The 144179-nt window shown below is 31.5% G+C and overlaps 12 protein-coding genes, 1 non-coding gene and 1 pseudogene across 30 annotated transcripts in view; 6 read left to right on the top strand and 8 right to left on the bottom strand.

Moving 5' to 3' along the window:
* Positions 1–4159, top strand: part of LOC137829952 (protein NPGR2) — a 5137-nt gene extending 978 nt beyond the window's left edge. The window contains 4 exon segments of the mRNA XM_068636994.1: positions 1–65; positions 423–1630; positions 2875–3028; positions 3551–4159. The exon segment at positions 1–65 is cut by the window's left edge and continues 188 nt beyond it. Of these exon segments, the coding sequence (XP_068493095.1) occupies positions 1–65; positions 423–1630; positions 2875–3028; positions 3551–3870 (1747 nt within the window). The 3' untranslated portion in view covers positions 3871–4159.
* A 2045-nt stretch (positions 4160–6204) lies between these two features.
* LOC137829943 (exocyst complex component EXO84B-like) lies at positions 6205–10869 on the top strand (annotated as a pseudogene).
* Positions 10870–12579: 1710 nt separating this feature from the next.
* On the top strand, positions 12580–14596 carry LOC137829950 (uncharacterized). 2 transcript variants are annotated; one of them, XM_068636992.1, is made up of 4 exons: positions 12580–12806; positions 12983–13077; positions 13177–14134; positions 14223–14596. In XM_068636992.1, exons 1-4 carry the CDS (start codon positions 12744–12746, stop codon positions 14316–14318), a joined length of 1212 nt encoding a protein of 403 aa, XP_068493093.1. In that variant the 5' UTR covers positions 12580–12743; the 3' UTR covers positions 14319–14596. The 2 variants fall into 2 exon arrangements, with proteins under 2 accessions (XP_068493093.1, XP_068493094.1); XM_068636993.1 differs by having other exon boundaries at positions 12592–12800.
* Positions 14554–19476, bottom strand: LOC137829949 (cellulose synthase A catalytic subunit 4 [UDP-forming]-like). 2 transcript variants are annotated; one of them, XM_068636990.1, is made up of 10 exons: positions 19284–19476; positions 19089–19146; positions 18835–18928; positions 17812–18424; positions 17570–17707; positions 17240–17365; positions 16913–17125; positions 16407–16823; positions 15831–16181; positions 14554–15365 (listed from the first exon to the last, which is right to left on the bottom strand). In XM_068636990.1, exons 1-10 carry the CDS (start codon positions 19347–19349, stop codon positions 14787–14789), a joined length of 2655 nt encoding a protein of 884 aa, XP_068493091.1. In that variant the 5' UTR covers positions 19350–19476; the 3' UTR covers positions 14554–14786. The 2 variants fall into 2 exon arrangements, with proteins under 2 accessions (XP_068493091.1, XP_068493092.1); XM_068636991.1 differs by having other exon boundaries at positions 19089–19143.
* An 18432-nt stretch (positions 19477–37908) lies between these two features.
* LOC137829948 (protein PHOSPHATE STARVATION RESPONSE 1-like) lies at positions 37909–47312 on the bottom strand. 12 transcript variants are annotated; one of them, XR_011084117.1, is made up of 10 exons: positions 47004–47270; positions 45775–45843; positions 44911–45556; positions 44608–44812; positions 44431–44507; positions 44309–44348; positions 42857–42914; positions 42320–42389; positions 41340–41628; positions 37909–38559 (listed from the first exon to the last, which is right to left on the bottom strand). XR_011084117.1 is itself a non-coding variant. In XM_068636981.1 (10 exons), exons 4-10 carry the CDS (start codon positions 45547–45549, stop codon positions 38233–38235), a joined length of 1416 nt encoding a protein of 471 aa, XP_068493082.1. In that variant the 5' UTR covers positions 45550–45556; positions 45644–45709; positions 45803–45843; positions 47004–47161; the 3' UTR covers positions 37909–38232. The 12 variants fall into 12 exon arrangements, 10 of the variants coding, with proteins under 10 accessions (XP_068493082.1, XP_068493088.1, XP_068493081.1 ...); XR_011084116.1 differs by lacking the exon at positions 45775–45843 and adding an exon at positions 45644–45734 and having other exon boundaries at positions 47004–47158; XM_068636981.1 differs by lacking the exon at positions 41340–41628 and adding an exon at positions 45644–45709 and having other exon boundaries at positions 45803–45843; positions 47004–47161.
* Positions 47313–59894: 12582 nt separating this feature from the next.
* On the bottom strand, positions 59895–61802 carry LOC137829946 (large ribosomal subunit protein uL14x/uL14z/uL14y). Its single transcript, XM_068636978.1, has 3 exons — positions 60851–61802; positions 60372–60413; positions 59895–60170 (listed from the first exon to the last, which is right to left on the bottom strand). Exons 1-3 carry the CDS (start codon positions 61146–61148, stop codon positions 60088–60090), a joined length of 423 nt encoding a protein of 140 aa, XP_068493079.1. The 5' UTR covers positions 61149–61802; the 3' UTR covers positions 59895–60087.
* LOC137830810 (small nucleolar RNA snoR137) lies at positions 60632–60778 on the bottom strand. Its single transcript, XR_011084282.1, has one exon. It is a non-coding gene; the product is annotated as a small nucleolar RNA snoR137 (small nucleolar RNA).
* Positions 61803–61864: 62 nt separating the features above from the next.
* Positions 61865–63448, top strand: LOC137829945 (uncharacterized). The gene is made up of 3 exons (XM_068636977.1): positions 61865–62643; positions 62723–62972; positions 63070–63448. Exons 1-3 carry the CDS (start codon positions 61865–61867, stop codon positions 63250–63252), a joined length of 1212 nt encoding a protein of 403 aa, XP_068493078.1. The 3' UTR covers positions 63253–63448.
* Positions 63449–63898: 450 nt separating this feature from the next.
* On the bottom strand, positions 63899–72663 carry LOC137829944 (probable inactive histone-lysine N-methyltransferase SUVR2). 3 transcript variants are annotated; one of them, XR_011084115.1, is made up of 10 exons: positions 72390–72617; positions 71388–71622; positions 70728–71298; positions 68853–70063; positions 68455–68717; positions 67541–67607; positions 67378–67428; positions 67103–67227; positions 66802–66898; positions 63899–64296 (listed from the first exon to the last, which is right to left on the bottom strand). XR_011084115.1 is itself a non-coding variant. In XM_068636975.1 (9 exons), the coding sequence occupies exons 2-9, from the start codon at positions 71568–71570 to the stop codon at positions 64265–64267; spliced, it is 2475 nt and encodes an 824-aa protein (XP_068493076.1). In that variant the 5' UTR covers positions 71571–71622; positions 72390–72663; the 3' UTR covers positions 63899–64264. The 3 variants fall into 3 exon arrangements, 2 of the variants coding, with proteins under 2 accessions (XP_068493076.1, XP_068493077.1); XM_068636975.1 differs by lacking the exon at positions 67103–67227 and having other exon boundaries at positions 72390–72663; XM_068636976.1 differs by lacking the exon at positions 67103–67227 and having other exon boundaries at positions 71925–72617.
* Positions 72664–86544: 13881 nt separating this feature from the next.
* Positions 86545–88312, top strand: LOC137828159 (plasmodesmata-located protein 1). The gene is made up of 2 exons (XM_068634616.1): positions 86545–87447; positions 87868–88312. Exons 1-2 carry the CDS (start codon positions 86703–86705, stop codon positions 87996–87998), a joined length of 876 nt encoding a protein of 291 aa, XP_068490717.1. The 5' UTR covers positions 86545–86702; the 3' UTR covers positions 87999–88312.
* A 3741-nt stretch (positions 88313–92053) lies between these two features.
* LOC137829938 (mitochondrial import receptor subunit TOM9-2) lies at positions 92054–92677 on the bottom strand. The gene has a single exon (XM_068636971.1). It carries the CDS (start codon positions 92579–92581, stop codon positions 92285–92287), a length of 297 nt encoding a protein of 98 aa, XP_068493072.1. The 5' UTR covers positions 92582–92677; the 3' UTR covers positions 92054–92284.
* A 13482-nt stretch (positions 92678–106159) lies between these two features.
* On the top strand, positions 106160–110525 carry LOC137829936 (auxin-responsive protein IAA11-like). Its single transcript, XM_068636969.1, is given in 9 exon segments — positions 106160–106224; positions 106227–106284; positions 106286–106332; positions 106335–106382; positions 106385–106709; positions 107945–108270; positions 108986–109121; positions 109987–110048; positions 110123–110525. Coding segments are annotated over 9 exon segments (1107 nt in total). The 5' UTR covers positions 106160–106166; the 3' UTR covers positions 110170–110525.
* Positions 110526–111308: 783 nt separating this feature from the next.
* LOC137829937 (myosin-11-like) lies at positions 111309–126182 on the bottom strand. Its single transcript, XM_068636970.1, has 38 exons — positions 125887–126182; positions 124581–124709; positions 123535–123678; positions 123315–123460; positions 123075–123231; positions 122870–122928; positions 122336–122495; positions 122112–122261; positions 121878–122014; positions 121654–121800; positions 121423–121524; positions 121223–121280; positions 121041–121142; positions 120462–120499; positions 120140–120266; positions 119891–120061; positions 119609–119740; positions 119375–119484; positions 119195–119255; positions 118767–118944; positions 118403–118608; positions 118204–118323; positions 117153–117251; positions 116764–116985; positions 115791–115930; positions 115220–115331; positions 115088–115132; positions 114742–115008; positions 114488–114643; positions 114199–114405; positions 113904–114047; positions 113418–113488; positions 113220–113319; positions 113079–113135; positions 112928–112984; positions 112775–112855; positions 112561–112643; positions 111309–111908 (listed from the first exon to the last, which is right to left on the bottom strand). The coding sequence occupies exons 1-38, from the start codon at positions 125887–125889 to the stop codon at positions 111785–111787; spliced, it is 4602 nt and encodes a 1533-aa protein (XP_068493071.1). The 5' UTR covers positions 125890–126182; the 3' UTR covers positions 111309–111784.
* A 551-nt stretch (positions 126183–126733) lies between these two features.
* LOC137829935 (GRF1-interacting factor 1-like) lies at positions 126734–130038 on the bottom strand. Of its 3 annotated transcripts, none has more exons than XM_068636967.1 (4): positions 129535–130038; positions 128542–128618; positions 127559–127643; positions 126734–127398 (listed from the first exon to the last, which is right to left on the bottom strand). In XM_068636967.1, exons 1-4 carry the CDS (start codon positions 129613–129615, stop codon positions 127006–127008), a joined length of 636 nt encoding a protein of 211 aa, XP_068493068.1. In that variant the 5' UTR covers positions 129616–130038; the 3' UTR covers positions 126734–127005. The 3 variants fall into 3 exon arrangements, with proteins under 3 accessions (XP_068493068.1, XP_068493067.1, XP_068493069.1); XM_068636966.1 differs by lacking the exon at positions 129535–130038 and adding an exon at positions 129002–129190; XM_068636968.1 differs by lacking the exon at positions 129535–130038 and adding an exon at positions 128866–128889.
* Positions 130039–144179: the final 14141 nt, after the last annotated feature.

The raw sequence follows: 144179 nt of genomic DNA, 5'->3' as shown, positions 1-144179 counted from the left end.
TGGCTTATTATTGGAATCTGTCTTCCTCAAAGCAAAATCTTTGCAGATTCTTGAAAGGTTTAAAGGTATCCCCGCTGGTTTTGTGATTCATCCTTCATAGAGTTTTTTTTTTTTACTCCAAGGGACTTGTGGGCTTTTATTGCATATTAATCTACACAATAGTAAAACCTTTTCAATCAGCATAATGTCCCCCTGATATACTGTGTTACTTGGCCTGATAATTGTGTTATTCAAAATATTTTTTTTTACTTGAGAACTACATTAACTTGAGAGTCTAGTAACCACAATATTTACACTTTGGCAGAAATTGTCTGATGAAAGGATGAGTTTTTTTTTGAAGTTGGGTAGTTTTAGAATCAATGAAACTCTATGGGAAGTGAAAGCATATTCTATTCTAATGTATCTTTCAATCATTCTTGCAGAGGCTGCCCAATCTTGCAAAGTTATTTTGGATATAGTGGAGTCTTCATTGCCTGAAGGCTTGCCTGATAACTTCGGTGCTGAATGTAAATTACAGGAGACCCTGAACAAGGCAGTTGAGCTGCTTCCAGACTTATGGAAACTTGCTGATTGTCCACGTGAAGCTATTTTGTCTTACCGGCGAGCACTACTTCATCAATGGAATCTTGATGCAGAGACTATAGCAAAGATTCAGAAAGAATTTGTTGTTTTTCTTCTTTACAGTGGAGGAGAAGCCACACCGCCTAATCTCCGTTCCCAAATGGATGGCTCATTTGTACCTAGAAACAACATAGAAGAGGCTATACTTATCTTAATGATTTTGTTAAGAAAAGTTACTCTAAATAGAATTGAGTGGGATCCTTCAATTTTAGACCACCTCTCATTTGCTCTCTCAGTTTCTGGAGATTTGACAGCTTTAGCCAATCAATTGGAAGAATTGCTTCCACGGACAATTCATAGAAGTGAAAGGTACTATGCTCTAGCTCTTTGTTATTATGGAGCAGGTAAGGATCTGGTAGCACTGGATTTTCTCAGAAAGTTGTTGAGTAGTAGAGAGAACCAAGACCATGCTCCTGGTTTGTTATTGGCTTCTAAGATTTGTTGTGAGAACTGTTCTCTTGCTGAAGAAGGAGTAACCTTCGCCAAGCGAGTGCTTCAGAACTTGGACGGCAGATGTGATCAGCTAGAAGATCATGCCAATTTCTTTCTTGGTGTCTCACTTTCAGCACAGTCAAAATTGGCTATTTCTGATTCTGAGATGTTTAAGAGACAATCTGAGGCACTTCATGCCCTAGAAACTGCTGCCAGAACGAGAAACCCCCTTGTACTATATCATCTCAGTCTAGAATATGCAGAACAAAGGAAGTTGGATGCCGCACTTCAGTATGCAAAATGCTGTATAAAACTGGAAGCTGGTACTAATATTAAAGGATGGTTGTTGTTAGCCCGGATATTGTCTGCTCAGAAACAGTTTTTGGATGCCGAATCTATCATTGATTCTGCTTTGGATCAAACTGGAAAATGGGATCAGGGTGATTTGTTGCGAACAAAAGCTAAACTTCAAATTGCACAGGGCAAGTTAAGGAATGCCATTGAGACATATACTCAGCTTCTTGCTGTTCTTCAAATTCAGAGTAAAGGTTTTGGTTCTGGAAAGAAGCTATATAAGGTTTGTTGTTGTGAATTGTAATATAACTTATGCTGATAGAATATTTTTGAATCATTGGCCTCTATTCTTGTTATTTTTACTGTTAGAATTGGATGGGTGTGGTTTCCGTGAACTTTAGAATTTATAAGATTTTTCATGAAACCTATGATCATCATGGGTTTGTAGTTAAGAACAAGGAAACGGTCCTGCTAGTCTGTACCTGAGAAAGTGAGATATTAATAGGAACGGTAATAGTGAGGATTTGAACATCATATATTTGGTTTGAGAAGGTAGAATGCATAGAGTTCCTCAGAAGAAGAGTTTTGCTTGTATTATGAAAAAACTGAAGCTTTTTTCCTCTATGCCAGCCAGATATTACCTACCTCCTTGAATAAGGAATTCATTTAATTGAATAGCATCCCTTTCAAGAGGGTGTTAGGTTTATAAGGGCTTTACATTCTTGAAGGTGTCATATTTTCAAATCTACTATGTATCATTCTAGTGTATCTCTACCTCATCTTTTGGAACTCAAACAGTCCTCACATTGTGCCTGAAGAAGTAGTCAAATCTTCTTGGATTGGAAAGCAATAGGATTAATAAGATACTAAAACCCCATTCTCTACTGATTCAAGCTTCAAGCTTTTAAAGAGTATTATTAGTTACGGCGTTAGTTTGACCAACTCGATTTGGTATAAAAGCATTTTTAACTCATACTGGATATACCATATTGCTGAAATATAAATACCTTAGGCCTTAAATAAATAAAGCATGAGGATTTGTTGAACATGTTTATTACTGAATACATCTTATTTTTTTTCTTTCTTTATGGTCTTCTGCTGATCGTCAAACTATTTGGTGAAAGAATGTCCATAGATAGTTGCTTTCTAGGACTACTACTCATGTCCTGGGTGCAATTTATCAGGATGTTCTATTTTATAAAAAAAATGTATTGTTGATTATACCTGCTCGATTCTCAGGTTAAATGTCAAAGCATTTTTTATGAATGAATTGAAGTTAATGATGTTCATGTAAGGCAATAGGATTTAGGCATATGAAATTATCATTAATGTTAAGTTTAAAATGGCTACCTACTTGTATTTGGAAATTCAAAAATTAAATCTTGCTCCAAGGTAAACATCATTGCATCTGGATGCATTTTATTCGTATTATTTGTCTTTGACTTTTTCATTTTTTTTTTAATTTTACTTGTGCAATAAGACATAATTGCTTCTAGCTGCTTACCTTTTTTCCCTACCACACGACAGGACAATAGAGATCGTGCTAGGAACTTGGAAGTGGAAATATGGCATGATATTACGTATGTGTATATCAGTCTTTTACAGTGGCATGACGCAGAGGTGTGTCTTTCAAAATCCAAGGCCATCAAACCACTCTCAGCATCTAGATATCATGCAATAGGTAATATTATCTGACTTTATTTCTGAGTTTCATTCTCTTTCCATTTAAAGTTTCTCCTGAGATAGAAAAGAAGTACGCCACAGGTTTTAATAACTGCCAGATATTATTTGATACAGAGAATATTGTTTATTTAGAGTAATCATTGTTTGCATCTATGCAATATGTTGTTGCATTTAGGTGTCTAGAGATCAGAGATTGGATTAGACCCCAGAGGCATTATTCAAATAAAACATGAAACAATGAAATAGATCTAAGATACTCCAATAATGACAAGAAGCTAACTATGTCAATGTGAATAATTAAATATATTTCTCAAAGTACATTGTATAGCAGCTTCAGAAATCAAAACATATGTTGCATGACATGGTATACATATAGTGTGGTTCAGGAAGGAATTTTCATGGTTTCAGCAGATAAAGTTGAATCAGGCTGCACAATTATAGTAAAAGTGCTAAAATTGAGAATGAGCACTGAAAATCTCTCTCTCAGACTTGTGGGTTGTTTGTTTGTTAAATTTCACAGGCATAATGTACGAAGCAAAGGGCCATTACAAAGAGGCTCTAAAATCTTTTGGTGATGCTTTGGACATTGATCCTGGCCACGTCCTTAGCTTAGTCTCCAGTGCTGTAGTTCTTAAACGATGTAGTAGTCACTCAAATCCAACAGTTAAAAGCTTTCTGATGGACGCGCTACAGCAGGACAGATTCAATGCTTCTGCTTGGTATAATCTTGCCCTTCTTCACAAAGCTGAGGGCACAGCATCATCCTTAGCTGAAGCTGCAGAATGTTTTCAAGCTGCACATGTTCTTGAAGAATCTGAACCTGTTGAACCTTTCAGATGACTCATTCTATACAGGTTGGTCTTCTGGTGGAAGCAAGAGAGCCAGCATGTCTTTCTTTAGAGATTATCCTTCTGTCTCAGGATAGCTAAGAGAGATGCATTGATCATGGTGTGGAGAGCTAGTCCAAAAGAAATTATAGTAATATACTAAACAAAAAAAGATGACAAACTCTCCAAGCAGTTTTGTGATGCAATTGCAATGATTCATGTATTCATATATAATTTTCACTTGTGTTCTTTAGTTGTCAATTCAGAAAGTAATAAATGGAAAATGAAGCATATTCACCCGATTCAGTTTACTTAAGCTACCTACTATATTAATTCCTGTTTAGCCACGGAAGTAGGAGAAATATACACCATTTTTTTTTATTAAATAAGTAAATTTTAAATCTAACATCTTAATTGGATTTGGAATCTCCAACATCTTTCTCTTTCAAATGTTTGATGATTAAGTTTTATAATATAAGCACTATCTTAACACAGTAACCAGTATGAGAACGAATTTTGAACTGTTTGATTAATCAGCAATTTAACCGAAAGGTGTCCAAAGGAAGAGGTTTGATGCTAGATAATTTATTTTAAGGTCATTGAAGGTGCTTAGATTATGATGGTTGACACGATCTTGCGCACTAGGCGTGAATGAGGTGTTGGATTAACAGAATTATTTGATTATGAGTCATAATTATCTAATAAACTTTTATCAGATTTGGTCTATTGTCTCTTTCTGCAGTATCTTTTTTCTACACTTCAATTTCAAAAGAAAATGAATTTTGAGACAAATAATTCGAATGAGTGTGACATGAACCATAAGATAAGTAAATAATAAATGATTATCATGGAGAAATTATAAGGCTTTAGCTAATGACTTTAGATTATTATATTTTTATTATTATTACTTTATTGATGTTATTATAATATGTAACTGATATATTTGTTTGGATGAGAAAGGAAACAAAGAGAAAAAGGAACAAGAAAATAATATAAAAGATATTGTTTCCACCAAAGTCATAACATAGAAATGGGTGATGATGAAGCTCATCAATACTTTGGTCCATTTGGTTGCATAAGTTTTGATAGAAAATTACCAAAAACTAAGATTTGCAAGAAATAAAAATATTAAAAATTTGAAAAATTATCAAAAGTGATAAAAAACGGGAAATTTTCTAAAACATGGTGAATGAAAAATACAACTGGATTAATAAAATACCCAGACTATGGTGGACCATTTATGCATGTAGTTCAGGTGGTCCAATACAATAATTAAGGGTAGTTCGTTTGATGACTAAAATTTCAATATTGTGGATGAAAAAAATAAAATATATTTAAAAATTTAGTTATTTGAATTTAGTTTTAATAGTTTTTTTTTATGGAAAAATGATAGTTTGACAACTACAAAAGTTATATATAACTTTCTTGATGTGATAGATTTAGAAATAAATATATATAATAAAAGATAAATTTGTAATTAAATAATATACAAAAAAATGTTAAAATGGTAGTATTGGGAGTTGTAATATAGTTGTATAAAAAAAATTTTGGTATGTAGGACACTGACACAAGACGGATACGGACACAGAGATAAGTAAAATCTCTAAAATGTAGAACACGAGAATACGAATCTATATATTAGATATAAATTGAAATTAAATATTTATGTGCAAAAGTATGTTTCAGATTCTTTTAGGAGCATGAAAATATTTTTCATGACTGGTTCAAAAGAATTTGTTCATTATTTTACTATCATAATAAAAATTTATACAATAAATTTGAGTTTTTAAAAAATTATTATATTTATACCATTTAAAATTGTGTTAGAACCGTGTAGAATCTTCAAAAATCCAACAAATATTTTTTGAATTAAATACTTCACCGATAAATCCTACAAGTGTCGACACCGATACGTTAAAGTGTCGAGCCTAGTATATATATATATATATATATATATATATATATATATATATATATATATATATATATATTACCTTTTATGACAAAATTAACCTTTTTCTTAAATGAACATCGATAAATGTGTATATGAGTTTAATGAATCTTGTTCCGGTCATTTTATTTTCTCAGGTCTAAGAATCCTTTGTTTTACCGTTGGGTACCGTTTACTAAAAACTCATAATATTTCAATGATTATTTCGAATTGAATAAAAGCTTGTTGTGGAGTGTACGGTGGCCGGTCACAGACAGTAGAGTTTGTGTGAATAATACTTGGGAAGAGAGGCTCAGCTGGCTAAGGCAGCAAATATAAAAAAGAAAACGTTTGTTTGTTTGTTTGTTGAATTGAAGATAAGAATGAAACAAATAAGTTCGATTTTACGAACACATCGTAGTGCTTAACGACTATACGAAGGACAGAGTTTGAATCGGAATTACCGAAGCCTAAGCGACAAAAACACACTAAGCTATATAATTCAATTAACACCATCGCCAAATTCCTTTTTTTTTAATTGATTTTTGCATGGAAATGGAATCTTCTTCCACGCCTCCTCCTAAGTTCCGCTTCAGAGACCACTCACTCCCGGAATCTCAAAACTCGTCGGATTCCAACTCCGACGTCGGTTCCGCCTCCTCACCGTCCGTCACTCATACTCACGCTGACCTTCAAATTGAATCCATAACTGCAAGAGTATTTTCTTCAATTTCGTGTTCACCTTTTATTTATGGAAATTTTATTTTCATAATTATTCAACCAACAACATTGTTAAATAACTGGAACAAAATAATGGAACGCACGCGTAGGTTTCTTTCGGGTTTAGTTTGCCTTATTGGTCATTCGATTATTGATTTAGGGCATTAAGCATTTGTGTGATGAACTTCTGGAGCTAAAGGAAGCAGCTAATGAAGATTTACAGAGAAACATCTTTGCTAAGTATTCCACTTTCCTTAGGTAATTAAAATCTCCAACTTTTTCCTTCCAAATGTTTATCATGTATTAATTGAATTCCGTAATCACGTGTGAGAACTAAAGAGAGGGTGCATTTTTTTTTGTCAAATCAACATTTTTTATTGCATAAGGAATTTCATTTGAATGGAGTGTAAAGAGTGACAACAATGCAATCTTACTGAACAAATTTTCAAGCTTCTTTTTTGTTTGTGTACAATATTAAGAGATGTTAACAACAAGAAGGATAGTTTATGTTAAATAGTTATTCTATAGATTGTTGACTGGGAAATAATATTGAGGCGGTGATGGTGTTTTGCTCTCTCTGTGTAGAGTACTGGAGGAAGCTAGAGAAGTGGAAAATGAGTTTGTGCAAATGGAAAACCATTTTGTATCTCATAAGAAACGAGTAAAGGATCTTATAGATCGAATATATCCAAAGATATTGTCCATAGATATAACCTTCGAAGATCATATAAATGTTGTCCCATCTTTCCCCAGAGAATTGGAAGCTCTTGTCAGTGAGTGTTTAGAGAATTTAGATATTCGCATGTCAGAAAAAAAGATAGATGAAGCCCTGCACTTTCTAGAATCTGCAGAGGAACATTATCAAAGCCTTCTATTGCAAGATTGTTCCCATAGTGAGATGATTTTGTATGAATCTGTAATTTCTGAGAGGAAGTCCATGCTTATACAACAGTTGGCACAAATAGCTGAGAATAAAAGAACAGCAGGACCAGAACTTCAAAGCGCACTAGCTAAACTTTGCAGACTTGGTGATAGTCAACTTGCTATTGATCTATTGTTTAAGCATTACCATTTGCGTATTGTGACTGGAAGAGATCATTTACAGTGGGCAAAATTATCTTCAAGTAGTGAGATATATATAAGGGAACTTGCAAGGTTTGTGTTCTCAATCATTTCACAAGCAGCAAGGAGCTTTGTGATGTTGTGTGGAGAGACTTCTCCATATACCTCAGAACTCATGCTTTGGGCTTATCAAGAAACAAAGTCATTTATCGTTTGTTTTGATAAATACATTAAAGGCACCTCAGCAATAAGTGGAGGATTGTCATCTGCCATAAAAGCAGTCAAGTTTGCTGTCATTTATTGTTCTTTATTAGAAAATCAGAAATTAGTGTTGCAGCCATACTTAGTGAAGCATCTCTCTCCCTGCGTGGAAGAGATTTTAAACACGCATATAAAGCATTTTAGGAAAGTGATTGCAATCTTCTCAGCAAGCGATCCTTGGATTTTAGAGAAGTATCTTGTGTCTGGAGTCTTTGTTGGAGCTGGATCTTCAACTCTAGCTGCTGGGGAACAACATGACTATTGCTTGCTAACTACCAGTGGCCGAAAGGTTCTGACATTATTGCAGGTATGTTCTATATATTATTAGATTGCTATATGATGTAAAGTAAATTGCAAAAGATGACTAGGTAATATTGTTAATATTATTGTTTAATTTGTTATTATTTGTTTATAATCAGGCCATAGTAGAAGATATTTCTCCCTTGGTTTCCCTTCAAATGGGGAGTTTAGTCATTAGTGGAATCACTAATCTCTTCACGGAGTATATTGCTATACTTGAAAGAGCCCTTGCTTATGAAACAAGTTCAACTGAACAAGGTAGTCCAAGAATGAAGTTAGCTGAGTCACTACCACAACAGGTTTCTATTCTGGCCAATTTATCAACGTTAGTGCGGTTTCTCTCTATCATGGTAAAAAATATCTTTACCTGCACTGATCAGGCAGAACTACAAGTCTTGAAAAACCTATCAATTGTTCATCAGCTCCAAGGACTTAATGATTTCCTATTGTTTATTGAAGAGGGTTCCAATAAGTTGAGAAACGTGTTCTGCCAGCAATTAATTCTCAGAGTATTGGGTACTTACCATAGACATGAAATGTTTTCAGATAGTCATTGCAATGGCCAGTTGGAAGCTAACACCATCCACAATTCAATGCCCTCTGGTATATTTCAGGTATTATTTTGACAAATAACCACTTAAAGACTATTGATTGTTATGATATATGAACGCAATGATTTTTTCAAGACTTATCTTAGTATGCAGCACTTCTTAATTTTTGGAAGGTACTACAACTAGAAAAAAGGGTGTACATAGCTATGGATTAGTATTTCTTATCTATTTTTGCATGCCAATATGTTTATGCAAGATTTTTATTTTGATTAAATTTTTTGTCACTGTCTTGTATAGGTTTTATTTCTAGAATTGAGGAAAATAGAACAACTTGAGAAAGAGGGTGTGTTTGAAGTGAATTGGTTGATGGGATTACTGAGAGAATTAATGGAGTCTATGTTTATTTGGGTTTCCGAAAACAAAGAGATCCTTGCAACTAAAGAAGAGAATGTGAGCTCAAAACCCGATGAAGCCAAACAGGTTTTTATTTCCTTTCCTTCTATTTATTCTTTGTATGTCTATGCTGAAAGAGTAAAAGCATCACCGCCGCTAATTTGCTCTTTTTTACCAATGTGGCTGCTATTCCTATTTACTGCAAAGTCCTTCTAAAACCGATGATCTAGTTCCTATTTAAATTTTGATTATTTCCATGTCAGTGTCTGTCCCTGTCTTGTACCCAAAATTCACAAACATTTCTGGAAGACACTAGCTTCTTGGGTTGTTAACACCTTTGATGTAATATACAACAATATCCCTACATTCTTAATCACAAAATTCTAAAATCAATTGACTTCAGATGTTAGGCTTAATAGAAATGTTCATTTTTTTAAAGAAAGTTTGATGTAGTTTAAGTCTGGTGTCTAGGTAAGTGAGTTCAAATTTTAAATGGTGAAAAATCTTGAAACATTTTCTTTCTTAACCTCCAGTAGGCAAAATCAACTAACAAGGGTCTTTTTATAGCAGTCAGTAAATCTCATCTTGACACTATGATATTAACCCAAAAACAAACCCATTTTTGAGACTATATTGTTTGCTGGAATGAGATTAGTTGGAAAAAATAATGTATGAGGTTACAAAGCATGACAACAAGGAGACTATTATCACAATTTTAGTTATGTAAAGTGGTTCTTATCCATTTTCTTTTTTCATTGAGCAGTTTCTTTTGGACGTGCAATTCTTGGTGGAAATTGGAATGTATGGAGGATATTTCTCCAACGATCCTTTGCTCCTTCTTACTCTCATGAAATCAACCTTCAATTCAGCCGGAATAGACCCTTTCAAGTAATGCATTATTGGTTATAGTGCTTGAGAAATTCAGTGTTCTCTATTGATCAAAGCTCAGAACTCAAAACTATCTAACCACACATGCCACACATTTCTTTCACAAAATGCACATTCATAACCACACAGTCCCTTTAAGTTCTCTTGTATGATTACATTTGCATCAGTTCATCTGAATTCGCATCATTTGTTCCATTATTTTTCTCTCTTTTGTTCTTCATAAAGAACCTCCTTTCATGATCATATAGTTTGCAATTATTCCCATCTTTATAATATATTTACATATATATTCTCTATAATGGTTTGTCATGATATTAAAGGCAACCAAAGTTTTAAACATTGCCTAATATAGAGATATCTCCTGATGGTGGTCTGGTGTACTTTTTTAGAGATTTAGATGATGGTGATGATGATTGGGCAATAGATGCTGCTACTAAAACAATTCAAAAGCTGTTGGAGATTGAGAAAGCAAGTTTGCATCCAGAGGAGCCTGTAGTTGCCATCACAGAGGAGTCACATGAGCATGAGAACCAAATCAATCAATCCTCATATGGCAGTGATTTTTCCGAGGAAGATGATACAAATTCTTCAGAGAATAATGCAGATGCAGAGAAAGATGAGGTTGCCAAACACGAAACAGAAGGTACTGTTGATGCAAAAACAGCTTCACCAGTCATAGTATTTAGCCCTGAAGAGGGGATCATTACTGAAGGGAGTTTATGCTGATGCTGCAGACACTTCAAATTTAAGAACACTTTCTATCAGCCCTTTGCAATTAGAGAATGGATACTGATTTTGAAAGAGGCAACTGATACAAAAAAAATGACGAATCCAAGGAAACCAAATCAAGATCACACGAATGATCAACATTTATGTAATTTATAATTATAATTTTACTCAATTTTAATTTTATGCTTTGATTTAGGCTACCTAATTTTATTAACTTCAATAAAGAGGTAGATACTTTTTCACAACCTTACTTATAAGATGAGGGAAAACAAATCCTTTCTAATATTTTTATAGAAAAAAATGTTGTAAACTTTCACAAATTCATGAAATTATAATAAAAATTATCGCTTCCATCCAATGAATAACATGGTCACTTGACAACAACTCTTCAATTATTTTTAACCCATAAATCTCTTTATGATGCTTTCTTATTCTTATTATAAATTCTAAACAAGATTGTTTAAAATTCTTATTTTAAAATATAAACTCAAATATATATTTCTATCTTAAAATATAGTTCAAATAAAATTATCATAAAATATTAATAAAAATAAAATTACTCCTTTTAAATAAATTCAGATAAGTTATACACAAAATATAAATTTATATAAAATTAATCTCCTTTCGAAAAGAACTTCGATTATACAAGTCTACATAAAAAGTATATTTATAAAAATTTATTCTAAATAATTATTGAATTATTGATATTTTTCTATCAATAAATTAACTTTGATAACTTAATTATAAAAATATTTAAATAAAAATAACTAATAATATGCCGCGGTTATATATGAACATAGATACAATGATATTCAATTAACAAATAAGTCATTAAAATATCTGTATACGTTTTTCACATGTCATAACTGAAATTCACAATATTTTTTTTTATTCTTATTAACGAGTGACATATCACTTAAACAAATTTCAGTATTTGGTTGGAATTAAAATAGAAATAAAAAAATTTACCAAAATCCAAAACAAGAAAAAAAAGGCAAACTTAGCAAATTTAGAAGAAATCAAGTCAGTATTTTATTAAAATGAAAAACTATTTTATTTGGGTTTTATCCCAAGAACCTCAAATTTTCTAAACTATCAAAAGCAATTAATTGCTTGTGGATTGTAAACAATAAATTTTATCATTAAATTACCTGATAGGTGCCCAAACAAATTAAAAACTAATAAAAGGGAATACAGATTTTGATCACAAAATGCCAAAATCAATAAAACGCATTTGGAACATTATTAGTTGAGTCTTTTATTAGGATGCCAAAATAATTCTATACCGTGGAAATTTGTGTCTAATATATATAATGACAAGAACATTTTGAATGAATATTTGTTGATAAAGAATATATTTATTTTAGATGCTTGTGTTATTGATAAGGTGGATAAGAGTATTGTGTATCTAACCTACATTATGATTAATAAATTTTATTTGAATATTTTTTTAAATCTAAATAATTGTTTAGAATTTGATTTATATATTTATATTTAGATCTATAGAATTGAAATTATTTTGAAATTTATATTTTCTGATACAACTTATTTTTTTTTATAAAGATTAAATTTATTTAGAGTAATATTTAATTATGTAATTTTATTTGAATTAAGTTAACAGAACAAGTAATTTAGCACGCCAACACTGTCATACTGAAGGAGGGAATTTCAAATTAATTTGAATCTCTGATGCAATAATGGGAAGATTAGCATTTAACACGATTCATTATTGAATTGAAAGAAAGCAATGAACCAAAAATGGTGAATAATTAATTCCCCTTTTCAAAGAAGCAATAGAAGAAGGAAACTGCAATTTGCAGGGTACCATCTATGTAACGGTTAGTTTCCACTTTTTCAAATAAAATACAATTTTGGTGAAAGGGAAAAAGAAGCTTTGTTTCAGGTTTGTTGACCGTTTCTGAGGCTCTCAACACGCTCTTCCACTTTCCTTTTCTTTCTTCTTTCCCTTAACACACTCTATACATGTATTTCATGCCACCACTTCCACTCATTGCCATCCCTCTACCCTTCTTCCCCACGTTTTTCCTTTGAATGGGTTGCTTTTTTGGTTGTTTTGGTTCCTCCAAACACCCAAAGAACAAGCGCAAGGTTCTTGTAAGACACTTTTCAATCCCCTCTTCCCTTCTCAACAACAACCCCAAGATTCTCTTTTTCAGTTTTTTTTTTTATAAAAATCTGATATTTTCTTTCATTTCCTTAACCCCTTTTCTTGTTTTTCTCAGCAGTGAACAGAGCTAAGTTGATTTCTTTTTTATCCTTTTTTTTTTCAGAGAAATGGTTGTACCAATGGCAAGCAAGAGCAACCTAGTGTAACTTTGGTTCAGGATTGCCCCAAAAATGCCGTTAACCCTATACCGCAACTCCAGTAAGTAATCTAATGAACTTCTATTTCATTGGTTACATTTTATTTTTGAAGCTTTTTGGTAAAGAGAAATGTTGTTTGCTACCTCTTTGGTTGATGCAGGGAGAAAAGTGAGGAGCGATTAAGTGTAAGTAGCAGAAAGAAAGTGACATTTGATTCCAACTTGAAGACCTATGAACGTAGTTTGGTGAATGAAGTTGGAGAGAGCAAGAGTGAGGATGGTGGAAAGGAGGAAGCTTTGGTTCAATCAAAGTTATCTTCCTCTGAAGATAATAGTTGTGTGACTTCAACGGGGTCTTACCCACCCAACCATAGGTACCAGAATTGCCGGGACAGTGAGGATGAGGAGGAAGAGATTGATTATGGGGACAGTGATCTTGGTGATGAAGATGACGATGTCATCAGAGAAGAGTGCAAAGAATTGGGGAGGGACTTTGGAGAAGATGGCATGGTGGCAACTACTGCTGCTGATCATGTGTTTGTTGAAGAGGTTGACGTGAAGTCAATCGAGTCCAACCCCAGTGCTAGAGACAGAAGTGTTTATGTGCATCCTGTACTGAACCCAGTGGAGAATCTCACTCAGTGGAAAGTTGTCAAGGCTAATAAAACACCATTAAGACCTCAGAAAGAGAACGAGTTTGGGGGTGTCAAAGAATCACCTTTCAGCTTGAAATCAGAAAGTGACACACCAAAGAAGTTGAACCAGGAGATCCCTGTTGATGCCAGCCTGTCAAATTGGTTGGTCTCACCAGAAACTACACCTGTTAACAAGGCTAGCTCAGTGGCTTTATTTGCTGGTACCCCTGACAGGAGCACCCCACAAAGTCCATATTCTGTGTTCAGTCATGAAGATAGGCCAATTTTAGGTGCATTGACATTGGAAGAGATCAAACAATTTTCGGCTACTTCTTCTCCAAGGAAGTCACCCAGTAGGAGTCCAGATGAGATGCCTATTATTGGCACTGTTGGGACCTACTGGAATGTTGCAGGCTCTGCAGAAGGTTCTGGCTCAGTCTCTTCCTTCAAAGGAATTCCGAACTCAACAAGCAAGTACAGAGAGGTAAAGATGAGGTGAATTTTAAGAGATGTTATTACTCATTAGTTGAGGGTGAATTCTGATTTGGACATACACTGGTGTGGTTGTGCAGGATAAGAGAGTGAATTGGCACTCAACCCCTTTTGAGACAAGATTAGAGAAAGCTTTGAATAGAGGTGCTGCTTCTTATGTTCCTCGTGTATTTTAGACAAGCTTGATATAGTGTGTGGTGTGGGGAAGCGAGTGAATTGTGCAGGGAATGTATTTTATTTATTCTTTTATAAATATGTTATAGAGTGTCAAGTGTTTAATTTTGTATTATAATTCGTACTTGGCTGTAATGTTCATCATGTTATTCGCAGCTCTAGTGCAGCTTATAACGAGTAATAGCAATAATTTCTGTGTAGTCTCTTGGTGAGATCATATTTCGTGTTTCCATGACGTCAAATAAATCATACGATATCATATACATTCTTTTGTTCTGAACCGATGAAACTTGCACCATAAATCTCTATCCAAGCTGTAAAGGATACACAATCTGTTGCTCTATTGCACTCATAATAGCACAACTAGTGGTCTTTAAGGTTATAAAGACACTTGTTCACTTTCTTATAGAAGTTAATACTCCAACAGGAAGAAAGATGCCCATGATCGTCTCCATTTACACACCACCACCTTAGCATCTTATCCCACACTGTCTGAGTGCTGGACCTGTCTGCTTGGGCAAGAAAATATCAATTCGCACCCAAATCATTGAAAAGATTATGGCTACAAGTATTGACCAGAGGATTACAATGGTAGGGGTTCTGTTTTGCTTTCCCATTAGCCCTTTGAGGAAAGGATACAAGTGCACAATGACCCACAAGGAGAAGAAAAGCTTCCCAAAGAAAGGTCCCCATGAGTCATAGCCATTGTTAATGGCGTCAGAGATTCCAGCCACAATTCCCACCATATTTAAGATCACAAGACTTGTTGGTGGGATAAGAAGAGCAGTCCACTTGAAGAGATAGAATTGTGCAAATGAAGTATCATGTGCTGATTTTGCTCTCACAGAGAAATTAGTGTTTACTCCACCAACTTTAAGAAGTCCTTGAAATACAGCAAAAAGGTGTGCAGATACACCCCCAATGACCCAGAATTGCTCATTGCGCCACCAGTCCTGAATGCTAACCCCACTCCAACGAAGCTCTAGCACGCATGTTAAGATGATGGAGATAAACAAGGCCATTAACCAAATGCTAGCAAGGTTTGACAGCTGCACAAAAGAGAACTTTAGTGAGACGATATTGTGAATAACGTTGTTTTCCCTTCTTTCTAAAGAAATAGTACTAAGTAATCACAAGAAATCACCATTGGTTCTGATAAAATTTTCCATTTAATAAAAACCAAATTCAATCACGTGGTTGTTCTCTCTAGCCAAAATCATTTAAAATTCTTCCTCAACGGGATCAAGTTAAGTGATTGTAGTACTAGACTGCTAGTATATAATGTTAAGAAGTAGCAATAATCTTATTCTTTTGAACACTCTTTTATTGAATTAAAATTTTTGAAAATTAAAAAATTTAGTGAGCCTTATTCAATGAATTCCGTTCATGAATTTGTAATTTCCAATATTTGAGAGAGTGCCTCTGCTAGCTAGTGTGTGTTACTAGCATTCTTATGTTAATGAGGAAAGCAAAGGCATGCGGTATACAAGTTAATTGAATATAAATGCACCTACAGTAGGGAGGATGAACTTTCCAGTCAGAAGACAGACAGCTGGAATTGTACAGTAGATCAGCAGGGGGATGGAAGTGAATGGATAAACGATTGAATTAGTGTAAGCCAACCTCTGTAGCCATTTCAGCTTTCCACTATAGTCGTACCACAAAGGGCAATAGCCACTAAAGAAAATCTCAGTAGAACCCGAAGCCCATTTCAGAACTTGGTGCAATCGATCGGATAGATTTATAGGAGCAGATCCCTTAAAAGCTGCTTTCTTTGGCATGCAGTACACTGATTTCCATCCTCTACAATGCATGTTAAACCCAGTTAAGATGTCTTCTGTGACTGAGCCATATAGCCACCCAATCTGCAGAAAAAAAAATGTCAAGATGACTTCATTCCTTAGCAGTCATGAAATTCTTAGTAACTGCTTTCATAAGGGAAATAAATGTCTGATTAAAAAAATGCATTATTGTTTCTTGATGGGCGCTGGAGCCCTTCTAACTACAAATCTATAAAACAGTTTCCATTTCAAGGACTTCTGTGTACAGAATGCAAAAGGGAAATAGCTCATTTGTAATAACTGGGTTACCTCTTTTCCCCATTCAGTTTTCTCTTCATAGTCACAGCTTATAACATGAATTGCTTCCTTAATCAGCACTCGGGTGTTTGTGCCTTTGGGAAGTCCACCATCTTCCATCAAAACAGAAGCAATGAAAACCGGTGATTGTCCAAATCGTTTCTCTAAACTTTTCAGGGACATGAAGGATAATTCCTCTTCCTCTTCCTCTTCGTCATCAAAGTCTACAAGCTCTTGATCAGACTCGTCATCAGATGAAGACTCAGAGTCACTAGAACAACAGCTGCTAGATGAAGGCCAGCAACAACTCTTCATCTTTGGCCTTTTATCAGAAAGTGGATCAAAGCCATATAATGCTTGCCTGTTGAACACACATCCAGTACCAACATAAAGAGGACCTTGAATCCCATCAAGGCATTTCATGTTGATCTATGATACAAAGAAAGCAACATTAAAAGGAGTAAAGATCAGTTAATGAAATTGCAATTTGTGTAAAAGTTTAGAAAAATATCCCTTACATCAAAGAACACTGTATTATGATTAGCATATCTGTCATTGCAATCGATGCCATCAAACCTTTTTGGAAATTGGACATAACAGAACTTCTTTCCAAGTTGGGGGTCCATTAAAAAGCACATAGACTCCCTAAGAACCTTGCTGTTATTGATGTATTGGTCACAATCCAGATTTAATGCAAAAGGTGCATTGCTAAGCACAGCAGAAACTCGAACCTTTTGAGAAAATAGAACAGTGCAAAGATTATAGACAGTTTTGCTGATATCATCTTCTTATAAATCGATGGAATTAAAATACATATTTGAAGTTTTAGGCTTTAAGCTACTTACCAGAGTATTCATGGCACCAGCTTTTCTGTGGTGTTGATATCCAGGACGTTTTTCCCTGGAAACATACACAAGCCGTGGCAGTTCCTTGCCTTCCTTGTCCAGTGCACCAGTGCTTCCTAGACGTACCTGCAAAGTTAAGTCCATGGATTCAGTTTTTGAGTTCTTGTTTTGTTAGTATCCAAACTTCTGAAGAAAGAATTAATATTTTTCATACTGAAAATTAACATTTTTATTTAGCGGACGTAAATCAATAAAAATTAACATTTGTTATAGACACAAAATCTAAACGCACATAAAACAAGAAACAACTGAAGAATGCAATCGCCAAACCTGAATTATTCCTGGATGATCATCCATGTTGCTCCCAGGCCATGGGTTTCCATCTTGCATCACCCACCCTTCTTCTGGTTTTTTCAGAGCCTTTGCAACCAGTACATTAATTTTCACCTTGAATTCTTCGTACTCTCTCTGCAAAAGCGCAAAGGAAAGTGCCTCAAGTCTCACATGGGCAGTAGAACAACATAAAAAAAACATCAAAAGCAACTTTCATGGTTTAGTTATGTAATCCTCACCTTCATAGCCCTGCGATCCTTAACAAATGTGGGGTGCACCTTATCTTTCAAGTAATCAAGTTTCTCAGAGAAATAAAACTCAGGTGCCCTTGTCTCAATGTTATACATTTTACAAAAAGGAACCCATATTCTAGCAAACTCAGCAGTTTCTGACAAGGTATCAAAGAGAAGCATTGAAGCACTGTCATCTGAGACATAGCAGGTAACCTTCTCAACAGGGTAATCAACAGACAAGACTGATAAAACCGTATTTGCGGTTATAATAGGTGGTTCCTTAAAAGGGTCCGCAGTGGTTACAAAGATATCAACTGGGGCTAGAAGGTTTGGCACCTCTTCACGCTCAAACCTTAAGGACAAACGTTCAAGGTAAGTTTCACGAGTAACAGGAAACCACTTGGGAAGTTGGTCAACTATCCAAGATAATGCAAGCCAGATTTCACAGACTACAGAGATTATCCATAAGGCAAGAGCATCATGCACTGGAGTTGTGATGCGCAAGTGGAAGAAGAAAACTAAAATAACGAGACGCAAGAGTATGACTATGCGATATGGGTTGATTAGGCTTGAAGCTATTGGAACCTTGCGCCACAATGGTTGCCTTGCCTCAGCCAAACTGCAAGGTGCAACACCTCCAAATATTACTCATTATTGTTGTCACAACAACAGAATTTAATTAGAAAACATTTACAGCGGAAAGTTTTTTTATACTGTTATGTAATCATAGTTTGTTATGAGTATTTTAGAAGTTATATCCAGAATGATTTCTGTTTTATTGACAAAGTAAATTTTTTTATTCTTACATTCAATAAAGGTCAAAGATAGAGAAAAATAGTTTCATATATCCATTGTTAGCGTTAAATTTGTTTACATGAACATCCAAAATAAAAAATTCGATCACTTTTCTACATCAACAATTCATTAATCAATTGGATAACATTTTATACTAACAGTATATATAAATTTATGTCTACATAGATTATGAGTTCTTTAATTCATTAATGATGTAAGAGAAGACAAACTTACAGATTTTCATCTTCTTGATCATTGCTCATTAAATTTCTCTTATCTTTCCGTTTCTCTTCATTGCTGTAGAATGCTTTCTGCGCTTCAAAATCCTCTACAGAACATAACACCAACTCAGAAAAAAAGTGTGTAAATTAACAGAAAGATCAGAGATAGGAAAAGCATTGTGATGGAGCCTAATTAGCTACTAAGGAGTAGAGTTTGTTTCCAATTTCCAAAGTTAAATTAATAGAAAAAAAGGCGTTCATGATCACCACTTCCGGCCACAGAGAATGCTTGACCATCGTTGTGTTGATTGTAGTCTCCATTCTGCTGCAAAAAAAGACACAACAGAACCTCTGCACTCAAAATCCAATTATATGTATCATAATGTTGAGTACAAAACAATTATACTTGGAGAAGCAAGCAAAATAAGGTGGAGAAAATTGTTGAATGAGCAAAGTGAATACCTGGTCCGAGAAACGGAATCCATTTCGGGAGTGAGAGCCAGTGGCTGAGGCTGCGCTCATGACCATTGCAACTAGCAAGCGTGGATTGCGGAGAGAGCAGAAGGGTATTGCTAATATAAGAAATGGAAGGTTAAGAGTGATGATAAAGGAAGAAGGATAAGCGCTATTTGAATGTAACCATCACCCTCAGAGTTGGCAAGTCGTGAATTTGATTTTGAGTCGACAATTACTTCATTTTCTCAATCATCATAACTTCACTTGCTTACTGTTAGATGCTACTTCTGCATGCATGCATGCCCATGCAAATAGTACCTAATCTCTTCTATCTAAAGTACTTGAAGCTTCAGATGGCTCGAAACTTCAGTTTTGTCTTTACAAGATAACTTGAAGGTTCATAAAGGGAGAGAGGAATATGTATTTAAATTGACTTCTATTTGTCAATGAATACGTTTTTCATTTTTCTTCACAGTTGACATCACTAGGGTAAATTAACATATAAGGAACTTGAAGTTTCAGTTTTATCTAAAAAAAACTTGAAGATTGAGAAAATAATATGTATTTAAATTGGCTTTGTCTAAGTTAATAAGCTATCTGAGAGTATTAGACTAAGATATGCATAAATAAAATAAATTTAGAAAGACGTCTCTTTTGCATTGTCTGTGGTTCACAACATGCTAATTATTTTAAAACGAAACACAAACTGAAAATCTTACTCTTGATGATGAAATTTTGGGCACACGACCTCCAACTGTGTTGGGAAACACTGTTTCAAGGTTTTAGCTAAATAAAAAACTGTCTTTTTACATTACATCTATGTTGATTGCTGATCCCATAGTGGTAGATTTTCTGTAAATCAAAAGCTGATGTGTATATTTCTAAACTAGTTCCTAATTTTTGTGTCGAATTAGTAGTTGATGGAAACATTACTCTCCACGCAAGAGATCTAGTAATATAAAGGATAGGCATGTTTTTGTGAACAATTCTTTGCATTTGCACCTTTTCGTATCAGATTGTTACGTCAATTTTGATTAAGTTGGCACATCATAATTTTGACATCTTTTATTCATAATACTTTCTATGAACAAAGGGATCTATCTGTTTACGTCCTTTTCGTTTTCTTCTCATAATTTGCTAACTTTTCTCAGAAAATTCCTTTCGGTTTGTAATTTTTATTTCAACTTGTTACTGATAAAACATTAGATCTTATTTCATGTTTATTATTCTTGCCGCCAATAAACGAAAGATATACTTTTTAGTTATTTTATTTTATAAGCGTAAATTGCTTTATTTAGTAACAGCAGGACAAAAAAATTAAACTATTTATACATAAGTTTGAGACTAGCCAACTAATAAACCATTACGTTTGGAAAGGTATTTTCACCCTACATTTTAATTACTGTTCCTCTATATAATTAACTTCAAAATTTTATATATAATTTTTCCTATTTTTTCTTATAAAATTCATAGCATACCATATCTAAAATCCGGGAAAGAAAAAAATATACAAAAATAAAAGAATAATATTTCAAATATTATTATTCACTTACACATTTGTTACAAGTTAAATATATATAAATTAATTATATCAGACTAACCGATTTATAATAAAATTAATTATAACTAAAAATAGAGATGAAACTAATACTGACTAATTTATAGTAATAGTACTAATTTATAATAAAAATTATTTTAACTAACAATAGAGATAAGACTAATATATATTAACTAGAAATAAGACTAATACCAAGTGATTTATGATAAAATTTATTTTAACTAACAATAGAGATAAAACTAATATCTCTATGAAGTCGAGGAATGAATATCCACTCATGCCTAAATTTGGAATAAAAAAATGAAAAGTAAGTGGAGTTAATACTTTTGTGTAGACATTGACAAGTTGTTGTGTTGAATTAATAGAGGAAAGCTTAATCAATCTAGAAAGTAATTTATCACGAGTCAAGTGACAATTAATCTCAATATATTTGGTTCTCTCATGAAAGATAGGAATGTGAAGAATAAGTTTATTGTCACATAACATCAAGGTAGGTTTAGGAGAAATACCAAAGTTATGAAGCAAATATGTGAGTCATTGAATCTCACAAGTGACACCATTAAGAGCACGATAGTCAGTCTCAAAAGAACTTCGCAAAACTTGGCTTGCTTCTTAGATTTCTAGGGTATAAGAGAAGAACCAAGTTAGAAAGAGAACCCAATTATGAATTTACTAGTATCAATACAACTAACCCAAACAAAATTGCTAAAAGCTTTGAGTTGAAGTTCACTAATAGAAGGAAAGTCCATGAACAACTTTAATGTAACGAAGGATACAATAAAGAGTTGTGTAATGATTATAGTGAGATGAAAAATGGATTGACTCGAGTGTTGAACGACAAAAGTAATATCAAGTTTGGTATTTATAAGATATACCAACCTACCAATCAAATGTCTATATGAAGACACCTATAAGTTATAAAACAAAGGCTCGAAAGATTGATGCAATTTGGTGCAATAAAAAAAGAGTAGAAAAAGATTTAGAATTCAACATATTAGTATCATAGAGAAGATCTAAAGCATTTTTTTTTTTACAAATATTGATACCATAAGTTCCACATGCAACCTCAAAACCAAATAAATATCTTAGATCACCAAGATCTTTTATCTTAAAACTGGCATCCAATATGTTTTTAATGTAAGAAATGATAGATAAATCATTTTCAATGAGAACAATATCCTTAACATAAACCAATAAGGCAGTGAAGGAAGTCTCATTTTTCAAAGTAAAGAGAGTAGTCAACAAAGGATTGTTTGAAACCAAGAATTATAAGAAAGGTTGATAATTGAGCATACCATTGAAAGTTGACCTGCTTCAACCATAAAAAGAGCGTTGTAACTTATAGACTTGACCATATCTGATATATTGCACACCCAAAGGCAAAACCATATACACCTCTTTTGTGAGATCACCATGAAGAAAACACTTTTCAGAAAAGATGTGGGAATAAAGTTTATTAGCAACATGGATTAAAGCATAAGACCAAAAAAGGTTGGGAAGGTTAGATTAAAATAAGAGAGATAAAGTCATATTGAATAAATGTTTATGCTTCCTTTTTTTGTTGAGGGGTTTCAACGCATGTAGTTTGATGTATAATACTACTATATTGAAAAACAAATGACTCAGGTAAATTCCACACTATTATCTTATCAAATAATTTTGATTTTTGCATCAAATTATCTTTCAACAAAATTAACAATTCCTTCCAAAAGAGGGTGTATTTTAATTTTAGAATACATTGGGAAAACCCAAAAAATCTAATATGAGCAGTAACAATAGTAATACATTAGTTATGACCATGTATAGATGTACAATCAAGGATTCCAAATATCAACACATGTTAATATAAAAGGAGAAAGAGATTTATAATGAGAAAAATCAATTTCTTTTGTTAACTTTGACAAGCATCACAAACAATATCTCTGGAAAAATTGAAAGTGGAATAATGTTGTTTCATGACTAACATGCTTTCATTAGATAAATGTCCTAATTTGCATAGCCATATATTAATGAGCACTTTATTAAAAGAATTGACATAATTGAAGGGATTTAATATAACAAGAGATGTATTGGGAAGGTTAGAGGTTGACTTAGATTTGTACATACCTGCTTCAATATTAATTATACCAATCATCCTCTTAGTGGTGAGGTCCAGTGTATCAGACACTTATTAATGTGTGGAATTAGTTAATTTGAAAATAAAGATCAAATTAAATTTGAAATTTAGTAGATATAACACATTAGTCAAAACAAGAAACTTTGAAATGTGTATGATATTAAAATATTTAGCAATCAATTGTTCTCCACTATAAGGCTTAACAATGATGGGTGAAATGTCCCGTTGTGTATTTGTATCTCTCTGTGTAAAAGTTCGACCCTAGGTGAAAATTCTAAATTTTGATTTACCTTCCATCTAAATCTAGATACAGAAAAAAAAATAAACTTATAAAATGTATGATACGAGGAGAGATAAAAAAAAAAAAATGTATAATAAATATTTTTAGAAGAAAAAAAAAATACTTGTATAATTGTCTCGAAAATTTATGGATCGACTATCAAGAGAAAAATAATATCCTTTATTTTAAATTAATCAGTTAATTATATTATATTAACCAGTATTGTCTCCCTTTCATTTGAACGTGTTAGAGGCATTACTATGTTTCCTATTAATAAGTGAAGTATGAATTTCATGGCACTACCAAGGGTTCTTTGTAACATGAGAATTTCAAAAACATGATTTATTATGTCCATAGATTCCAGATTTCTAATATATTTAGTTTTGAACATGGCCTGATTGTTGTTTATATGTTGTGCATAATTGTAGTGTTCTTCTTTTAATGTCCTAATTTTTTTGTCATTAGATTTTTTTAATGAATAATAATTTGAAAGAAAGTCAAATTTCAAAAGTGCATAAAACGTTGATTAATGACCACATAACTGATTATTTATTATTTAATCCGTGATATTGTGCATTAAATTTTGTTCGAATATTTCCATTTTTTAATAGATTATTAAAAGATACTTTTTTTAAAAAGTTTGTCATTTACGTGAATTTTGATTTTTTTTCCTTTTTTTTTTCTTTTTAATGTATTTAGTTGGTTTTAAAACACTTAATTTATTGAAAAAGAAAATAAGAAAAAAATGCATATCTCTGATTTATCACATGTATTTCCATGAATTGCTTTTCCTTTTAATTTTAACATAGATTAATAATAATTATAATATTGAATAGTAGTAACAGTAATAAAAGCAAGAAAACTAAAAGTGAGCCTAATCAAAAATATTTAATAACATTAAAAAGTATAGAATTACATATTAAGTAAGAAAAATAATTTTATCTATTAATAATTTACGTATTATTTCAGTTGTTTGAGTTTAGCATTTATTATCATTTGTTAGTTTAAGAAACAATTTGCGGAGTTATGAGAAATTTTGGGATGACGTTATGATTGAAAATTAATTATCATTAAAAAAAATCATTAAATTAAAACTAATTTTAAATACTAAAAAATTTATTGGTTTCTAAATTTATTTATATTATTGATAAATAGTTTTTAAATTGGTATCTAATTTAGTTATTATGAAAATTAATTATTTTTGTCTTTAAAATTAGTTTTTATTTAATGATTTTATGGTAGTGTATAATAAAAATAGATTGTGTATAATAAAAGTATATTTTTAGGGTTTGGATTAGATAGGGAAAAGATAAAAGTGTTTGAAAAATTATAAATCATTTTATGTCATACTTCGTGTTTAAGTATTTTGGAACACATAAGAAGAATGGAAATATGGAAGTTTATTGTAAATAAATTTAAAGAAAAGTTAGTTTTATGAAAATATAAAATTTTGTGGGAGTTTGTGTAATTAAATAGTGTTAAGAATTTTTCTACTATATTACATGTTATTTTTTAGAATGTTTAAGTTAGTAGTTAGAAAGGTAAAATAATGCAAAACATTTTTTAGGATAGAACGGAAAGGAAACCCAGTCATTGTGTATAATCTGAGATGCTTTTCTTCAACATTATTACAATATGTAATATCTCAATTACATTCTGATTTTTTGCTCTCAAGCAAGTTGGTGATCTTTAATATTTATTGGGTATTAAGTTTAAATATCTCTCCAATGCTTTTCTTCTTCTTTTTTTCTCAATCTAAAAAATATATTTGTGATATACTTAACATGTTGAAATGTGTTCTCTAAATACAATCCCTTCTTAAAGAATTAATCATTGTAAGTCGTAACAACTTTTTGTTACATTGTACAATCTTCTTATAACTACAAGCATGTATTGATAAGAACTTTGACATGAATAAAATCAGTTTCTTCTCAAAACTTCTCTTTGCATATTTGTTTCTATCAAAGCGTATTATGCCCTAAACAAGAAGTGTGATATTATTGTTATTATTATTTGAAAACTAATGCATATGGACATGTATGAAATAGATTAATAATAAAGTATTAGAACCCATACACATTTTCGGAAATTTTAACGGCTCCATATTACATCACCTTACTAATATAAGGGTAACAATCTCGTGGATTTTTTTTATGCGTCTACTCCTGCATCTAATTCTAATGGTCACCGTCACTTTTTTTTGTTATTCAACAATTGTTATGCTTCATTTGTTTTTCTCCTACCCAAAAATGTCTCAATCTAATATTTCAGATTATATAATCTGAAAGTCTTTTTCTAAAAGCTTATTTTCATATGTATATTTTCATATGTATGATTAGTTTCTGGATTACATAATCTAGAAGTTTAAATTAGCTTTTAGATTATGTAATCTGGAAGTTTTTTTTTTTCAAATGTATGTCTGAATTACATAATCCAGAATTTACTCTCAAATCTAGACATTCATATTATATAATCCAGAATACCATTTTTTTAAAATATATTCTGAATTATATAATCCATAAGCTATTTTCAAATTCGAGATTAATTTTCGGATTATGTAATCCAAAATATGACAATGACACAAGAAGGATAAAAAAATATTTTCATGTTTTGTATGGAGTGACAGAAGAACATATGAAGATGTAGGTCTAGTTGTTAGCTCAAACTCAAAGCCCAACTAGGTAAAACCTAGGCCCATTATCAATAAACAAGTTTCTTTAACGGGAAAATTCTTTCTGCACCCCTTTTTTTCTCATGCACTCCCTTACTTTAAAAAATACTAAAATTACCCTTCTTAATTTTTTAATCATAGAATGTGAAATCCAGATACTTTCTCAATTCTAAAAAGTTAATATTTGTGATTTTTTTTTATATATTTTGAATTGTACAATTTATTTTATTTTATTTTTACACATACATTACTGTATTTTTATTCTATTTTATTTTCTATTCTAAAAGAGATTTTATTTTAATTATTTTACTTGCAGTTCTAAAAATTTAAATGAAGGTTTTGTTAATTGATAAGAAATATATATTTTATAATAAAATTAAAAAGAAAACATCTTTTACTAGCACTGATGCCTTATTTAAAAGCTCTGCATGCGGTTTCCATCTTTAAAAAAATCCTTTTGTATTGTTTGAAATATAATATATATATATATATATATATATATATATATATATATTCTCGTATTAGTTAAACCAGTTTATGAATTAACCAATATTTGATGCCTTTTTTAAACACTTATATAATTTCTGTAAAAAAACACTCATGTAATTTAGTGTTACTATTGTAATTAAAAGCATATGCTAAACTTTTCTTATCTTCATATTATTTATACAAATTTTTTATTATGTTTTTTTCAACTTAAAACAGGTTTAAAAATTTATAATAATTGTATAAATAAAAAAGTAAAGTTTAGAGGAAAAAAATAAGTGCAAAAAATGTTATAACCAAATTACTTTTAGGTTGAACAAATTGACTTACAAAGGTATGAGGTATAGAAGCAGTGAAGGCTTGGTAGTTACTAGTATGATAATTTAATAATTAAGGAATAACCTTTTGAATATTGTGAATCGACCTTACAATTGTTTTCTGATTAATAGAATTTGGACCTGATCAATGTAGAAGTGTGGTAGAGATAATGAGTTCTGAGCAATAATTAATTAGACCTAACCTTGATAATAGGCATTTAAGTAGAAGATTATTATTATTGCAGATAAAGTGTCATATTAAACATAAAAAAGATAATTAAGTAACACGTACGTCAGATAAACCTGGGTTAATCTTTTTCTTCCCACAAATTAATTTACTTTTTGAGATTGACCAGGTGAAGTGTTCCATCAATTAAAGTAAATTCATTTATTTCTTTATCTTTCGTACTCAAAATCATAGAAGTTTGATTGTTTTAATTTGTATACTAAAATATGTACGTCAAATAATATTTTAATACAACTTTCTAATTTTGATTTTAATTTTTATATCTGTATCTACCCATGAAAATTTCTTAATACATAAAGAATCATCTCTAGTAATTAACATGATTTATAAGTAGTTTCTAATAATGCACATTTTAATTCAGTGACTGTGTGGTGTGCACGCCAAATCATTTAAAAAGGCATAAATTTATGATTAGTGTTTGATATTTAAAAATGTTAATATACAGTTTTACTGTAAACGATATTTATAATGTATGTTCATTATCTTCACATATTAAGAAATAATGTCATTTTACATTTATATGCTTAAAATAAGACCTTCATATGTAGCATAACATGCAAAATATGTTATATAATATTGTGAGCTTGATTTAATACGAGGTTGTCCATATATATATAAACACTTCTCATTTGTATTTTTATCAAAAAGTGGATATCTTTAAAATGAGAGAGATTGAAAAGTTGAAACTCTTATGCTGAGATATGAATGAAAGATGAGATTTGAAAGTGATTTTACTTGAAATAGGACTTTATGATTTCAAATAAGAAAAAAAAATGAAAATAAGAAACTTAATGTGAAAGGAAAAACAAATATTAATCTTAATAATAATATCTTAAATAACATGAGAACAATTTGTTATTTAATTAATGCTTTTTTAATCAAGAAAAGCCTTATCTGTGTAGAGGAGAAGAAAATATTATTACCCTCCTTCCTCTATACTACATATATTATAATTAACTAGTTAATGATTTTGAGTCTTAAATTACAATTATTACCACATAATTAGCATAAGGACTACTTAATACAGGACAAGTTGCTAATAGCCACCTTGTTAATCAGCTCTCATGATTTTTTTCATTGACAAAACCTAATTTACTCTTTTCCTTTTGTTAATCGTTTAATGCTATAATTGAAAAATATATCTTTATTTAAAATTTCATATTATGCTTTTTTTAATCTATCTTTATTTATTATTTTAACGCATCACATATATATGATTTTCCTCTCTTTTTTCTTTAAAAAACATAGTTAAGAAAAAATATTGATTAATATTATTTTGGACAATGATACTTTGATATTGGTATATATTTTTTTCTTTGACACTGCTATTTTTATATACATTCACTTGATAATTGCTTTTCATAATAAAATATTCTATTATAATAATAAAAACAAATAAAAAAATATTATAATAAAATAATAATTTATGAGTTATAAATTGAAAAGGAGAGTAATCTATAGTTACCCAAACTTATATTTTCTTTTCCTTACATCTATCACTTATTTCCTCTTCTTGTATTTTTATTTTTTTTTCTACTTGTCTCTCTCTTCCTTCTACCCATGCAATCCAAAATCTATTCACCCACGCATTCATACAAAAAAATAAAATAAAGCATTTGTACTTAAGCTTACCATTAAATTTCCAAGTCCGTTTGTAGCAGAGGCTTTTGCATGAGGAGCTGCAATGGCATAATCACTGGCTCTCACTCCCGAAATAAAGTCCATTAGGGTCAACAAGAAAATGCACACTACATCTTCCTTCGATCCAATGCTGGTACGAGAATGACTAATGAGAAACTAAAAAACAACCATTTTGTGTCAAGAATTTAAAAATCGAAGTGTACCACCATAGATATAACAAATAACAACATCAATATTGGAGTTTTGAACCAAACCAAGAAAAGTAAAAGGAGGGTCTCAACATGTATACCTCATCAACCACCACAATCTTCTGGGAAATGGGATTCATTTCGGGAGTCAGATCCAGTGAATAAGCTACCAGCTAGTTCATATGTATGATACATATAGATGCCAAGAAACTCAAACATTGTGGTGTGAAATTAATCAAGATTCTAAAGAAGGTGAGAGGAAAATAGAAGAACATACGGTATTTATATGTGCAGAAGAATCGAGTTGGGTGGTGACTTGACAGTAAGATATCAACTGCAAGTGTTTGAATTAGGAGAGGAGTATCTGTCAAAGAGCGAGTTGAGAAGTCGTACGTGTGTGTGTGTGTGGTTTGAGTCTATGTTGTAAGAGAGGAATTGGTGAGTTGAGAATAAAATATCAAGAGTTTGAACACAAGATACATATATAGTTGTTTTCATTTTCTACATTGCTTGCCCTTAAAGTTGTCTTTCCTAAATTTTTATTGGATAGAAGAAGGAATAGTGTTCATGCAAATTCAGGTTGGAGCGTCACGTCCCCACCTTATCATGGTACAATACCAAACATTGGTGTATGCTCAGAACAGAACCAAATCTCTGAGGTTCTCGACATGATGAGACTTGAGCACCACAGTTTATGTCTTAATTACCAGACATTTCTCACTCATTGATTCTTGTATACCAGCACAACTGGTTGTGATTGATTGTGAACTGTCTGAGGATTTAATTTGCATATATGGAAATGAATCCATGTTTGATTTAGAGAGAAAAAAAACATTGTACGATATAACTAGATACCACGCATTTAACTTCTGAAATAAGTCTTTAACCACCCCTGCCCTCACACATATATATTTTATAAAAATATTATTAACAAAAATTGAGAATCAAAATTTTATAATTTGTAATGTATTTAAAAATATATTAAAAGGCATATAAGTAACATTTCTAAAAAAATATATATATATGGTCACAGAGTCACAAACGATGGTCAACCTTCATGAATTGGAGATGCACATTGCATGGAGGGAAAAATTGTCATACATGGTAGAAGGTGAAGCTTCCCAACAGAAGAATATGAGGATATGAAAAATAATATGCTAAAAATCAAAAAGTGAAAAGATGGTTACAGATGTTTATGAAGCCAGAAATCATGAGAAGTATCTTCGCTTATTCACTTCCCTTATATTTGAAAAGCTTTGTCAAACATGTTTTATGATGAAACTGATGAGCTATATGTGTTTGTCTTAAATCAAATAATTTTTTTAATTTTTTATAATAATAATAATACTAATAATTTATTTTATATAAATATACAATAAAATGGAAATATTAATTTAATAAGTTGATGTAATAATAATAATAATATTATTAAAAATATTTATGATAATATTAATAATTTTATTATTAATAATAATAATTTATGATAATAGTAATAGTAATAATTTTATTTTATATTAATATATATTAAAATGAAAATATTAATTTAATAATTTGTAATAATAATAATATTAATAATGATGATGATAATAATAATTATGATAATAACAATAAATATATTTATGATAATAAATATAATAATAATAATAATATTAAAAAAATTCTTATTAATAATAATTTATGATAATAGTGATATTAACAATTTTAATTTATATATATTAATATGTAATAAAATAAAAGTATTAATTTAATAATTTGATGTAATAATAATTATAATGTTAAAAATAATTATGATAATAATTATAATTATAATAATAATATTAATAATTTTATTATTATTATTAATAATTTATGATAATATAGTAATAATAATATTCTTATTTTATATTAATATATATGAAAATCAAAATATTATTTTAATAATTTGATGTAATAATAATAATAACAATAATTTTATTTTATATTAAATAAAACTATTAATTAAATAATTTAAGTATTATATTGCGTTGAGTAAGTTCTCATTGATATTTCATTACAAATATTTATCTACTCTCACCAATTTAATCTATTGGTTTATATAAAACAAGATATAAGAAAATGATAAAAAATGGTAAGAAGAAGAGATGTTTTTTATTCTCTTATTACATCACTCATGAGTGATAGGAAATATATAAGGGAGTTTCTCTCTCCAAATTACAATCTAATTAGATAATATACTAATCATGAGATTCTATAATTATTAAATTAATTGCATATAATTGGATACAATATCGTCAAATATTGCATACAATAATTGCATATAATTTGATAATTATTATTTCCTTAATACTCCCCTCAAGTTGGTAGGTGAAGATCAAGAACCCCCAACTTGTGTCGTAGCGTAAAAAATCGTTCCTTGCTCAATGCCTTCGTAAAAATATCTGCGAGCTGATACTGTGTTGGTACATATGAAGGACTGATTATCCCAGCTTGTAATTTTTCTCGCACAATGTGACAGTCTATCTCAATGTGTTTTGTGCATTCATGAAATACTGGGTTTGCTGCTATATGTAATGCCGCCTGATTGTCACAGAAAAGTTGAGCTAGCAAGTTACATGGCACCTTTAAATTCTGCAACAGATATCGCAACCAAACTATGATCTTGATACGTTTGTCTGTTTTTTTGACTTCCATGAGATAATAGAGGAACCAAGAAAAATGCAATATCCAGATACTGATCTCCGAGTTGTCTGACAACCTCCCCAGTCTGAGTCACAATAAGCTGTCAATGTCAGATTATTTTCGGATGGCAATAGCAATCCTTGTCCTGGTGATCCTTTGATGTACTTTAGGACTCGAATTGCGGCATCCCAATGAAGTTTCCGTGGATCCTGTATATATTGACTTAGGGTCCGAACCGAAGATGCTATGTCAGGCTGAGTAACCGTGAGGTATATCAGTCGTCCCACGAGTCACATGTATTTTACTGGATCCTTTAATAACTCTCCATCGTCTGGTGTGAGTTTTAGGTATTGTTCCATTGGAAATTTGTCTGGACGAGCACCTGCGAGTCCCGTATCCTGCAAAATATCAAGCGCATATTTTCTTTGGGACATGTAAATACCAGCTTTGGAACGGGAAAATTCAATCCCTAGAAAATATTTTAGGTCTCCAAGATCTTTAATGCGAAATTATTGTAATAAACAATCTTTAACACGCTGAATTTCTGTCAAATCATTTCCTGTCAAAAGAATATCATCCACATAAATCAAAAGGGCAGTAAATGATGAGTTATTCTGTCTTGTGAATAGAGAGTAATCTGTCTTAGACTGTTGAAATCCTACAGATTTAATCACATGAGAAAATGTTGAAAACCATGTTCGATATGCTTGTTTGAGACCATAAAGGGATTTGTTGAGTCGACATACAATGTTCTCCCCTGTCGATGATGTCTGGGTGGCAAGTCCATGTAAATAATTTCATGCAATGTGCCATGTAAGAAGGCATTTTGCACATCTAGCTGGTGAGTAAACCAATTTCTGGCTGCTGCAATGGTGAGGAGACACCTCAAAGTTGTTAATTTTGCTGTTGGTGAAAAAGTTTCAGAAAGTCGACACCTTCAATCTGAGTGTACCCCTTTGCGACAAGGCGCGCCTTATATCTGTCGACGCTACCATCTGAGTTGTACTTTATTTTATAGACCCATTTGCATCCGATGGGTTTCTGTCCAGCAGGTAACGGTGTCAAGGTCCACGTTTGATTTAGCTGCAAGGCGGAAAGCTCTTCGTCCATTGCTTTTTGCCAATTTGGATCAAGGATAGCTTGAGCATAAGTGTGAGGTTCTTTGGTGGCTGTGATGTTAGCAAGATATGCACTATGTGTAGAAAAAAATCGTGAATTAGAAAGAAAATGATGCATAGGATACCTGGTTCCATTCGGTCGGTCTTGGGCAGTGGTCGAATGATTGGCTTGGGATCCCGTTACGTAGTCTTGAAGCCAGGAAGGTTGAGTTGATGTGCGACTGGATCGTCGAACAGGAAGGTCGGTTAGAAAAGGTTTGGTAATGGGTGCTAAACTTCTTGGCATGGGAGAACAAGGTTGGTCTACTGGAGGTTCAGGTGTATTATGACGAGTAGGAGAAGAATGTTGGTTTGATGGAGGTTCAGGTGCATTGTGACGAGTAGGAGAAGAGAGTTGGTTTGATGAAGGTTCAGGTGTATTGTGATGAGTAGGAGAAAAAGGTTGGTTTGATGGAGGTTCAGGTGCATTGTGATGAGTAAGAGAAGAAGGTTGATCAAGTGAATGTTGGACAGGAGTGGGTAAGTCAATGTCAATAGTGGGCAGAATACCTTGTAATGGAGGTGAGGATTGGGTCTGTGACTGTTGGCAGAATGGGAAAACACTTTCATGGAAGATGACATCCCGACTTGTAAAAAAAGTGCCTGCATCTATATCAAATAATTTGTATGCTTTTTTACTGTGAGGATAACCAATGAAGATGCATTGTCGGGCACGCGGATCAAATTTTTGCTTAGGTGAAACAACAGTTGCGTAACAGAGGCAACCAAAAGTTTTTAGGTGAGAAAGTGAAGGTGGTTGATTATATAGTAGCTCAAAAGGTGATTTATTTTTTAGTAAAGGTGATGCCAAGCGATTAATGATATATGTGGCGGTTAAAACACATTCTCCCCAAAATTCTAATGGTAAATTGGACTGAAATAGGAGGGCTCGTGCTGTGTTTAAAACATGTCTATGTTTGCGTTCTACTACTCCATTTTGTTGAGGAGTGTAAACGCAAGTGCGTTGACATTCAATACATTTTTTGAGAAAAAAATCATACATTGAAATGAATTCCAGTCCGTTGTCAACGCGGATGGTTTTAATAGAAGCCTGAAATTGATTTTGTGCAAATGTAATGAATGACTCTAAGAGATGTTGGGTTTCAGATTTGTGTGATTCATAAGAAATAGCCAAGTGCATCTAGTATAATCATTGACTATAGTGAGAAAAAAACGTTTTCCAAAATGAGTTAGGGTTTTATGATGACCCCAAATGTCACAATGCAATAGATTAAATGGAGAATGAGATTTTATTGTGCTTAAAGGAAATGGTAGCCTTGTCTGTTTAGCTTTGGGACAAATACTACAATGATTATGAATGAGAATGAGATTTTTACTGATAGGGATAGGTAGTAGGGAAGATACAAGTTGTAGACACGCTGGAGAAGGATGTCCAAGGCGCTTGTGCCATAAATCAGGATCGGTCGATATTTGAGATGCGTGGGCTTGGTTTGGAAGAGGGGACATGTAGTATAAGCCTGCGTGTTGTTTACCCGAGCCAATCATCCTCCCCGTAGCCAAGTCCTGTAAAACGCAACCATGTGGAGTAAAAACGACACAACAATTTAGTGAACTGGTTATCTTACTAATGGACATGAGATTTAAATTAAAAGAAGGAACACAAAGAACATATTTGAGAGTGATTTTGTCATTGAATGCAGTTGAGCCTGTAGGCAGATTAACATTTGAAATAAATGATGATGAAGTGTGTGTGAAAAATTGTGAATCAGATGCAATGTGATGGGTTGCTCCGCTATCCAAAATCCATGGTTTCGTAAAAGCAGAATTAGAAGAGGAGTTATGGGCAAGCAGACCTGCAGAGCTAACAAACGTGTCACTTTTACCGTTATTGTTGAGCGAGTAAATAGTCCTTGCCAATTGCTGAATTTGCTCGGCACTGAAGCGTTGTACGAGGTTTCTATCGGACTCGTTACTGGTGCCTTCTTTGCCATATATGATTTTTATTTAGGGGATAAAAATGGAGAGGCGGTCAGGACACCAAGATCGGTGCTTTAATACCATATAAGAAAATGATAAAAAATGGTGAGAAGAAGAGAGGTTTCTTATTCTCTTATGTGTATATTACATCACTCAATGTATAATAAATATATAGGGAGTTCCTCTCTCCCAAATTACAATCTAATTAGGTAGGATACTAATCATGAGATTCTATAATTATTAAATTAATTGCATATAATTGGGTACAATATCGTCAAATATTGCATACAATAATTGCATATAATTTGATAATTATTATTTCCTTAATACAAGACGACAAGATTTATTTTTTCAATAAAAAATAAAATAATTAAATTAAAAGAGAACATTTCATGTTCCAACTCTTATACAAAAGTAACGATAAAATAGGAGAGTACTTAAAATTATGGTAATAAATAGTAAATTATTCAGTTAGACCATTTGGAAAGATTGAATATTTTTAACAGTTCATTAATATGTATAGTATGTATGTCTTAATCTTCATTTCTTATATTTCATGAAATTTTGATTTATTGTATTTTGTGTTAATCTTTATATGTGTATTTGATTTTGGCTTATTTCATGTCACCACTTTAATTTCCTATAACTTGAGACTAATATGAAATGTTATCGAAATTTTGTGAGATAAGGTCATACATTTGATTAAAAAATGAAATTTACATGATGACAAAACTTAATTTTATATATATATTAAAGTTGGATCAATTCTATATACATAAGTATCGAGTATGAGAAATGAGTAAAAAAATTTACAAGAAATTGTTAACTTTAGAAATGATCGTCTTAATAGAGTTTTGAAACCATTTTAAAAGTTTGTCGTTAGTGTCTTTGTAAGAATAGAAAAAAGAAGATGACTCAAGTAGTATAGTGAACACTTAGTTTATACTAGTTCACCCAAATTGAGCTATAGTCAATTCTCTTTTACATGTTGCAAAGAATTACAAGTATGGTTCTTTGTTACTTTTAACTCAAGAGTATACAAGAAGCTTTTCCAAATTATTTGTTCATCTCTCCTTAAGATTAAACACTGAATACACAACGTTTCTAGACTAATTATACACAAAGTCTCTCCAAGTAATAAAACAGTAAAGTCATATCCTGTTAGGAAAAATTCCAACATCCATGATTTTGATTAATAGTGTGTTTGGATTGAGGACATGATTTGAGAACAAAGTATGAAGAAAGTGAGGTTGTTTGGATTTGAGTATATTAGAATGGATTTGTGAAGAAAATTTATTGAAATTTGTGAGTGATGTGATAGTTGTGAAAAAAAAAATATTTAAAAGGTATAAAATATAAATTTACAAATTTATCCAAATCTTTCAAACTATTTGAATAATAATAATAAAACAAAATTAATTTATTTATTTCTATCTTTTTTATAATTAATATTATTATTATTATATAAATTTATTTTCTATGTAAAAAATTATATTTATTTTTATTATTTTTAATTATTTTTATTAATGATATTATTAAATATTTGATTCAAATAAAATTATTATTATTTAATACAATTATTTAATTATTTTAATTAAGTAAAGGATAATTACGTAATTTGTTATATAAAATTAGGGTTCTCTTGCGTTTCTACGCAATTCTGAGCTAAAGAGTGAAGAAAGTTTTTTACAAAATTTTAACTTTCCACGCTTCCTATTCCTCTGAAATTGGTAGATACAAACAAGAGTAATTCTCGTCATTCCGTCCGGGTGAACAATGATCACCCAGAAGCAAACGAAGCCTAAGTGCTGAAAACAATTATATACAAAAACATTGTTATGCTTCATTTGTAAAATAGTAGCTTCAGGTCAACAAACAAATCATGTAAGGAGAACTATTTTTTCTATCCGACAATGCAACTTTATGTTGTCTTCTTTTTCGCTTGATATAGCATGGATATGCTCCAACGCCACAAACATAAAATTAAGCTAACCTCATGCTACACGAATTCTATGTTATAGAGAATATTCATTACTTTCATCTTCCAATAAGATTCAAGCACAAGTCACATCAATGATATCTTGGATGAAGAGGTAAAGTTGTTTTTCTTCAAAAAAATTCTTATACTAGTGTTGTCAATTTTGGAAAGATTATTTGTTTCGTACGACTTTGTGTTTTATACAAAATCAAGCAAATACACATTATCCAAAGAGAGATAAGTTGATAAGTTCATTATGCCACTAAATTGTTACGTAAATAAGAAAAATAATAATTTATGTTGCATGAAGTGCATTTAATGCATCATTCACAACCAATTTCATCAAACGAACGAACAACATTCAAGTAAGCTGACGTTGCTCAATGATTAGAAACAAATTTGCAACGATTATATTGTTCAACGCCTTTTTGAAGATTTCACTAAGAAAAAGAATACAACAAATTACTCTGCATTGTGCTAAAATGTTGCTTAAACTTGTATGCTCTTAAAAACTTCGTTTAGAACAAAACTAGAAGTGGGAGCATAATATTGTATACGTCAAAAGATGTTATCAATCCCTAGTAAACAACCTTATGATCTCTGGATCACTAATCAAACAATTTATCTATCTTAGCTAGGAGTGACTAGCAAAGAATACTTCGTTATTAGTCATGAGTGCACAAAGAATACTTGATTTAACTTAATGTTGTTGCATCTAAAGAATACTTAATTTTAACTATGGATGGTAATTACATATAAAAAATACTCAATTTTATTAAGAGTAATTGTGTCCAAAAAATACTCAATATTAACCAAGAGTAGATGCGTCCAAATAATACTCAATTTTAATTAGGAGTACTTATATTTCAAACAATACTCAAATAGTTAGTGACAAGTAACTAGAAGTCACATAAATTCTTGTGTTCTATTTCTCTACATTAGTTCTATATACTAAATTGAGAGAAACATTAATGCACAAACTACATACACTTGAAAACTTAAAACAAGAGATGGTGGGAGGTATTCTTAATGTAAAAATCTATAATATTAAATTTGAAATACTTCTTCAACTTCTGGACAATCGATTAGAAGTTTTATCTTACCTAAGCAATAATACTAATAGAGTAGACTGAAAAGGATCAACACCTGTTTTATGATTAATTTAAGTGGAATTTTTAAAATACTAAAAAAATATTATATTTTTCAGAAGACTAATTCTTACAATTTTTTCGTACGGACTAAAAAACAATTTTATCAAATTAAACGACTAAAATAATTTAAGTTTATTACTTTTAATCTCTCTCTATTAAATTTTAGTATCTATGAACTAAAAAGGTGTTTGTATTACATTTTTTCACATTAGAGATGCAGGAAAGAGGAAAAAACGAGCGACCAATTGAATCTCCCACATGAAAGCTCGTTAACTTTGACTCATTATTTGTTTTTATTCTTCTGGGGGGAGGGGGCGCATGAAGGGTTCCGCATTCTAGGGATATAGAGTATGCGCAAGCTGTAGTATGGCTTACAGTGATACTGATATTTACAAACTATCTACCAAGAAGGATTTCTAACGGCAAAACTTGACCTAAGCCTTTCAAGCAATTGAAGATCTTCTGCTAAATGTGCATTGCACTCATTCATCACAATAAGACAGAAGATACTCATAACTTACGAGCTCGACCCATCATGTTTTGATCCTGTGATTCGGCACATTCATGTCTTACTCTGTTCTTTGACGTTTTGGGGCTTGTGCACTATCACCACTAGCAATAGCATGTTGAGTTTTGGGAGAATCAGGATTCCCAACCTTTTCCAGTGAGCCTTCCTCAACTGGGGTACTGCCGTTAGCTTGATCAGGTCCTTGTGATGCTTCCAAAACACTTTTGACCGGGAAATCTCTCGTGGCATTTGAAGATACTCCAGATTGAGTCTCAATGGTAGATGATGATGCCTTCAACGTTTCCGTTCCAGATTTACATTGCTTCTCAAACATCATCTGGAGGTACCTTCCTTGTTCTTCTATTCGCAACTGTAGATTTCTTTGAATCTGACAGAAAAAAGAAGGGGAGGAGAAGATCGAAATTAGAACAACGAAAGAGATATGAGAACGACATAACACAACATTCATGAGAAATTGCTGTAAATCTTGGAACTACAATTTGTATCTTCAACAAGTCAAAGATATAAGACTGAGCATGACCAGTAAATGAATTATAATTTATTCTAAGATAAATTAATAAAATATGAATTAAAATACAGGGAACAAGATGAATAATAAACAATATTAAATTATTTCTCTAGAGAATACTTACACCCCTTCAATGTCTTTCACCTAGCTTACAAACACCCAAACTTCACTTCTAGTCGACTTCAATTACATGTAAAAAATTATTCACAGATCCCATGTGCTATAAAACATGAACTTCTATAATCATGGCAATTGCAAGCATGGTTGAAAATACCAAATCAAACCGGCTAGTTGGATTGGAAAACCAGTGATTGTTCTGATATTGGTCCTCCAATCAAGCCACAAAACTGAATTCCCAACAGGCCAAGCCAGTAAAAAATTGATAAGCAGTTTGGAATTTTATTTTAAAAATAATTACCGGTACCAAAAACATTGTGTAGCAAATGCATATGCAAGTAAGACGGCGTGCCCCTTTCTTAGCTTTTGTGTATGGAGTTGATGTTATATACTTATGATGAAGATACTCCGTTCAATAACTCTTTTATGTATTAAATTTCAATAATCCAAACAGAATATTTTAATTATATGTATCTCAACAATCTTTTAGAGAGAGAATTTAGGGAATGAAAATAGCTTTCTTAAGGGTAAGAAGTAGTGTACGGTTTCTGCATATGATCCATCTCGTCTATAACAGGATCCGCATAAGATACAGTCTCCTAACAGACTCAGTGAAGACTATTACCAAGGCTACAATTAATTAAGTGCAACTTTCTACAAACTAACAGTCAAGAACACTAAATGCATTTTATCATGTCCTACATGACTATACTAGAAAAGTAAACGCGATTTAGGATCAATGTGATCTATAGAATTTATTTTTTAAGTAAACCTGAGTTTGAAGTAACAAAATTTTTGCTAAGATACCACATATTGGAAATTGATTTTCACAGAAAGTTTGCAAACTCAATCAAAGTTAACGTAAACCCACAAAATTTAAATATTAATGATGAGAGACACAACAGAAAATTACTCACTGCTACTGTACTAAGAAGATATCTAGAAGACCTGTAGTTGAAAATTATGTGCTACTGTTCTAATTTTAAGTGCTATGAGAGAGACACATTAATATAACATATCTGATGGACTAGTACACTTAGGAGGTACTATTTAATACAGTAAACCATTAGCAAATGCTGAAGATATTATGGACAGGGTGCCCAATAGGCTAAAAAATCTAATAGTAGCATGAGAGATACAGCTCATAGGGTAATTTCAGCATCGCATAGCACAGGTAGCCCAACGGCTTTCGTCGGCAAACAATTCCTGCACCTTGAGAAGGTAAGGGCAAAGGTGTACCTGAAGAGAAATTATCTCTAGGCTCATGAAGAAGCTACCCCCGGTAACTTGAACTTGCGTTTATCTTCTTTACTAACATTTGTAATTGGCCTAAGAATTACTTTAAAAAAATTACACCAACTCTTGAACAATTCAATAGTTTTTTACTGAATAATTTTATCTCAAAATCTACCACTGGATTGAAAGTTATCATATATAGATTTTATTTACAAAATCTTATATTAAGCTAAAATTATCTAAAACTTCATTGATATAATCAAAATTGACATAATATAAATGTTATATATATGACCTCAAGTACGTTAAGATGATATTGTTAGGGTCAATCACCGTATATAAGTTATTGTCCGTTTTGAAGTTTTGAAATTTGGAGTTCCGTTATGATTTTTTCCTTAAAAGCATCGTGAAGGGTTAAATGAGGAATATGTATTTAAATTGTCTTCAACCTCAACTCCTAAGTAATATGAGACAATTGAGCATACTGGAACAAACCACCAAGTCAAGGGATAAAGGGAACAAGAGTTTGTCTTTAGAAACACTTTTTTATAATGTTTCAACCTCAAATTAGTAGATATAACATCGTTAGGGTCAATCACTGCATCTGAGATATTCTATGCTCTAGAGCTCAGAGCTTTGTCACAGTTTTGTCCATAAATGGCCTTGTCTCCTAAACAATGTGAGACTATTGAGTTTGTTGGAACAATTCCCCTAGTGGAGGGTTAAGGGGAATGATGGTTCTTTTTTTAAACCACTTTTCCATTACTCCTAGAGAATAAGAGTTTGTTTTTTGAACCTCTTTTTCATTCTCATAGATGACATCAATATTCCAACTTCAAATCCGTTAAGATTGCATTGTTAGGGTCAATCACTACATTAGAGGTATTATCCGCTTTGGAACTCGAAACTGCATTACGGTTTGTCTTTAAAGGCCACCTTAGAAGGTTGAGAAAAATATATTTAAATTACTTTTGGCCTCAACTCCTAAGTGATATGAGATTAATGAGCGTTAGGTGGATCAAGTCAATCGAATTGTAGGACTCAAGTTATTAGGCTCTCAATTAAAGAGCTGTATGTTGACTATCAATAACTTTAGGTCTAGTGATAAATGTTCGATCCAATAATTGATATCAAAACTAAGGATGAGTTTCATTCCCAATAGGACAATTAGATATCGTAGGTGACATCAATTGCCTTGTGACATTAATCAAGTGAGAGTTGTCTTCTAAGTCTAAGTTATAGACTTTAAATAGATGTAGGAGTTTAGGTGCTAATATTATGCAAACCTGATTAACCCACCAGCAAACTTGGTTTTTGAGTCCTCGAGCGAAATCGGTAGAGTCGACCAAAACTCACGAGTTCTTAGACAAGTTCGTGAGTTTCACCGGGTGAAGGATTTTTTGTTCACAGCGAACTGCATAGGGACATTTTGAGTCCTTTTTTTATTAAAACAAATATTCAAGGCTTCTCTTGTATTCTATTCTCGCAATCAAACTTTTTTTGGAGTCTCCCGATTTTCATCCTTTCTCGTCTGCTCTATGCGTTTTTCCTCTTGGTGACTGAGTTCAGCAAGACCTGTGGAAGGCAGCGAGACAATAACAACCAGCGGCACCCATTCTACTTCCTAGTTCCATTCAAGTCTCTACTTTTTGTGAGTTAGTGTTTTAGTTTCTATACTGTGATGTTGTCATTTAGTGAATATTTGCTCTCAGCAACCTGACTTCCAGACTCGCATTTTTATATTTTGTGATTTTATTTTCATATATTATATTAGTGATATCTAATTTGTCTTTAATTACATCAGTGATATGCTTATATTATTTTAATTTTATATTATATTATGTTTGTTTATGCATGATTTGGGTGTAATTTGACTGTAATGTACTACAAAACTATGATACTTTATTAATTTGTTATTTTTTTAATAATGGAATTGAGATGTTGAATTATGTATTAGTATTGTTATATTATTAATACCTTTTTAATATTAAGTAAACTTTAATGAGCTTATAGGAGTCATGTTTACATGATCTTCACGAATTGTTTTAACAGCTTTAATCTCTCACTCGGCGTGTGTGAGCATATGAAAGTTTTGACCACGGTTCATGATTAGTTAATTGTGCCTAGGATCAATGACCGATATAGTTTCAAAAATAGTGATTCCTATAGAAATAAATCTTTCAAGCTGAATTTGAACCACCCTTGTAATACAATTAAATTCATTTATATATGTTAGAAATAAATTCTAGAGGAATGAAGTTCACACCTCAAGCTGTTCATGGAGCCGCTTCTGAACCTCCATTTGTAGTCGTAGAGCTTCAGTAATCTCGATACCACTGTCAGTAATAGAAAAGTAAAGTCAGCATAATAGTTACTGTTTCTGAAATATTACCAAAAATTTTACATGGAACCATATATTGGCCTTATTGTGGCCTTAATCCTGGTCACTGAAAATTCTAAGCCACTTGTTGCTCCAAATACTAATACTTTTTGGACCTTGTCGTAGCTTCTATTCGAAGATACAGTAACAAAGCCTCTTCTATTCTAATCCTTATACTCAGCTCAGGTTAAGTGGTAAGATACTGAACAATAATTGCCATCTGAAGAAACGAACTTAACAGCGCATTCCATATACCATACATGACGTGCAACATAATCCATTTAAATTCTTCTGAGGATGTAACATTTGCACCAGCAAAGTCATGTTAAAGAATGAACTTCTGTCTATCAATTTGATGTATCAACGTTTATGGTAAGACTGTATAACATAAATTATTTAAAAAGCAGTAAATAGCATACTTACGTTTTTAAATCTAGAGATGACATCTCCTCAATGGAACTTCCTTTTTTCTCCGTAACTCCTGCCATAATCAAAAAGGGAACTTTTGATCAGCTTACAGCACAGAGGATTGTGGCTCTAGTTTCAAGGAATTGACTCATGACACACCAGTTCTATACAACAATCACTGTGGTCTAGGTCAATTTCTCAGACACGTTAGTAGGCGATTTTTGAGTTTCTTGAACAAGCGTAGGTTTCTGGAAACAGAAGGTGGTTCATGGGGAGAGACACAGAGAGAGAATTGGGAAATATCCAAGAGGCTTAGATTAGTTAAAAATTGTTCCGTCCTCTTATTTTCATGCACTCAAAATAATTTTAGACTTATACAAGTTTTTAGTCCTTATAATATATGCACCGTTTCATTTTAGTCCTCTTTTTCTTTTGCTGTTTGTGTCCCTGATAATTCTTTTTTTCAATTTTAGTCTCTTAACTTATGGTTCCAGTATATGTGCAATCATAAACTTTTGATATAGGTTCCTTCCAAATGAGAAGGCTTTCGTTTTAGTTCTTGCCATTAGAAATTAAACTGCTTATTCAATTTGTTAGCCGCATCATCATGACTAATGACCAGAACTTCACGGACTAAAATGAAACCTTTATTTTAATACGGATGCAAACAGAAAAAAATAGTTTTGAGGATAAAAAAAAAAACATACTTCCTCCTCTTGAATATTAGCAAAACACTAATTTATGCCAATTAAGAAAGTTAGTTAGAATTATTTAAATGCACCAATTCTAAATAAAAAAATAAACTTTCCAAAACTATTTTTCATTGGAACTTGATATCAAGAATAAACAAGTCACTGGAAATAAAATCTCAATTAAAGGAAGGGTTTTTTAGGAAAAACCTCATTAAAATAGGGTGAAAATAATTAAAATTTGCTTATATATGAGACAACATCCGTGAGGTTTTTTTGCCTATATTCAAGAATAAAGGGAGTATAATATAAAGACCAAGAAGTTATTTAAATCTTAATTTTATTTGTATATTCAAATAAATTCAGATCTGAAGTTTCTGCATTCTAAAAAAAATACCAATGTTAAGCACTTCACAACTAATACAGGGATAGTATAGGAAAAGAATCCAAGTGCATATCTAACTCAAAATCATAAATTCATTAACATCAGTTTAAGATATTAAGTGCTTTACACGATTCAATAGTTTGGCATTCAAGGTGATTTGCATTAATCTAACCATTGGCACAGGATATTATGCATTAATAGGTATTTAATAACCTAGTTTCCAATCAAGACTGATCTACTTGATGAGCTTTTAATCCTACAATAAATGTTGCAGTGAAAGATTGGTTTTATTTTATAGTGGCATCAAAGAAATACTTACTCGAACAAAACAGATAATTATAATTAATGCATGCTGATAAATATTGCATATTATACGAGACATAATTTATGTACCTTCAGATGACTCCGGCCTATATCTAGCTGTCCTGTATTTCTTCATCTCAAACCAAATCTGTTTCAGTAAAAGCACAGATGCTACCAAACAAACAAAGGAGTTAAAAGCAGAGTGCACATACCTGCAAATGGCTTTTCACATGATATATAGTTAATCCTTCAACTTTCATGAGCTTCAGCACACCCTTTGGAGTAGCTCCTGCAGATAAAAGACAGAAAAACGGGAAAAAAAAATGAGAACGAAGGTTAGCAAAGTAAGGCTAAGGACTTACCAAACAGAGAAAAATAGATTATAGTACTTTCACTTCCCCCAAGTTGGTTGACAGCCTCTACAAATGCCTCGTGAAGTTCTGGTGTCCAACGCATTCGTGACTTGGCTGGAGTTGAATTTGCTGAGCAAGAGAGGCCAATGCAATTGTCTACAAAGGAAGCAGGAAGTTGTTGTTGACCTTGGCATTGATGTCCTGGAAACTGTGAAAGTGGTTTTGCAACCTGAAATGGCACCTAAAGCCACAAAATGAGATCCGAACACATTCCTTGAATAAATTACCTATCAGTTTCCTCTGAAAGCTAATATTGATCTGAGTTATGAAATAGTTCACCTTCGGCTCAATGTCTTGAATATTGTCAGTAAGAAGGTCATCCCAATTAGAAGTCAAAGTGTCATCATCACTGATTAGCCGCTCAGCCCACTCCTGCCAATCATTTTGCTTACCATACTCCTCGGATGCCATTATAGGGCAAGCACTACTTTCTACCCTATTATCATCAATTGAGTCATGTGCAGGAAAATCTAGAAAATTCGGCAGGGAACCTGTATGCCAGGAAGCACTGTTTCCTTTGGAAAAGTGGCTTGGTGTTGCTGAATTTGGTGGTCCAGTATTTGAAGAGTATGATAAAGGGAATTGGGAAATGTTGGTTGATGATTGTGAAATAAAATGAGCATTAGTAGAGTGTTTTTCATCGGGTGAAAGAGATGAGTGATGAAGATCAGTTGAATATCCAGGGGAAGACGAAAAAATATGCCCAACTACTCCATTGGAATTCAAATAACTTGAATGAGTAAAAGGTCTTGTCACAAGGTCTTGTTCTACTATATCCAACTGTGATTCAGGCAGCCTGAGATACATGTCTTCTGAGGGTATTGGAAGGACTGACAAAGATGAAGAAAGTGCTCCAGACATCCCCATGTTATTGAGTTGCTTTGATCTTTCAATGGAAAAAGTAGGATGTGCTTCCATTATTTTCCTTCATTGTTGATTAAAAGGATAAAAATATCAGTTTTCAGTCAATATATAAAATTTTAAACCCTGCATTTTCCCCCATAATGCTCACCAGCAAAATACCACTCAACTTGATTTTTGATACCCAAAACAGACTATTTGTCATCAATCTTCAGATCTGTGAAAGGAAAAAGTACTCTAATCTGTAATACAAAAAGTTACTCAATAAAGAAAGCAACTCACTAGTAAGAACTTCTGAAGATTATAAAACCTCATCATCAAAGACAGACTAGATAAAAAGCATGCCCAATCCTGAAAACAAGTAAAAAATAGAAACGTACTAAATGAAATCATAATTGCAGATGATCACAAACCTCAAAGTTCTAAAGCAAGATATCAAGTTAATTCCTATAATAGTTCATAGTTCACTGTGATTTAGGTTCAGAATGAACGACCACTTCCTCTCTATCTCTCCATCCCCAATTCAAAACCATTCTTGTTTGATTGATAAGTAAGTTAGTCAGGTATTTATTTCATTTACAGTAGCAAGAGAAACTGATAATCAAGTTATCTCCTGCCTCACCTTATAGTTTGCCCTGTCCAATTAGAGAAATGAAATTATGAAGAGATTTCAGGCGCCTAGATACCAGAAGATAAACCAATGACCCACAGGCTCCTCTCAATATGGAAACCAGCTCTTGTGGTCATTATGCAACCATAGCATTGCTACCTTTCTCTCAATTTACACAATACATACTAAAAAAAGACATGCAGTCCAACTACAGACAACAGCCTCAAATACAGACTTAAATTCTCATCCCCAATCTTTCATTTTTCAACATAAAATTTTCTGTGACACAAGTCTATCATAGGCTAAAGTACAGACCAAGCATAGTTTCCTTATATTCATAACCATCTTTCCTTCTATTTGTAAAGATAAGGATTCTTTTTTTTACAATAGCTTGGATTTACAAACCAAACATGAGAAGAAGAGTGGTTACATGTCTCTCTAAATGAAATATAACTGGAGTATGAGTGCTTTAACCACTAAACGTTTTCAGTTTCTTTCTCTATTATTTCTATGAAGTTTAGAGTTCAGAGAGGAATGATACCAATCCAATACATCAAAGAGAAAAGCATAAACCGATTATCAAACACTTTCACGCAGCAAACAACACTTAAAAAAAGGACGAAAGCAAATCAGACTCACACGAATAGGCATGCAAATTGATTAAATTAACAACAAACTTGAAAAGTTAAAAATAATTAAAAGAAAGAGCGAGAAAGAGAGAAACAGAGGCGGTAGGAAAACCAGCGTAGGATCGGAATTGGGAGGGAAGTGGAGTTAGACAATGCGATGCAAAGTGGAGTGAAGTAACGCAACAAAAAACGTGAAAATGAAGCAAAACATAATGAGATCAGATACCCCGAAATTCCCCTGCACGAAGAAAAACGGTGTATCGAATTCTTACCCCAGCGAATTGGAATCAAAACCAGAGAAGACGAATGGAACAGATTCTGGTCAGAGGGAGAGAAATAGAGAGAGGCGGCTGTTTTTGAATCCCGTCACCGGCAGGTGAACGGTGATCAACTAAACGAGTGCGCTATGTCTTCTCACTGTGCTATTGCTATTGCTATTGCTGTGTACAAATAAAAGCCTTATACACGCGCCACACTCACTCGCGTGTCGACAATCTCGATAGCGTGGACTCTCTGCGCTTCCTGAACCTGCATGCAATTTCGAATATTTTTTATATGAATTGGATCTTGCGTTGTTTTCTACTTTAACCGTTTTGCTGTGGCATGTTTTTTCTTAAAAGGTAAAAAAAATCACATTATAACAAATAAAAATAAATCTTTTTACCCTTACGCGGCGTCTCAAGAATTCGAATTTGTTTTTGTTTTCTTTTTAAACAAGAATATTCGCATATTGTTATATATTTTTCAATTCAAAAATAATTTTAAATATATCATAAATTTAAACGTTTTGCTCATTGGATTAAACTGAATTTGTTATACATGACAGTAATGGGATATAAATACTTTATTTAAATTATAATACAAAGTTGCAGTTATTATTTTGATTGGAACTGAATTAAGAATATGCAATGGTAAAAAGAAAGGAGGTGACTTTTTTAAATGGCATATTTTGTGTTGATAGAAGAAATTCTATGTAATATCCGGTGGTTTGTAATGGGTGTGCACTAAGAGAAAAGATGTATTGGTGTGACAATTCAATGTAAAGTTTAGAAGCTCCAATAAAACAAAATCCCTAAACTAGTGCCATTTTCTAACCTCATAAAACAAAACCTTAAGTAGCAAATTCGGATTAATTTTGCTTTCAATTTGGAATGTTAATCATTGTTGATTAGAGTGATGGGAAAGCGACTTTGCATTTATTAAATTATTAAGTTTGTATTATGCAATAAAATACTACTTAAACATCATTGTTTTCTATGTCCTCTTTGTTTAAACTACTTCTAGGTTCCATTCCAACCTCTCTGTCCGATGACTTTTTTCTAATAATTGTTAAAAATTAAGAAGGAATTGAAGAGGGCAAGAACGATTGACAAATGGGCTTGTGGAAACAACTGGAATTTTTCATTCAATATTACTTAATTTTCATTTATAAATTTTTTTATTTATTTGAGGATATAATAAAAGAGTTTGTTCAACCACATTCTAGTGTGACTTATTTTACTTGAAATTGTTGTTTTGGTATGTGGTTCTAGATAATTGTGTATCAAAATAGCTTAATATATTTTGAGCCTACTATTTAAGTATCGGTAAAAAAAAAAATATCTGTATCAAACTGGTACACTTTTTCACTTGTTTCACTGAAAATTCATTTACTTAAATTTGAATTTTGATTTTTTTATTTAAATTTTAAAAATTATAAAAAATCTGAATTTTCAATCTAAATTACATTCAGTTCAAAAAGAAATAAAAAAAACATATCTTAATTCTCTTCTCTTTTCCTTCTTTGTTGTTGATCCTTAAATTTCAATGTGATAAACTTTAATTTTATGACAGAGAGGTAAATTCAATTGTGAACCATAAATATCAATTTTTTAATGCTTTTTTTTATGTCCTTCTCCTAATGTAGTTTCTTGATTTTTGATGGATGATGGATTGGTGAAAGAGTGTCGAAGCTAGGTAGAATTAGAGAAGAGTTCTGAATTCGTAAAATGAAAGCGGGAGAATGCTTAGTGAAAAGTCGAGTCTATTTACTAGGGAAAAGTTCAGGTTCAGACTATCTAGAAGACTATCCTAGAAAAAGCTCAAGACAAGTGTTTATGACTTAATTTAGACAACATAAAGAACATAAATTTTCTCTCATTCAAGCTAAAAATTACATAATCTAGCACATTTATTTATAGGTAACAAATTCGACCAATTCATGAAACAAATGGAATTTTGAATTCAAACTAGGCACCTAAGCTAATCACACTTGCCATGTGATTAGACATGTGAAACATGTTTGGCGCACAAGGTGAATCTAGGCCCGATCTAGAGTTTCTCTTGGGCCAAGAGAAGCTCAATTGAAATCCTGGATAGGTCTAGAAACCCTAATCTACAATATACTCAAATTAAGCCCAAAACCTACTATATCTAGCCCATTTTCTAAGCCCAAATTATTTAGCAATTACAAGTTCAAATAAATCTTATTCTACTCTATTATGTACATTTGTCATCTTTATTGGACCCACAAAGGAGAGACAAAAATCCAACTAGGATAATTTCTGCTAGTAAGTTCTTGAACAAAATTTTAGGTTTTCAACCTCCTTGTTATGTGAATGTTATGACTGAATGGTATCCATCATCTTCTTCATACTTTGTTTCTTGTTCTCGTTTCTTTAATGTTAATATGTGTTTGATATTAATATTTGATTTCCAATAGTAAAAAAAGTCGTGCAATATTGTGACATATTGTCAACAACAAAAAGAGGGACTAAATATGTAAGACCAGCATCACTAATTTTACTCATGTAATTCCTATTCATGAGAATGTTGGATGGTTTGAGGTACAATTCACAATAGGTTTTGGCTTGTTTTGTTGAATAAAAAAGAGTGAAGTTGCAATCTCAACAGATATTTAGAATCATTTCTTCCATTAAATTAGCCTATTGTTGTCTTTCCGGTACAATATGTCTTTTAAGTTGTCATTATCTAGGTATTCATACATAGGAAATTAAAATTGCATAGTAAATGTTAACATTTGATCACAATCAATTGATGTCCATAACTATTATATTTCATGCATTTATTTTGATTTTATGTTAAATTTATATCGATTTCATATGTCTGATGTAATGTGTTATCTTATTACTTTTAAAATATGGTGTACTTTGTATTTGTCATAAGGTATCCTTATGTGTTGTATTCATGTTTTCTAGTTTTTTATTTTTTCTATGCACAATCTTACCAAATATACATTCATCATCGAAGGATAAAAAATAAGAATATGGTTTGATTAAGGTTGGAATTCTCTTGTGCATATTGATAAGGATGTGTAGAGACATAATGATCTTCTCGAGGTGGTAAAACAGGGTCCTTTAGAAATCTCCTAGCATCATAGACATTTTATTGAGGAGTGGTAGGACTTCATTTTTCAAGATTTTAGGATCTAAGTTATACCTGAAATACATTTTTGGTTTTAGTGTCCAATTTTGCATTAAAAATGTAAATGATGTATAGTTGAAAAACTAGAAGTTTCATCTTCATCCCTCATCATATGAGAATATCATTTTACATAGTTGTGCGTTGCTCAAGCTACAATTTTCTTTATTGCATTTTAATGATTACTAATAAGTCATATAGGAGAAATGATGACAAAATTTGTTGAGTCATGTTTGCATGAATGAGGTTGAATCATGTTTTGACCTTAACGACAAATAATATTACATCAAATGAAACAAGAGTGAAACACTTAAAGAAAAAACTATTATCTTAGAATAACTTTGTTTTTGAATTATGACTATATTTGTATGGGTTGTTGTGCACATATTGTAAACTTAATTGTGAGTGGTAGGCTAAAAGAGATTGACAACTTTGTGTTTAAAAATTCGTGTTATAGTGAAATATATTATATCTCCTTCTAGATGTATGAAATTCAAAGAGTGTATTGAAAAATAAAACATTGAATATAAGAATTATATTTCCTTGAATGTTAGAAACAAGATGGAATTCAACCTATTTAATGTTAGATGTTGTTTTCAACATAAGATGTCATTTTATGAATTTGATTTTCACAATACAAAAATATATTAATGAACTAGGAAAGGAGATTAGGAATATATTGAGTCTCTTATATTTTTTTTATTTTTTTTAGTATATTTTCTTATAATTTTGTTTTATACAAAGCTACTTTGTACATACATGATAGCTCTTATCTCACACTCCATACATGTAATTATCCATCAACATTGAAAGCCAATAATCACACACCTATTGACCAAATTTAAGCAAGATCCAACGGGTAATGAATATTTGGTTGCTATTTAGGAGAATAAAATTCTGGATTTGGGTTTGCATTTTTAAACTTAAAACATCAAGCCAAAGTACAAAGACCAGATCTTTACTAAAATTATTGAAACAATTTTCAGGTGGAAATGAAAGTTAGATATAAATAATGAACCACTAAAAGCCATACCATAATATATCAAACATAAAACTTGTAAATATAATTTTTGTGGGGACCTTAGTTTTTTGTCATTGGATCCTAACCAGTTTTCAAATCACGGCTTCAAGTTGCCTAAGAAATAAGTTCATAAAAAAATAACCTAAATATTTAGCAAGATTCTTTTGTCGCACAAGTGGCCTCAATAATGTGAAAAGGATAAAAAGGCCAATAGGACCATGTCTATAAACTTTGGAGCATAGGTCAAATTATTAAAATGGCTAATATATGAACGTAATAAATACAATGGAAAAATGAAAAAAATATATATATCTTTTTTTCGTTGTATGTTATATATTACGTTAATATATTATTTCAAAAGTATATATATATATATATATATATATATATATATATATATTTGAAGTAAATAGCAATAGTACGAGATAAACTAACAAGACTATGGATCAATATTTTTTTAAAATAAATATCAGTTAAAATACAAGAAATAGGTTTTGATGCAAATCAGCTATTTAGTGTTTAACGAAAAGTATTAGATCACAAAAAAAATGTGGTATCAACAAAAATATTCAATAAGATTGTATTTATCTAGAAATTTTAATAAAAATAGATATAGATATAGTGTTTTGACAAAACAATTCATTTATTAAGAGATGAAATTGTGATAAAACTATTTCATTTATGTTTGGAAAATAGTTCTTTAAAAAAAAATCTCTTGAAATTACATTCAAAATCATTTATCAAAATAAACTTTATATATTTTATCAATTTTACTCTTTAAAATAATAATAGAAAACTTTGATTTTTTATGACTACTATTCTTGCATTATTTTTTTACTATTTTTTTGAATTATTGGTTTGTATCACTTTTGTTTTTTTGTGTTAATTATTCAATTTTTTATTTTTTATTTTAATGAAACATTTTTATTAAAAAAATTATTACTTTTAAATTTTAACGAAGAATAATTTGTACACAAACATTACTTGAAATTTAATTTACATAAAAATTAAAATGAATTAAAAATAAAAAATAATAAAATATCTAATTACCTAATATTAAAATTTGATTTAATAATAAATTAGACCTTTATCACCATTTTACAACTTTTAACTAGTTGACCATTAGTTTTACCGAAAGACTTTAGTTTAATTATTTTTCAATTAATTTTCAACTTCAAGGTACCTTTTTTTTATCTAATTTTACCATAAACAGCCATTATAGTATGAAATATATGTCTCGTCCCACGTATATTACATATTTTTATATTATCTTTTTGTTATATTATGTTGTTACTTAATTATATAAATACCTGTTTTATACTTTTAAAATGATGATAATATATAATGAGTTATGGCTTATATTTGAATTACTTAGTATTATGATCTTAATTTTATTTTTAAATAATGTTGACGTTATATTGGAATATACAAGAATGGAAGAATTTGTAGTTTTTCATTATAACAATAGTTGGAGATTCGTATTTTATAACTTTTAGCTTTCTCATTGTTTTGTGTTGATCTAAAAATGTTTTCGTTGTTTGACATGGTTATATTTAATACGAGAAATGTGAAAATAAGAAATAATTAGGATAAATAATATTAACAATTTATATAATAATGAGTGAAATAAAAGCAACAATTTGGTAATCAAACCACATCTTAAGAAAATCAATTTTTTCCACATATAAATCATAATCTTGAGTTATGTTTACATGCGGGAACTAAGAGTGTCAAAATCGAATAAAATTTAACATTTTTAAAAAAATTCTCTACCAATAAATTCGATTTAGGTTTTGGATTTCAAATTAAGAATCAAACTAAACCCTTATTATGCTGAAATATAATATTATATATTTAGAGTTAATTAGCCACTACTAAAACATATACATAGTGTCTATTGAAATTTGTTTTAGGATTTTATTATGTTATACTTATAATATATTTAGAATTATCAAAATATGATAATAAATTTGTATTTAATATAGTTTCTAACAGTAAAACTATGTGATTTATATATATATATAAAATAGTGATTAAATTATATATCATTTTAGAGACTAAAAATATTTAGTTTTTAAATTGGTGTTTAATTAGCCATCAAGTTTTTCTACCAAATTTAGAATCTAAATAATTGGTAGCAAAATCCTTTGCTAATTAGACATTAATTTAAAAACCATTTAACAATAATAAAACTAATTTAAAAACTAAAATTTGTTTAGTTTCTGACAGAGTCTATGATTTAGTTACTATAGCAACTAATTATTTTTTGTCTTTAAAAATTGATTTCTATTTCATGATTTTCTTGTAGTGAGATATGAGAATTGTTAAAAAGATTAATTACACAATATTTATTTATTTGATAATTTTACAACTTTTTATGAAAATATTTAACAATTTTATGATAAAAAAAATCATAAAATTAATTCAAATTGAATTTTTAGTTTGATTTAAATTTTATATTAAATTGAAACCAAACCTAATAAAAATATCTTTTAGTTTAGTATTGTTTGAATTAGTTTCTAATTACAATTCGAAGCAATTGACCTGCACACCTTAATAGGCTACACCTAATTATCATTTTACATTTAATTATTTTATGTATTAATGTTTCAGAAATTTTCTTTTGTGATAAATCCTTCAGAATTATTGATCATAGTCATTGCATATACTATAACCGTATAAACATAAAGTACTTACTGTGATGCTCCCTTTTAATGGCGTAACCACAAAGTTTTACTAATGACACTCAACCTCTTTAGTCCTTTTTTAAATAATTAGTCCACACAATTACAAAAAAATGCCAAAACGTTATGCTGGTTGGTACCTAATATATTCCTTTTTTTTTCTTTAATTTTCATCATTTTTTTCTTTTTCTTTCGTGTGTTATTACTCTAAATTTATTCGTACATTAAACATACTAACATTTCATTAATTTTAATTAAGAAAATGATTGAACAAAACACATTTCATCGTTTATATTATCTGAAAATAGGAAACAAAAAGTCAACTTTCTATATGTTACAAATTATAATGTGTTTAAAATATTCTCAATTAGTTTTCACCTAACTGTTGAAATTATTTATTCTATCTAAAGTCATCTGAAAAATAAGTTTCTCTGATGCTTTAGATATATACCATTATTTGAAAATTAAAAAAAATCAAATAATTTTTTAAAAAATTCAATTGTTTCATTTTCTGATTCTTTGAATTTAATTGTTTGTTATCATTCTAATTTTTAGATTATTAATTTGGTCATTTAAATCACGTAATTGTTTTTTTATTTGAATTAATGTAAGTGATGAATTAGAATTTTAAAAATTAAATTTAAAAACCAATATAACAATAGTATAAAGTATATAACAAATTAAAACGGTGGTTCGTTGAATCAATCTAATAAGAATTTATGGCCGTCATCAGTGGCACAGATTGTGGTCTCCTAACACTCCTCAATCCACCACACACAAGAACAAACAAATCATTGCAAAAAGCATCAATTTTAGAAATTGTTTAAGCATACTAGCCAGAAAAGCATGTCAATTTATATAATCTATTGAGAATAGTTACATAACTTCACAATGCCAGAGACTGAATGAAGATGAAGAAGCTCCATGATGATACAATAGCTATTACAAGTTTCAACCATGGCTAAAGAAAAATAATGCTTGGATTTGGATCACAAGTATCTGAAGAGTCAATTTACAAATATGCAATTTGAGGAGTATTTTATCTATATATATAGAATAACAACAAACTTTTACAGATCAATTTATTCATTACTCAGAGAAGAGAAAGTTAAAAATCATGATCAACAAAAACGAGGTGGCATATGTTCATTTGAAAGGCCATCATCAAAGTTGAGAGAATAGCTGCGAAAATCATAGCTATACTGTGGACTGGTCCTTTTCCAAACCAAAGCTTGCTTCAACCGATTCTTCAACTTGTAAAATACTTGCCTGAAAATGCATGATGGAGGGAAACACCCAAGTGGTGCTCTTCTTTGGACACTACCAAGTGTAACTGAAGAGGTCACTCTTGTTTTCCAATGAAACTTCATGAACTGATCCCTTTGAAAGCTATACACTCTTGAGACCTTCATTCTCACCAAGCTCTTGTTAGATGTGTGGTGTGTGAAGGGAGAAGTTCTTGTATTTGCAAATTGAAATGGAATGGAAGAGTGGAAGAGTGGAAGGGTGGTAGAGTGGGAGGAGGAAGCATGACAGATGAGGCTTTTAAGTGTTCATAAGGCAATCAGGAAGTGCCACTTTGTGATGTGTGGTGGATGGAAAACATTATCATGAACAGTCATCAAACTTTACTTTTTCTACTTTTCCACAGTCATAGTGGTCCCAGCATGGTGAATGGATTAAAGGGTGTCCCTATTAGTGATGTAACATCAATGGGGTGTGTTCAAGGCTCCAAATCACCTTTTAAAGAACAATCTTGTGATGAGTTGTTCAGATGCATCATTGTGATTATCTTGTGTTTTACTCTAAGATTTTGGCAAAGTTTCCTAGGATGGTTCTACGATGGTGTACTAGAATCAGGTCGGTTCTCACTCCTCAGACACCAAAAAGCTACACGCAATTCCTACGTAACCAGATCAGAATTTGGCAACCCTTTTTCTTCTTTCTTCAAAAAGCATGCATCACCACACGTCCACACCGCAAATAAAATAGTCCCGAATGAATTCCAACTCACATTTGAGGGACAGATCATATCATGCTGACATGCTTACACGCATCAAAAGGTATAACAAGGAAAACTTGACTGTAATTTACGTGTGTCTTGCCAAAATAAAGCATAGAAAAGATATTCCTACGTTCATATCCTCATCCATTTTTTATTCAGAAATTAAATCCTACTTTAGCTTTTAGAATTCAAACCTTTATCAAAAGTGAAAGTTTGAAAGCAGAGAATAATAACATTCATGTGGATAATTCGTCAAAGTTCCACATACAGTTTGTATTCAGACCATGTTAATGTTAGCCACAAGCATACATGTGATAAGGTTACTCCAAAGTTCTTTCTGGTTGTCAAATTTCCTTCCTATATTCATAAACTATAACATATCACCATTTACTCCAAAGTTCTTTCATTTGTTGTGGCAGAGATCGTTCAAGTTACTATATCAGTGATGTAGACTTTCAGAATCAAAAGTAGTTATGGCAGATATAACTTAGTGATAGGTACAAAATGGAAGGAGTTTGTTAGAATCTTAGTTAAGCAATGCAATCAGATTGAGATTGATGAACAGTGCTACAAAATACTAACTAAAGGGTTTGTTTTACCTTGCCTCTTGTTGAAGTAAAACTCACCAACATGCTGATGTGAAATGGAATTGAAGGAAAAATCTATCACATTATATGCTCAAACAAATCTTAACAATAGGTACTTCAAATGAATAAGAGATAATACTTAAAACTTAACATGCATTCAATCAAATCCATCTTCTTGCCAGCTAATATGGTAAGGGTGTAAAATGGCCTAATTGATGCTAAAGAAAAATGAATGCTTGAAGTATGTGTGATGAAGCTACCGAAGCAGAACCAATGAAAGTTTTCACATGTCACAGTTTCACAAAAGTTAACACAATTCTAGGAAATTCTTTAACAAATATGGAAATAGTTACCTTACAAATTAAAATTAAGTCTAATTCAACTCTACCGAATCTGTACACTTCACTCCTATACTTTGTTATAGTTATAGGTATACACATTTGTGTTAAGTAGATTCCTATATTTTTATGAAAAAAAATGAGATAAACAGGGTCTATTGTTCTGTATGAGAAAAGGAAAAATAGTATTTTTTTTTTGTTCTCGTATTTTATATTGGAGTTTAGAGATTTGGATGAGATAGTAGTTTAATGGAGGCCACAAATTCCGTGAGGTTGTGAAGTGACTTACCAAATACTCTATTAAAGGAGCCAACAAATGAAAGGATATAGTTTTTCTTTCTTGGTTTTGAGGCGATTTCTTCATGCACCTCCATAATTTTTTCATGCACCCATACTTTTAAAAATACTAAAAATATCCACTTTGAATTTTTTAAAAATACTAAAAATATTCACTTTCAATTTTAGAATCTAATGTATTTCAGATTCTACAATTTAAAATGCAAATTGGATTGTAGAATTTAAACTACAAATTTTTGTATTTCAATGTTGTATAATTTAAAATATAAATTTTATATTTCAGATATTAAATTTAAAATATAAAATTTATATTTCAGATTTTATAATTTGAAATAATCCAAAAAAAAAAAGTAGATTTTACAATCTAAAATTAAAATTAATTTTTAATAAAGAATATTAAAGAATATTTTAAATATTTTTTAAAGTATAGAGTACAATGAAAAAAACGGAAGAAATCACATTTTTTATTTCAAGAAGGGAAAAAGGCCCAAAAGTAGCAGCAAACTAAACTTGGCACAGATGGAAAAGAAAATGATAGATTCAACTATTTTTTAAAATAAAAGAAAGAAGAAAGAGAAATATAAAAAACTGTCAAATTATATATTTATACAGTCTATAAGATACCAATACTTAATTCATATTTATTAAAAAAATAGTTAATAATATTAAATTCGTTTGTAATTATTATTTTTTTTTAAATGGTAGTAAAATAATTAATGTATGAAAAGAGAATAGTAAAAAAAATATTAAACTATACTCTTCCAAACTTCTGGTTGTGTGAAATTGGAGTCGGATAATTCAATAATTCAATCTAACCTAAATAAATTGGATTGAGTTCTTTTTTTCATAAATCAAATCCAACTTAATTCAGTCTTTCCAGTTTGAATATGAGATTTAACTCGACTTGTGATTTAGATTATTAAATGATATTAATGTCAATAAAATAATAATAATATATTATTCAATTTTTCCTTTTATTTTATTAAATAAATATTAATATTTTAATGTTAAATAATATAGTTTATTTTTAAACAAATATTATTAAAAAAATACAACTTTTACTAAAAGAAAATTCCAAAACCAATCTATTTAATCAAATCCGATTAAATATATTTTTTATTATATCAACATAAAGATTTAATACAACACTATATACTATATATATATATATAAATAGTCAAACATAAATTTATGTCATAATATAAATGTTTTACCATGCATCAAAATATAATTCAAAAATTTTAAATGTTTATTTATTATAACTTTTAACTAATATAATAATTCATATATTTAAAAGTATTTATTTATAATACATTTTAGTTATATAAAATAGATATTTATCATGCACGTTTCATAGACTAAAATACCAATGAACAATAAAGTTCAATAGGATTGTTTTCAAAATAAAGAGTTTTGGTTCTTGTATGTTTTAAGCAAATCCTGCCAATTTCTTCATTTATGTTTTAAATGTTATTCAAAATTATTCTTTTTGTTATTTTTTACATTAATTGTGTATATTTTATAGTTTAAAGTAATTTATTTAAGATATGCAAGGTTAAAAACTATTTGAAAGATACTGATGAATTTAAATGTCATAATAGAATGCATAAGAGTAAGGGAAAATAAGAAAAGAGGATGAAAGAGAAAATTATAACTAAGAGTCATTGATTATACACATTCATTTGCTGCTTCTGCCATCTTTCGAATAGTCCATTGATTACCCAAATCCTCCCCTTGGAACGCAATAATTCATATTTCATCAAGTTTACATGAAATAATTAAATCCCTTCTTGCTTTCTTTTAAAATAATATTTTGAATGATAAAAGGGATTTTAAAAAATTTCTCATTTTGTTTAAATTTAAAATAAATGAAATTATTAATGCCATCTTTCAATATTAATATTGATGAATGAATATTAGAGAATGCCACTTTAAAAAAAAACAGACCAAAATAAGTTTGAGATTTCTAAACACTACTCAAGTCTCACCCGATAAACCAGACAACATCACATTTTTAAATGATGAACATTAGTTTAATTCTATTAATTACACCTTATTACGAAATAGAAAACATGTTAGTTATTACGATTAAAATTAAATTAAGGAACCAAGAGATAAAATAAAATATTTCAAAAATATTAATTAAAATAGAGGACATAATACAAAAATATATAAATATAGATAGGTATTTGACCTACCTAATTCCCACAAAATCACTACCCTTACAAATCTAAATAGCATTAAAGTAAATGAGGACTTATTCTTCAGATAGGTTTAAGCTATCTATTGCTGAATGTGAAAACTCTTAGACATTTAAAAAGATTTATACATACTAAAAAGAAATATGTATAGTATAAGGACGAGTTCCAGTTTAGGATATTTTAATGAATTTTATATCAAACCACATACAGACCTAAACTAATAAACAAAATTTTTACTACAAACAACTTTCACATCGCCAATCATAATCCATCTATGCAACCTATTTAATCCTATATCATAAATTATAAGAATATTTGTCTAATCACACATATTATCCTATCTCAATTAGCCTCAACTACCACTTCCACCCTTCTTCTATACTAAACAACTACATTATTCAATTAAGAACTAACAATTCATACCCAAACATGAACTGTACGTGAAATTAGAAATTGACACAACAAATTTCTCAATGTGTGTCTGGCATCGTACCAAATTTTGAATTAATTTCAATAATTTTTCTTTCTGTAACAAAAACTAAATCAAAACAATGACAAATTGAAGCACAAACAACAGGTCACGCAAGCAACAGATAAAACACATTAAAAGTGGGTCAATAAACAATAACAAAATTCTCAACTACCAATTAATCTCGTCTATTCAAAAGGTTTCTTGCTGATAAGTTACGAAAGGATAAAAAAACACTGTATCACTTGGAATCCAATTTGAAGCTAAAACAAAATCTGAGGCAAATTTAAGTTCTACAATGAGGAAAAAAAGTTGACTTAATAGGAATTCCAACTTAAACGATAGCATTTGCGGCACTAGCAATCCTTGGCCAAAGATCAGCACATTCCTTTCCTATTGGACCAGTGATAGCGGAACCTAAAATTTCAAAAGTGAAAACAAAATTACTAAAAGTACAAGCAACAACTAAGGTCTAAAGAAAAAAATGAAGGCAAATATCACATGTGGCTTTATCTCCTTTTGAACCAAATCATATAAGTGGAAGCATGCTCATAACAGCCTAAACATGCAGTGCATTTTGTTATCATACAAACATAACAGAAAAAGAAGAAAATATACCTTTCATTTCCCCCTTAGGATTGACAATAACACCAGCATTATCTGCAGAAACATAAAATGAAGAATAAATAAGCACAGATTACCCAGTTAAAGCAAAAAGTGTAAGAAAAAAAAACATGAGAAATAACTTTCCCATAAACCCTAAACCAATAAGTCATTGCAATGGGAACTCCACAACAAGAGGTACATCCAAATATTCACTGTATCTAGGAACTAACTACCCATCATAAAAAAAAGTACAAATTTAGGGTTAAATGAAGGGATTTACCAGCAGACAGGTAACACTATGCAAAGAAAAAGAACACGTCATGTTGTTTAAAACTGGCAATTTCACAACTATATGCTTCGCAGTGAGAAAGCCCAATCGAATAAAGGGGCACTCAACGTAATATAAATGCAGAAGCAACACATAACAAAACAGAATTATAAAAAACAGAGGAAATAAAGATCAATAGGGAGAGTGGTAGAAATAAATGTACCTTCAAAGTACATGAAAACGCCGTCCTTTCGGCGCCAAGGCTTGCGCTGGCGAACGATGACAGCTGGCAGCACCTTCTTCCTGAGATCGGGCTTCCCCTTCTTCACGGTGGCCATGACCATATCGCCAACACATGCCGAAGGAAGACGATTCAAACGACCCTTGATCCCTTTCACGGAGATGATGTACAGGTTCTTCGCTCCCGTGTTGTCAGCGCAGTTCACCGTCGCCGCCACTGGGAGACCCAGTGACATGCGGAACTTGTTCCCCGCTGATCCTCCGCGCCCTCTCTTCGACATCTCTCTCTCAATGGCTTCTCAAACCTATGTATCCCTCTATATATATGTGTGACACGAATAGGGTTTTAGGTTTTGAATGGGCTGGGCTTTGTCATGTTGGGCTCAAAAAAACACTCCGAACACGGTTTTCTTTTCGCAGTTGTTTTTTACTCTATTTTTCTCCTTTATATTGTGGTTTTCTTAAATATTTAAAAAAAAATATCTTAGAATCTAAATTTCAAAATTTATTTTAATAATGATATATTTTTTAAAATTATTAGAACAATATTTAAAACAATTTTAACAGCTGTTGCTGTATGCAAAAGTACAAAACAATATTTTGGAGACTAAAACAGTTAAAATAAACTTATAGAAGAAAAAAAAGGCAAATCTGTAAAATATAGGAACTATAAAGATTTTTTAAATAAAAAAAACAAGATTATCAAATGCGACAATCCCATTATTTTTTTTTAAATATCATTTTAGAAAGAAACATATTTTAGCAAAAAAAAAAATACTAAAAGGTGTGTTCTCATTTTAGTGAAAATATGAACTACAAAAATCATTCCCTTTAAAAAAGTTGAGGGTGGTAAAACTAAATTTTAAAATGTCAAAATTTTAACATTTATAAAAATCAACTTCGAGAACACATTGAAGAGCTGGAATTTATTCTGAGAAAAAAATGAAAAAAAAAATATTAAAAACATCTGCATTCGTAAGGACCTTGTTCGAAAACGATGTCGTCGTGCACTAGTTGTTGTTCTGCTTCTTCCCTTCTCCTGGTGAATCTTCCGCGCGGACCTTCCCGCCACGATATCCGTGGAAGCCTAAGGATGTCATTTAACAACGACAACACCAATTCAAAGTTCACATCTTCATCGTTGCTCAATTCGGTAACAAAATTGCTTTGGGGCCAGTCTCTTCCGCCGGGGATCCTCGTGGCCACCGTGCGCACCGCCTGGAACTCCACGTGGGGGCTCATGATGTCCCAGCTCGCTCCCTCCGACTCCTCCGGCGGGTATTCGAGGCCCGCTTCCAAATTCCGATTCCTGGGCCCTGTTTCTCCGGGCAGCCTCCACCTGTACGTGGGCCTGGCGTGCCCGTGGGCCCACCGGACTCTCATAGTGCGGGCGCTGAAGGGGTTGGAAGAGGCCGTGGCCGTGTCGGTTGCGTCGCCGGGGATGGACGGGTCGTGGGAGTTCAAACGGGTGGGTGGGGCTGATTCGGGTTCGATTGGGCCGAGTTTGGATAAGGCGAACGGGTGCAAAACATTGAAGGAAGTTTATGGGCTTCGGAGAGGTGGGTATGATGGGAGATCGACAGTGCCGATGTTGTGGGATAAGGGTTCGAAGGACGTTGTCTGCAACGAGAGCTACGATATTATTCAGTTGTTAAATTCCGGGTTGAATAGCGTGGCAGGGAACCCAGAAATGGATCTCTCGCCCCCTCAATTGAAGGAACAGATTGAGGAATGGTATCGAATCATATATCCCAATGTGAATAACGGGGTTTATAGGTGAGTGGGGATTTCAGAATTGAGAGTTGAGATCACAATTTTTACTGGTGTGTTGAATCTAGAATTTTTGGATTTGCAGGTGTGGATTTGCGCAGAGCCAAGAAGCGTATGATAGATCGGTGAATGAGTTGTTTTGTACACTGGACGAGTTGGAGGGTCACTTGGCTAATTCCCGTTACTTGTGTGGAGATCAATTGACCCTTGTGGATATATGTCTGTTTACTACTCTCATTCGGTTTGATCTTGCGTATAATGTTTTGTTTAAATGCACCAAGAAGAAGCTCTGTGAGTATACCAATCTACATGCCTACATGCGTGACATTTATCAGGTACATGCATGCAATAACGTGTTCATTTTAAGGATTTTCGATTGTCTTTCGGTTGGGTAATGTTGATTGTAATCTCGTGCTGAATAACCATTGACAGATTCCGAAGGTGGCAGCTACTTGCAATTTTACAGAAATTATGGATGGTTACTACAAAGTCCTTTTTCCTCTGAACCCAGGGAGCATTAGACCGGTCATGCCTTCTACTTCCGAGCACCAAATCCTTTGCAGGCCTCACGGAAGGGAATCACTGTCATCAGCAACACCGGTATTTGTAAAATAGACATCAGTGAAACCCCAATCACCACCACCCAGAGCAAAACCAAAATCACCCATCATTTCTATTAGTTAAACAACAGAAATGTTTCTTTCGATTAATGCAACAGTATAGCACTTCTACTAGAATGTTATATTGCACTTGCTATGCAGCTCCAAATTAGTTTCTAATGCTATATAAATCCATTCAGCTTACAGTGTCATCCATGATTCTCTAAGTCCCCGGTCAAAACCTCTGCTATCTTCTACTGCGGGAGAATACAACAAGAATATCCCATATACATCGCATATCAATTACGTCGTCAAAAAGATTAACCAGTAGTATTAAAACAACTAATAAATTTAATTAAAACGCCCAAACAGTTTACCTTATCAAAGATCGTCAACTGTTAGCAACACTACCATTACAAAAACTATATACAGAAATTACACTGCATATAATTATTTAAATTGAAATTAAAATCCCGGTTAATTAATTTAGATAAAAAAACCAACCCGTCTTTCAAGTACACTAACAATATTTTGCTCACCGATACAACGTAATAGGCGTGCAGTACATTTGTATGACCTTCTATACTAAAAAGAGATAAAAATGATAGTGTAAAGATATCAGATAAATAAAGTGTTTTTAACAAAATAGTAAGAATAATAACTTCAAACAAAAGGCATATAATTCTAATAAATATTTCATAACACGGAATTCCAACACATACTACGTTAATATTAACAAGCCCTCTATGCGCTACAGTATAAACTACATATTCACCTTCACTACTGCCTAACCTTTTTGTTTTCGCTAACAGCGATTTTTGTCTTTTCGAAGTTTGAACACCTCGTAATAAGTTTATCAAAATAAGTCCCAAAATGAACGACAACCCTTTACTTTCGTAGGCCATGAATGCCCATAATAGTTTTCAAAGATCTGTACAAAAGGTCTCCATCCACTAACCAAAAAAAGGCACCACAACTCGTCGAAGGGCGGTGAGACATCAAAATTGGCTCTACGGAGAAAGGACTTGTCATTCGGAAATTGACGCAGATATGTTAGATCCTACATACAAAAAAGAAAGGAATTCATTACCGACATTACAAGTTACAATAGCAACTAAAGCTCATACCAAATACCTCAAATATTTGAATAAACAAAATGCGTAGCCACAAAAAAGCCCCCCATTCTCGCTACATAGTTTTCTACCATTAACATGCATCCAAAATAATTCATCGTTATGGCCCCTCAGAAACGAGTTTTGCATAATGCTCGAATCAAACTGTTGTTTAAAATGTTGTTTTGAAATCAGCAGCAATATAACCCAGCATAAAGTTGCTACAAAAGAAATTTTTCTTTAATTGTAAAAAGGTATGAACTTTGGTAATTTTAGTAAATCAGCGAATGAATTTTGTGTAGAATCCCATGATACCCAAAAATGCAAGTAGACTGGTGAGGGATGTGGGCCTGGGCCAAAGCATAATGGCATGTATTTTGTCTGGGTTTGGGGTGGTCGTGCCTTCTTGAATAAGATGGACCAAATAAGAAACCTGGTGGTTGAAAAAACACATTTAGATACCTTAAGTCTCTAGCAATTGGAGAATGAGTTAGGTGCTGGATGTGTTCGGCATAGACTAGTTGCAGATGAGAATGTAAAAAAAAAAAAACTAGGACAAAGTGGCGTACATGTGGTCTTAAAGGGTCATTCATGACTGCTTGAAAGGTGGAGGGTGCATAATGTAAATAAGAAGGGCATAACTAGAAACTCATAATGCCTATCAAATATTCTAAAGGTTGTTTTGTGGCAATCCCTGGGGTCTACTCTTATCTAGTGGTACCCTGATCGGAGATCTAGCTTAAACACTTCGGCAACCGTTAATTCATCCAATAATTCATTAATTGTGAGAATAGGAAATTGATCCTTTATTGTGATTGTGTTTAGTGCCCTGAAGTCCACACAAAAATGCCAAGTGCCATTTTTTTATTAAGATGACAGGAGATGAGAAAGGACTATTGTTGGGGCGGATGATGCTTTCTTCTGCCATTTCCCAAATAAGGGAGGTCATAGTTTGTGTTATGAGCATGTGGGTAGCAGTAGGGTTCGATGTTGACTAGGATAGCTTAGGGAAGAAGGGGAATATGATTATGAGGTCGGTGAGGTGGTAATCCATGAGGAAGGGCAAAAACTGTGGTATGTTTTTAGTTGTGTGTAAATATCCAATTGGTGGGTAGGGTTTTGAGGATGGGTAGGAGAGAGGTTTTGTTGAAACGTAAGAAGATGCATAGAAACTACGACATTGGTGTGTAAAGGTGGGAAATATAGGTGGGGGAAGCATGGTTGTGGAGGGTAATTGGGGAAATATTTGAAAGAAAGTTGAGGGGTAGAATGGAGAAATCATGTTTTTGTATAGAAACCAAAACATTAGGACAAAGGAAAGAACATTGGTTTCGATCTCCATTTCCAACTGTGACTAAGAAAGGTGTGATAGGAATGGTGCAAAGTTGGAGGTGAAGGGCTAGACAAGGTTGCAATATGTTATGTAAATTGTTTGTGTCTAATAAGATAGGAACTAGAAGATGAGCAATGTGGCCTTCAAATTTAAAAGTATGGGCGGAAGGAGTGCCTGGTAGAGCTTGGAAAGAGAGGTGAATGTGAGTAAGGTCATTTGTCTCTAAGTTAGGGAAAGTGTTTGGGGAAGTTTCTGTAGGGTATTATGATGAGGTGTCTTCACTCAACAAAAGGAGAAAATGAATGGTTGTGCAATTGTGACCTGGAGAAAATTGTCATCATAGTTGTAGCACAATCCAGCATCTCCACGCTCTTGGAGTTGGGTTGAGGTAAGTTTTTTTATTGGATTAGGAAGGGATGCAATTAGTTGCGATGGGGTGGAAAGAGGAGGATGTGGTGGGGGTAATAGGTGTTGGGACAGTTGGGGTAGCCAATGACTATGCCGTTTGACGAAGTTTAAATAACTCAGCCAGATGGTTGACATATGTAGAAGGGCCAAAACAAAGTTTAAAGGCTCGACCAAATGAGACTCGGTCACTGAGTTGGTGATTTTGATACATCCACTTTAACCAATAGAGGGAATCACCTCATATAGAAAGCAACCAAATTTAAACCAAAGTCCCTGAGAATATTATAAAATTGGAAAAAATGATCAGCCTGGAATAGCCAATCTAAGGGGTTAGTACCATAAAAAAATGTTGATTTTTGGTTTGTGTATAGGGTGACTGAGGGAAGGTGAGTAAAAAGGAGGGATGGTTGTGGTGGTAGTTGTAGTAACAGTAATATGGTTCCATATTAAATGACCAAGATCAGATACAGATGTACTGAAAGAAGAATAGCAACTATCCAACAAAACCCCAGACCAAAACAGAAAGGAGCTCCATATTTTATAATTATCATTATAGGCTGGCTTATGGCGCTGAAACATGAAATAGACTGTACAAAAAAAATACTGCAACAAATTAGGGAGCATAAATAAAAGATAAAAGACACATTTTTGGTGTTGGAAAGTGTAAAGAAATTTGCAGATGAGTGACACAATAGCTGCAGAATACACTTACTGTTTGACCTCTTCATATGCCTGCAGAATTTACTGCCACAACTGCACTGGAACAGCTTGAGAGGATGATCATGATCATCAAAGTCAATGCCATAATCCTGCAGAAACACATTAGCTTTTACAGAGAAAAATTGATTCCAAGATTAATTAAATGATTTTGCATATAGTGAACTCTAGAAAATGAGAAAACACAGATCAGTATAACCATTCTCAATGGTCTGCCTGCCAACTACCCAATTAATTCAATAGCCATAAACAAGTACCAAATAATTTCTGCAATGAATAAATCAAATTATCCAAACCTTGATGGCTGATGCTAATTCGCTTGAACTGAGACACTAACAAGCCCAACAAAGTTAAAGATATTTACATAACCATTTACCAAACATTATATTGCATGGCATTGGTTAAGCCAGTACCTACAAAACTACCAAAAAATGTCTACCATGAATATATAAAAAATTATCTATCTCGACTTTGATAGTCATTGTTATCATGCTTCCTAGTCAAAAAAGGGCAATTAATATGCATCACAAAGAATTGAAGATATTTATATTACATTAACAAACTTACTCACCCATGTTAGCTCCTCATGTGCTGATATTTTTCTAGAAGTGAAAAAAGCAAACTGCCATTTTAACACAAAAACATCGGTAAGAAAGATATTCAGTAGTCCACCATACCACAAAAAAAGCTACTAAAAACTACAGATGGAACTGAGAGATTTAATAACTTCTCACATGATAGTAATAATGGCCAGGATCCTCAACTTCAACTGGGATCTCAACCAAGTTTGCATCAAAACATCTGAAAAAATGAAATATGATTACTATAATTTTTCTAAATTTTCTAAATTTTCAATTTCCAAATAATGTGTCAAATGTGTGCTTAGACACTCTTTAATGAAAGTTGAAACTACAAAGAACATAATGACAAGTATCAAACTATCTTCATATTCAGTACTTGGATTAAATTATTTGACCACTCTAACCTAATTATGTTTGAGCTTTTCTATTTGCACATTTTATCTACACAGAAATATTTCTTATTCATAACAATTATTTGAAAAAATGTTTTCCCCATGGATAATTAGAAGGGCATGCGTTACAAACAATGTGACCTACATGTATTAAAGTGAAATTCACGTTACTTATCTTGTTCATATAAACCATAAATAGTTAAATTTGATGACATATACCCCAAAGTGAACTACATGCATCAAAATGAAACTCTAGTTATTTGTCTTGTTATATAAACCGTAAATAATAACCATATTTGATAACATTTTCCTGATAATGGTTTTATTTGCTTCTGAGAATGCAAAGTTGAAAGCCAACCACCAACAACAATTGTCTTATTATGATTAGGTTGCATATTCCTTTAATGAAGAATCAGATTTCAAAAATGAATGTAAATATATTTGCCTATACAAATAATAAATCGAACAACTATATAAATGAATATTTGTCTTTAGTTTTTCTCAGCATTAATTATTTATTATTAATAAACAGCACGATCAAGTAATGTCAATAGAAATATAGTAATAAGAAATTTTACTGAGAAAAAACTGACATTTTCATAGACATGTTATAAAGAGGAAAGTTTATCTGCTTAACACATGGTGACCAAAGTTAGAGCAGTAGGGTTTCAATACCTGTGATTGATGAACCTAGCAATATTGCCAAAGGAAGCTGCATCCAAGCATAGAGCTTCTTTGTTATTCACATGTCCTGAATCCCAATTTGCATCCAGTAGTACTGGGTATGTATGTTTCCCTTCTCCAGTGCATTTCATGTTCCTCTCGTACAACTCTTTAATGGATAAAATTTCTCCAACAAACTCACATACAAATGCACCTTTAGGCAGGTCCTCTAAGGTACGAAGACCCCATCCTTTACCTTCTGAAGTGAAAAACACCTATGCTCCATAGATTTATTAGACAAAACAGTTTCACAACACCCAAAAAAGATATAAATTAAGAAAATAAATTGTCCATCGACATGCAAGAAAAAACCATTTGTTTACAAGTGAAAGGATTACTTAAACACTCACCTGCAATTTGCAAGTCATTCCTCGCTGGATAACCCGATTTCCACAATGTTTCCCACAGCCACATTTGCTCCAGCATTCTTTAATAAACTTCCTTTTTAAGTGTCCTTTACAAGGTTCTAAACCACCATCATTCTTAATTCTATCAAGTGGACAATTTTTGCAATAAAAGAAATGTTTTTGAGGATTGCGACTAATGGCAATGCAACTGTTCAAGAATTGTTCCTTCAGTAGGCCTCGAGAACCATATGCAAATTCACCACCAGTTTTATTTGCACAAGCACAGGGTATGGACAAGACACAATTTCCCGCACAAGTTGAACAACAGTCCTCACTGCCAACACGTGATAGAGAAATGTTAACATAAGCATCTTGGAACACAAGGTTTTGGGGTATGTAGTTAAAAGATGGTGGGAAATCATTAGTATATTCATTCACCCAAGGAATTTCAACATTTTCTTCTCCTTTTGTAAGGTCACTAATATCATAAAAAGACCTTATATCATCAGCTGTTAGCTGATCCTGTGGAACAATCACTAAACTATGTGAATTGGGAGAGATAGGACATTCCAGCTCCTTCCTGACATTACATTGTGAAAAATCATTTGTTGTTTGGTCCATCTTGGAATCCAAGACAGCATCATTCACACCATTCAGGTCAGCAAGAAGAAGGAAACTTTGGGGAGAAGCCACTGCAGCAGAAGGACTAACATTGATGGGTCCATTTGAAACATCAGAAAGCATATCCAAATCTTTGTTTCTAACCACATCCAGTGTGCCAGGTTCCTGTGATTCCTTCGACACATCAACATTAGATCTTAGTATAGAACTTTCTTCTGGATCATTATTAGAGTTGTTTCCGAATTCCAACATGCAATCGCATAGATCCCTCAACAGTTTCATAACAGAGAAATTTGGGTCAGCGATTTTATATGAAAACAGGCATTTCTCCTCCATCATTTCTATAATTTCATCTCGTCTAGGCATGTGAAATTTTGATCCCCAAAGTGCTGAGCTGCAGCTCAAAGATAGTTTTACCTCTCCAAGAGTTGATGAGGCTATCTCTACATTACAAGTGGCTTCTTCATTTGAGGTAGGACTAGCATCTTCATCTCTGACTCCATCTCTGCATTCTGATGATGTAACAGTAACATGGCTAACATGCTTTCCAGCTACACCATTCTTCAATGACGAGTCCCTTACGCTTGATGGTTCTGAGAGGAAGAAAAACAATTAAACAACCTCTTACATAATGAATGTTAATTGGCAACATAATAATTAAGAAATGACAACATAATTATTAAAAAAATATTTGAGGCAGAAATAACCCTGGTTATGTATGTGTACAGAAAAATAGGATCTAGAAGCACATCAAACAGAAAATACTTGATATTGTTTATGCCAGTTAGAGCATATAGAGTGGCCAATGGCTGACTTCTATCAGTTGAACTGAAAACAAATGTAATGCAAATTGCAATTATGCAAACACCAAAACAAATTTGCAAATTGTCTTCTATATTCTTGTGATGGATGGTATGGTAGCATTAAAGATTTTTCCAGTACTTAAGTAAGAAAACAATTTTCCTCTAATACACAATACTAATACTGCACCATGCTTGGTTGTAGTTTGCAAACCCCAAACCTTGAGATTTGGTGAGTGCAGACACAGTTTCAACCACAACTAACATGTTTGGCAAACCATGGTTAGATTGTGTTTGAAAATGTTTTTGGGCTATGGAAATGAGGAAAAAAAATTGTGTCAGACGAGTAAAGCCACGTTTTGCAAACTATAATCCAAACATAGCAGTTCCAAAAATGTGCCATGCCACTATACACAAAAGAATAAAACATCAATGAGGGGAATAATCCATCCAATACCAGGAGGAATCACTGCAATGGGCATTTCATAATCAGGCACTTCATCAATAGGCTCATCCTTGGGTATGATAAGTGCCTGAGTACGAGGCATCATGTTGTTTGGCAACAGAAACTTCCCCGATTCAACTGTTGGTTCTTTAGATGGTGTGGATGGGGACGATCTTCCAGATGTAAGTTTTCTTCCTCTTTGCAAAACTTGGGTTGATGCAGGCTGCTTTCCCTTGTCAACAATGTCATCTGGTAGTCGAAGTGACGGTGCTTCAATCCTTGGGTTCCCATCAGATGACTCTGGTTTGTTTTGAGGTTTCTTCCCAAAAGAACCCTGGTGTAATGCATTATCTTCTAATTTAGGCCTTTTTGAAGGAGGGCTGGTGGCACTGTTAGTCAGAGGATGCAAAGGCTGACTCTCTTGGTCTCTTAATCGCAGCCTTTTTAAAGGTTGTGCTCTTTCATTATGCATTTGAGCCTCTTCACTCTCTGTCTCATCTTCCTGGTTGTTTGAAAAGGAAGGCAAAGAATGACAAGTGCTGTGTACATCGTCAGACTGGATTTTCTTTTTCAGTTTGGGCACCTGGATCCAACACTGGAAGTAAGCATGCAGAAGAAACAGAACATGCATGCACATGTGTAAAGAGACAACACATAAAATGGGAAACACACCGTATTATCGTCCTCCTCAAATATAGCATCTGCTAGAACTCTATAGTTCTCTGCCTCGATAAGTTCCCAGTTTTTATCAAACACTTTCAGGAGTTTCTTTAACGCTGATTTCACTTTCGATTCATCAATTCCAAGACTTCCCATTGCACGATAGGCCGCTACCACTCTTTTATTGGGTGCCATTTATAATCAGCTAGCAATTACTTTTCCCACAGATTCCCAATTTCAAAGATTTCTGAACAGGGAAATACAAACATAATTTATGAGAAATTAAGCTATTTGATCAAAACATTCTTTTGGCAGTGACTTCGAAAGAAGAGGCTCGGAGAACACTGAAATATTAGCTATTCAGCTTTTCAATAATTAAAAGAATTAGGTACATTAGTAAAAATCCAGACAACAATTACGAAAGGAAACTAAATGATAAGAAAACTGTCAATCCTGATATAGAAATACAACTTTCCATACCAATAAGAAAGACTACAGTATGCATTAGAATATGAACATTTCTAGGTTCCTGTGCTTACAATAAAATACCTAAGGAATCAATGAGTCAAGTGAACTTTTCAACTTCCCCATCTCCGTAATCTTTCAACTCTATTCTTGAAATTCAAAGAGAGAGAGAGAGAATGAACATAATGCGTGCTCCTCAGGCAAAATGAGGGGAGGAAAAAGGACAGCGAACACAAGTTTAAGTGCAATAAGATGAGTGAAGGAACACAGAAACCCACTGAAAACCTGAGTTAAATTTTGAAAAAACACCATGTACATTACACATGCGGTCACAATAAAACCCTAACTAAAACCTCCAAAAGAACATGCAACAGAGTATTCGCACACAGCAGACGTTGATAATCTTACAAGCCGAAACTTAAGAGCTCACTCCAACAATCAAAACATGAAAGCGACACAAAACCGTTTCGAAACACAAACAACATTCTTTTCACCGAAAAAACAAAAGGGAGAAAAATGGTGAAGAGGAAATTTCAAGAATAACTCAACTGAGAGAGAAAAGATAATCGAAACCTCCTCCAGTGACGAATTTGAGTGAGAGAATGGGTCTGAAGTAAAAAGTGAGGGAATCAGAAAAGGTTGATTAAAGATTAGAGAAAAGAAAATTGAAAAAGGAAGGTGAAAGGTTATATATGCATTCACAAATGCTGATCATAATATTTTGATTTTGGTGAGGAAGAAGGAAGAGAACAAATAGGGCTCCTCAGTTAACTCTACTAAGTTTCACCATTCTTTTCTCTTTTATTATTTCTCAGTATTTCTCAGTATTTTGGTCACAGGAATCTTTTCAAATATTGGGTAAAATATCTAAGGTTAATTTTTTCAAAAAAAATAAATCTCTTGTTTACAAAATTCAGTTGCATCGTTTAATTTTTTTAAAATTATTAAAGTAAGTTCTTCATTTAATTTTTTTAATTTGTATCAACTTCATTCTTTTTAACATCAGATGATTTTATAGTTTTAATGTATGTAATTTAAGAAAGTAAAGTTTGCATTAATAAACAAAATTTAAAACTATATTTTAAATGGGTGCGATGTACGGTTGATTAATATTATATATTTTTATATGTGTATTAGTTAATATATAATATAGTCATGTAAATATAAAAAGGTTTTAAACAATTTAATAGCGGTGATTTTTTAACTTTTCTTTGATTTTTTTTAAATTCGCACACTGAAGAGTCTTTTTCAATAAAGTTTGTAATCACCTATTATTCGTGTTCTGAATGATGAAAGTTAGTTTAACCGGTTTAAATGTATGACCAATGAAAAAATACAAAAATGTGATATTGTAAACATATTTATATATTTCTTGAGTAATAAAATAAGTTTTATATTATTCATCCAATATTTCAGCTTTTAGTATTCCTTTTTAAGTACATAATAACACATTATGCGATACTTAATATATTAAAAATATTTTACAAATAAAAAATATAATTCATTATTTTACCGGTTCTCACATTATTTAGAAGTCGAGATCAATGATAATTTATATACACACTTTTTTATGTGTATTTTAAGGAAAAAAGACAACATCTCGAATGCGATGATTGACCATTCTTATGAACGAACTTGAGTTTGGAACATTGGGGTGTCTTTTATGGGGATGGAAAAGTGGTTTAAAAAATGAATGTTAGCCCTCGACTGAGGAGGGCTCAATTGTCTTACATCGCTTAGGAATCGAGGTCAAGGACAATGTAAATACATCTTTCTCTCTTGACCCTCAGAAACACCTTTTAAGGACAAAATTGTGATGGAACTTTGAGCTTCAAAGCGGACAATAACTCAAATGTGATGATTGACCCTACTGATGTTATCTCAACAAACTTGAGGTTAGAACATTACTCGGGGGCTTGTTTCAGTAAGCTCAATTGTCTCACATCACTTAGGAAACGAGGTCAAAGACAATTTAAATACATATTTCTCCCTTAACCCTGTGATGCGTTTTCTAATGACAAAATCATGATGAAACTCTAAGCTCCAGAGCGAACAATACCTCGGATGCGATGATGAACTCTAGTAATGTTATCTCAACAGACTTAGGGTCAAAACATTAACATGGCCGCTGGTGAGAATGGAAAAGTGGTTTCAAAGACAAACTCTTGTTCGCTTAGCCATCGATTGGGGGGTTTGTTGTGGTACGTTCAATAGTCACACATCGCTTAGGAGTTGATGTCAAAAACAATTTAAATACACTTTTCTCCCTTAACCCTCTAAGACGCCTTTTAATGACTAAAACCGTGAGGGAGTTCCTAGCTTCAAAGCAACAATACCTCAGATATGGTAACCCTAATGATGTCATCTCAATAAACTTAAGGTCAGAACAATTATAAACTTTTAATTATGTTAATTATCTAGTTTGGAGTTTCTTTATATATAATCATTATATTAACGCTAACTATATATTAGTGTGACTTGTAATTTATTTTTTATTACATATTTATTTATTTTTTGAATTTAAAGTAGCTTTAATATTAATTTAAGTGTTTGGATAGTTTTGCAAACATACCCATAGACAAAAGAAAGAGAGAACATCTCGAACAATAAAAGAGGAAACAAAAATTATAAAATAAAAAGGTGTTAATTTATCAAAATCATCTTACTTCATATAAAAGTAATTGGCACTGAAGGCAAATTAAACTATAAACCATATGATATCAATAAGAAATATAGTAAATAATATCAGTCACTCAAAGTAGGATGAGAATACGGGACAGGTTATGTGGGCTGGTTCGCAGCTCACTACAAAAAAACATGGGACAGACTCACTAATCTAGCCTGATGACTTGTTTAGGCTTGTCCCACATAACCCGCAACCCATGCGGGCCAACAGCGAGACGGGGCGGGTTGGTCCACTGGCCTGCATAAATAAAAAATAAAATTTTATTCTAAAAAAAATCTTATTTCTCATCCATTATTGCAATGTGATCTTAATTTTATTTTATTTTAAAAAAATTGAATTTAATGTACTAAAAAAAGAAATGTTTTATTTTAATAATCTAAGGGAGTTAATATTAAGAGTGACCGTGGATTTAGTTTTAAGTAAAATATTATATTTAAAATGTGTTAATAAAAAAATAATATAAAGAAGAAAAATCAATAAGATAGTTAAAAAAATAGTTATCTTCATTAAATTATTTTGTGGCAAAACTTTAATAAGATACTCTTATACATTTACATACATATATAGAAAAAATATATGCAAAAAAAACTCTAATTATTTTTAGTCAAACCTTTTAACAATCCTCATAATTGAATTCATATTTTTATCTTAATTGAATGAATTGAAACAGGGATGCAATTTTAATTTTTCAGTAGTAGGAATAAGTTTTTTTATAATTAATAAAATTTTAATTTTTTTAAAAAAAATGTGGGTTGGCCCGCAGACATGCGGCTTACGTCTTATGCGGAGCGAACCTGTGAAATGAGCATGCACTTCTTATGCGGACGCAGGCCAACCCGATCCTCTTTTTGCGGGTCAAACGCGGGGCGAGTCTATGCGTTGCAGGCCAGCCCACGTTGTCACCCCTAACTCAAAGCACGAGAGAATCATGTAAGTGACATTACTTGTCGAACTAAAAAAAAGTTAATTGAACCGAATAAACAAAGTACTGAAAAGATAGACACGTTAAGGCAAGAAAACACCCGTATAAGGAGAAAGTTGGAATAAAACATGTAAACCTCACATGGGACCAACATTGAACACCTAAGGGAGGAGGAACTAAAAGCTTCATGTTATTCGCAACTAACACCACCCCTAAACACAAAGGAGAATGATAATCAAACGATTAAAGCATAATATTAATGATACCCCTTTATGGATGAGATTATGAAAATTATCTTCCATCCAAGTTGAAAAAGACTGCAATAAACCATTATGAATAAATTATTGACTATGAGGAGCATATAGATGTGTGCATCCCCAAGTTAGTCTTTACATTACAATAGTGTATTCCCATGTCTCTCAAATGATGTTATTGAGTTGGTTGACATGGTTATCTATGTATTTATATATTGATTATACATTAATTTTGACACATTGGTAGAAAAATTTAACATGTAGTTTGCCATAAACAAACCTCATCACTTAACTTTTATTGCATTGGTGAAATATCCAACAAGACAAAGAGAATCCTAGTATTCATGGAACTATCAACTCCTAATTTCATTTGGATAAATAAAATTTGTTTTCAAAGAAAAAGAAAATAAACAATAATAATGTTTTTTTAAAATAATAAGAATTAAATAAATAATTGAAAAATATAAATCTTTAAAAGTGTATTTTTTATTATAATTTTTTAAAATATCAAAATTTCTATTTTATTTTTGTTAGACTTTTTTTGTTTTCTCCAAAAAAAATTCACGCTCAATAGTATTGATTAATAGTTTACATTATTTTTCTTAATGTATAATTTTTATGACTATTAAGCATAGTTACTCACATTATCTTATAAAAAAAAATATATCAACACAAAAAAATAGCTTTGACCTTTAGAATTAAGTAATCATTCATTTTCCATTATGAATTGAAATACGTAGGAAAAAGGCCAATCCTTATTGGGTCGAAATAAAAAATTCTATAAATATTTTCTTTGTTTTTTTTCATAAGCATTTATGTTTCATTTTTTTTGGGGGAAACTAAACAATATTGAAAACCATATTCGTTTTGCATATTTAATTAAAGGTATCGTCATAAGACAAATGTTGTAAGCTGCTAACACATTCCTTACATGTAATAGACTTTTGCACCCTAAATTCGATTTTGCAAAACTTTTCTTTCGATTTTTCCATAGTTTTTCATAATAACCTATGGCAGCGACTCCACTATTTTTCATAACTTTTATTCACCACCCTTAGTTGATGTTAGAACAAAAGGGATCTAAATCATTTGTTTGGTTTTAATTTTGTGCTTTAAAAACAAAGTGTAGAATATATCTTTATAAGCATCAAGTTTCGTCAAACGCAAGCGTCTTGTTTAACCTAAAAAATGCAAGTGTGCTTCGTTTGACAAGCTTTTACTTAAACAAATACAAGTGTGTATATTTTTTTTGATAAGTTTTTTATTAGATAAATGATAAGTATACAACTCATGAAAGACACACACCTTCAGCATTTCATGGTATAGTCAAACTTATAAACACTTATTCTCTTTGTGTATGGATTGTTCATTTCTTCATTTTTCCAAGAAGAGCACACTATGTTATGCCAACATCAAGATCTCTTGGAAAGTATGCTTAATGTTGATCCATACAAACATTTTTTCTAAAAAGGCAGAATGTCAGTGTTACGGAGTTAGTCAACTTTATTTTAACTTATGTGTTATGCTAAAGAAAAAAGAAGCTTATTGTATAGGCCTAATAATCCATGTCATGTATCAGAAGAGTTGTGTAAAGGAGTAAGATGCATTTAATGTTAAGTCCAAAGCATTTAATGCGTCTCTAAGTTCCAGACGTGGTCAAACGAATGCCAACGAAAAAGAAAGGTCCGTAAACCTCCTTACAACTCAAAAGAAATTTATAGTGACTATTTTCTCCTCAATTCTTTATGAAGATCTTTGTGAAAAAAAAAATGTTGATGAAACATTTTCAATAAGAATGAGAACAAGCTCTTGTAATTTCATGCAATTCTTAGGCTTGTATTTGCAAGGAAGAACATTGCTTCTTTTCATAGCTATATAAAAGAGTATGTTCAATATTGTATTTATCTTAAGACATCAACTCTCTTCAGTGAGCAAAACTCACGGTCATTTAGATCACAACCTTATGTAATCAAATTGCTTTAGCCAAGAGTGATTATTGCCAAAAAAATACTCATATTTATCTAGGAGTGGTTGCGTTTCAAAACAATACTCAAGTTTAGCCAATATTGAATGTGGTCCAAAGAATACTCGGTCTTAGACAAGAGTGGTTGTGTTTATACTCAATCTTAGCCATAAATGACTACATTCCAAATATTAATCGATCTTAGCCATGAGCGATTATGTTCCAAAGAATACTCAGTCTTAAGTAAGAGTGACCGTATTTCAAATAATGCATATGTTTAGTAAATAATTGTTGGGTCCACATAATACTTGTTTTGTAACTTGCAGTGTGAGTCTGCATTAGTGAAACCTTAATCATGTTTATTATGATCTGGACGTAGTTTGAGTTATCAAACAAACTAATATAAAAATAATGTGTGTAAATCTCTTTAATCTCTTATCTTTTTATATTGTATGTTATTAATTTGCATCTAACCCAAAGTGGAGACTTTTGCGAAAAAAAGTTTTGAACAACGTTTTTGGCAACACATCTATCAAACTTGAAGTTGCAATATGATGTTCTTCATCAAATAATGTCTCTCTTACAAAAAAAAAAATAACAATGAGTTTGTCAAGTATAAACTTCAAATGTTTGCATTTATAAGGTGAAGTTTTGCAAATTTCTTGATTTTTTTAATACATAACTTAACTCTCACTTCTTTTTGTAGTTGACTTGATTTTCACACATGATAAAAAACTCAAACATAAACCCCTTTTTTGTATAATCTTTGCCATAAATTGACAACGAATTATGATGAGTTAAGACATTAAGGTATGAAGTTACCATATATATATCATAATTCAAAATCAACTACCAAATAGTTTCTCTTAAGTTTAAATTGTTTGTGTTTGTGTTCTAAAGAATAACAAAAGGAAATGTAAAATGCATCGACACGTTTAGAAACTTAGAGAAAATCATCAAAGTAATAAAGATACAAATAAAAGGATAAACGAGAACAATAATTTTCAAATTAATAGGATATGTTCTTTAAAAAATATGAGAAATATAATAAAGGATTTTAGAAAAAAAGATAAGATTGTTGAGAGAGATGGAGAGACTTACAAGAAGTTAAAGAAAAAAAAGCAGGTTAAATATATTTTTCGTTCTTATACTATAACGCGAAATTTGTTTTTGTCCCTAACAAACAAATTTTAGCATGAACTATATTATATGATTATAATATCTACGTATACGATGAGTCAACATGAAATATTTTAATATCCTAGTTTATACTGAAAATTCGATTGCCATGTAAAAAGATTAGGAATAACGTATTCCAATAGTTTCTTTACTATAAGTATACATGAGATCTAAAGTTTGGACTAACAACAAAAACCAATTTCGCGTGAAGGAACGAAAATATATTTAACAAAAAAAAAAGTTAAACCAAACTCCAAAAATTTACATTAATTATATCAAAGAATTTTTTTTTGCTTACATCATGCTTGTAAAATATTTCAAAAATTAAATTCATAGATAAAAGTTTAAAAATTTAATTATTCTTCTACGTAAATTAAATATTTAGAATAAAAGATAAGATTGTTGAGAGATGGAGAGACTTAGGAGAAGAGAAGTTATGTATGTAAGAAATTATGTATATTAATTTCTATAAAGTGACTCACATGACTTAGAGTTTGGGCTTTGGGCCCAAATATGATTTAATAATAATAATAGAATTAAAGGCCCATTGGTTAATGTGAGAAATATATATATATATGATGATATACCTAATGAAAACCTACATCTGATGGAGATTGGGTACTAAATGCTATAGGGTTTTGTCTCTGCAAATAATAGTTGTCTCACTGTTAACCATCACGAAAGTGTGTGACAAGTATGGAATTGCTAAGAGATAGATTGAGATAAAGGAGATAAAGTAACTGCTCAATTAGGATCACTCATAGATTAAGGTAAGTGCCTATTCCTTCTTCATTGTATGTTTTGTGTGAGAATCATGATATGATAAGATCAATTTGTGAACATAATTGTATGTTTTCAATTTACGTATATTCATGTTTTGACTTACATGTGGTATCAGAGCCTTGTTGCTCATTTTTTGTGATTCTCCATTAATGTTTTTCCAAGATTTGAAAAACCCTAATTTTAAAAAAAAATTATTCCCAATTTAAGAACCCTAATTTAAAATTAGGGTTTATAAATTAAGGTTTTCATTCATCTATAATAGTTCCCTAATTGTCCTAAACCATCAAAATTAAAGAACCCTAATTTTAATTAATCCCAATTAAAGAACCCTAATTTTAAAATTAGGGTTTATGGATCCACGTCATTAACAGTGTAAACGCTTGTGGATTCAAAAGGTTTTACGATGTGAAAGAAGTGAACCCTTTACGCTAATGCATAAACCTTGCCTTCAATTGCATGATGCGTTTCCTGCACCTTAGATTAAAGCTTAAATTCATTCCTGCACCTATTGAATTTAATTAATAATTTATGTTAATTCATGTGCACCTTAAGTCATTGGCTGCATTTTATTGTGAATAATGTGGAGTAGCATTTTGGTCCCAATTTTTTTTAATTCAACTTTACGTCAAATTTATTTATTTTTATTATATTTGTAATGTAATTTTAAAGAAATTTTGTTATGTTATAATGTAATTTTATTTAAATTAAATTAAAGTTTAATTAAAGTTTTAATGAAATTTTATTATGTCATAATGTAAAGCAATTTACATTTAAATTAAAGTTTAATTAATTAATGAAAAGTGAGTAACGGAAAATTAATTTTTTTGTTTATGTATTATTTTTTTAAAATGTAATTTAATTTGCATTAAATTAAAGTTTTAATGATTATGTTCATTAAATTAAAGTTTAATTAATTGATTGAAAGTGAGGAATGGAAAATTATATTTCCGTTTTATGTATTTAATTTTAAATTGAAATTTTGGAATTATATGATAGATTTGTAATCACCAAAGTGATCAAATCTTTAAGTTTTATTTAATTTCAAATTATGGATGAAATTTTATTTCATATAATGGTATTATTTATGGAATTATTTGTATGATAGATTTGTAATCACCAAAGTGATCAAATCTTTAAGTTTTATTTAATTCCAAATTATGGATGAAATTTTATTTCAATTAATGATATTATTTATGGAATTATTTGTATGATAGATTAGTAATCACCAAAATGATCAAATCTTTATGTTTTATTTAATTCCAAATTATGGATGATGAAATTTTATTTCAATTAATGATAATATTTATGGAATTATTTGTATGATAGATTTGTAATCACCAAAGTGATCAAATCTTTAAGTTTTATTTAATTCCAGATTACTGATAAATTTTATTCCAATTACCTATAGAATGGATGCTAAATTATTTATATATATGAGTAAATGGAAATTCATTATTATAGGGCATTATGGATCACCCAAAGGTTGATTAGTTGTCCTTATAATTAATGAATATGATTGTTGGTGGTGAGTATGTGTTATTAGTTTTGCTTGTATATCCAAAGATAACAAGTGTTTCTAGTTAATGCATACATCTTGCCAAATAAAGTTAATACCATTAGCATCATTATGTTTTGTGTATTAATGAATCTCCCAAAGGAGAATAATAGTATACATAGAATGTTTTCTGAATCTGTATAGTATGTTTAGTTCATGACTCAAAGTATTAACGTTAAGCATGTGTGATCAAGTATTGTTCCTGTATCTTTATGCGAATGAGCATAGCAAGTAATATTAAGTCTGCTCTTTCCAAAACTGATGGTGCAAAAGAATTTATGAAATTTGTGGAAGAGCGCTCCCAAACTACTGATAAGTCTCTTGTTGGGACATTAATGAGTATATTAACCACTATGGAATTTGATGGTTCTCGTACTATGCACGAACATGTCATTGAAATGACTAATATTGCGGCAAGACTTAAGTCTATTGGATCTGGTACTCTTTATGATGGATTATATAGATTGAATCTCAATAAACTATATGCTGAAACTCTTATGACCTCGCATCATAACGTAGTTTATTGAATGAATGTTCTGCTTTCTTGTGGCACAAACGTTTGGGGCATATTTCCAAAGAAAGGATGGAAAGATTAGTAAAGAATGAAATACTTTCAAGTTTGGATTTTACTGATCTGAATGTTTGTGTGGATTGTATTAAAGGCAAACAAACAAAACACACAAAGAAAAGAGTCACAAGAAGTACTCAGCTTCTCGAAATTATACACACAGATATATGTGGACCTTTTGATGCAAGTTCTTTCAATAAAGAAAGGTATTTTATCACCTTTATTGATGATTTTTCACGTTATGGTTATGTCTATTTACTGCATGAAAAATCGCAAGCGGTGAATGCCTTGGAAGTTTATATAAATGAAGTGGAAAGGCAATTAGACATAAATGAGAAAATTGTCAGGTCAGATAGAAGTGGTGAATATTATGGAAAGTATGATGAAAGTGGACAACACCCTGGTCCATTTGCTAAGTTCCTTGAGAGACGTGGTATTTGTGTTCAATACACAATGTCAGGTACACCACAACAAAATGGTGTTTCAGAAAGGCGTAATCGAACCTTAATGGATATGGTTAGGAGCATGTTAAGTAAGTCAACTGTACCTGTTTCATTGTGGATGTATGCTTTAAAAACTGTCATGTATCTGTTGAACAGGGTTCCTAGTAAGGCAGTTCAAAAGACACCTTTTGAATTGTGGACAGGAAGGAAACCCAATTTGAGACATCTGCATGTTTGGGGATTTCAGGCAGAAATCAGAATATACAATCCGCAAGAGAAGAAATTGGATGCAAGAACAATCAGTGGATATTTCATTGGTTATCCAGCAAAGTCAAAAGGGTATATGTTTTACTGTCCTACCCATAGCACAAAAATTGTTGAATCTGGAAATGCAAGGTTCATTGAAAATGGTGAAACCAGTGGGAGTAATACTTCACAAAATGTGGAGATTAAGGAAGTTAGAGTACAAGTTCCTTTAACTAGTACCTTTACTTCAAGTATTGTTGTTTCTAATGTAGTTGAACCACTCAACAATGAATAAGAACAACAAATTAATGATCATGAAGAAAACAATGAACCTGTAGTAGAACAACCACAAGAAATAGTATTAAGAAGATCTCAAAGAGAAAGAAAGTCTGCTGTTTCGAATGATTATGTGGTTTATATACAAGAGTCAGAAAATGACTTAAGTATTGATAATGATCCAGTTTCATTTTCAGACGCCGTCAATGATGATAATTCTGATAAGTGGTTAGATGCCATGAAAGATGAGCTTAAATCAATGGCACAGAATGATGTATGGGACCTTATAGAATTGCCAGAAGGATGCAAGAGAGTCGGGTGTAAATGGGTCTTTAAGACTAAACGTGACTCTCATGGCAATATCGAACGTTACAAGGCCCGACTTGTTGCCAAAGGTTTTACTCAAAAGGATGACATTGATTATAAGGAAACATTTTCACTTGTTTCTAAGAAAGATTCCTTTAGAATTATCATGGCATTAGTAACTCATTATGATCTTGAGTTGCATTAGATGGATGTCAAAACTGCTTTTCTGAATGGGGATTTAGAAGAGGATGTTTATATGGACCAACCAGTGGGGTTCATTGAAGAAGGAAAGGAACACATGGTGTGTAAACTTAAGAAATCAATATACGGGCTTAAACAGGCTTCTAGGCAATGGTATCTTAAGTTCAATGATACTATTGTGTCCTTTGGGTTTAAGGAAAACATCGTTGATCGGTGTATATACCTGAAGATCGGTGGGAGCAAGTTTATATTCCTGATTCTATATGTTGATGATATCTTGCTTGCAACTAATGATCTTGGTCTATTAAGTGAGACTAAGAAGTTTCTCTCTAATAACTTCGATATGAAAGATATGGGTGAGGCATACTATGTGATAGGAATTGAAATATTCCGTGACAGATCACAAGGACTGTTAGGTTTGTCTTAGAAAGCATATATTAATAAAGTTTTAGAGAGATTCAGAATGGATAAATGTTCGACATCTCCTGTTCCAATACAGAAAGGAGACAAATTTAGTCTCATGCAATGTCCAAAAATGACTTGGAACGGAAACAGATGGAGAATATACCTTATGCATCTATTGTTGGGAGTTTAATGTATGCTCAAACTTGTACACGACCAGATATTAGTTTTGCAGTTGGTATGCTTGGTAGATACCAGAGTAATCCAGGATTGGATCATTGGAAAGCTGCAAAGAAAGTTTTAAGATACTTGCAAGGAGCGAAGGATCACATGCTTACTTATACAAGATCTGATCACCTTGAGGTGATTGGATATACATATTCAGATTTTGCTGGCTGTGTGGATACACGAAAGTCTACATTTGGTTATGTGTATCTTTTAGCCGGAGGAGCGATTTCATGGAAAAGTGCGAAGCAGTCAGTCATCGCTGCGTCCACTATGGAGGCTGAATTTGTGGCATGCTTTGAGGCCACAGTTCAGGCTAATTGGTTGCGGAATTTTATTTCAGGACTTGGAATTGTTGACAGTATTGCCAAGCCGCTGAAAATTTATTGTGATAATTCTGCAACAGTCTTCTTTTCTAAAAACGACGAGTATTCCAAAGGTGCTAAACATATGGAATTGAAATACTTTGCCGTTAAAGAAGAAGTTCAGAAACATAAAGTGTCAATAGAACATATTAGCACTGATCTTATGATTGCTGACCCTTTAACAAAAGGGTTACCGCCCAAAACATTTACTGGTCATGTTGTAAATATGGGCATTATGTCTACTAGTGAATTATGAATGTTGTTAATGCTTATTTGACACTCTAAGCTCATTGATAAATAAAGTTTCTGAAATTTATGTTGTTTTTCTACTTTATGTATATGCATGCAAATTATGTTATTATGGTGTGGAAAACAAATTATGTTGTTATTGATGACAATGACATTATGTTTGAACCTATTATGAATTTCTCACTATAAAGTCATATTAAGGAGAAAGAATGATATAGTAGTACATGGAAGGAAATGTGTTGATTCAAATGACATGTAACCGCCATGACTCTTATTATTTCTGTATTCTTGATTATGAATAATGATAGAACCAATTTATGTAAGGCCTTTTAAATGCGCATTTATGTAATTATTAAATCATGAAAGTATTATAACTCATATGAGTCAAGTGGGAGAAAATGTAAGAAATTATGTATATTAATTTCTATAAAGTGACTCACATGACTTAGAGTTTGGGCTTTGGGCCCAAATATGATTTAATAATAATAATAGAATTAAAGGCCCATTGGTTAATGTGAGAAATATATATATGATGATATACCTAAAGAAAACCTACATCTGATGGAGATTGGGTACTAAAGGCTATAGGGTTCTGTCTCTGCAAATAATAGTTGTCTCACTGTTAACCATCACGAAAGTGTGTGACAAGTACGGAATTGCTAAGAGATAGATTGAAATAAAGGAGATAAAGTAACTGCTCAATTAGGATCACTCATGGATCAAGGTAAGTGCTTATTCCTTCTTCATTGTATGTTTTGTGTGAGAATCATGATATGATAAGATCTATTTGTGAACATAATTGTATGTGTTCAATTTACGTATATTCATATTTTGACTTACAATGTAAAGAAAAAAAAAACAAGTTAAACCAAACTCCAAAGTTTACATTAATTATATTAAAGATTTTTTTTTTTTTGCTTACATCATGCTTTTAAAATATTTATAAAATTAATTTTCTAGATAAAATTTAAAATTTTTAATTATTCTTCTACGTAAATTAAAATACTTCTAAAATAAAAATTTTACTATACACAAATATTCTTTTAATGCAGTTTCGTATTTACCCTCAACATTATTAATTATAATATGATTTAAAACTTTAATGTATCAAAATTTGAATTTTACAGTATAGTAAAAATATATTTCTGATTTATTGCCCAATTACGTAACTAATTCATTTAAGATTTTTATCCAAAAAGTTTTTGAATTTTGTTATCTAATTAATTGAGATTTATTTACATGATAGAAAATAAAATCGATCTAAACAAGTAGATTCATTCAACAAATAATTGATAGCATGCTACAAACCCTCTATTTTTTTTATCAGAATTTGTACAAACTTAGATGACTATATTTTTTTTACCGTGACTATAATTTATTATATGTACTAAACTTTCACAAAAATCAAAGATATTTTAATGAATACAGCTACGGTTACTTGTTTTAATTACTTTAGTTTGGGTTACATAATGCTTTTTAAATATGGTAAATTCCCATATATATTTTTGAGTGGAAAAATAGTTTTGATAACATATATAGTAGGACATGATTACATTTAAAAAAAAAAAATTATACTTCGTATTAAGATATAATTTATCTTGTACTTACACGATTTGGCTTTCTCATTTTTCTTTTACATACATTGAAACGTCTGCAACGTTATTTGCTAATAGTTTTATATTTTCTTTTCCTTTATCATTCAATGATAAATTAATATAATAAAACCATTAACTTTATTAATAATTATCTTAAATTAAATTATTCTAAAGTTAGAATGAATTCTGATATGTCAAATTGTTTCAGGTTGTAAACAGTTGTTTTTCACTGTTTTCAAAAGTAATATTATATTATATTATATATATATATATATATATATATTAATATAATATGTCATAAGTTAAGAATCGGTGGCAAGCTTGAACACGGTCTTCCTGTGACTCAAGTTATTAGTATCATAAGTTCAGGTTCAGTCAATGCATTCAACAGTTTTTTCTTCACACGCTCCAGTCAAAATTTTCATGCAATCACATTAAAATAGCTTGAAACAGAATAAACCACTTCCAGTTACTGTTTAATTAACCTTTGATTCATCACTTCAAGATGAACAACAATGCCTAACATTAATGGTAACATGTAAAAGTGTGAAACACAAAAACAACCTTGGACGATGTGACTTGTGAGATATAGATCCACACACCAAAAAATAAAAGAAAGAACTTCACTTTGTTTAATCTCTCAAATGGGTATGATCGGAAAAAGTTCCTCTCTACCCTTTCTTTTTTTCTTTACTGTTTTCTGGTTCCTTCATCTTCCCATGTCAGATGCAGAGGAAACAAACTTGGTTTTCAAGGGCTGTGCAGAGCAGAAACTACAGGACCCAACTGGGATATACTCACGGAACCTGAAATCCCTCTTGGATTTTTTGGTGTCACAATCTGAAAAAAAGGCCTTCTTCACCACAACCTCTGGAGAAGGCCAGAATGTGATCATGGGTCTGTATCAATGCCGAGGGGACCTCTCAAACACTGCTTGCTGCGACTGCGTGAGCAAGATTCCTGAGATGCTTGAAAACTTGTGTGGCAAGGTGGTAGCTTCGCGTGTTCAGCTTTCTGGATGCTACCTGAGGTATGAAATTGTTGGATTCACGCAGGTGCCTGAGACTCAATTGCTTTACAAGGTTTGTGGTTCCAAGAAAGATAGTTCTGATGATGGGTTTGACGAGAGAAGGGACTCTGCATTTGGTATGGTGGAAAGTGGTGTGAAAAATGCTGGAAACTTGTTTTACACAGGGAGCTATCAGTCTCTCTATGTGTTGGGCCAGTGTGAGGGTGATTTGGCCAAAGATGATTGTGGGGATTGTCTGAAGAGTGCTGAGGATCAAGCCAAAGCTGAGTGTGGTGACCCTATTTCTGCACAAATTTATCTACACAAATGCTTCATTAGCTACAGCTTTTATCCTAAGGAAGGAAGGTCATCTTCTGCAGGTAGAGTAGCACAGAAAATATCTTCTTTTCCTTATTTGGTGCAATTTCCTACTTAGTATTACTCACAGTGAGATTATTAAAAGATGCATGCCAGTTTTCAGTCTTGCTTTCTTGGCTAAATCACAATGAGCTTATAGGGATTTTAGCAAAGTAGTATACATGTTTTTCTTTATCTGGTGAAAAAGGTGTGTGATATATAATGTCATCTTTGTTGAGAATTGATACAAGTTCTTAGTTTGAAAAAATGAGCCTAATTTCATAAGTGAATTTAGAAGTGGGGTTGATGAAGGAGTTCAATGGATCTTAGTAGTAGGAGAGGTGTGTTTTGCTTGAGATTTGCACCCTATGGTTGTTGTTGTGTGCATGTCTCAAGACACAAGACTCTAATAATAATAAACCTTATGTGTTTGATTGGATCAGGATCACTGGGGCAACAAGAGACACAGAAGACTGTAGCTCTTGCAGTGGGAGGGTTTGCAGCTTTGGGTTTCTTAATTGCTTGTTTGTTATTTCTCAAGTCATTGCTGAAGAAAAAAGGTGAAAAGTATTGACAAATTGGTCTTTTATATATCATGCATACCTAGGTGGTTCATATAGAGTTATCTACATTCAAGTATATAACATCTTAGATGAATATACTTGAAGACTCATTAAAGTTAGGATTCGAATGTGATAAATTAAGCCATAGTTATCACACTGTATTTTTGGTTTTCCATAATTGATGTGCTTCTGAGATGGCTGAATCTTAGAAAGTGAAATGTGGGACACATGTTCCTAGGTGCTGTTTTATTTAGGTAAAAAAACTATAGTACCTTGTTGGAGTTAAAGATTTTAAAATTGAATTTGATAGAATGTTTATCTCTAATTCTTTATCACATTCTATAGTCATACTTTAAAAAATAATAATTAACTGTGTAAAGTAAATGACCTATTGAAGTGATTGTAGTAGGTTGGAATTATTTTTTGATGATATTATAGAAAAATATTATTATAACAACCGTAAATTTTGAAAGATACAAGTTTATAACTACAATTTAATTAATACAATTTTTAAATTATTTCTAAAAAATATTTTTCTTTTTAATTGTAATTTAATACTGTCAATATATCGGTACTTGATAATATACCAGTGCACAATTTTTCTTTTACTTTTTTTACGTGTATATTGGCAAATGTAGTAAGAATACTTTAGGTAGAAGCTTATAGTGAAGCTTTTATTGTTGCATAATTGCATTTTTGTTCTTACTTATCTTAAAAGTTGTAATCAATCTTGCATTTGGGGGCCATTTTTCACCTTTTGCTTTTCCTTTTGTCCCCAAAAATGTAACACCCCACACATTTGTTTATGTATGATGTCAATAATAATTTGAAGGTATTTCTTTTTTTACCCCCATAATCTTATCGTACACTTCATTAAAATGTTTTATGTTTTAGATTTTTGAATTGTGAAATTAACAAATAGTACACTTTTCGAATACAAAATAAAAAATGTAATTTAAATTGTTGAATTTGAGGGAAATTTACTGCATCCTGGATTTTTATAATATTTCTCTACAAAAATTGGAGGGAAATTCCTTTCTGCCCCACTGAAATTGGATATGCACCCTCATAATTAGGTGAAATGATCAAATTGTCCCGTTAATTTCTCCTTCAATGCACCCATCACTGCTGTCATCACCATTGCGGTCACTGCTAGTATCAGAGTAGCTCACACAATACTTAGAAGAAGAAAACCGTTTTATTTTTTTTTTAAATTTCTGTGACATGTAATCTTTCTGAAACACATGAAGTGTGTTCTAAAAACTTATTCAAGAACTTTAGTTGAAAATATATAGTTGAAAAACTTATTCATGAAATGTGTTAAAAAATATAATCTGAAAATTATATACGTTTTGAAAAGTTTATTCTAAAAATATTTTTCGGAAAGTTTTTTTACAATGTATTTCATGAATTTTAGGAATTTATTTTGGAAAAATTTCTAGAACAAATGATCTGAAAGTCACTTTATAAAAAAGGTAAAATAGTTTTCGAAATTTAAGGGGGTGCAGGTCCAAATTGAGGGAGTGCATAAAGCAATTCCCAAATCAGAGACTAGGAATTGATGAAGATGGGTACTAATAAAAAAAAATATGGATGATAATAAACTACTCGTATTAAAGAATTTATTTATTTTTAAAACAAGAAAAACAATTTTCAGAAAAAGTAGACAAATAGATCCTTGATGGGTAATAGAAATTACATTAGGTGAGAGAAGGGACTATGAGTTTAGTACCTTTGTTGAAGTATTACATTACATGCATCTCCCCGCCCAAATGAAATACAAAGAGGCAAAATATGATAAACAAATTAATATAAAAATTACACTGTCTAATTATAATATTTGGCAGTGGAACATATTGAAAACACATTCTTTCGATTGAGTTAAATAGTTGGAAAATGATGTTTCTTACAACCACTTTCCAAATTTGCTTTTATAAATAGTGTAGTCATTAAAAAATAGTGTGAAAAGTACTACACATTCTAACTAGAAAAGATCTTATGAAAAAACTTATGCCAATTAAATAAAAAAAAGAACAAAAGAACAACTTCGAAATATCAATTACAAATTTCTAACTTATATCAATCTATAAATAGTTTCATTAGTTTCGATAAAAAAAAATATCAATATTAATAAAAGAAAACTTTAATGGAGAAATAAAACCATTAACAATAACAACCAATAAATAACCACACTTTATATAAACAAAATCTCATCGACATGAATAAAAAAACGTGCTTCAAACCAATAACATTTCAACTAAAGATAAGTTTATAACATCTCAATTAAAGCTAAATCACAATGTCCCAATCCAGATTGAACTGGAAAGAAAATATTAAAGAAAGAAACATAAATACAAAAGAAGGAAGTATATGAAAATTTTCTAACTTTTAAATGAAGTTTAAATTTTTCTAACTTTTAAGTAATCAATTTTCTTTTTTAAAATTTAAACTATTTCATTTTAAAAAAGAAAATCTCTTTCCAAACAACGTATCCCTTTCCTCTGTGACTTAAGATTTCCAATTAGAATGTTATACGTTGCCTATCTTAATTCTTCACTTCGCTAGAATCGTCTCATGGGATTCATCTACTGTTGTTACGCAAAGAGCTGTCTTCATATGTAGTTTTAAAATCACTTATATTTCCAAAAGAACTACAATAGTTTTTTTACCACTATTTCATAATAGTTTAGAGAGTGGGAGTGAGAGAAATTGTGACAGTGTAAGAAAAAGTTGCAAACAAACAGACACGGGGCACTGGCGATGATAAACTAATAAATTCTGCTTAACGTTATTCCATTACATGAGAGATCAAGTTGGTCTTAGAAAACAGCAGAGCCATATTCTGTCAAAGCTCCAACCATGGGTTATTTTCCACACTGCAGGAGGAAGCATAAGGCTTCCTCTCTCCACCAATTTTCTCATATTTCAAAACATATGAATCAACAGGAATAAACGCAGGTGAACAAGAATAAAAATTCATCAACCAATGCACCATCAGCGTCTGCTAGTTGGCACTTAGAAGTGCTAGTCACAACCAAATGGGCCATCAGAATGCATCAATCAAACCGCGTACTACGGATATACTGGACAAGAGCCTCCCGGTGACAAAAAGGCAATCGGTTTGGGTAGCAACGAGACTCCAGAGAGGAATGATGTGACAGAACAGTATATGGCAGAGCTTCATTGAATCAGAGGAAGCAGATTGAATTTGACAGGACATCATGAAAGATTTATAGATGAAAAAAGAAATGAAAATTAAACGAAAACGAAACTAGAATTAGGATCATGTCACAAAGACATAAAATACTAAGAGCCTGTTTGGATACAAAACTATAAATGCTTTTGAAAAAACTTCCCTACTGGAAAAAGCTCTATATTTCCAATGGAGAAGCTTTCAAATGCACTTCTAGCTTGTGCTCAACCATACCCTAAAAACAGAACCACCCAATCCAAATAAGAAAAGGTAGAACCACCTTATCTGAGAGGTAGCCAAGGTTACTAGAGCTAGATCCGATACTAGGGTGCTTCTACTTGCTAGGTTTAGAGGAACTCACCAAGATGCTAAGAAGCCACCAAAGATGATAGCATGTGCAGGCACAGCGTTGGTCAAATTAAACAATAAGCATTCAGTAATTATAGTGTTGTCCCTCCGTTTCCAACTGATTATAACTTCACGTTATTGATTTGACTCAACCCACCCCCTTGGTTTATGTTTTGTTGTGTAAAGTGAAAGAATTTAACAGCGCCCACAATCAACAGAATAATTCAAGCTCCTCATGTCTCCGAGCACCTTCCCTTTCCATATTAATCCCCAAATGAGAAGCATTTGCAGCCAAAACTACTCTTGAAAGTTTCAAAAAAGTACGAGAACAAGCACAATCATATCATAAACTACAGAAGCGTGTTTCAAAAACAATACCCCCAAAAAAAAGTGAAAAATAAGACTAGTCTAAGCCTAAACCTGTGAAATGCGATCTAAATTCTACCCAAATATAATTATATTCAGCACAGGAAGCCCTTCTCAAGTTCATCACAGAAAAAAATAACGCAGCATCAGCTCAATGCATACTGAAACAGAACCATTCTACTAAAAACAGCAGGTAAATTACACTCTGCGACCCGCGTTTTAACAACTAATAACAGTATCAACCGTAAGAATACACAAAACTTCTCACATGAAGTGTTTTCTTTTATCAAATCTAGAAAGGTAAAATTATTGGAAGCGGAAACCCTAGAAGCATAAGCACTTGCAGCGAGTGGTTTCAAAAGGAAGAAGCGGATCTGAGAAAACCTCGTTTTATTTGGGGGCAGGGGTGCCAAGGAGGCTGGCCTGCTGGAGCTCGAGGTCGTTGAGCTGCTGTTCGCGGTCCATCTCCACAATGAGGGGAACGACGAGGACGAGGAAGGTGGTGCCAGCGATCCACGCCGCCTTGCCGGTGCTCCGGAGGAGCTTCTTCGCCACGAAAGCAGCGTCACCGGCGGCCTCCTTACCACGGACGACGATGGAGGAGCGCGAGATCTTGGCGAGGACGGAGCTGGAATTGCTGGGCCTGTCAGGAAGCGATACTCCACCTCTTCTGCCTTGGGACGCCATGGAAAAAGGAAACGAAGGAATTAGGGTTCGCAAATTTGTTCTCACACCCTATTTCTGAAACACTCGTTTGCCGCTACTATTCCTTTCTTATACCCTTCTTATACCCTATTGCCTATATAAGAAGTTGTGTGTTATTCTTCTTCTAAAACTAAAATATCTATATACTATTTTTTTTTTCTTTAATATCATACCCTATATTTTTCTTGTGTAATAAAAAAATATAGTCAATCAAAATCTTTTTAGTGACAACATATTTTCAATTTTAATAGAGAAAAAATTGTATCAATAAATTTACAAAATAAGAAAACGTATTTAGAATAAAAAAGTAAGTGAAGCCTTTTTTTCTTTACATACAATTTGTAAGACAATTCATATACTTTTTAGACGAGTTTTAATAATTTAAAAGATAATTAAAATATAATATAAAGTATTAACAAATTTATGGTAACCCAATTCAACGTTTTATAATTCTTATAAATTAACTAAACAAATCTTATAGAGACAGAAAATATTATATTTTTACATGTATTTATTTATATACTAAATTCATAAATACAACTTATAGTCTTTGCAACCACTATTAAAACTAAATTTGTAACAATCGGTCACTTAAAATAAAAAATACAATATATATAAAGGAATTATAATTCTTTAAACACCTGAGTTTATAAAAACTAAATAAATAAAATACAATTACATGTATCATACAAAGTAATTAATAAAGTGATCAAACACATTTGTTTCATATAATCCTTTGATTATCAAATTGTTCCGTGGTTTAACTCATTTAATATCTTCACTTTAAATTCTTGGTATGTTTTTTCTACAAATTTACAAACTTTCATTAGATTTTCATCATTAATAATTAATATTGGGTATAACTTTAGTATTTTGATATCTTTTGTTGAAATTAGTGACTCTATAAAGAGGTTGAATAAAACCTAATTTTTATTTTTGCAAAAAATTAGACTAAATCATTTGGGGAACAAGTAGAACAACCAATACAAGAAACCTTATATTGTTTATCCAAACTCATGGACTACGTTTATTATCCCTTAAGCATACAACTTAAGAGGCTTCAATAGACAATCAAATGATTACAAATAAGTACACTGACCTCTTGGTTACAAACAAGTACACAAACCACTTTTTGGTTATACCGTCTTAACCTTTCTATGAGATTCAGTCCTCTCCAACGAAAAGAAAACACACTCTCAGATATAACACAATTACAATCTATTAGGTATACTTCACAATGTAAAAAATTACAAATGTTATCTCTCACCCACGAATAACATTATAAGATCACTTATAAGATTGAAAGAGTTGTATAAGATAATTGTTGTGTCCTTCATCTTCATCTTGAATCTTTTGTAAAGGCTTGGAAGATGACCATTGTAACTTTGATTTAGATAAGATTTGATATTTACGTGAACTTCAATGAGAATGTTCATCTATGTTGGCTTAGATGTTGGATATGAAAAGTTTTTATTTGAATATTTAAAGTGTTTTTGCCTTATTTAAACTATTCAAATAAGATTTGCATATTGATTTATTTGTTATCTTAATTGAATGATTATATATGAGTTTGTTTGTCATAAAACGTTTCCAAACATATATATTATAGAGAAAATAATGTTTGAAATACTTGTGTTTTATCTAGATAACATATGATCATTTCAACTTGATTATAAATTAAATTCAAGTTCATAACACATATAGTTTATAACACTCTCTATCTTGAGACTTGCTAATATCACTAAATAGTTTTGTGAATCCTTCAACTGTCACAAATCACATGTTAAAATGTTCAGATAATTCATTCACATTCAAATAGATAATACATTTATAATGTTTGTTACCGTAAAAAAATCATAGATGATCTACTTGTGTTAGAATGACTAGTAAGCTTTGAGGATTGGACCGTTTTGGGTTTTAACAATTTCCCCTTTTTTTATGATGACAAAAACTTTAAGCACATAAACAAATTATGAGATAATAGTATAGAAGTTGTCAGATGTTTAAAAAAATTGTTATGTTTTTGTACTGGTCAGACGTGCTTGGGGCCCGACCCGAGCACTTAAGCACACTATCTTGACTCGCAAAGTTTATAAAGGCAGAATGCTTAGCTTGGCCCAAAAACAGTAATAAGTCCAATGACGCATCAAGTAGTCGATCCAAACAGTTGACAAGGTATTTTGATAAGGTAACTAAAATAAGGCTTCTTCTTCCTGCACCCTTACGTTTTTCTTCCTGCACCCCCACAATTTTCTAAATCCCGAAACTGGCCTTGACCTTTTATTTGAAAAAGGGTATCGTGGTTATCGAAAATCGAGATTTGGGGGTGTGCTATAGATTCATCAAACCGGAACTGAATCATTTTTTTTTTCCGAATGAGGGGGTATTCTGAAAGCAAATTTTGCATAAATTATTGATTTCCGGATTGTTGAATCTGGAAGCCTAATTTTGTTACGAATTGGTGGATCCGGAATTTTTTTTTTAACTATGGATTTCTAAATCTAGAATGCATATTTCTGTTACGGATTGGTGAATCCAGAATGCTTTTTTTAAATGATGAATTTTTGAATGTGAAATGCATATTTTGAATTACGGATTGGTGGATCCGAAATTTTACCGAAAGTGTCAATCTTAAATTTTTTCTGGATTTCATAATCCAGAATGCAAAAAAAATAAATATAGTTCAAGTGCATTTTAGGGTTTTTGAAAAATAATAGGGACAGTTTGGTCTTTGCATAACATTGTGGGGGGTGCAGGAAGAAAAATGTAGGGGTGCGGGAAGAAATTTCCCTAAAATAAAAAACTGAATGAACTAGACACAAATATTTACTTTGAGATTTTATGGAAATAAACAGTTAGAGATAATGTTCTATCTGCACCCCTAAAATAAATGGGGTATATTAACAAAATGTCTTTATGTTTATTAACTCCTGAAAGGAGATATACAAATGATATAAAAAGGGCCTCAAGACCTTGAACAAAGGGAAGTTCAATTTTGTGATACTACATTCATACACATACACATACACTTATTTAGATACTCATAGTTATATGTTTTCACTAACTTGATCGTTGTAGTCTTGTCAACAGGTGGAACTCCTCTCACTATGAATTATTAGCATCACAAGGCAGCAACAACAAAAAAGGAAAGTCAGTATGAAGTCCACCACCAAAGTCCAATCCAGGTTAGCCGTCGAGAACAATTTTAAATATTTATATTATATATTATATTACATTTATGTGGTAAACATTTAATTAATATTTATGTTTTTACTATATTATTTTTAATCTTTATTTTCTATATAATTAATATTTTATTAGGTTTTGTGCTTATAAATAATTAAAAGTAATATTAAAAGAAATAACAAAATAGTTAACAATAATAAATAAATAAATAGAAATTTTCATTTAATACGTCAAGACTATTTGACACAATCCATCCATATTAAACTTGATTCGACAAACAACCGTGGATCTTGGATGTTTTCAAGTTCATTGAGTTACCATACTTTGAAGGTAAATTCTTGTACATAGAGTTTGATTTGGTTTTATGTTTATCTCTTACTCTTGTAAATTCCTTTTCTTGAATTGTCTTTAAACACAAAATTTTTGTATTTGAGAGCATAAGAGAAAAGATAATGTCCACCTTCAATTTCCAAAAGCTCTAGGGTTTGTCCTCAACATGTAACAATGAGATTCACTCCTTCAACTAAAGGTTCAAATTTTTCCTGATATATCATCTTAACATTGCTTCTTTTTATTATAATGGGAGAAACTAAAGTAAATTTCAATGATGGTTGAACTTCCCTATGAGTATTGAAGAGTGTTAAGAGACTCGATGAAATTCCAAAAAAAAATGCAAAAGCTTGTTCTATTATACGTCCACGTGTAGTCTTCTCTCATTCTGGTAAATAATTGTTATTAGTGGGAAAATTTTCATTTTATGAGAAGATAACATAGAAACAAAAACTATTATCTCACTACATCATTATTGACTTTAGGTCACATCAACTGTTTAAAAAGTGTTCTCTAAAATAGAAACAAACAACGTTTTTTAATTGTTGGCTATATAATAAAGTTTATTTATCTTTAACTCAGAGTATATGAGGGAAAAGAATGTCTATTTATTTCAAGAAATAGGTTATAAAATATGGACAATTATAGACAACACTTATTAAAATGCGGGTACTTCACACAACGCTTTTTAAAATGTGGATACTTCAAGCAACGTTTTTTAAAATATGGTTACTTCAGGCAATGCTTTTTAAAACGTGGGTGCTTTAAACAACATTTTAGGTCACGTATTTTAAATTATGAATTTAGATAGCATTTATTACTTGTTAACTTTAATATATCATATACGTAGACACGAAGACGTAGTCACACTGAACTATATCCCACTTATATAATCATTGACTAACACATAGAAAAGACAACAATTTTACAAAACACATTTTTTAAGTGTTGCCTTTAGAATATATCGACTAAACAATAAACTTTGGACTAAAAGTGGCCACATGTATATAAATGTGGTATAAAAGTGAAAAATGCAACAGTTTTGTAAATGTTGCTTATGAATCACTATAATAATAATAACAATAACAATAATAATAACAACAATGATAATATTATTACTATCAATAACAACAACCATATTAATAATAATCATAATAAAAATAATAATAATCATAATAACAGTAATAATCTTATTCTGACAATAACAAAATTTGTTTGTTGTAGCAGTTGTAGGTTTTATGTTTACTCATGGGACATGAGTTTAACATAAAAGTGTTGCATATTCTACTATTCTAAGACAACAATTTTAAAAGCAGGCGTGACCATAGAAAAAAACTGGAGCATATAACCTAAGCTCATGGCTGAAAAATTATTGCCTAAAGTTAAGGTAACATATTTTTTACTTTAGACAACATTTTTTAGTTGTTGTCTAAAGTAAAAAATGGTGTAGTGTAATTTTGCTCCTAAGATATGTGTTCTACAATTCAACCAATATTCTAATAAATGATTTGAACTATCATTTTGTTGCTTTTAGAAAATGATGAATTATTTGGAAGCATAAATGAGTTAAACAACAATACACCCTCAAAGAGAGAGGAAGTTGCAAGAAGGAAGACGAAAGTCAAGTTAAGGTTTTGTGTGCTCAGGTGAAGAGAGGAGAATACTTGGAAAGGGAGGAATGTGAGTCATTCAACAAAGGAAAAGCTCTTTTAAAAGCAAAAGAAGTGATATCAAACAAGTTTCATTGAGTTGGGCTTTTATGGTTACAATTTGATATTAAGATGTAATTCTATGTTTAGTCCATGCAACTCTTTGTAAGTTTTGAGATGTTGCAGTTTGATGGATGTCTTGTGTGGGTTAAATGGATGAAGAAAATTGAATGGAGAATATGAAGATGGTAGGTGAATATAGAGTCTTAGAAGAGGTGAGACCAACTCCTAAGTAATTTCTAAGCTAGACACAAAACTAGTGTTAATAAAGAGTGAGCAAAGAAGACCAATTGTACACAAACTTGTGCAACATTTTATTTCTTTAGTCAATAACTTATTTACAATAGAGTTAGCACTTGTATTTATAGTGTTAAGGGCAACAAGGTGTAAATTTTAACCCTAAAAACTCTTCACTCCCATGATGACAATTAATTTCCTTTCATTGGAGCAAATTCTCTCAAATTAGAGGTGACATGTGTCGTCCTCTAATTGGAGATAATCATCTTCATTCCCATGAAGACAAGTGGTGTTTTAGCATTAGAGAGAATCATCTCCATTTAGAGGATGACATATGGACTTTCATGTCTTCCTTGTCACTCTATATTTTCTATTTGCACTCTAGTAATTTATTTGTGTATTCTAGATGATCTAGAGTTGCATTGGGTCCAAGGATACTCAATTGTAACTCTAGCTAAACTCTTTTTTTTTCTTCTATTTACACTCTATTATAATTAGTGCAATACACTAATCATGAAAATAAGCTTAACACATAATCTAAGTTCAAGTCCAAAATAATTACTTTATATTTTTTTACAAGTTGAACTTTTATGTTTACCAGTATCCCTTATAAAAATCAAGATTTGGTGCATCAGATATGCCAATATATAGTGTTATGAATCTTAAATTTTTTTACTTTTGTAATTTTTGTGTGTGAAATGATAGTATCTTATTCTATTTAATTACTTCATACTCGAAGCATTAGTTGTTTCTCTTCCTAATATAAGGTCATATATTCATCTACTTCTTAAAAAAAATTATATACCACAAGTCTATAACAATCGGATAGGACTGGTCGAATCCGTAGTCACTTTTATCATAATTTCTAAACACGTGTGGAGAAATTGAAGAAAATATTAATGTGTTTGACAATTTCTTTTTATTAGGAGAATAAATGATTTATTAAATTATATAATCAGTAAAAATAAGTGATGTCAATCCCACTCTTTTATAATGATTTTCTTTCTCAATTTAATCTAATACAAGTATGATAAGAAAGATGAGAATAGAGAAAGTCTTAAAAATAAGAATTTTTTTTTAATGCAACGAATCTCATAATACCTTTATTTTGAAACAAAACCTAAAAAATAATGTGATGAGACGGGTTAAAGTGAAATAAAATGATATATGATGATATGTTGCAAGACCTTTAACATAAAAAGGATTATGAGATGTTTGAAAAAAATGAATATATAAGTTGTTTTGTTTTGTCCATAAAAGATAGGTTAATTGATAAGTAAAAGGGAAAATGAGTGGACAGGTGGGGGAGAAGTGGGAAAAAGCAGTAGGTAAAGGAGAAAATTGTTTGAAAGGGAAAAGCAAAAATGAAAAGCAGTAAGAAAAAGGTGGTGTTATGAAAGAAAGGAGCAGGATGAATTTGGCAACATTTATTCAGTGTCTGGCCACTGCAAGCTAAGGTTGCACTCACACACATAGGACCATCGCTACCAAACGTTTACGTGTTTCTGTCTTCTCACAAGACCAACAAATTTGGGTTTGGATAAAAAAACTACATGGATCCATGTCTGAACGAATAAAAAAGAAAAGAAAAGAAAAAAGAGTTGATTTTGGAAGGAATAGGAATAGGAATAAGGATGGGTGAAATGGTGAGAGTGATGTGTGGTAGGCTGTCGCCATTCCCCACCACATCTCTCCATTAAACGACACCTTATTTTCCTTTTCCCGAGCCCTGCGATGTCCGGTCCCACCTTTGTCGCCTTGTCGTTTGGAACGCATTTCTGGGTCCTACCACACTCTTCCTTCTTTTTCGCCTTTTCTTAACTTCTTCTAACTCTAACTTCCAATTTTTCTTCTCGTAACTTCTCCTCTCGTCTCCTAGCTCGCGCTGCCGGTAAAACCATTTATTTTACCTTTTTCTCAAGGTGATTCTACGAGTTAATTACTAACTAGGGTTTTCATATCACGCATGCTTGTATCGCGTGTCTTACTAATATAGGACGGAAGGGAAGCAACACAGGATTATGAATCCAAAAATAAATAACATAAGATTTATAAGATTTAACGTGGTGGTTTGATTACAAATTTGTAATTTATATTCCCAGACAACTAATTAAGTATGTTTGTTACAATTTTATTATAAATATAAATTTTTTTAAAATAGAAATTAAAGAAAATACATAATAATTAAAATCACTCACTAAAATATAGTATTCAGCTATGAGGTTCAGACATTTATCTTAAATGGGTGTATCCGTCGGACACACGTATTGGTGTCGACACTCATACGACACTTATCAGTAAAGTGTTTAATTCAAAAAATATTTGTTAAATTTTTGAAAATTTTAACACGGTTCTAACATAATTTTAAAAGGTATAAATACAATAATTTTCTAAAAACTCAAATTTATTATATACAATTTTATTATGATTATAAAAATAAGGAACAAATTCTTTTGAACCAATCATGAAAATATATTTCTGCTCCCAAAAGAATCTGAAACATAATTTTGCACATAAATATTTATTTTTAATTTATATAATTCAAAATTATATAATATATAGATTCGTGTCCCCGTGTCCTACATTTTAGAGATTATACGTATCTCCGTGTCCGTATCCATATCGTGTCAGTGTCCGTATCTGTATTTGTGCTACACAGCTAGTCAGTTCAGCCCAATTAGTGATTACTTCACCTCAACCATCTCTACTTATGTAATTTTTTCAAGAGATTACGTTTCATTTGTAATCTCCTGTAAAAGATGAAATGTGGGAGATTATACTTCAATTTAACAGATTATATTTCATTTCATTTAAGAGTATTCAATTTACAAAATATATACAAGAACATCAACTAAACTTACCTGCAAATGCTTCAGACTACCCACACAATACATCGTGTCCTTTAAGAAAGTTAAATAAACCAAATAATAATAAATGGATTTGGAAAATGAAAGTTGTTTTTTGTCAAAATAAAGAAAAAAAAAGTGAGAATTCTATCAGTAATTTGATTCACGTGATAAAATAATTATTTTATAAATTTATTAAGAAAGTAACTAAAATATTGTCGTATTAATAATAAAATATAATTAAATGTTAAGAAATATTCGAGTAGTTACTATTATAGTTAGATATGCGATTTAGTCTGCCCATTTAAACGCGTATCTGCATAAATATACATTAAGAAAATTCACTCATAATTTGCACCTTCCTACAAAATTTGTGAGCTATATAGACCTACCTACACTTAAAAAAATATAATTAAAAATATTTTTTATAAATTCTATGAACGATATTCTTATACCACTAAAATCTGCAAATTTTAATTAAAAAATCAACTATTAGAACTGCACGAAAGATATATTTATATGATAAGTCATGTGTAACTCTTAATACTTTTTCTTCTTACTATATGCCATCATGTATTAAATTTGGACAATATGACTATTGGATAAACGTAGGACGATTCATTCTATTGTTGTATCATTCCTAATAATAGAATTTTATTCTCCTTATCACACAATTACTACTAAATTATGTAATTAGGAATTTGAAAACTAAAATGTCTTTCTTGGATTTAGGAGCAAAGATTTACAAACCGAAACATCATAAAATTATCAGAATTTTTTTTTGAGTATTATAGGTCAGGCTATCTATTGAGGATTTTCTTAGGTATGACACTTGATGTTTTTTTTGAGTATTATAGGTCAGGCTATCTATTGAGGATTTTCTTAGGTATGACACTTGATGAGATATGTTAGACGTAACTTTTCTTTTAATGAATTCACTTGTTTAAAAAGGATTTCTTAAAACTTAGTTTTTAAAATGAGTCCCACTCTTGAAGTAGTATAGACAATAATAACATGCAAAGTGAAAGAAATAAATGTAAACAAAAAAATACATAGTAATTTTTATACACATGACTTCGTGTATTATATTCAGTTCTCAATCAACAAATTAAATTTCACTAAGCAAAATAATGTCATGAAGCACAATGCGAGTATTCTCTGGGCTCGTGTCACTATTGGTTAACCCCTTGAGTATTGTATAGGATCGTAGTCATTATTGACTAACCCCTTAAGTATCGTTGGACTCATCAAATCCTAGCTAAACCTATTATTCTTTGAACTCAACCCTTCCTATTAAACTGAATATTTATTCTTTGGACATAGCCACTTATAGCTAAACTTGAGTATTCTATGGATGTGACCACTCCTAACTAAAATAGATCATATTATTTGCCAGACATACCACTCCTAACTAAGATAGGTAAATTATCTGATTAGTGCTCCAATGGATTACTAGGTCACTTGGAACAACATCTTTCGGTGTATATGAGGTCTCTGCACTCTTTTAGTTCACTATGATAATACTTACATTATTTTGTATGAAGTTTTTTGGGGCATAGAAGTTTTTTTACAAAGTTTTAGCAATGTGCTACTTCATCAAGCTTGTCTTTCCTCTTGATCGATGTCTTTCTATAGGCAGTGAAGAAGGTAGTCGTCACAAAAATCATTTATGACGTTTTAGAAATTTAAACTCACTTGAATGTCTTTCTTGCGTTTCATGAGCTTGTTTGTGAAGTATTCATTAAAGACACTCCATGCAACATTAACTCCATATTTCTTTTTCATGCAATATCCTTGATAGTTGGTAGTACTTATCTTCCCATATTGAATAACATTTTGCACCAAAATATGGTAAAAGTGCATACCTTACAAGGCAGATAATTTGGCTAACATATGTCCATGTTAGGGAGTTTTCTGAAGAAAACAACTTTAACTATTCCTCCAAGAAATCATTGATGTGACTAGTGTTTGAACGAATCTTCTTGAAAGACAAAAGTAACGAGCATTCCATGTGTGTGTTTGTTGAACTAAAGTCATTGTCTTAGAAACAAAACATAATCATGTTTTATACTTAATTTTTTTCAACGCAATCAAAATTACGAGTAGCACTTTTTCTCAACAAATTCTTTGATATTAGTTGTAATTTGATAGTATAAAGTTATATACAAAATAATTTTAAATAATACATATTAAAATTAAAATAAATTTTAAATTAACATGAGAAATTATGATAAAAAATTAATAGAAGAAGAAAATTATATTTCAAAATAAATTGTTCTAAAAAAGATCCAAAATTTAAATTATTAATTATATTTTGTTTATTATTTTACTATAAAAAAAGTTAAATAGAGTACAAACACCACTGGCTTCACTCATGAATGAGAATGGCAGTGGGTGGAAAGTACACAATAACTACAATGTGAAGATATTGACATTTTGTTATGAGAATTTAATGACATGTGAACCTATAAAATGAAGGGCAAAATGGATATTTCATCTGATTTTTTATTATTTTTCTTATGCTTTCATGAAACAAATAAAACATGCAAATTAAAATAAATAAGTATATTAAATATCCATAATTTATTCAATAAAATAAGTTAAACCTTAACTAATGCATAACAATTGATTAACTTCTCAAAACATTTCCTATGTTTTGACGCATGTTGTGAATAAAACTAACAAGATTATATAATGTGTCAATTTTATCATCATTAAAATTAGTTTGATCACGAATGATACTAAAATATTATAAATGTGACTTTTATTTCAAATTATTGGTAATCTATCACTATTTTGATCTTTATTACTATAACTGTTTTGATTAATACTTTTTTAAAATATTATGATTATCTTTATTATTATTACTATTGATATATTATTATTATTATTATTAAAATAGTTATAATGATAATTAGTGGTAGATTTTCTTGAAATATTTTACATATTAAAATAGATTTAATTAAATTTTAAAGTGTCAAATATATAAAATATACTAATATTTCTATTTTTATTAATTTATATATATGCAACAAAATTTTGGAGGGACCAAAGTCTCCTAACACTTAACAAAGCTCCTTCAGTGGTAATTATATTAAGATAATTATTATTATTTATGTTATTAATATTAATTATTATAATTATAAAGATGGCGATGTTATGATTGTGGTAAATATAATAATGGATATGATGATAAAAATGGTCGTATTATTTTAAAAATAATATAGAGAAATTTCATATGACACTATAAATATTTTTAGATAAAATATTTGAAGTATTTTCCATTTTATTTGATAAATATTTTAAATATGTGATGGTTGTATAAAATTATAATATGAATTATAAGTGTTTTAATTTGAGAATTATAATTTAAGAAGTGGTGCAATTAGTATTATAGATTAATATATATATATATATATATATATATATATAACTAATTTTCACTTTTAATATTTTAATATAGTTGAATTAGTTATAATAAAAGTATTTAAAATGAAATTGGACTAATTTTTACCCATTACATTATATTAATAAAAATACAAAATTTAATAGTTAAATTAATTAAATTTATACTTATAAATATGTAATTTGATTAACTTTTAAACCTTACATAATTAGACTACCTATCGACAAACACCACCGAAACATAACTTCACAAACTTTTTCGGAGGTCAGGTCACATGTTTAAACTAACTAATTACACAAAATCTAAGCGTACGTAATCTTACCTTAATCCCATAATTAACTTAATAATTCATGTATAACATCATGATCCACAACTCAGAAATCTCTCTAATCCTATAAATACACACTTAAAAAAGACAAATATACACATTTAATAATATTTATCATCCTCAGCCACAAATAATCATTATATATCAAAAACTAATTGACTGAATGATCTTTTACGAGTAATTTTATTCCTATCGAAACCAATAATCAAGATTGAAAAAAAAAATCAACGAGCAAAACTGATATAACAAAAATCTTCATAACAAGACCAACTCCTTTCCGACTCATAAAAAAATGTATATATAATAAATTCTAAACCTTATATCTTATATATACTATTAGGATAATTTACTTCCTCATTTATCCATTTCTCTTCACTTTTACTTAAATATTTTAGTTGTAGACCTCAATTTTAACGAGTTATAATAAAAAATTATTTTCATATATATATATATATTATGTTGAAAATTTAAATCTGATTTAAATCTGTTACTAATACACCCTCTTATACTTTTTAATGTAACTGAATAATTTAACTTAATTTTTTAACAAGAGATGGTAACATGAGTTCAACCCAAACTTACTTCATAAAATGTGTGATTTTTAAATTTTGAAACGAAATTTAGTGTGAATCTTCTACAGTTAAAAATAATAACATATTACAGTACACATTAATTGTCATAAATATTAAAATATAATTTATAAATTCAAAAGTATTTATTGACTACAGAGTGTAGTTATATGAAAGAAGCATATATTCTACGAAATGCAGACAGTCAACATGTGTGTGCGGGTCTTTGAATCAAGCTTATTTGGGAGACTAATTTTCTTTTTCTACAAAAAAAGATTGTAAGTTTTTTTTATTTGGTCAAACAAATAATTCCAACATGTCTGCTAAACTAATTAATTCCAGATCGGGCAATCATATATTCGGTTTGAGACTCAAATTTCTTACTAAATAAATTGAAAATACTCAGTAAATATTAAAACGTGACAACCAACAAATTATTTTTTAATGTATAAATTTTTAATTTAAAAAAAAAACGTGTGCAAATAGAAAAAATATAAAAAATAGTAGAAATAATTGTAATGTGATGAATTTCTTTATAGTCAATGAACCAAACTAAAAAGTATAACCTTAATAATTGAATTTATTCTGAAAAGTAAAAAATGCTTCAACATAAAAAAAAAAAAAAACCATTTATAGCAGACAAGTCTAATAAATGAAAAGAGAGTACTATGAACATGTGGTTTGCGACTTTCAGCAAAGAAAAAAATGTGGTTTCCGAATCCTATGGTGTGTGGTTTAGTGCATGTCACGATACGATACAATTGGAGGGAGGTGAGAAAATGAGATGTGATGAATGTGTTGCGTCCAATTAGAATTGTGCAAATGTGTTTGATTCTTGCCAGAGTGTAGAGTGTAGACAAAGAAAAATTTGATAGAGAATCTAGAAAGAAGATGGAAAAAATATAATACATATAATAATGATAATAAAAGTACAATGAAGTTAAAGCAGAACATCGATGGAGGAACCGCACAAACCAGACCAGACATGTGGGCCCACACTGCCTAATGCCCTTTCCCCTTTCTCTCTCTCTCCGACACACACACTCTCTCTCATTTCCATCAACATTCCCACCTAACCGTTTATTATACTTTTCTTCTTCTCCAAAAACTCAACTCCCTTCAAATTCATTCACCCTTTGGCCTGTTCTTCCTCAATTTCCCAAAAAGACAGATTGTTTGGTTCTGAGTGGTTGTGCTAGTGTTGGGTCGATGTCAACTGTGTCTAAAGATGACAACTTGGTGCTGTCTTCGGAGGACTCTTCTTGCCCAGAAGAGTCTGAGATCGAATTGGGTCTTGGGTTGAGCATCTCTGGCCCTCCTTCTAAGTCTCACCACCATGTCCATGCTCATGCTCCTTCTCCTTATGCTAGGATTTTCACTGCCAAGGCTTTTCCTTCTTCAGCAACACCATCACCTTCCTCTTCTTCCTCTTCTTCTCCCAACATCACTGCTGGCACCAAGAGAGCTGCTGAATCTCTTGTTGCAAATAATCGTCCCAGGTAAATATATATATCTTATTCTTAATTCACTTTACCTATCTTTGTTGTCTTGCTTTGAAATTGAATTGGTTACCTCAATCATTTTTGGTTCGATCTTGTTGAATTTTTGTGTGTCGTGGAACTATGTATGCTGGGTTTTGTGCTGCTGTCTAAATTCACTCCTTTTAATTTGTGAATATATATATGGATCACCTGGTGTTACTTAGCCGAAGGAATTTGATGTGTTAGACTGAGTTTGGAAAGTTCAAAGACTTAACGATTTAAGGAGTTAATGGATTAGAAGTTTACTTGGTGTTTTTTATTGTATTAATTTTACTTTTTTTTAATATTAATATCTTAGTATGAGGTTACCTTTTAAAACAATTTTTCCGTTTGAGATAAATAGTGAGGTGAAGATAAATGGTGGTGGTATTTAGAAGTGAGTGTTTTTATGTTTATGATGATCTAGATTCACTAGGTAGCTTAGATGTGAGAAATTTTATACCATAAATTCTCAACGTTGGAAGTCTTTCATTCTTGTGAACTCTGAAGAGCAAGATTGCTATGATTTTCCTTTAACTGAAACTAAATGTTATTGACATCTTCGGTAGTTGATTCTTTAATCCAATTCCATTATATAAAATCTAAAAAGTTCAAAATAATGCTTGCTCAAGTGTTTCCTTATAGATAGATCCAGCGACATAAAAGAAATTAAGGAAAGTTTTAATCAGATCAGAGTTAGGATCAGCAGGGGGAGATGAAGGGTATTAAAGTTATATTTTTATTAAGAGTATACTTTTAACTTCTTTAAAATTGTATGTGCGATTTTTAATATGTGGTAAAATTGGATTATGTGCTGCCCCCAACTGCAGTACGTAGTTCAGCATGCGTAGAAAACTGTGGTATGTTTTTTCTGCTCTGTGGGTCATGTTGACATCTTAATAGCTTATTTGTTGGATCAAAATAAAGCAGATGCTGATCTTATGGAGTTGGAATTACCCATATAGAGTATGAAAGTGTACAGAGTTGTTGATTAGCAGCAGTATAGATTAGTTGGAGAATGATTTGTTTGCTTTTAAATTGTAACCCCTTTTTACTATTTATAAAATAATTGGTTTGCATTTACTTTTTCTCAACAAGTAATCCATGGTTTTTCTGTCCGTTTCTTGAAACAAAGATAAAATATTTACCAATATTTTTCCAGTTCTTTCACTGATGGGATTATCATTTGTGTTGTGATTGAATTTACCGGACAGTCAAGTAGTTGGATGGCCTCCACTTCGGACATATAGAGTGAATAGCTGCAATATCCATGCAAAATCAACAGAAGTATTCGACTCAGTGACTGAGAAGAGTAAGGGCAATAATACTGTGGTAAGGAAGAGTGCTGACAATGGCAATGATTATAACATTAATGCCAAAGAAAAAAGACAGCTCAGGAGTTCCTTGTTCATCAAGGTAAATATGGATGGGATACCTATTGGGAGGAAGGTTGATTTGAGCGCTCATAGTTCCTATGAAACCTTAGCACAAACGTTGGAGGATATGTTTAACGAATCAACTACAGTCACCACTTGCAAAGGTGAGTTTACTAGTTGTTGGTCATTATACTCATAATAAAGAGAATGTGTCTCCTTCAGGCTTTAAGGGTATCCTGACATGTTTTTATGATCACTGAGATTTTATCTGCATGATGAATATGTTGTCTGTTTTAAATATGGCTTAATAGTAACTTAGTGCTTCCTCTTTTATCGACTAAGTTGTAGGCCTATCTTGTGAATAACTCAATTTTATATTCTGAAGTTGGTGAAAAATTAAAAAACTAAGAAGCATATGTGGGATACTTTTTGCAGAATGCATTGTAAGAATAAGGGTTGAAATAATACCCTTCCTTTCTCATCTCCCCTGCTCATATTATTACTAGATTTCTTTTTCGTAGTCCTTTTCTTCAGGCATATCTCAATATTAGCTATAAAATTATACAAAACTTGAAAAAGACAAGAAACCACCAAACAACAACTTGTTTAGGATTACCTCAACTGCAGTTTCAAGATATTTTTAGGAGTTTTTTGTATGAAGCAATTTTTCTTTTCTTCTCCCAAACAGTGACATTAGAGAAAGTGTAAACAAACATACCACAACTTGATGCTAAGATTTCATCTTTAAAATAATTCTTGCATGTCATTTTTTCTACTACTCTCTTCAGTATTTTTTTCGAGATGGATGATACCATTTAAAAACTTTCATCGTTTTATATTACTTCTTTCCCCTAAGGGTATTGACATCATTTTCAATAGGAGCAAATGGTGAGGATCATGGAATTATTATTGGAGGAGAAATGCATTCAAAATTGTTGGATGGATCTTCCAAGTTTGTGCTCACTTACGAAGACAAGGAAGGAGATTGGATGCTTGTTGGAGATGTTCCTTGGGGGTAAGTATTTGGTCCACAAATATCAAATTTTCTTTTAGCATGATGTTATTACTGTGTTTTCAAATAGTACATATAATGTTTTGGTCAGGTAATTATCAGATTTTATCTATGTTCTAGTAAGCAATGTTTCTATAATTGGACTGTTCATTGCACTGCTGAAAGGCCTTGTTCATGTTTGTGGTTATTGGTTTACTAAGGTCAAACTGGTGATATAATATGTAAATATATTCTAGTTCAACAGTATAACCAATGAAAAGGTCTTTAAAAACGGTGTGATGTCTTATTAGGACTTTAACTTAATAATTATAAATGCGAGGAAATGTTGTCGAATACACTTGCCTTCGGATTTTTACTATTATGGTGTTATTTCACAAGGTAATTATTGAAATGGGTAAGATTTTAAAAAATTATCAAAATGGATAAGTCGTGTCAAAGTGACACGACTTTAGTTGAAATATGTATTGAAGTCGTACCATTTTGGCACGATTTCAGTTCAAATACACTGGAGTAGTGTCACGTTGGCACGACTTGTCCATTTTAGTAATTTTTAAAAAAATTATTCATTTTGGTAATTTAACAAGTGAAATTGCACCAGGATGTTAAAAATCCCGCCTTCTTCAGCCTTTTTTGTCTTAAATAGAGAAAGTCAGTTAAAGTCTGATAAGCTTCCCTAGACCTATTCTAGTTAAGTATTAACTGCTTTCCCCAAAAATCTGGAATTATCCTTTTTTGTTTCAAATCTGCAAAAATATTTCATAATTGTAGTTTTATGTTAGCTTTTATTTTTACTATCTCACTGAAAACAAGGATCCTGTGTTTCTGTTCTTTCATATTTATCTATCTTGCTTTGTCAATTTGCAATCAGGATGTTCCTCAGCTCGGTGAGGAGGCTAAGAATAATGAGGACATCTGAGGCTAATGGACTTGGTAAGCAAATGCATTATTATTCCAAACACAACTTACGCTATATTTTTCTTCTGCTAATTTGTACTTGTCTGCAGCACCAAGATTAGAAGAAAACATCAGACAGAAATGCAAACCCATATAGATACTGTTTTCATGGCTAAGGACACGAGGAACCTGTCACTTTAAATGTAACACAAATAGAAGAGCAAAAACAGAAAGAGAAAAGTAAAGGGATACATCATCAAATCTCGCACTTTTGTTTAATTAATTCAGTTTGTTTGTTTAATTTGGTGTCTTTTTCTCTGCTTCATCATGACTTGAAGGGTGCAGGCAGCATAGATTTTCATGCAATATTACTAATCATACAAGTCAGACTGCTTCTTAGTGTTTGTAAATGTGGGATGTTTTCTAACTTTCTCAGCTATAAAGTTTTGACTGTACTTTATTTCCTTACCACTGTAATTCAAATTTCTGTTGAATGAATACCTGTTTAGAAAATGACCACTACCATAATTTCAATATAGCACTCATAAGAAAGAAGCACATTAACATCAAGCAACAATTCATAAAAAAGTATATTGTTTGAGAATATACGAAAGTGATGAAGGTTTCAACAAATCTAATATAATTATAAAGGTTCTTCATGATTTCTCTTGCAAAGTGGACGAGTCAAGTGTAGTATAGTTAAAAAGTGAGTTGTCATATCCTCAAGAACTAGCAAATACGTAGATATAGTTAATTAGTCCTTAATTAAAACTTATATAGAAAGGATATACAACATTTGAGATTGAATTGAACTTGAATACTAACCTGCACCTCTTGCACATACATATAATTATATATTTAGTTTTTGATGTTCCACAAGCCAAGTTAATTCCTTACTCTTATTTACCTAAGAATCTAACAACAATCAATCAATTCATTGGTTAACTTTCTTTGATTCCCGAAACAAGTTTGAGTCTCACACTGAGGATAAATAAATGAATATAATATAAAAAAGAAGAGTCACATAAATATAATTTTTTAATTGAAGGTAATATTTTTTATTTCTTGTATAATTTGATCATAACTTATTGTGCCGAATCTCATCTGTATTTTCCCTTGCAAGAATGCAACAAATAGTAAATGTTGATCAAACACGTGGTTGAGACTGGCATTTGTCCTCGTAAAAATCCAACAGATGTTTTGTTTACAAATTTAGCATATATTTTGGCGATTATAAGAGATCCCGTTCCATGAAAAGGTGAGATAGTAATTAGTAAATAAACCGTCGGAGGTGGATTTATTATTCGAGAACTTGTCGTGATAGGATAAAATAGCAAACCGAAAGCAATGAATGTACGACGGAACATGTCCAAATAAAAAATGAACTTTTGCTGCCACATATTCTAAGCCATGGTCATGGACTTCATTCACTACCATAATTAGGTAAAATTCCTATACTTCTTTCTAGATACAAAATCTTATTCCAAGCAAAACAAAGTGCTCAGAAGTAAAAACATTGATAAAAAAATGAAGAGGAAAACTTCATCGAAAAAGGCTATTACAGTATTATTCATTTTACTCAGCCCAAAAATCCACTTGCACGACGTGATAATCTATTTTGTCATCCATCCCTGAGATTTAATACAATGACTTGTTCTGACAACCAAAGTCAACAGTTCAAGCACAACCATGATAGCATCTAACTGATGTGACTTGGTAACTCCATAGAGGTGGGTAAGAATACCGGTGGATCAAAATCTCACCAAAAGCTCTCAATCTGGGCGCGGCAACAAAAAGCTAAAGCCAGAGTTTTCACGAATTAGAGGAGGGGGCTCTATATCTGCAATATCTATCTGTTCCATTGATTTCGATATGTCATCAACAGAAAACGGAATGCTGCACAAAATACATGGTTTCATATGGTTAATGATACATTGTCACGATACATATTTTTAAAAGGGTATATTAAGAATACAGGCTTCTCAAACTAGTATTCAAGTCAATTTGGATAAACTTTTCAACAAAAACAAGAGTAGAATATAAAATAAATGTAAATTCAATTTTAAACTTCACATAAAAAATCAGCGTACACAACTATAATTTTTCAGAAGCTCCCTCGTCCAAATTGTTTGTAAGCACCAGTAAATTCACTAAAACATGACATTCTTGCCTTAAAAAAATCCTATTATAAGCTTGGTAGCTTTTAGGGTTCAGTTGAATGCAAGTGATTATAAGCTTAGTAGCTTTTATAGTAACATGGAAAAATTGTCTATATTCCGTATAAGCGTGTGCGTGTTATTCTGGTAAAGTCAGGGGTCACAAATTTGAGATTTGAGAAGAATTAAAGTCAGGGATCAAAAATTGAAAGCTTCAGGACTGTCACAAGCTTAACTCACTTCTATATTTTTCTGTATTTAGTTTGTCGTGCATCATGGTTAAACTAATCAGTAAGAATTTACGCCAATAAAAAGTGAGTGATATTTTGCAAGAATATTAAAAATAGGAAAAGCTCAACAATTATCACACGAACTAATGATATCTGACTGACCTTGAATCATCATCCAACAGGAAAGAATTACTAACTGCATTATTTGAATCTTCAGTCATCAATACTCTCATGTTGGATATGACCTAGATGAAAACATTAATACCGCAAAGCTCAGCATGGTTTTTCTGTTCATCTTGAATTTGAAATTATCGTACTGCTTTCTAACAGGGATGATTTTAAAGAGTTTAAGCAAAACTTTTCTGTAAAAACTTACATCAGAGGACACACTATGCGTTCCATATTTGTCATCCCAGTACATGGTGCTTATCCGATATAGTTGCTGTATACTAAGGACCTGTACACAGGCACCGATAATGGTAACTATGCCATAAAGTGAACTTTCAATGATAAATATTTTTCTACTTACTGGGCACAGGTCATGGCTTATTTCATCCAATGTTTTCTTTGGTTTCTGATGAATGACCTAAAACAAAGGAAAAATCAGTTCATCATATTTATCCTATGACATTTTGCAAAAAAGAGAGCCAGATGGTAGGTAGCTAAAAATAGACCGATACCAGAAATCCAATAGCTTGTCTAATATGTTTGAGCTCATCCCAGGCAGAACCTGCATACTGAATTTTTTTTTTGGAGGGTGGAAGATGTTAGTACATGTAGTTCAAAGAACTGAAGAGAACAGCAGTGCAAAGTTAATGCACCTCATCTGTTGCCTTATAACACCAATGCTCCAATTCAGCCAGACCAGCTTTGACATATTCTCCATTGCTAAATGAGCAGCACTCCCGTCGTAAAAGAAGACTAACCAAAAAAAGTGAGATGATTAAAATGAGAATTCCGATTTACATAACAGAAGATATCCCTTAAAACGGGATGTTAGAAATGCAGAACAAACCAACCTGTTGAATAATTGTACATTGATGAAAGAAAAAATTTGCGTGAACACCTTACGAACTAAAAAGGGAGGAACCTGCCAAAATTAAGCCGAAGTTGGAGAAATTACAACACTAAATAAATGAAAATATAACAACTAGCCAAAGAAAGGCAAATAAAATAATGTTAGAAGAATATATTATGCAGACGTGTCTGAGACCAAATTATGAAGACCAACCTTTTTGCTAAATAATTTATAAGAACCTGTTCATATTTAATTATTCATATAAATCTCCCTTTACTTAAAATAAAAAACAAAGAAAATATATGTAACTTGAGCAAACAATAAGGGAGGTCATGTAAATTTATTAAATTCAAAGAGGTATACATGATTTTATTACACTATATTTAAGGGTACCAAAAATATATGTAAAGTGCAAGAAGTATTATTGGCACATATTGCTATGAGGCAAAAACACAGAAAGAATGCTTCCAAAAGTGATTATACTAACATGATTAGCTTTCAGAGTATTGAGAAAGATTCCTAGGCTCTTCACTATCCCCTGCCAGTGAGCAATCAAGGCGCGCTGGGCTTCAGTGTTTGCAACAGAACGTGATGATCCCTTAACAAGGCTTGCTCTGGATGTTCTTGGTGCCTATCTCGTCACATACCAAAAGTGATTTTTTACATGAATGATATTCCAAGGAAATGTGAAATGTATAAATTGGAATTTTTTTTTATCATTTTAAAGCCTGCATTATAGACCAGTTTGTAGAATCTACAGATTAAAGAATAATTTGTCATACCTGGATGCATAATCCGAGCAAGGGAGAAATTTCTTTCTTCAAATTATCACGAATCATTCCATATATCTTTTCCACATATGCTGTAAGCTGCTGTTTGAATAGCAGAGCAGGGTACTTGGCTTCAACTTGTCTTAGTGTATCTACTCCTCTGCTTGCGCTGCCGTTGACTAGGGAAAGATTTACTCCAGCTGGAGTTCCACGGAAACTCTGGAAAGAGGGAACTATGCTTACCTGAAGGATAAAAGTTTTGCATTGGAAAGTAGTTCGTTGAATCAGAAGCAATGCTTACTTGAGTCATCCTCCCAAACAAGGTTGCTGATGAAGAACGACGGCGTTGCGGAGCCATTCCAGCAGCACCACTAGCCTTCAGTGTACGCTGGAGTAACAAGAGAAGTGTAGAGGCATTGGATAACCAATAAGCCAAGACATCATTATTATCCTGGGTCTGAAATTCGAATGAAATATATCAGCACCTTGAAAGTGTTAACCTAAGAGGAACAAGAAAAAGAGGGCACTAGCATGTGGAAGTTGCATTTTTCACACCTCAATTGCATGGCCAATAGTTTGGATGATACGATCAAAAACACTAGTACGCTCAACTTCAAATGATCGCCAGTGCAAGAGGCATTTGTATATGATACAAGCAGCAATTGATCTGTTCCCAGCAAAGCCTAGATGTTGTGCAATACATCTGATGAGTAACTCTTGATTCTCCTGTTGTTTCTCATTTAGTGACTTTTGTGGCTTATCATCCAAACCGTCAGAGGGTTCCCTCCGGTGCATTGATGTGCTATGCATTTCCTGATTAGACTATTAGGTGGCCAAGAAAAAGTCAAATCCATATAGACATACCCAAAAGAAATAACAAATTTATAATTGATGTATTTACCACAGGTGTCTTTGCTTCTGGTACAATATGACCACTTTCAGTTCTCTATATAGACAGACAAGAAACTCCTTTAAATCAATGTCCAGCTTATTATTGTTTCCATGCATATAATATTCATTATTGGGGGATTACCTGGATGATTGATCTTGAACGTCCTGAAAAGAACTTGTTAGGTGTCATGGACACAGCTTGTTGACGTAGTACCTGATTCTCTGATTCTAAATTAGTAATCTTCTCTTCTAGCCTAATAATAGAATTATGAGATTTCAGTTAATTAAGAGTAGGCATGATATGATGAAATTTTGAAATTAGATATAAATTATTCAGAGATATCAAGGAAAGATAAAAGAAAGATAACTTTTTGAACAGCTAGCCAATGATATTGTGGAACATTTCACATGAAAGAAAGTGTCTAAAACAAAGAATTTTGGCACACAAGTTTAGACAGGTCATCCCATATTTTCAAGGCAGATCATCACTGATTAAAGGGTGACCCAATGGACAAGGCTCCCACCACCTAGTAGGGTCTGGGATAGTAAATGTACACAGCCTTACCCCATAAGCAGAGACTCTATCCAAGATTTGTACTAGTGATCTTGGTCACAGCTAACAACCTTAACAGTGAGGCAAGGTTCTCCTTTGAAAGACATCATTGATTATTTCTGGAAAACAATTACATTAGATTATTCATCATTTATGTTACCTAGTCAATGATTCTTGAAGCAGACGACCCTTCTTCTCCATGTCTTCTACTTTTTTACCTCCTTCTTCACTACAAACTTGGGCTTCATTGTATTTTCTTTCATAGTCATCAGCTTTCTGTTTCTCTGACTCAAGTGAAGTCTGTGTGAAGTTAAAACCAAGACAAATCACTTAAGATGAGATAACCACTATATGCTGCTACAAAAACATTGGTATATCACCCAAAAGCTTAGGAGAAAATTATGCTCCATCATCAGTTTTTAATAAACTTATCCAAAGACATTCAGAAACATAAACATTTCAGTTACATCATTTTTGCACTCTTATAAATCCATCCAATCAAAATATATAATTCTAATACAAGTTATTACAGTAGAGATATAATCTATTGCCAAGTGCCTCCACCTAACCTCTTAATTTTTTAAATGATTTGTTCTTGACATTTAGACTTGGTATGGAAGCTCCATAACATGAAATGTACTCGTAAGTTTTAGTACAATCATCCTTGACATTTAGTACATTTAAACATGGTATGGAAGCTCCTTGCCACCCTCATTCTTCACAATCATTCATAATTGACGTAAGTTTAGTTCAATGTGCACACATCAAAGGACATTTTGTGTGGGAAGAACATCTCTATCAACTACCATTAACTATATTTTTCTTTAATAATGAATAAATTTGATAATATTGCTAATTTCAAGAGAATGAAAATTCATGGTTCTCAATCAGATATACCAAACTCCAGATCTGATGTTTTTTTTTTCCTTTACCAACTAACCAATGAAGAAAAAAAGGCTAAAAAATTAATGTACCATTCTAAGAATGATATAACCTATATATCACTGAAAAAAGTAATGTTAGAAATAAAAGCTTTAAACTTTAAATGAAGCATTTTGTATAGAAAGTGATGCATCCTTGAAATAAGGTTTACCTAATAGGAGATTTGATCTCCTATGACTGAGCTTTCTTACCTTTAGGCTCTCAATTTCTGCTGTCAATGTCTCAATTTTCTGTGTATCTTCAACAATAACCTGTGTTTCTTGAACGACAGGAGGTGCTTCTTCGACAACTTTCTTTACATTCTCTCGCTCTTTGATGAGCAGAGCATTAGTTTCTTCAAATTTGCTCTGCATCTCCTGCAATGAATTCTGCAATTTTGCTATCTCCTGAGCTTTGGATTCTTCCAAATTGGTCTGCACATGATTCAACATGGCTTACTTGATGCCTTACCAGTTCTAAGGGTACTCAGTAACTTGCAATTTTTTTCCTTTTAACAGTTTTCTATTTCTTATTTGTACAAGAGATCATTGGAACAAAAAATCCTTCCAAATTCTATCTATCCACAGAACATGTATCTTACCTTTAAACCCTTTTCTAGTTGAAGACGCCAAGTTAGTTCCTCCACTCGTTTTTCAAGTTTATCCTTTGCTTCTTGTAGGGCACCAGTTTCTTTTGCCGCCTATAGCAAATGGAAACAAATGTCAACTTAGAGAGAAGAAAATATAAAGATATAATGAAACCAGAAAACAATATTGAAAAAGTGAGGTTTATGCTACTTATATTACAAATTAGTCAAGTACAAGCAACTTAATCAGTTGGATCAAGGTAGGGTTAGTCTTAGATTTAATCCTCCATATCACTAAAAAGGAAAGAAACAAAAATATCACACAACTCTCAATTCAGATTTATTAAGAAGTGGACTTTAAGTCTAACTCAACTTTATTAAATTGGCTTATAAGGTGAGATTTTCACTCACTTATATACTATGAAATGTTCTTATCTCTAGTGTGGGATCTCAAATACATCTCCCTCATGCCGAGGCCTGCTAACTCGTGCGTGAGACTATATATTATGGATGGTTCAATAGTGGCCCGATAACGGGTGATCTGATAAGTCCAACAAACTTTCGCTAGGATAGACTCTAATATCATATTAAGAAGTGGACTTTAAACCTAACTCAACCTTATAAAATCGGCTTATAAGGTGAGGTTTGCACCTACTTATATACTATAAAATGTCTTTATCTACAGTCGAGGTGAGATCTCAAACATAGTGGTTTATGAAATCAAAATAAAAAGGGGACAATTTTATGTCTTCTATAATCACAAGTAAAAAGTTAGAGCCAATTTTCAATCTTGGTAGATCACAAGAGATTTTTTTGTTCTTATGTTGTTTTTCTCTTCAAAAGGGTGACAATGATTATGATAAATAAAAAATATAAATATTGTTTGTATTTACTTCTATGATTTAAAACTCAACTTTACAATTAAACAAATTGATCTGATGACAAATAGTGTCCTTTTCCTTTTGAGCCACAAGTTATGTAGGATGAACATGTTACATCTTTAGTCATATATATATTTGAAGGATCTACTTAATCTATAAGAATCATGGTAGACATAAAACTATACCATTTTCAGTTTCCTAAGTTCTCTCCTGGATATGCGTCCCCTCCATCTGCACTGTGTGACTATTGCACCTTTCTTTAGCCTCTTATAATATAAGGCAGCTCTGTGACACCGCCACCAAGCCTACAATTTTTGAGAGAGAAAATTATTGAACACTGATTGCCCTAGAGGATGATCCAAATCATTTAGTACTTGACCAAACCTGAATGAGGATGGCAGCTTTAGTCTGCTTCCTAAATCTGAATTCCTTGCGAGCAGCAGTGGCCCTTATAGCTCGTTGCAGTGTTAGTACGGACAGATGAAGTTCTTTATAGGCTTTCCTAGCTTCATATCTGCGTATATTCTTCTGTATTTTCACAGCAGCAGCTTCCCTTCTCAAATGCTCATAGAGTTTACATGCAAGTCTTCCTATAGATAATATATCATATATCTTAAGAATAACATCAAGTAATAAGGTTTCCTACAGATCTAAGATACATTATGCTAGTTAGGGAAGTCATACTATGAACATGACTGCATTTATACTAACAAATTAATCAGGTTATTTCACTATTGAAACAATTTACCTCTCCACCTAGACTGCACGTATATGGTCTTCTTACGCAATGCAAGATAATGTTTGCGAGCTTGATGGGTTCGCACACGCCGTTGGATAACTTTTGCTGCATTACTAAGTACTTGAGCTCTCTGAGCATCTAATTCAGCCATCTGACCTGCTCTCAAGAATACCTTTGTTTTTCCAATCTACAACATTTGAAGCCAACCAGTGAAAATATGAGCCGCGCATACATATTATACGTATACGCAAGTTATGAGACCATACAAGCCCCCAGTTGATATTAGATAGTTAAGTCTGAAAGAGCTGTTACAAAGTAATGCTGAAATGTGCAAGGGTTATAGTTGTTCCCAGGGCCTAAAGGGATTTACAGCAGAGGTATGAACAACTCAACAAGAACACGAACAATAATTATTCTGGTGCAATATATTAAGTTACCTGATATCCTTTAAGCCCCATCTTTTCCAGAATCTTTTGGCAACCAGTTTTTTCATCACAGCTACCCATAGGTGAAAAACTTGACATTAGCACCATGGCCAAGTTTGGTACAAAATATTTTAACATTCAAAGCCAAACTTTTACTCCCAGGCATATAAGATAAACTAAAAGAATGCTTACTTTGCTTCCATGGCCTCTGGGGCAAGGAGGCCAAATCTGTTTATAAATTCAAAGAACGCACGGCGAGTAGGGTAGCCAGCACAACTGATTCTGATTGCCTCCAAAACACCCTATAAGGGCAAGAGTTACAAATTGCAGAAGAAGGGGTAAAGACTTTAAGGAATTATGAATATACTTTTGCATAAACCATCTTCTAAAAAATGAAATAAAGGAAATACATAGAAGTATACTCACACCACAGCGAAGTTGTTGCATAATATTGACATTCTCAAAAATTGCAGGCTTCAGGAGGTTGTTTGGTTTCACACATCTAATGTAATGGGGTTCTGTAGAATTTAATGTCTCCATTAGGCTTTGTAGTTGTAGCTGCACCATTCAGAATTTTGTTAGCTTCTTGATAATAAGAAGGCAATTCAATTTTTGTAGGTAGTGAGGGGAGCTTGTTCACATATTCATTATTTGAATTTTTAGGTGAAATCCTAAAGTTTACAATCAAGACTTGGAAAGGAATGATACCTTAAAACGAGAACCAATTGAAGAAAATTTGGAAGATTTTGATGACTCTTCTGGGAGTGGTGGAAAAAGGCCAGATACAAAAGAACATTTGGAAGCACTCAATAAATCTTGATGTTCTGGAACCACATAATCCTTGTTTTTGTCTAAGAATTGTTCAGATTGGTATAGTACCTGCAAATTTGTGAGGGTAAATTTGAAAAAACCATGATGTCTCATTTTGGCAGCAGCAAATGTTGAGATTAGTCATACCTCCCCAGCATAATGAGCGATTGTGAAATCTGTTCGAGACAATTTTGGCTTAATAAATCGCTTGTGATTCTTAAATGTTTGATAAAGCTTGTTTGCAAATGTTTCATGAGTTGATTTTGGGAACATGCTGAAAGACAAAGGCAGAAGGTCAAGGAAAGAATGATGGAGATAGGTTATGTTATTTACCAAGGAGCTATGGATTTTAAGAAACCAGACAAAAACTGGATCATGTCTACTTTTATGAACTAAAGGTTAAAAATTAAGATCATCAAGCAAACTATGAAAAAGAAGAAGTTCACAAGAGGAAAAAACAATATTTTACCAAGCTTCATCGAGGAGAGCAATGATTCCTCCAGGTTTCTGCAAAAGCAAAATCAATGTAAAAGAATAGAATAAGAACAAAAGGCAGGAAAAGCCTAACTAGGGATTGAATTAGGATGTAAAATGGGCTCAAAGTAATAACTTGGTGGACGACTACTCAGAAATAGAAATTCCTTAAAGGTAAATTTATATAACAAAGATCTCGCAGCTCAGTTCCAAAGAAGCAAGAAAGAAACTCGTAAACCAATTTTATTTTCATCACACGTTCCTGTACTCCTGCTTCTCTTACTTTCTACATGTATGTAGCTGTTCTGTGATTTTTGTCAACCTTTTCCAACTTGGATCAATCGAGTATTCATTATTAATAGGAAAGGTATAGTCTCACTAAATAGACTGTGGGAAGAACCTATATTAGATAGTTAAAAAAGGCAGCATTGTATATATCATCATTAAGCATATAAAAACACTACCTTTCAGTTTCATTAATGATATGAACAATTAAATAGAGGGCTTCCATCTAAAAATGAGTTAATATACTCAATGTCCGGAAGAAAGTGGGAAATAAGGATAGAAAGAAAACCTTCTCAATAAGGTCCAAAACATCTTGGTTGTCAACAAATTCAATGTAGCTCCAATTGATCTGCTCCTTCGTATATTCTTCTTGTTCCATTTTAAACACGTGCTGAAAGCCATCATCATAGTCATATTAGATACAGAAATAGTGAACGAACTTGAAGTGCATAATTTGTTCTTAGAGTTTGCCTGATTAAAATGTTGCTGCAACTTCTCATTTGTGAAATTAATGCAAAATTGCTCGAAACTGCAGAGCATGATAAACTGAAAATAAGTTACAAAAGATTGAAACTTGAGAACAAGTAGAGGTAGTTGCTTTCAATATCTTCAGTAATGCACTTGGACATACTAATGGATCGATATGTTTATTCTTCAAAACTATATATTACCTGTTAGCTTTAAAACTTTCAAAACCATAGATATCTAGGACCCCAATCAAAGACTTAGATTTGGGGTCTTGTCCGATTGAATTATTAATCTTGTCCACCAGCCTGTTAGCAAAAACATAAATGACCCAGGAATCAAAACCAGAACCATGTATCCTTATATTCAGTATGTCTCACTAATTAGACTCTACAAAGGTCTTAAAAATGACTGTATTTCCATTTTCAGTATCTTACCAGTCAAATAGCCGAGAATAAATTGTTTTTGCCAATCCATCTCTACTCACTGCTGCACTTTGGGGGTCAAGGCTCCTTTTTATAACTTCTTCAGGGGTGATCATGACACGCTTACATAATGCATCTTCCAAGGCATTGGCATCACACCTGATCCAATATTGACAGTCATCTTAAAGAAACTATAAACCATAAAAACACAAGTAATGATACAACAGTGTCCGTACATGAGAAGCTCAGCAGTTGTTTTCAGGTGGAATTTGGCTTTGTCATCTTTTGGAACCGATGAGTCAACATCTTTTCCTTTGGTGAATTCAATATTACCAATATGAAGAATTGAAGCAACAACTCTGAAAATGGCTTCCTGAGAACAAGACAAAAGGACAAAGCAGAGAGGTGGAAAACAATCATTCTATATTCTAGCAAGAAAGAAGCTACATTCGTTATTCTTAAAGAAATACCTGATCTTTTTGACTTATTCCAACAATATCCATAGCTCTCCGAGTGGCAAGATATTCACGAGCATCACTTATGTCAGCCAGTTCATAGCATTTTGACTGGTTAAGGTAGTGAAATGATCTAGGATTTCCTAATTTGTATTTCTCAATTTCCTGTTAGCAGAATTTCCAATGACTTTACATAATTAAAAGAATCAACAGTGAGTAGATGATAGACAGAAAGCCACCTCGTTTGGTGCAGCACAAAGAAGATAAAAGCAATGGTAGTTCCTTTCAGGATCATTAATTTGGCAAACACGAGATCTCTCTAGAAGATATGTTCGGATGGCTGCTCCTGATATTCTTCCACTTTTATCAAATTGGATCTCAACAAATTTACCAAAACGACTGCACCATTAACACTAGGAGAATTTGAAACCAACTCTTTGGTAATAGCTTGCACATTCAGTATCATGAGCAGGTTATATTAGCAAAAAATAAATCATTTTCTGAACAAAAAATTGATTAAGGCATCATTCTAACTTCGCATCTTAAAATTATAATCCTTTGGCAATATGACGTGATACTAAAGGTAATGAAATGAGAAAAAAATGGAGGCACAGTTAATCTATAATTTCAGAGAAGCAGAACGAATGAAGCACAAGGAATCCTTCATGGCCCACATGTCAAAAAGATTGATAAAAAAGATAATTTATATACCAGAAGTCATAGAGAATAAAACCCACAAAATTCTTTATTTACCACACTATAGAGAGACTCACCTAGAATTGTTATTCCTAACAGTTTTAGCATTCCCAAATGCTTCCAGAACTGGATTTGACTGCACTCAAATCAGTCAATATGGAAATCTTGAATGAGTTCATAATAGAAGATAAGAAAAACAAAAGTTATTCGGGAGGGGGAGGGAGCATGAGAATGGGAATTCTGTTAGATTTTAAAAAATGAGAGTTATTAATTGAATCATACTTCAAGAACTTGTTGTTCAACTGTTCGTCCTTCAGTACCAGCCCTACCACCTAAGAAAGCAAGGTACTGCATAAGCATTTTTGTAGTTTCAGTTTTACCAGCTCCACTTTCCCCACTGACTAGAATTGAATTACTCTTTCCTTCAATAATCATCGCCCTGTTATTAATAAAAGCATCAATTTAATATTTGCTTCAATTATAGAAATGAAGCTTTAATCTTTAGAAAAAATTTAAGATTACCTATATGCAACATCAGCAACGGCAAATACATGAGGACTTAATTCTCCAAATGGTGCTCCCTTGTATTGTTGCATCATATGTGCACCATAAATATGAGGTAGTCTTTGGAATGGATTTATTGCAATCAGAATATTTCCAGTATAAGTCTGCCAAAACAATATTTTCACTTGTAAACTTCACTGTATGTCATCTCATCACATTAAAGGGAAGAAATCCTTACGTATATTTCATTCAATTCATATCTAGCCTTTAAGTTCTGCAGGACTCCAGGCTCATGCAAATAGGACAGTTTAGTCATATCGTCCACTCCACCAGGGGGAGCTTCCATATCCTTAGGATATATTTTTGATAAATTTGCATTAACCTTGAAATAGGCAAAATAGAAGTACAAGTAATAATTCAGATGTAATCTTTGGCCAAATAAGTCACAGTAAAATTTGCAGATTATCAGTTAGCAATAGAAGCATGAGAAAGAGCGAGTGTTTCATCAATGAAGTAAAATGCCTTTAGAAGTCAACAAATAATAATTATTTTTTTACTACAGAGTTCAATCAGTAAAAATAAAGCAGGAATACAGTAAAGAAACTGATGGCAATAAATTTATCAGGACTCCAATGACTTTGACGGTGGATTTTCAACATGATAAACATTAATTAACACAACTTTTGATGGATCACAATAATGACTTGAATCCCAAGCTGGAAAATTAAGTTCAATGAAAGAAATAAGGCTTGTTTATGGATCTCTTGTTACTTTTTTATTTTTTCTTTACCCTTTTTTACTCATTTTGTGATCTACTTGAAGCTAAGATACAGCTGACTAGCAGTGCTTTATCTTTTTTAAGTTGATCATCAGGTGCTGTATATAATTATATATAGGATGATCACAAGGGATACCAGGGTCAAAACTAAAGTAAATAAAATGGGGACCTCATGTGAAAATTACTAAATTGAAGAGAGGCGGCAAATTAATATATTTTTGGAAAATTAATACACAGGAAAAAAAATGAGGTCAAACCCTCCCCTAAAGGCTTTCATTTAATTATTGCCATACAATAAGCCAATGTCAAAGTTTGGCTATCCTACACAGTATGAATTGATTTTAGAATGAAAGCCTAATTTATCAAGACAGGGAGCCACGTATCAATGACCCAAATTAACAATAAACCTACCGATCCTCTTCTCAAAATATAATGCATATAAAGGCAAAAAATCTAATACTATAAAAAACAGAACCCGGTAAATGGCACTCTGACAGTCTACAAACCTTTTTTCCATTGGTAGTTTCAATTTCAGCATCCTTTCCATTGATTTTTAATACCTGCCCATCAATCCAAGATACCTCTGGGTCTTCAATCCAGACATGAGAACCCACAATAATATTCACGGGAGTCCCCTGCAGATGGAGATATGGAATAATTTTTTATTACAACTATCTTGTCCGCAAAAAAACTAACAAGAACTGTATATACATTTCTCTCATAACGTGTGCCTAGAAATATCTATAAATTCCAAACTGAACTAAAATATGTCTACCAATAACACAAGTTTCTTTCTAACAGTTACACAGAGTCTGTAATACTAACAGCCAAATAAAATAAATCAGAATGTTTTACCATAATTTTCACAAACAGTAGCCTAACAACCAAGTGGATACCACATTTACAAAAGTCAGTCAGTTTAATCAGAGTTAGCTGCTGGATGAAAAGATATCATTTTTTTCCTAATACACCCGTTTCGTTTCTATACATAGATTGGGAGCTATTTTGAAATTCTTTCTGAATCTCGAAAAATTGCTTTACAAGAAATCAGATTCTACAAGTCTAAGTCGATGCTTTTCAGAAGTGGAAGTTCATGTTTAGAATAAACAATCACGAGTCACAATATTAATTTGAAACTTGATATGCCAACTAAATCAAAATTTCTTCTACCCATTGCTAAAAAGAAAAATAAAAGGTTAAAAATTATCCCCTTCTCTAACACATCTGGATAACATGTCCAATCCATACACAGAACAAACCAAGTGAGATTTGTCTGCGTGCATTCCATGATTGATCACTTTTGTTTCATAATTTGGCATCATATCTCTGACAGTGCTGCCTACGTAGCCCAACTCCATCTGAATGCAACATCTCCCAGTTCTTATAAGAAAACAACACTAAAAAAAACACCTAAGAAACTGTATACCAGTTTTGTACTACGGATTTTACCAGTGAGTCCAATCCTTTTTCCCATACTAATCCAAAATCCCAATGTGCACTGATCATGGAGGAGGATCACGATATAAAACAGGTATGAATTGCATAGAAACACTTTACTTCAAAGTTTGATGATCCATAATACCTTCTGAAGCATCTAGTCCATAGTTCCATTCCATCAGTTACGTAAGTATTTTCAATTCCAACGCATATAAGGTACGCAAGTATAGTATTATTTTATAAACATAAAACAGGTCAACGCCTGAGGCCTGTATTGATTGTGCAGGCGACTAACTAAACAGAAAGAAAAGCCGCATTACGTGAAAAAGAAGAAAAATGAAAATGGCGAGAGAAGTGTTTGCATTAGAAGCATACCATTATCGCAGTGTCGATTGGAAGGTGTGGGAGGCGTGGAGGAGTAGGTGGTTCATAAAGAGAAGGATAACAGTAAGGGATCTGGCAGTGCGATTTGAATGAAATGCGTTAAGAAAGTGAGAAAAGATGAAGGTGAAAGTGAGAGGGAAGGGAAAATGAAAGGAGAGAGAAGTGGAAGTGAATGTAGGTGAGGGTGAGGGTGTGGATCCATGAGAAGACATTCTTCGCCTCGCCCTTCAACTTCGGCACCTTCTTCTTCTTCCCTTTGCTTTCGCGCCAACTCGTGGTTCCTAATCAACTATGTGTCTCTTCCTCTTCGCTTTTTAACGAAATTTCTTCTCACTCCCTTCCCTTCTCTTTCAAATGTTTATACCTATGCTCAAACACTCCAACTGCCACTTGTCACTTCTTAACACCACCATAATCTTCACAATAATATTCAACTTTATACATTTATCCATTTCTGCGTGGCCTCCTCTAACTAATGAATTTAATAACTATTTTTTTATAGACAAAACAATTAAATTAATATATATAATAATCACTTTCTTATTCTCTATTATAAATATTAAAATGGATCTTTAAACAATGTCTTACACAGTATTTCACGACTTATAATCACATTTTTTAACTTAATTATAAAATAATAATTACTCATTTTCTTTTGATTGTTTTTTTAACTTTATAAATTATAAAAAAAATATGTACTTGGTAGGCAGTGAGACTAACCATGAACCACAACAGCATGTTGCATATATGATGGGTTTAGGTTGTGACTTAACTTCGACCCTTCAAAGTCCATGAAGTTGGCAAAATTACATCTGTCATGGTTCGCCACATAACCGTCTGGATAACAAGTGGCCATATTGTGACCTTGACATTTATAATTAAAGCTTTACACAAGAAAATAAAGCATGCATTACTAGTACTACTGCAGAAACTTTAAGGCAGTGATAAGATTGTTTGCCTTCAGCACAAGATAAACAAACAACATATCTTAGCAGCAAGTGCAGCAAGTTTTTCCTTTTCTTCTTCCCCTACTTAATGTCCACTGCCTAATTCTCCTAACTAAATAAACCACTAAAAGCCAAGAAAACTTCAGCATTCTCCCTGGCTAGTTTAGTTTCCATCAGCTGCAGATTTCAGGTAAAGGGTCTCACCACCATCACCAGAGTGGCCACTAGAGCTTCCTCCTCTGCCTTCACCAGAGCTTCCAATATCTTGCTTGCCACTGCTGCCAATGCGTACAAAATCAGGGAACCCTCCAGAACCTATAGTTGCATTGCCCCCTACAGTTGTGCCTTCACTTTCCAACATGTGAAAGCCTTGGCTTCCACTGGAGCTCATGCCAAGTTGGCTGTGCAAGCCTTGCTGCTGTTGAAGCCCTGAGAAGGGTTGTTGAGCATACAAAAGGGAGGAGCGTGAAGCCATTAGCTGTTGTTGTGACATCTGCTGAGCTTGTTGAGCCTGCATGTAGTGTGCTCCCTGCTGCATAATTCCACTAGGAGGATACTGCAATGACATCCAAAAGAACATGAAGTTAACTGAAGGTCATGTATGATATTGGATCATTACCATATTTTGCACATAAAATGTATCCAGCATGTCTCATGTTGAGGCTTTCAAAGTGATTTCTTATGCTAATCAAATATTCTGAAAAATAATTGTGTACCTGACCAGGCATAGGAGGTGGTTGGGGCTGAGAATCAGCTATTGCAGCAAGGTACATGAGATTTCTCTGCAGCCTGGATTGGTTCCTGAAATAAAGACAAAAGGTTATGATGATTTAGGACCACAGCAAAAGGAGCAGGAAAGGAACTAGAATTCCATGCCATGCCATGACGTTAAAGGCAAAATCTAATAATTGTTTCGGGTTTCTATCACAAGGCAAACATGGAGAAATGTGATTTTTTGAAGCAACTTTTTCATACCCCCACCCTTCCCCAAGAAAAATGTTTAATCTACTTGGAGTATCCTGTGTTCCCTTCCAGCTGCAATGACAAAAAAACAACGAATGATGCAGTTGCCCAAAAGGTTACAACCTTTCTCCGAAAGATTGACCTTGCGGGATGTAAAATATATGTACAGAAAGTGACAACTCTTTTGCATCAACTTATCATGTTTGCAAATTCAATTCATAATTGTATTAAACTATTGGTGTCCAATTTTTTTCAAGTATTGTGGGGTACCCCGTATCTTAGAAAAAGCCTGCAAAAAGATAGGTAGTCAATGCAGACTCCATATAGATTCAAAATTTCAAACACCATAGCTTTTGTCGTCATATTGACTGGTTAGGTAGCTTAGAACAACAACTACTGTAACTGCAAGTAAAATATCACACAAAAAACTAGGAGGAGAAAGTAGGAGGTTTTTAAGTTCTTGAAAATTAATCTTGAGATAAATCATTATTAGCATGAACTATTTAATCGCGCTAATACCCAAAGCTAATCTATGAGGAGCTAGGCTATTGCAAGTGGAACAAGTAACCAGAAAACTAAGTTAGAAATTCACTAAAGGGATTGATGTAAGAACTTGTTCAAGTTTCTATTCCTTGAAGTTATTATATGACACCAAACCAGAAGGATGCATGCTTGCCAAGAAATTAAGATGTGAGAATCAAAATTTTCAAATGATGCAATTTAAACAAATTCTTACTCAGCACACTCGCTCAGCTTGCCAGAATTCTGGCTTTCAACAATCTTCAGAATCAGAGACTTATTCTCGTCCAGATACTGCTTGAAAAGAGACAAAAACTTGTTATTTGAGAGAGATGATAATATAAAAAAAAACAAGGGAAAAATTGCCTAGTAAATGTGAGGTGGTGGGGGGAAAACAACAAAGAGAAAAAGTCCTTTTTGATCTGTTCTCCCTTAAAACACACAATATGATTCATGTTAATCATAGTAAACTTCAGAAAATATGCAGAGAATTTTAGGGTGTATTTTCTAAAATGCATTGTACAACAATTGTTGTGTATACCATATCACATTAGTGAATTTTACTTCTGTCAACTGAAATTATAAATGTAATCATTTTCCGGCCGTTCAAAATTGTCACACACAGATCACCATGGAGGTGCTAAACCAAAACAGAGAAGCCAAACAAATGCATGTACCAATCTACAAAACCGCAGAAGGAACACATGAGAGAATCTATTAGCGTCATGCTCAGCACTATATTCCATGAACGGGGCAAAGAACACAGCAGGTATAAAAGTGGGGTGCCACCAGAACAGTGTAAACATACAATTACTGTGTCGAGAAAAGTAATTAAAATGAAAGGCAAAGAGAAGGGGCCCAAGAATGAGTGTAGACAAGCTTAATAAATGATAAAAACAGAGGGAATCAAGCAAAGTGGTGAAGGTGAAGTGACAAAGACGGGGATTACGTTAAGATAGTCTCACAGAGATGTTAGCAGAAAGTGACAAAGAATAAAGAGAAGAAGGCATAATGAGAAACAGAGTAAGCAAGGGGTAGTACTAAAAGTGGCACAGTAAGACCCACAGGCTCAGAGACACAAAAGAAAAGGTTCCCTGAGCAGAGACAGGTGAAGGGAAAGTGGAAAGAAGCTTGAGAAAAAGAAAAGAAAAGAAAAGGAGAAGAAGGAAAAGAGAGGGAGAATGGAAATGGAAGAGTGAAAGGAAAGGACCTGTTGAATGTGATCAGTGGTGACGTTGTTGGGGTAGTAGGCTGCCATGATGGGCTGCATCTGCATCAGGTGCTGCTGCATTTCTCGCACGCTAAGTAACTAAGTTCACTATTTATATACAAGAGATGATGAAATTGAAATCTATTCTCTCTCTTTTTCTCTGAAGCAGAAGGGGGAAACAACCCCTGCAAGGGAAGAGTGCAACGGAGGAAGGAACTGCAAAGAGAAACAAAGGACTGTGTTTTTCTCTGTTCCCGCTTTTGCCTTCTCTCTCACTTGCAATTACAATTTCATTTACAATGTTGCTACCACACCACCGAGAAAGATATTATTATTTATTGCAAGAGAGATAGTTGAGGTTGAGGGAACCTGGTTGATTTGGCTCTTTCTTCTCTGCAACAGGGTCCCTCTCTGGAACTGCGTGTCTTTTCTCTCCCTCTCTCTCTCTGTCTCTCTCTTCAAAAAGTAGCTCACGTGATGGACCAGAGAGAGAAAATAAAAGATGCTGCTGTTCGCAACTAAACAGAGTCAAATACGTCAAAAGTTTCTCAAGACATAGCAAAATTTTGTTTTTTCTTTGTTAAGCTTCATTGCAGGAGTCACTGTTTATTTAGTTTCAAAAAATATAGGAAAAAGAATCATAATACTGGGACACAAATAATTTATTGTTTTTATGAAATCAATTACTTTGTTTATATATATTTCGATACTCTTTTATTAATAAAAATAGTTAGTTTTAGTGCAAGACCTAAAAACTCGTCTGTTAACAATAATTTAAAAATTGCAAGATTCCACTCTGATTTTCCTTTCACCATTTCACAACCAAACGAGAGAGATGGTTGAAACAAAAAGGAAAGAAAATTATGCTATTTGGTTCTAAAAATTTAATGAATAAATTATTCTGAAAGTATTTAAATTACTCATGAGCCTGTTAAATTAAAAGAAAATAAAGATTAAAGGACACAATATGAGTAGTAAACTATATACAAGATTTATTGAATGCATACATGAGAATCAAAAAAAAAATTATCACCTTTTATTTCTCATATTTCTCCCATCTACACATACAACAGTTATGTTATGCTTAAAAAACACTGTTATATAGTTTAAGTTAGCTTGTATACTTAACCCTCTTAAAAGAAAAATATTTACTGTGTGTGGGTGTTTTTTATTTCACAAACTACTCTGTTATTTGTTGTTTTTGATGACTATGAATGTTAACCATTCAAATTTATTTCATTTTTCTTTCTTTATGCAATATTGTTTTACAATTACTGAAGTCTGTACTTAGCTTTTAAGATAGATTGGGAAACAAGGTTAAAAGTGAAAGGAAATATTAATGGTAAGGAGGTTTTAGTTTAAGATTTATTTCACTTCAAACAACATGATGCCAAGGGTAATTAAATATACAGTGTCTTTTTGTTAATTTTTTGCATGTATTTAACCTAAGAATATAGTTGACAGAAACTAGTTGGTAATAGATAAATTAGCTTAACTGAAAAAAAAAATATTTATAAGTTTTGAGTTATTAAGTTGGTTTGTTGGATTGTGAGTGTTTGATAAATTTATAAAAATGACATAATTATATAAGTGTTATTATGTAAATGATATTTGTGTATTTTAGATAAAAAAAATAGTATTTTTTTTTCAATTGAATGTGCTTTTTTATTTTGATTTTTTTTTTAAAAATAATTAACAAGTATTAGTTAAAATTAATTTTATCTATTTTTATAAATTTAAATTTTTTTATTTCTTAATTTAAACTATTGCTATACATTATTATATCAATAGTATTATTACCAAGAAGCATGTAAAAAAATTATTTTAAATATTTACTAAATATTTATATATTAATTAAATTAATTACATGAGCTAATAATTAACTTGATATGTTAAAGGTCTCATTTCCTTTTAAGAATTTCATCTATTGAAAGAATGAGATTAGGAATGGTTGTAACATGTCAAAGGGTGATATGGTTACCAAAGTAAATGTTGAGATGAGTTTAGTTAATTTTTACCTTGTTGAAATGAATGATGGTTTTGAATTATTTTGAAGAACTTTTATAACTATATTTCATCATAAAGTTATTTATGAAATAAAAATATTATTTTATTTTTTTAATTTTAAGTATGTATATAATTTTATACATATAAACAACATTTTCAGGTTTTTTTCTTATTTTCTTTCCTTTCTTCTCTCATTCTCATTCAAACGAAGATTAAAGAAACAAATTATATAACTTGTTTGATTTCTTTCCATTTAAAATCATCTTATATTTATTTAAAAGGGAAAAGAAAAAAAACTGATTTCTAAGAGAATATTTTCAAACTAGTGTTGATGAGGAACAAAATAATTCCACCATGTCATAAGATTGGTCACTTGTTCTGAAATGGATTCTTGGTTTGAGCATACTTGTCGCTATTAGGAAGCATTATTGAATGATGATGAAATTCTGATTAGATATAGATAAATAAGAGGATGTAACATATTAAAGATGTTAAGTATGAGAATTAAGAATATTGAACAACAAAGTGTTTTAAGATGAGAAAACTAAGATACATAACAAATAAAAGGTGAATGATTTTGTTTTCTATTATTTTCCTTTTAAAAACTACTTTCTTTGTTTTTATAAAATAAAATAAAATAAAAGGTATGAAAATGATTCTTCATCCGAAATAGTTGTTTCAGTGCATATAAAAGTCAAATAATATTATTATTATTATTAGTCATAAATAATTCTAAAAATAACTCCACACTATCAATTATAAAATTATTTTATATTTTATAAATACAAATATTATTTTATTTGAAAACAGATAAAAAAAAGTAATTCATATTCATTAAAAACTAAAAGCATCAATTAATTTAATTTTTCTATAAAAAGTATTTGGAGATAGAAAAAATAGTTATTCTCTTAGATTCATTGTAGTTATTTGTTATTTTAAGTGTAGACAACTATTTAATACTTTAGTTTAACGAGTATTTTAAATTTGAAGGGTTGAAACAATATTGAATAAGCGTTTTATAATTTATAAATTATATTTTAAAAAATGAATTTTGCAATAATCTTAATAATATAGGATAAAATTATTTACTTTTAAAAAAAAAAATATTCTCATTCATAAATTAGTAACCATTATCTTCACTTACTATTCCATAACTAGTGTATTTATTTGTTGAAAAAACAGTAAAAATGAGATTTTTTTTTCCACTATTTTAAATGAAAAGTGATGTCATGGGGCAACATAGGAATTTGAATGGAGATGTACAATTTTCAATAAACATGACAATCTGCAGAGAAAAGGTTATAGAGTTGCAGGTCTCACATTTATTAATGTTAGATGATGACATTGGAGTTCTGTAAGAGATTCCTCTTTAAAGATATTTTCTATAACTTTTTTTTATTTTTATTTTATTAGACTTACATTTTAATCATTTTTATTTATATTTTAATTTTTCAAAACTTAAAAAATAAAATTATACTGCTAATAATTTAAAATTTTAGGATCATGTAAAATAATCAGATTTCAATGATTCTGAGTGTGAATGGTTAAAAAACATATTTGAGCGGTGATTAAGAGGCTTGGATTGCATCACTGGAAGTGTGATTAGGATTTTCTTGGGAAAATTACTCTAATATATGAAGAGAATAAACCAATCAGAGACAAATGCAGAGAGTTATAAGTAAAAATTTAACAACCTTAATATTTTAATTTGATACTGAGGAACTTGCTTTGTTTAAATAGTTGTCTTTTACCATATCGATGAATTACCTGGCACAATCCCCTCGTGTTTGTTAATGTGTTGGAACCATTGCATGTAAATAAATGAATTAAGTAGTTGTAGTACCCCTGCATAACAATTGACAGAACATAGAACATTGCTAATACTTTGTGAAGAAGGTAGTCAAAGAATTTAAATTTTGAACATGTGTATGCACGTGTCATCTGTTCTATTTTCTTTCATTTATTGTTGTAGGGAGAATATCACCAAACGTACCACATTAATAGGGGAATATGTCTTCTAGGTATAGCAAACTATTTTGAATACTATATAATAATATAATATACAAAGAATTTCATCATTCACGTGCCTACCCCCTAAGTAACTATCTAAGAGAACTTCATTTACCATTGTTGTTTAATTATGAATCATTCTACAGTTCAAAATTCAATCCGAAGTTGACCGTGTCAAACTTTTTATACTGTTATTTAGTTGTAAATTTTTATATTATAAAATTTAACATTTTTATCAATTACTTTGGAAATTATAATAAAAATAAATTTTCTCGTCCAAAAATATTATAAATTTTATAATTTTTTTGTTTTTATGAATAATTAATTTAGAAAATAGAAAAAAATTACCTTTTATAATATATATATATATATAATTTTGTAAAAATAGTATTAAAAATTTATGTAACCATTGTTTTTTAAAAAGTTATTTAATTATTTTAAAATGAGAACAAATTATTCAACTATTTAATTTATTAAATAAATCATTTTTATAAATTGTACTTTCTTCGAGAAGTAAAAAAAAAAACTAATAGCAAAGGTCAGTAAAATTATAAAAAGATAAAAAATAATAATAATATAGTTGTAATATTGTATCAAGATTTAATAAATAAGTTTAAAATATTAAAAATACGTTTAGTAATCGTATGGTGTAAAAAAAAAGTAAAAATCTAATTGTAACATTCTTATTTTTATCCATATTTGCTAATATATTATGCATGCAATATCTAATTAACATATAAGCATATACTACTTTTTCATATTTGTATTTAAAAAAGATATCTCTCTTCATAGGAGTTTAATATATACACAAAAGTATACAAATAAAACATTCAAAATAAAACATATGTTCCTCTTGCTGCTTACTGAGGAACTCTATCACCTACAATTTTATCTGCTCTTGTGTAAATTAACACGATCATCACAAATTTAAAGAAAACAAACACAAAACAAAGCACATGGTAAGCTAGCTATTTTTGAGAATTTTAATATAAATTTGATTTTTAAAAACACACGTAATTCATAAAATTCTCATAATTTGCACAAAGTCATCAAGTGTCTATCACATTTATCATCCACATTATTCCTGTCAAATTTCTACTCACTCACATACTCAAACACTCAATTTTACTTCCAGGAGACTCATGTATTGAAATTAGCATCCAGAGACTTGCACATATCATACTAGTCATTATGAATCCACACAGTCATGCGCATAATTAATCTCAATATCTCATAATCTCATATGACAGGGTAAATCCATTTGATCTGCTCTAATCAGTTCTTTCAAACCTCAGACTCAGCCAAATGAACCTCATTCGACTCTCACCAACGGAATAACTTCATCTATGTGATTCCATTATATCAGTAGAGTCAGGATCATCCCATTCACAAGACACTCACAAATCAATACACCCTAATATCAATCTCAACATGGTATTTTCTTTCTGGAAAATACTATGTCTTGATTACACTTTCACCTTATTACATACATCATTTAACACATCAATGCACCATTCAATCACATCATATTTTAAACTTTCTAAACAATCCAAATATATCTCAAAATTCAATTAAACACATAACTAAGTTCCAAATATATGCTCTATAAATCAATCATCATCTAAAATCAAACAACCACTTCTCGTCAAACATCTCATTTAAGTAATTCAACAAAATATTTAAAAACAGTTCAACTCATTTATATTATCATTCAAACACTTTCAATTCTCATTCACAAACACTTTCAACAACTTGTTCACCTTAAAATCAATATAAAATATTCAAAATCAACCATTTCAGTCAAGATATTACTTTACTCTTCAAAAGAGACAATCTTGCAATCAAAAATTGGAATTGGTGATCACGTCACCCCTCATCCAGATCTTCTAACCTAGGGTTCTATTTTTAAAAAATAAAACTAGCTTCCCTTACCTCAACTTAAGCATATGCTCCCTAAGAGCTCCAAACTACCAAAAGCTCAAGGGTAGCCTAACCCGCACCATAGAGTCTTGATAAAAAAAAATCTAACTATACCATTAGGACCCTGAGCTAACAGAGACTATTTATGAAGAAGATAAAAGCATCACATGCAAGATTAAACTAAAGACAAACCTAACTAGATCAAAACTAACTCAAAGGAAAAGGAGCCAAGAATGAACTTACTCTATTTGAGATTTTGATCGGGCAATCTCGTAAAGTTCACTGCCAGTAGTCCAATGACAAACTCCGATCGTCAAACTGATTAGCGAGAAGGTCAAAATCTTAGAGAGAAGGGAGAAAAAAGGAAAAAGGGAACAAAAATGAACTTACTATATGAGAGATTCTGATCGGACTTGTAGTATTCACTGTCAGGAGTCTAATGGCATACTTCGATCGTCAAACTAATGAGCGAGGAGGTCAAAATCGAAGACAGATGAAAAGAAAATGGAGTTTTTAGAGAGATGATGGTTCTTTTAAAATGAAACCTGAATAACTAAATTTATATTTATATGCTCTTTTAAATTTAATAATAAAATATGTAGGTATCATTTTAATTATACCACTTCTACTTTAAAACTATTTTTCTCGTCCTTACACCAATAAGGAGCATTATGAATAGGTGATCTGATTAAGAGGTAAAGTTGAGTGTTTTTTATGCAATTAGAGCTTAATCAAACTAATTTTGACTTTATCATCAGAGCACTTTGCAGGTACATCCACTCAATCGAGAGCGAACCCAAGTTCACTTAGCCGAGAGAAAGCCTAAGTCCACCAAGTTGAGAGAGCCCAAGCCCATCTAGCTGAAAAACAATCCAAGTCAATCAGCCTAGTGACCAGAAGCCCAAAGTTGTCAGCAAGATACTGGAAGTCGGTGAGGAGGAGAAGAAAAAGAGTCATTTACTTCAAAGATCGTGTAAGAACACAAATAAATTACCATTTTCGTCTCAACACCAGTGAAAACAACAATTTTATATGTATATTTATATTTTATTATATATATATATAATTTTATATATTTTATAATTTTCTTGTTCTTATAATTTTATCATGTTTATAAATTTATCATTTTCATGAATAATTAATTTAAAAAATAGAAAAATAATAAGATATTATATAGCCATTTTTTTAAGGAGATAATTTTTTTAGTTATTTTAAAACAAAGATAAGTTACTCAATTATTTATTTATTAAATAAATAAATAATTTTTTTTATTAAATAGTACATTTGTGAGGTAGTTATATTAGTTTAAAAAAAATACTTCAAAGATCAAGTGACAAGAATTTATATATATCAAACAATATAATATATTTATTAATGTTATAGATGTATCATTCTTATATAATTATGAGTATTGAAAACATATGTAAATTAGGGATGATAAAATAGATCGGGTTCGCGGATTGACCCACTAACCCACCTCATTTAGGCAAGGTGAATCAACTTTTGAATCCGCCTACCCTGCAGGGTGGGCTAGACCACCAACTCACCCTTCTTTATTTTTGACATTTTAAAAAAGGAATCTCATACTTTTGGAATTTAAATTGGAGGTGATCAATATTTTATATAAAATTAAAATTAGTGGTGATCAATATTTTATATATAAAATCTCATGCTCTTCCTTTCATTTTTATAGTCCAAAAAGTTATATAAACTACTACAACCAAATAAATAGATAAAAAAATACAAAAAAGAGAAAAAAAAAACTAAAAAGTGGTGGGATGAGTTACCAATTTTAGCCCATATAATCTTGGCGGGCCAAGCCATCCCACACTGCTTTTGGCAGGCCAATGATGAGTCAAGCCAAAATGGGTCGGACTAGCCCATTTTACCACCCCTAATGCCCACAATAAAAAATGTAATATACTAATCTACTTTACTTAATAATTATATCACCCAATTTAATATATAGGTATATACATATAATTTGCAACATATTCATAGTATTACAAAATATTACCCCTTTATATAGGAATTTTCAAATATATGCAGGCAAAAGATTTTCCATATTTTATATGCTAACTCCTTAGATCCTTACTACTGATATTCATCACATGTAGCATGTACTTCTGTGTAAAACACAATCATCACAAATTTTTAAAAACACAACCACAAACCAAAAGAACATGATAAGCTAGTATTTTGAAGACTTTCAATATAACTTTAGATTTCAAGAAATACAATCACAAATATATGAATCGTCGTGATTCATCCAAATTTAATGAATACAATCACGAACCCAAGAATCATCATATTTCAACAGTTTCCATGTACTAAATAGCCAAGTGTCTACAAATATCTCATCTTCAACATCACTCGTGCTAGAATCCACTAACATCCACACATACATGTTTGACTCTACTTTCATCGAAAGACTCATGCATTGATTTAAACTCAAAGATTTGCACTTGTCATACTACTTTCAGTGGCAAATCTCTCCACACAACATATTACTCATGTTGGAGAATCTTTTCACAACCACATAAACATATGAATCAATTCATCTCTATGACAGGGTTAATCCATATGATATGCTTTGATCATTTCTTTTTTAAACTTCAATCTCGGTTATATGAACCCCTTTTAACTCTCACCACCTATTAATCTTCAACTATATGATTCTAACATATTAGTAGAGTTAGGATACATCATTCTAAACATATCTCTAGTGAATGCACGTCATAACCACCTTAACACAACATTTCTTTTCCTAAAAATATTATGTCTTGATTACATTTCTACATGATTCATAGTTCATCTCACTCATCAACATACAATTCAATCACATAACCTTTAAAATTTTACAAATCAATTGAATATATAATTAGTATTTAATTTATATTTTGATAAGTGTTAAATTTACTTGTTTTAAACATTAAGTTCCATGAATTGAATAAGACATTAACCTTAGAAAGTTGTAATTTAAAAAATGATAAAATTTCACAAGGTTTCATGGCCTATAGAAAGAAACAAAAAGGTAGCTGAGCGAAACTGACAAGTGCTATGAAAACGAGTTGAACTTAGAGTGACTCCACTAAACACGAGACATTGGCGTTGAGCATAGGGTGTTGGTGCTAAGCGTAGGGTGTTGGTGCTAAGCGCAAGGTGTCGGTGCTAAGCAGGGTATTGGTGTTAAGGGCAAGATGTTGGCACTAAACTATTTGAGGTAGAGAACACTCCAAAGATTGCATCTTAATTAGCTTGAGCGCATGGAAATGAAACTGAGCAGATTTGAGGTTGGGAGTACCCCCAAAAAGTTGCATCTCGGTCCGCTTGAGTGCATGAAAATGACGTTGAGTAGATTTGAGGCTGAGAGCACCCCATCTGCATCTCAATCTACTTGACATGAAAATGAAACTGAGTGAATTTGAGGTAGAGAACAAAGTATATCTCATTTAAAGTCACATTTGACATGTACAAACCAAGATTTAACTTTATAACACACATAACAATCAATTTAAATAGTCAACCACTTATCCAATTGTTTAAACTTCAAATCATTTTCATCAAATAATATCTATTTCAATTAACAAAATAAATCCTACAAGAGAATTTTGAAACTTGTGACCATGTCACCTTCAGATCAAGATCCCCTGGTCTGAAGTTCTTTTGAAATTTAACATTGACTTCCTTACTTAATTAGAGGGATGAATACTCTCAAAGAAGTTTTACTCCTAAATAGAATAGGGATAGTTTAACATGCACCACGAAATTTTGATGAACGATTTAAACACATCACTAGAGACTGATCTTTAAATAAAATGAATATTTATAATGAAAAATATTAAAATGAATAATTGCAATCATATTCTAGTAAAAAAAATGAATAAAACTGTATTTTTTATATGAAATAATTGAAATTGCAGTTAAGAATGAAGTAGTGAATTAATATAAGAATTAGATGAATTAATTGATGAAGAAGATAAGTGGAGAGATAAAAGAATAGTTAGTTGGATGGAATGGGACCAAAGATTCACATGCCCTATTTAAAAAGTGTCGTCCAGTCTAGTCCATTTCCAACTGTCCTTTGGAACAGACAGACACCTTATTACGAACACAAAGGTCAAACTCACTTCACACTTATCCTTATACAATCGCACACACTCCTCACCTATCTATCTACATGGGACACATTTTTCTTCTCTCTTTCTCTCCCTTTCACTTCTTAAGATTCCCAAATCATAATATTAATGGATCACATCATCTTCATTTCTAAGGAAAACAAACTTACAAAATAAACACCAAGGACATGCAACATCTTTTGCATAGTTTTTCCTTGTACAAGTTACGTAGGTAATAACTAAAGATTCTAGTTCTGCCATAATAAATAGAGTGCATCAAATGAGTAAGATGTTTTTTCCCTGAATATACCCAAAAAATGTAATCAATGAACGATAGAATAGATAGGTAGGGAAATAAATAGTGTTTAGTTGTTATTGTGAGAAGAAGTACATGAATGAATAGTACTGGTGATTAATGGAGTCAAATGAAAAATGTGGTGGCAGGTCTTGAAACATGATGGGTGGTTAGGGTGTCTCTATTGATTAATGTTCTGTGTTCCAATACTGTCTTTTCAACACTCTGCTACTTTACACCCTACACCCCTTCTCTTTCCTCACGCACCCTCTCCCTCTGTGTCTCATTATATATGTAATAATGATTTTTGGTCCTTCTATTTTCACTTATAATTCACTCCATGTTTATATTTTTTATTTTATTATGTCAATTTCTAAAATGGACTTCCCATTTTTATTTGAAAAAAACATCAAATTTTATCAATTTTAAAACTGATTTTATTAATTTCAAAAAGGAATTAAACTATTTTGATAATTATGCTCAAAATTATAATTAAAATTAGAATGAAATAATTTTAAAAATTATATTGATGAAATCATAATTATAAACAGATATCTTTTAATTTAAATTTTTTTAAAACAATTTTTTTTTTAATTTTACCGCGGGACCATTTTTATTTTAAGACGTGAGATATTTATTCATAAATTTTGTTGAGTATGATGTTTCTTAAAATAATTATATTTTATTGCATGACAATATTTTAATTAATAAAGTGCTTTTTGAAAATTATACACCTATCAGAAAACACACTCATCAATTTAATTAGATGCTTGTTAACTAATTTAGAGTTTAAAATTTAGAATTTAGTAAATTTCGGAAATTATCAATAAAAGTATAAAATGTATTAAATTATTAATAAGCTAGTTTATAAATTAATTTGATTAATATAAAAATATTTTGTAAATTAATTTAAGAAAAAGTTATTTGAAGTGTTTATAGGTTAATAAAGTAGTAAATTCGTTTAAAAGTTATATAAAGGAAGAGTTAAGATGGGACAGGTGGTGAGAGGAAGGGTTGATAAGACGGTTGAAGGCGTAGCATAGCATAGCATAGCATAGGGTTTTGCAATCCACCTCACATCACTGTCCACTCCCAACCCATTACATATATATACTCTTTACCTCTTTTCCTTAATCACCCTTCAATTATGTCACTGTCCTACCATCAATGCCACCATGTGAATTCTTCATGCAAATGCCCCCACACACTTTTCTCACTATTCATTCATACCACTTTCAATTTTTTCTTTCTCTCTTTGCAAATTCAAGTTTTTCTATATAGAAAACATGGTACCAATTCTTTTTACAAAAAGACAAAAAAAAATTTATAAAACAATAGGTGATTTGATGAGCAAGAAAAATTAAAATGAGGTGGAAATAAAATAAAAGGAAATGTAAATATGTAAATATAATTGGTCCTTGTCTGGCATGGAAACATATTACCTGAGTTATGAGGCTATGGAACATTTAGATGGAGTAGGTTCACAGTACTAGATATGAAGCTATGAACATTTAGATGACCTAGCTCCACAGCTACGTCTAAGTTGAACTTACAAGAAAATATAAGGAGACAATAAATAAACGTTAAGAAAATAATGTATCATTTCTATTCAACTATGGAAAGGTGTAAGATGTGAAATTTGTTGACAATGATAGGCCACAAAAATACAATTTACAAAAGTATCTTGGAAAAATGAGAGAAAACGATAAGAAAATTGTACTGCCCAGTCCTATAAACACAGAGCAACTAAATTATCGCATATTCTTCTAATACTGGAAGATAACATGAACCCACTATAATTATCCTTTATAACAGTAACAATAACTCATAATTACTTTATTTATTTGATATTTAAGGTTAATATTTAATTTATTAGAGTGATTTAAAAAAAATCTTCTTATATTTTTAAAATTATTTAAATTGATTTTTTGTATTAAATCGTATCTTATAACAGTAGAAAGAGAGATTGAAAAATGTGAGGTGTCAAGTGTCAACGTTCTATAAGACCGTAACCCTTGCATCTTACACGTGGATATGAGACTTATAACAATAATAAATCATATTTAAAAGAACAATAAAGATAAAATATACCTCATCATTGGTATTCATATTTTTCTTTTCTACTCAATTTTCAAGATATATACAGAAATAATTTTGGAAGAAAAATTAAAAAAAAAATAACATGTAAAAAAAAATATGAATTGATTAATCAACTTCTTTTTTCTTTTTCTCTAGTTTAAATTTCTCTTATTCTTCAAGTTTTTTTTCTCTCATTCCACTGGTAGTTTTGAAACTGAAGAGTGTGATGATGTTCACATTAAAGTTAAAATTCACTTGATAGTAGATACAAAAGAATAATGGTCTTACCAAATAATAGAGTTTCTCGAAATTGAGTGAAAAGAGTGATTAGAGATAAAAGTTATTTTATTTGATATGTGAGATTTGGTGTGAAAATCAAATTAGAATATGCCCTCACTACTTTTTTATTGTCTTAAAATAAGAAATTAAAGAAATAGTACATAAGTTATTTTCAATATAAAAATTATAATATTGATTTAAAAAATTAAAAAATAAATTTATTTTTTAAATAATTTATATAAAATAACAAAATACTTTATTTAACTACATAATGAAATATATTAAATAAAGACAGAATAAAAAAATTATATACACTAAAAAATAATTATTTAAAAAAATCGTTTTTTTATATATAGTTAATTAATCTTCTTATATATAGTTATAGATAATTTAAAAACGATTACATACAAAGTTTATAATTATCATTTAATATTTTTTTACTCACTTAATACTTTATATTTACCTACTATTCAAATATTCTTGTACATTTATTGACTTAAAACTCAATAAATATCAAAACTCAACTTTACTATCAAAACTCAATCATTCTCAAAGAGATCGTAGTCTGGTAAGAATAAAATTTAAATTGATTATTTTTTCATGTAATTTAGTAAGTATGTCATAAATATTTTATTGATTATTTATATTATATAACTAACTATTATAATATAATTATTTTATTAGTATTTATCTTTTTATATTATAATAATGATATTAAATATTTTTAAAATATTAAAATAATTAAAGAAAAATATGTTAAAAATAAATACATTTATCTATCATTTATTTTATTCAAACAATTTAAATTGTCACTTTTTTATTTTATGTTTCTGTTTTTTGTTTTTTACTCTCTTACTTTCCATCATCTCTCTTCAAATAAAAGTTAATAGAATTGGATTCTTTTTTTAATATAGAACATTATATTATAGATATATATGTTGTAAATTTATACTGATGGTAAGAAATTATATTAGGAAATGATGTATTGATACACAGCGTAATATATTTATCAATGTATCAAAATTAATATAATGTACTGTATTTATTATTTATTATGTTTGGTTAAGTTCAGACCAGATAGGTTAGATAAAAACTAAAGTAAAAATTAAAAAATTAAAAAATTAAAAATTAAAAATTTTAGAGAAAATTATATATATAATACAATTATTTCATATTTTTTATTTTATATTTCATTGTAATCCAAAATTTCTATGTATTAATATATACAATCTACATTGTAGCATGCACATAAAAAGTTTTTCAAAAGTACAACGGCGAACACTTAATATAATACAATTAACAAATCATAATTACCGTTAATACATAATCAACAATAATGCAAGGATAAGTTAAGATAAACAAAAACACAATATCATATGATTATTATAATTGTTGTATTATAATAGATAATTATTATGTATATCATATATATGAATATCAATTAATCTTCACGCTTACATATTTACATATTGTATCATAATTGAGTGTAAATCATTATAAAAAAAAAACTCTAATCATCATTATACAAAAACTCATAGGAGGATAACACATGAAATATTTTGAAATTACTAAACTTGAGTTGATCAATATTTTTAATGTTAAGGTAATAAATAACATATGTTCCCAAACTAGATGTATATATGTTACAAGTTAAAAATAAGTTTTTCTCAATTTTTCACTACCGGAAAACTTGTCTATGTGATCAAACAACATTACCGCCTAGGATATGATATCACCCTGGATATCCCTTCATCACCCTTCAAGGGTCATGCACCATCCAATTAGGGCCATCCATCCAGGATCAAACATATATGTACATATATATCAATATATGTACATATATATCAATATATGTACATATATATATATATACATATATATATATAAGCGATACAATTATGATCCACCACCGATGAAAGATCGCCCAAAAATGGCAT

This window comes from Phaseolus vulgaris, chromosome 7 (genome assembly GCF_000499845.2).
Source record: "Phaseolus vulgaris cultivar G19833 chromosome 7, P. vulgaris v2.0, whole genome shotgun sequence".
Taxonomy (NCBI): Eukaryota; Viridiplantae; Streptophyta; class Magnoliopsida; order Fabales; family Fabaceae; genus Phaseolus; species Phaseolus vulgaris.
This window is presented reverse-complemented; position numbering and strand designations above follow the sequence as displayed.

Coding starts and splice junctions, on each gene's coding strand:
- LOC137829950 (XM_068636992.1), top strand. CDS start 12,744: ATGGGTTGCTTTTTTGGTTGTTTTGGTTCCTCCAAACACCCAAAGAAC. Junction 12,807..12,982: donor AGAACAAGCGCAAGGTTCTT/GTAAGACACTTT, acceptor TTTTTTTTTCAG/AGAAATGGTTGTACCAATGG. Junction 13,078..13,176: donor AACCCTATACCGCAACTCCA/GTAAGTAATCTA, acceptor TGGTTGATGCAG/GGAGAAAAGTGAGGAGCGAT.
- LOC137829949 (XM_068636990.1), bottom strand. CDS start 19,349: ATGGTCATGAGCGCAGCCTCAGCCACTGGCTCTCACTCCCGAAATGGA. Junction 19,147..19,283: donor GATTCCGTTTCTCGGACCAG/GTATTCACTTTG, acceptor CTTTTTTTGCAG/CAGAATGGAGACTACAATCA. Junction 16,182..16,406: donor AAACTGAATGGGGAAAAGAG/GTAACCCAGTTA, acceptor TTTTTTCTGCAG/ATTGGGTGGCTATATGGCTC.
- LOC137829948 (XM_068636982.1), bottom strand. CDS start 45,549: ATGGAAGCACATCCTACTTTTTCCATTGAAAGATCAAAGCAACTCAAT. Junction 44,349..44,430: donor ATGTGAAAAGCCATTTGCAG/GTATGTGCACTC, acceptor TTTGAGATGAAG/AAATACAGGACAGCTAGATA. Junction 38,560..42,319: donor GGCTCCATGAACAGCTTGAG/GTGTGAACTTCA, acceptor TTTTTCTGTCAG/ATTCAAAGAAATCTACAGTT.
- LOC137829946 (XM_068636978.1), bottom strand. CDS start 61,148: ATGTCGAAGAGAGGGCGCGGAGGATCAGCGGGGAACAAGTTCCGCATG. Junction 60,414..60,850: donor CGTTTTCATGTACTTTGAAG/GTACATTTATTT, acceptor ATGTTTCTGCAG/ATAATGCTGGTGTTATTGTC. Junction 60,171..60,371: donor TCCTAAGGGGGAAATGAAAG/GTATATTTTCTT, acceptor TTGAAATTTTAG/GTTCCGCTATCACTGGTCCA.
- LOC137829945 (XM_068636977.1), top strand. CDS start 61,865: ATGTCGTCGTGCACTAGTTGTTGTTCTGCTTCTTCCCTTCTCCTGGTG. Junction 62,644..62,722: donor GTGAATAACGGGGTTTATAG/GTGAGTGGGGAT, acceptor TTGGATTTGCAG/GTGTGGATTTGCGCAGAGCC. Junction 62,973..63,069: donor ACATGCGTGACATTTATCAG/GTACATGCATGC, acceptor AACCATTGACAG/ATTCCGAAGGTGGCAGCTAC.
- LOC137829944 (XM_068636975.1), bottom strand. CDS start 71,570: ATGGCACCCAATAAAAGAGTGGTAGCGGCCTATCGTGCAATGGGAAGT. Junction 71,299..71,387: donor TTGAGGAGGACGATAATACG/GTGTGTTTCCCA, acceptor TGTTGGATCCAG/GTGCCCAAACTGAAAAAGAA. Junction 68,718..68,852: donor GAATGACTTGCAAATTGCAG/GTGAGTGTTTAA, acceptor TATGGAGCATAG/GTGTTTTTCACTTCAGAAGG.
- LOC137828159 (XM_068634616.1), top strand. CDS start 86,703: ATGGGTATGATCGGAAAAAGTTCCTCTCTACCCTTTCTTTTTTTCTTT. Junction 87,448..87,867: donor AGGAAGGTCATCTTCTGCAG/GTAGAGTAGCAC, acceptor TGATTGGATCAG/GATCACTGGGGCAACAAGAG.
- LOC137829938 (XM_068636971.1), bottom strand. CDS start 92,581: ATGGCGTCCCAAGGCAGAAGAGGTGGAGTATCGCTTCCTGACAGGCCC.
- LOC137829937 (XM_068636970.1), bottom strand. Junction 115,332..115,790: donor CTTCAAGAATCATTGACTAG/GTAACATAAATG, acceptor TTCTATTATTAG/GCTAGAAGAGAAGATTACTA. Junction 114,406..114,487: donor TGTTTGGGAGGATGACTCAA/GTAAGCATTGCT, acceptor CCCTCTTTCCAG/AGTTTCCGTGGAACTCCAGC.
- LOC137829935 (XM_068636966.1), bottom strand. CDS start 129,130: ATGTTTACACTGTTCTGGTGGCACCCCACTTTTATACCTGCTGTGTTC. Junction 128,619..129,001: donor TTCTGCGGTTTTGTAGATTG/GTACATGCATTT, acceptor CTTTTCAAGCAG/TATCTGGACGAGAATAAGTC. Junction 127,399..127,558: donor CACCTCCTATGCCTGGTCAG/GTACACAATTAT, acceptor ATGTCATTGCAG/TATCCTCCTAGTGGAATTAT.